At 41.2% G+C, this 118,639-nt stretch overlaps 6 protein-coding genes and 2 long non-coding RNA genes across 9 annotated transcripts; all 8 read left to right on the plus strand.

The window, feature by feature from the left end:
* The first annotated feature begins 23,296 nt into the window (after window positions 1–23,296).
* Window positions 23,297–27,379, plus strand: LOC125280120 (dynein light chain, cytoplasmic-like). Its single transcript, XM_048210442.1, has 4 exons — window positions 23,297–23,509; window positions 25,173–25,225; window positions 26,411–26,561; window positions 26,679–27,379. The coding sequence occupies exons 2-4, from the start codon at window positions 25,182–25,184 to the stop codon at window positions 26,808–26,810; spliced, it is 327 nt and encodes a 108-aa protein (XP_048066399.1). The 5' UTR covers window positions 23,297–23,509; window positions 25,173–25,181; the 3' UTR covers window positions 26,811–27,379.
* Window positions 27,380–27,860: 481 nt separating this feature from the next.
* On the plus strand, window positions 27,861–39,364 carry LOC125280122 (dynein light chain 2, cytoplasmic-like). The gene is made up of 4 exons (XM_048210443.1): window positions 27,861–28,110; window positions 29,519–29,571; window positions 38,433–38,571; window positions 38,744–39,364. The coding sequence occupies exons 2-4, from the start codon at window positions 29,528–29,530 to the stop codon at window positions 38,867–38,869; spliced, it is 309 nt and encodes a 102-aa protein (XP_048066400.1). The 5' UTR covers window positions 27,861–28,110; window positions 29,519–29,527; the 3' UTR covers window positions 38,870–39,364.
* A 13,941-nt stretch (window positions 39,365–53,305) lies between these two features.
* LOC125280694 (dynein light chain 2, cytoplasmic-like) lies at window positions 53,306–58,737 on the plus strand. The gene is made up of 4 exons (XM_048211411.1): window positions 53,306–53,409; window positions 55,483–55,535; window positions 57,836–57,974; window positions 58,145–58,737. Exons 2-4 carry the CDS (start codon window positions 55,492–55,494, stop codon window positions 58,268–58,270), a joined length of 309 nt encoding a protein of 102 aa, XP_048067368.1. The 5' UTR covers window positions 53,306–53,409; window positions 55,483–55,491; the 3' UTR covers window positions 58,271–58,737.
* Window positions 58,738–62,799: 4,062 nt separating this feature from the next.
* Window positions 62,800–66,146, plus strand: LOC125280628 (dynein 8 kDa light chain, flagellar outer arm-like). The gene is made up of 4 exons (XM_048211291.1): window positions 62,800–62,912; window positions 63,627–63,679; window positions 65,312–65,462; window positions 65,632–66,146. Exons 2-4 carry the CDS (start codon window positions 63,636–63,638, stop codon window positions 65,761–65,763), a joined length of 327 nt encoding a protein of 108 aa, XP_048067248.1. The 5' UTR covers window positions 62,800–62,912; window positions 63,627–63,635; the 3' UTR covers window positions 65,764–66,146.
* A 7,861-nt stretch (window positions 66,147–74,007) lies between these two features.
* Window positions 74,008–88,233, plus strand: LOC125280027. Its single transcript, XR_007187513.1, has 3 exons — window positions 74,008–74,139; window positions 87,735–87,873; window positions 88,036–88,233. It is a non-coding gene; the product is annotated as an uncharacterized LOC125280027 (long non-coding RNA).
* Window positions 88,234–90,693: 2,460 nt separating this feature from the next.
* On the plus strand, window positions 90,694–94,365 carry LOC125280742. The gene is made up of 3 exons (XR_007187733.1): window positions 90,694–90,763; window positions 93,373–93,517; window positions 93,685–94,365. It is a non-coding gene; the product is annotated as an uncharacterized LOC125280742 (long non-coding RNA).
* Window positions 94,366–98,688: 4,323 nt separating this feature from the next.
* Window positions 98,689–99,349, plus strand: LOC125280741 (dynein 8 kDa light chain, flagellar outer arm-like). Its single transcript, XM_048211486.1, has 3 exons — window positions 98,689–98,764; window positions 98,914–99,043; window positions 99,152–99,349. Exons 2-3 carry the CDS (start codon window positions 98,921–98,923, stop codon window positions 99,284–99,286), a joined length of 258 nt encoding a protein of 85 aa, XP_048067443.1. The 5' UTR covers window positions 98,689–98,764; window positions 98,914–98,920; the 3' UTR covers window positions 99,287–99,349.
* Window positions 99,350–108,535: 9,186 nt separating this feature from the next.
* LOC125280405 (dynein light chain, cytoplasmic-like) lies at window positions 108,536–116,305 on the plus strand. Of its 2 annotated transcripts, XR_007187600.1 has the most exons (3): window positions 108,536–108,597; window positions 115,587–115,725; window positions 115,846–116,305. XR_007187600.1 is itself a non-coding variant. In XM_048210916.1 (2 exons), exons 1-2 carry the CDS (start codon window positions 115,594–115,596, stop codon window positions 115,978–115,980), a joined length of 267 nt encoding a protein of 88 aa, XP_048066873.1. In that variant the 3' UTR covers window positions 115,981–115,986. The 2 variants fall into 2 exon arrangements, 1 of the variants encoding a protein (XP_048066873.1); XM_048210916.1 differs by lacking the exon at window positions 108,536–108,597 and having other exon boundaries at window positions 115,594–115,725; window positions 115,846–115,986.
* The last annotated feature ends 2,334 nt before the right edge of the window (window positions 116,306–118,639 follow it).

Genomic DNA, 118,639 nt, shown 5'->3' on the forward strand with positions numbered 1-118,639 from the left:
GATATTTTGTGTAAAAATATTGTATTATACATGCTGAGGCATATTCCCTTCTTTGTTTAGTACAAGTGTAACAAAGGGGGACTGAGGCAGAGATCCAAATGCAGCATTTTATTAAAGTAAGCGTGGTCGTACAGGCAGGGTCAATCAGGAGCAAACAGGTACAGCAGAGGGTTAGGCAGAATCGTAGTCAGGGCACAGGCAGTAGATCGAGGCAGGCGGATATCATTCACAGAACAGTACAACAGCAAGGGTCAGGACAGGCAGCAACGGGTCAATACACAGGAACAGGCAAGATCAAACACAGGCAGACAGGATACAAGGTACGCTCAGAATTGTCACTAGGAATCAAGACTTCGCAAACTGGTGGTGTGAGTGTGAGTCCTTTATAGTCCTTATAATGAGCTGCAGCTGGGTGTGGTAATCAGTGTGGTGTGCTAGGGTGGATGTGGCAACAGGTGATTGGTGGAGTGAGTGCATGTGATAGGCAAGGGAGGATTATGGGAAATGTAGTCCAGAGTGAGCAGGAACGTGACAGGAACAGATGGTGATCGTGACATAACGCCCCCCTCCCGGAAGGCGCGTCCTCGCGGCGTGAAAGGAACAGCTAGGGAGGGGGGGGTGGGTGCATTGGGGACCTGCATGCAGACAAGAACAGGGTCCCCAATGCAGGTCCAGGCACTCGGGCAGCCACGGAGGGTCAGGTGCCACAGGCGGCCACGGCGGGTCAGGAGCCTCGGGCGGCCACGGCGAGTCAGGCGGCTCGGGCGGCCACGGCAGGTCAGGCGGCTCGGGCGGCCACGGCAGGTCAGGCGGCTCGGGCAGCCACGGCAGGTCAGGCGGCTCGGGCAGCCACGGCAGGTCAGGCGGCTCGGGCAGCCACGGCAGGTCAGAGTCCATGGGTGACCCCAGCGGGTCAGAGTCCATACATGGTCCTAGTGGCCTACAGTCCATGAATGGCCATGACCGCAGTGGCTGTGCAGGGTCCCCATCCCCCAGCTCCCCACCCCTAGGTATACTGCCCCCCCCAAAAAGTTCTTGGGGAAATCAAGGGAGGCATTGGCGGGTTCATGGGCAAGGAGCTCGGGTGGCGCCAGCAGGGCGGATGGCCTGAGCGGCAGCGGTAGAGCAAATGGTCCAGGCGGTGGTGGCAGGGCCGACCCAGGCTGCTCTGTGGCCGTATCAGGGAGAGCGGGCAGTTCGGTGACGGCCTCCATGGCCGTATCAGGGAGAGCAGACAGCTCCGGGACGGCAGCGGGCTCGGGCTGCTCCGGGACGGCAGCGGGCTCGGGCTGCTCCGGGACGGCAGCGGGCTCGGGCTGCTCCGTGACGGCAGCGGGCTCGGGCTGCTCCGGGACGGCAGCGGGCTCGGGCTGCTCCGGGACGGCAGCGGGCTCGGGCTGCTCCGGGACGGCAGCGGGCTCGGGCTGCTCCGGGACGGCAGCGGGCTCGGGCTGCTCCGGGACGGCAGCGGGCTCGGGCTGCTCCGGGACGGCAGCGGGCTCGGGCTGCTCCGGGACGGCAGCGGGCTCGGGCTGCTCCGGGACGGCAGCGGGCTCGGGCTGCTCCGGGAGCATCCTCCAGGCTCGCAAGAACGACAAAACATAAAACGTGAGTACAGCCCTTTTGGCCATCACCGGACTGATAGGGAGAGCATGCAGAACTGGAGTGGACTCACTGGCTGGAGCGGGTTCTGGAGTGGACTCACTGGCTGGAGCGGGCTCTGGAGTTGGCTCACTGGCTGGAGCGGACTCTGGGGCAGACTCACTAACTGGAGCGGTTTCCGGAACGGACTCACTGGCTGGAGCGGACTCAACGGCAGGAACGGCCCCTTTGTTCACTGACACTGCAGGGGCGGCCATCTTGTCCATCGCGTCCAGGGCACTTGAGTCCATATCAACCGACAAATTTGAGAGCGTTGAAACAGGCGCACTTGAGAGCGTTGAAACAGACGCACTTGAGAGCGTTGAAACAGGCGCACTTGAGAGCGTTGAAACAGGCGCACTTGAGAGCGTTGAAACAGACGCACTTGAGAGCGTTGAAACAGGCGCACTTGAGAGCGTTGAAACAGACGCACTTGAGAGCGTTGAAACAGACGCACTTGAGAGCGTTGAAACAGATGCACTTGCGTGCAAAGCGTCTGACGAACTTGAGTGCGAAGCGGCCGGCGGGCTTGAGTGCGAAGCGGCCGGCTGATGCTTGGGAATTCCAGCCGCCCGCGCCGACATCAGCGGTGAATCAGCCACACTGGAACGCAACCCTCTCCACTCCCAGACAGATCCAGAGATGTGACGTGATTCAGCGTCGACGTGACTTTGCTCTGGGCGATCAATGAAGGCGTGACGTTGCTCTGGGCGATCAGTGGCGACGTGACATTGCTCTGGGCGATCAGCGAAGGCGTGATGTGATGTTGTAATGGTAGCCACCATCTTGTGCGTGTTCCTTGGCGCGGCGGCCATTACGTGATCTACCATGGTGTCACATTCCTCAACGACCCCCACAGTAAGCAGAGAACCAACCGACAACAAAGCAAAGTCCAAAAAGCTGCTGAGTGATGAACGCGGTCCCTCTCGTCTTAGTTTATCCTGGAGAGGTTGGTTGACGCCATCACAGAAGAAGTCAATCAAAGCACAGTCCGGTAGATCAGAGAGGTGAGCAATATCCAAATATTCCTGCACATATTCCTCTAACGATCGCGTGCCCTGCGAACTCCATAATAACAACTGAGTGATGTCCATACCGTGTAAACGTTTTCCGGGAAAGCTGCTGGATCGTTGTTGTGGCGAAGTCTTCTGTAACAAAGGGGGACTGAGGCAGAGATCCAAATGCAGCATTTTATTAAAGTAAGCGTGGTCGTACAGGCAGGGTCAATCAGGAGCAAACAGGTACAGCAGAGGGTTAGGCAGAATCGTAGTCAGGGCACAGGCAGTAGATCGAGGCAGGCGGATATCATTCACAGAACAGTACAACAGCAAGGGTCAGGACAGGCAGCAACGGGTCAATACACAGGAACAGGCAAGATCAAACACAGGCAGACAGGATACAAGGTACGCTCAGAATTGTCACTAGGAATCAAGACTTCGCAAACTGGTGGTGTGAGTGTGAGTCCTTTATAGTCCTTATAATGAGCTGCAGCTGGGTGTGGTAATCAGTGTGGTGTGCTAGGGTGGATGTGGCAACAGGTGATTGGTGGAGTGAGTGCATGTGATAGGCAAGGGAGGATTATGGGAAATGTAGTCCAGAGTGAGCAGGAACGTGACAGGAACAGATGGTGATCGTGACAACAAGGTTTTAGCCAGATACCTGTATCGCATGTTTGCGTCAATTGCAAAACTTTGAGAATAAGACCTATTCCACTTCTCGGTTGCATCTGAAATGGGGGTTTGTCAAAAAGAAAAATGACATGGTATCTGGTTTAGTTGTGTTTTATTCTTAAAAACATTGTGTCAAAAGAATTTGGTAGTATGATTCCCTTGTTTCATCATGTATTAACTCTATATTAATCAGGCTGATAAAAGTAGTGTGAACATTTTATAAAACAAAAAGCACTAATTAATGACATTGTGTCAGAACACAGGTATAAAGAAAAAGTGTAATACAATATTTGATTTGGGGTAAAACTAGCTACTCATGGACAGCGGCAGTTCATCTGGCCAGCACGTCCATTCATACACATACATACACACACACACACACACACACACACACACAGATAGTAGATGTGTCGACCTTCCTTAATGGTGTCATTATGTGAGGAACTGTCTGGACTATGGTAATCCCTATTTCTTTAAAAACATATTTGTCAACATTATTCTCTTGTTTTATCATATGTTTAATTAATATTTACTAGGAATTGAAACTTTGTAGAAATAAGAAAAGTACAATCAGATGGCTTTGTGTGACCTGCGTCACCTTAAAATGTAATTTTAAATGTAAGGTTTTTAAACACAAATAAACATATTTAACAGACATCATACACTAGTATTTAACAGTATATATGTATATTATATATATATATATATATATATATATATATATATATATATTCTATCGCAGTACATCAGGGTCTAATGCGAACATGCCAGGTAGTGATTTGGCCTAATGTTTGGTTTTTAAGCACAATTAAATTTTCTCTCAGGAACTCTTCTGAAAGACCTCACATGTGTGAATTCACTCAGTTGAAAAATAAATAAATAAACAACTGAAATTAATGACTACCTTGTAGGGTGTTTAACACCCTGCAAAAGCGTTGGGTGTCAAAGGGCATTCTTCCTGCTAGAGTCATCACTGCGACCAACAGACAAACTGTCGCATCAACATTTTTAAAATTCCACATCTATTTTTGAGTACATGACCGATATTATACATCTTTGTATATTTTCAGTAAAGGGTATGTTTCCACACTGATAAAGACCACATTCAAAAACTGAACTGCTGGTTTTACTTACAAAAATAAAATAAATAAATAAATAAATAAAAATAAAAAGTGTCGCAACTATATTGAGTAATTTGTACAAATAACAATTTAAAGCTGATAGAACGTAAATACAAATCATTTGAATTTGTCAGTTACATAATATATATGTGCTGTTTATTGTTATGTCATGTTTATTATGTATGGTGAATACATTTTTTGACTTAATTTACCTTATTGAGTTACCTATTTGTTATACAAAATGCACTCAAAATTAACTCATTGATCAAACTCGTTTGAACTGCGAGCAAGAACTCCATCCTAAACATGCATATACGAGTGCACACAGCCTAAACACAGCCGACACTCTTCTGCATAATGGTAACCACAAAATTCAAAAACATTACAGAAACTTCTCTAAATGTCCAACATAACTGAGCATTAAACACTATCATAAACAACCAACATATTTCCCTTTACTGAAAAACGGAAAATTTTCTCTCCTAATGCAGACCCTTGCAAAGCATGCCGGGAACTACGGATCCACTGCCCAGTTAGTTATGTCTACATTAATTTGTGTGTTTCACTCAGCAATGTTAAGTTGACTGAACAAACACTTATTAAGTAAACCTGACAATATTTTTTTTTAGTAAAAACAACTCAGTTAAATTAAGTTCATTTAGTTGCATGTTTTTTTGCTTGTTTGTTTGTTTGTTTGTTTGTTTGTTTTAGTAATGTGAACAGGGATGGATTGAGTGAAATTAACAACAGTGAAAGTTAATTTTTTGAATGTAACTTATTTTGCAGTAGCCATGATCTAGTATTGCACTTATGTCAGATGCTGAGTTCAGGCACACCATAAGAGTATGACAACATATGACCACTTTTTTATTTGAAGTTTAAAATAATATAATGCTTCGAATTAAGACGAGTAAAATTAAATATTCACTCAAGGCAAATTTTTTCATGGGAACAGCACAGAGGAACACCTGGTCTCTGTTTGAATATGTGTGAATTTCTTAAAGATTCAACTTAAGCTAAACAAGAGCAATGTTAAGCCCTCGTTCGAGGTTACGTGAGAGTTGTGAGGCATCAAACACACAGACACCTTCACATTTGGATTTTTAAAAATCAAATTAAACATTCGCAGTTTATCTTAAAAACATACAGATTTTTCAAAAACTTTGTGTGTTGCATGGACGAAAATACTGTTTCAATCTTTGAGAAATAAGATCTAAGACAACTAAGTACAGGTTTTTGATTTCAACATTTTACAGTTCTTGATTAATAAAAATAAAAATAATACTTTAGGTAAAATTTAAGCAAATCGTTTCTGCCATCGTTCGTCAGATGTTATCTTTATACAGCAGACTTCCAGAAAGATAAAAAGATTATTAAATCTTTAAAGACTGGATTTAAACAACCTTTTAAAATTAAAAGATCATTTTTTAACTTTTAAGATTGTGCTTTGAAATAAATTTAGTACAAAAACATTCACTGGAAAGGAGTTGGCGGTCTTAACATATGCTGTGACACAGAGGCTCATGTAGTCTGACTCCACCCGTCCATGTGAGGGTCTGAAGCATCATTTCACACTGGAGTTTATCCCTGCATGGGAGGATCTGGGAGTGTCTTGTTTATGATACAACTATTTATTTCACTTTTATTTTCTTTTCTTTTATTTTATTTTATTTTATTTTATTTTATTTTATTTTATTTTTTATCTTTGCATAAAGGACTACTTTGTCAGCTCTCTGAAAATGTAAGTTGTTTAATTTAGGTAAAACTATAACTAAAATGGTTTAAATAAATGTTAGTACCATATTTGTTATTATTCATTGTCTTATATATTTTTTATAATCATTTCATTTAAAATAGAGATGAATTGCTTTTAATTGTGTGGACAAAATGCGGCCAAAAGTATAGTAATACCACCCATTTTTACCCCTGAGCAAAATTTGTCAGCTTTTAAAATATATGTATTTATTTATTTATTACTTAAATGTAAAAATGCAGAAAGTTTTCTGTGAGGGTCGTGTGTTTGTGTATGGGCTAGAATATACAGTTACACTGCAAAAAATCATGTCTATGGAAAACCCTCATAAAACATGGAATCCCCACATGTGGAAGTATCCACAGATTATTCCCTGCCCCACTGCTGTGACTGTCTCACATTCCACACCTTGGTGTGAGAAGTGGTTAGAGAGATATAACTATAAAGGTTTAAATAAATGTTAGTAACATATTTGTTATTATTCATTGTCTTATATATTTTATTTATATTCATTTAATTTAAACTAGAGAGAAATTCCTTTATATAGAACCAATTGTGTGTGTTTGTGCTAACTGAGCGAAATTTGTCCCATGAGCAAAACAGCTTATAAAATATATTTATTTATTTTATTTATTTGAACTATTTATTACTTGAAATGTGGAAACATGGAAACCCCTGGACATGACCACAATATCTCTTATGGTTTGATCTGACTGTTTCTTCATTAGAATCTTATTTTTGTTACTTGCAACATAGAGAGAAGGTATTGACAAGATTCACTGAGCAGGCCTAGAGTAACACTTTTAGTGTGTAAACAATTTAAAAACTGTAAGATTAAAATGTTTGGTTATCTCTGTCATGTAAACTACAAATATGTAATGCAATAGAAAAAAGTGAATAAAAGTCTTAATAAAAACAAAATAAAACAAATGGAATATCTTTAGTAGGTGTCAGAAATGAGGTGTCATTTTTTGGGGTGTATCCCAGGTTGTCAGTGTCAGGGGAGCCAGGAAGGAAGGAAGGAAGGAGGGAAGAAAGATTTAGCTTTCATCCCTCGATAATAAACCATAGGAGGTGTTATATCCACCCTAACTCACTTTTAAATAGTTTGACACATTGCAAGCCAATCACATCCGCAGACAGAGTTGGACCGGCCCACAGCAATACGGAAACAAACTCATTTTCAGTTTAGCAAATGGACTGCATGCATCTCAACTCAACTGGTAAGTTGCCTTAAAAATACTATTTCAGCTTATTGTATAAAATTACTATTTCAACTGTGTTACTTAACATCAGTACTATTGTTACAGATCCCTTGTTCCCCTGGACTCCAATTCCCATGATCCTCCTGTTCTCCACACCTGCACTCACTTCCCTCGTCAGCTCCTCATCATCACTCATCACCTGCACCTGGACTCTATTGTCAGCACTCCCCATATATTGCACTCACTCCCTTCACTCCTCGTCCGTTCTCTGTTGTGTTACCGTGTATGTTTGGTGTTCTTGCCCTATGTTTATTAAAGTGTACTACTTCATTGTGGAAATCCGTATCTGCCTCGTCTCTGCACCACCTACACGTAACAGAAGAACGGACCATAAAACGACCGGATTTTCCACAGGAAAAAAAAATGGAGACTTTCACCGGCTCCCTGGATCCAGCTCCTCCAACGCCTCTCACCCTGACAGCCAGCGATCGCCTTATCGGGCTCCTGCAGGTAGGTCGTTCGCTGGAGAGGTATGTGGAGGAGTTCGTTGAGCTTGCTTTCTTGTCTGACTGGCCTGAAGCAGTTTTGATCTCCCTGTTTTTGGATGGATTGGATGACGACACTATCCGTTTCGATGAACCTGATTATCGTTTCTCCTTAAGCGAAACTATCAATTTAATTTTGTGTTTAAATGGCTCCAAATTCTTCGTGGATAGGGTTCAGGATAAGTGTTGTCGTCCAGTCCATCCAGAAACACGGTTGGCCGGGCCAGTCAGTCAACCTCCGGCTTCCTCCGCATACCCTTCCAGCGAACTCCCTGCCTGCCCCATGCTGGACCCACATTCCTCTACTGGGCCCAGTAAGCGGAGGAGGAGGAAGAAAGCGGCTCCAGTATCTCCAGAGCCCGCTCCAGTCTCTCCAGAGCCCGCTCCAGTCTCTCCAGAGCCCGCTCCAGTCCCCACAGAGCCAGCTCCAGTGCCTGTGGGGATTTTAATTGTATTTGAGGGGATGAACGAGCCCTCTGCTCCAGCCGCCGCCTACGAGCCCTCTGCTCCAGCCGCCGCCGCCGAGCCTGCCGCTCCAGCCGCCGCCGCCGAGCCTGCCGCTCCAGCCGCCGCCGCCGAGCCTGCCGCTCCAGCCGCCGCCGCCGAGCCTGCCGCTCCAGCCGCCGCCGCCGAGCCTGCCGCTCCAGCCGCCGCCGCCGAGCCTGCCGCTCCTGCCACCACCGAGCCCTTTATTATGATGAACTTTGCTCTAAGAGTCTCTAATTCAAAGACTGTTTTCCCTCCCTGCCTCCCTCTCCCACCGCCATCCATGTGTGTCTTCACCGAACCTCCACCTCAAACCCCCTCGCCCAGATCTCCACCTTGGACCTCTGGGCGATTACCTACACCCTGGCTCCAACCTCCCTCGTCTCCACCATGGCCCATCTGTCCACTAGTCTCACCAGTCTCCATCCTGCCCCCGTTCACACCTTGTTCGTTCGTCAGCCTGCCCTCACTTCTGGACTGCACTCCTCCGTCTTCGCTCCGTCCCTCCGTCCCTCAGCTCCAGTTGGCTTCCTCACTCCCCCTGGTGTTCACTTTGTTGTCTGTCGTCTGTGTTCAACTGCGGCCTTCTGGAGCCCCGGCTGCGCTTCGGTCGGCGGAGCCGTTGGTTCCGCCATCTCCCGCCGGTCCTTCAGCGCCGCCTGGGCTCAACTGCTCTATGGCTTCGGCACCTGACTCTCCACGGCAGCCCGCTGCACCTGACTCTCCACGGCAGCCCGCTGCACCTGACCCTCCACGGCAGCCCGCTGCACCTGACCCTCCACGGCAGCCCGCTGCACCTGACCCTCCACGGCAGCCCGCTGCACCTGACCCTCCACGGCAGCCCGCTGCACCTGACCCTCCACGGCAGCCCGCTGCACCTGACCCGCCATGGCCGCCCACGGCCCCAGAACCGCCATGGCCGCCCACGGCTCCTGACCCGCCATGGCCGCCTTCAGCCCCTGACCCGCCATGGCTGCCTTCAGCCCCTGACCCGCCATGGCCGCCTTCAGCCCCTGACCCGCCATGGCTTTTGAGCCCGCCCTGGAGACCTCCACTCCAGTCTGCTCATCCCCCTGCTCCGGCTTGAGGTCTCCAGGGCGCCCACCCCCCTCCCGGTTGTTCCATCCACGGCGCGAGGACGCGCCTACCGGGAGGGGGAGGTACTGTTACAGATCCCTTGTTCCCCTGGACTCCAATTCCCATGATCCTCCTGTTCTCCACACCTGCACTCACTTCCCTCGTCAGCTCCTCATCATCACTCATCACCTGCACCTGGACTCTATTGTCAGCACTCCCCATATATTGCACTCACTCCCTTCACTCCTCGTCCGTTCTCTGTGTTACCGTGTATGTTTGGTGTTCTTGCCCTATGTTTATTAAAGTGTACTACTTCATTGTGGAAATCCGTATCTGCCTCGTCTCTGCACCACCTACACGTAACAACTATTTAATACGCTTTCATATAAACCCTTTCATATGTTTCATTTATCGTCATACTTTTCTTAAAGTTAAAAATCTCTTAAAGCTTCAAAATATTATTTTATCTTAATTCATAAAATTTCAACTGCATTATTTAACATCAGTACTTTTTAAGGTGGAAAACAAACTTCTTAAAGCTTTCAAAATACATATATTTTTCAAATAATTTCTATTTATTTTACATTTAAAAGAGTTGGTATCACTAAATGATTTTAAGGGTATTTTAAAGGATCTAGTTTCTGAGTCATTTGATTGTAATTGTTTTTGAGTGCATTTCATGTATTTCTGTAAATTATTGTATTTGCTATATGTTCAACTAAATGTACTGTCTCTTGGCCCTCTAGTAAAAGAGATTTTAAATCTCAAGAGTTCTATTTCCTGGTTAAATAAAGGTTTAATAATAATAATTTCAGTTTATTTCATCTTATTTCACATAAACACTATTTCATATGCTTTAATACTGTTTCATATAAACCCTTTTTATATGTTTCATTTATCATCATACTTCTTAAAGTTAAAAATCTCTTAAAGCATCAAAAATATTATTTTATCTTAATTCATAAAATAGATATTTCAACTGCATTATTTAACATCAGTACTTTATTAAGCTGGAAAACAAACTTCTCAAAGCTTTCAAAATACTTTTTTCATATAATTTCTATTTCTTTTACGTTTAAAAGAGTTTGTATCACTAAATGATTTTAAGGGTATTTTAAAGGATCTAGCTTCTGTGTCATCTGATTGTTTTTGAGTGATTTTGTGTATTTCTGTGAATTATTGTATTTTGCTATATGTTCAATTAAATGTGCTGTCTGTCTTGGCCCTCTTGTAAAAGATATTTTAAATCTCAAGAGTTTTATTTCCTGGTTAAATAAAGGTTTAATAATAATAATAATAATAATAATAATAATTTCAGTTTATTTCATCTTATTTCATATGCTTTCTTTTATACTGTTTCATAGAAACAACAGCGCTTCTAATTTATTAATCTTGTTTGTATTGTTTCATTTACAGACATGTGCCGGAATCATCGTGTCAAAGTTCATACGTTCAATCATCAAATTCCCACCGCCTGTTATAAACATTCTCACACCATTTCACATCCAATGCAATCATCAGATTGCCCACCATACCTGTATAAACACCCCCAACACCATTCCACTTCCTGAACATAAAAACATATGACACTCATAAACACAATCCAGAAACAGATGGTCACACTTCCTGTCATAAACACAGTCCGGAAACGGAAGGGCATAAGGTCACACTTCCTGCCATAAACAAAGTCCGGAAACGGAAGGGCATAAGGTCACACTTCCTGTCATATCATAAATCAAAAAAGCCATAAATCATAGTGACACAAGGTGCCCCCTATCACTACTCACGTGACTGAGGACTGGAATAATGATGCTGAAAATTCAGCTTTGATCACAGGAATAAATTACAATTTACAATAAATTCACATAGAAAACAGCTATTTAACTGTATTTTCAATCAAATAAATTCTGCAATGTAGTGTATAAAATAATGCATGTGAAATTAGCAAATTATATTTTTATTTTAGACACTTTCCTAAGATCGGACATACCCTTACAGAAAAAACACATGAACTTCACATGTGCAAAAACACATGTGGTCACATGTGACCACATATACATGTGATTTTGCACATGTGAAATTTATGTGGATCACATGTGAAACGTGTTTTGCACATGGAAAATGTGTGGTTTTGAAACGTTTCTGTAAGGAACCCCCCATCGGCCCAAAAACGGTGTCCGACGGCGTTGGGCGAAGGTTAACGAGTGTATGCCTTTTCAGCATCTCTGTGAAGTTCACTTAATTTCACTCGTTTAATCTGACTCCAATTTCAAATGATTCTTATTCTAAGGGCTGTGTCTCCAATTAGAAATTAATCATTTGTTATGTATATATTTGATATGATATTTGATTATTCTGGGTATCTCTTATTTTCAATTATTCTTTCATTACGGACCCATTATCGCTTAGAGAATTTCGCATCGGCTGACTGCGATGATTCTTAGTCAGACGGTGCAGAGTTTACTAATGCATTTGAGTCGAACCGCCACATGCTTGTTCATACAAAAATACAGTTTTCTTAGTCACGATACTGCAACTTGCTAAGTCAATAACAGACAAACTCAAAAAGTCCCATGATGTGCCCACATGCTCCTTTCATGGGGCTCTCTAGTTTGACCTGCCCTGACGCAGATTTACGGAAATACTGGTCATAATGATTTCAGAAGAATCCAGAGTAAATCAAATATAACATTTTATTTGTCAAGTAAAAGTGGATCATGCCAATTACATTACAATTAGACAATTAGAAGCCAATTCAGAAATGATAAATGCATAACATTGATTACTCAAAGAAATGCATATACACACAGTGATACATGAATGTCTTCAGACATTCACCCATCTCTGTATGGGGGTTCTGGTTACAGAAGGTCCCACATGACTGCTTTGCTCTTTACCTTTTATACCAGGACCAGAACAAAAGGATCGTAAATGTTTATTACACCAACATCTGTTTTGGGGGAGAGGAGAAGAGACACCACCCAAAAAGAGGACAGAATTTTCCTTAGTTTTCCATCTTCTTCATAATACTAGTGACTGCTGTGAAATTGAGACCATTTTACCAACCGCACTGAGACTTTTAAAATGATACCAAACATGAAAAGGGAAAAACAATAGATACACAAGTTACATTATACATAGAATATACATTTTCAGTGACTTGAGGCAGGGGGAAGGAGAGTTTTTGTGTGTGTGTGTGTGTGTGTGTGTGGGGGGGGGGGGGTTGCATACTGTAGATGTGTGGGGGCAAGGCGTTGTCCTATGCTATTCTTTTAAGATCTTCTCTCCAGATACGCTTTATTGCTTTATTGCAGGATGCTTGATCTCAGTTTTCGTTTAGCAGGAAAATCAAGCCTTACATTTTCTATGTGGAAAAACATGTGAAACCCCATGTGATCACGTGACCCCATGTGAAACCCCACGTGATCACGTGACCCTATGTGATCATGTGATCACATGTGAAACCCCACATGAAACCACCTGTGATCACATGTGAAACCCCATGTGATCACGTGACCCCATGTGAAACCCCACGTGATCACGTGACCCTATGTGATCATGTGATCACATGTGAAACCCCACATGAAACCACCTGTGATCACATGTGAAACCCCATGTGATCACGTGACCCCATGTGAAACCCCACGTGATCACGTGACCCTATGTGATCACGTGATCACATGTGAAACCCCACGTGAAACCTCCTGTGATCACATGTGAAACCCCATGTGATCACATGTGAAACCCCATGTGATCACGTGACCCCATGTGAAACCCCATGTGAAATCCAATGTGAAACCCCATGTGAAATCCAATGTGATCAAGTGACCCTATGTGATCACGTGATCACATGTGAAACCCCAGATGAAACCACCTGTGATCACATGTGAAACACCATGTGATCACGTGATCAGATGTGAAACCTCCTGTGATCACATGTGAAACCCCATGTGATCACGTGACCCCATGTGAAATCCCATGTGATCACGTGACCCCATGTGAAACCCCACATGATCACGTGACCCTATGTGATCACGTGATCACATGTGAAACCCCACGTGATCACGTGATCACATGTGAAACCCCATGTGAAATCCAATGTGATCACGTGACCCTATGTGATCACGTGATCACAAGTGAAACCCCAGATGAAACCACCTGTGATCACATGTGAAACACCATGGGATCACGTGACCCCATGTGAAACCCCACGTGATCACATGTGAAACCCCACGTGACCCCATGTGAAACCCCACGTGATCACGTGACCCTATGTGATCACGTGTGAAACCCTACGTGAAACCTCCTGTGATCACATGTGAAACCCCACGTGATCACGTGACCCCATGTGAAACCCCACGTGATCACGTGACCCTATGTGATCACATGATCACATGTGAAACCCCATGTGAAACCCACTGTGATCACGTGATCACATAGGGTATCACATGTGAAACCCCACATGAAACCACCTGTGATCACATGTGAAACCCCATGTGATCAAGTGACCCCTGTGAAACCCCACGTGAAACCTCCTGTGATCACATGACCCCATGTGAAACCCCATGTGAACATCTCTGAACCAGAACATAACCTGCCCCGGAGCAGGTTAGCCGTGGAGCCTAAGTTACCATGGCGATGAACACGGCTAAAAGTCAAATTACTTTCATGGTACCTAAAACCCAGGATTGGCGCAAACTAATCTGAGACTTACCTGGCTAGCCAGCTAATCCAGCTTCATGGTACAGGCCCCAGCTGCTCAAAACAGTGTAAATGCAACAAAAAATGTAAATATGCCAAACATGCATGAAAACGTCTCGGTTACAAAGGTAACCCTCGTTCCCTGAAGGAGGGAACGGAGACGTACGTCGGACAGACCGACGAATAGGAATCTCGCTAGAGAGGCCAATCTACTTCGAGTGTAACTAAAACGAGCCAATGCACATTGGCATGCAATCATATGCATCAGCTGCTCGCCTCGCAGCGCGGGTATATAATGAGCAGCAGGTGCGTTGCATCTTCAGGTTTTCGCTGAGGAGCCGAACCGGATAGGCGGCAGCATCAGCGGGGTACAGCGACTGTGGCGACGGGACGTACGTCTCCGTTCCCTCCTTCAGGGAACGAGGGTTACCTTTGTAACCGAGACGTTCCCATTCAGTCGGTCACGTTCGACGTACGTCGGACAGACCGACGAATAGGAATCCCTACCAAAGCGCCACAGGAGCTGCCCCCTTCCAGCGCTCTGTTGTAAGCCACCTGAACCCCCTTGCCTGAGGATGGTGGGACAGGGCTAACACAGAGAGAGTCGATCACTGCTGTTCCCCAAAACCCATTCAGTGAGACTATTGGATAACGCTGGGAAGCGTACCCTTTCGCTGGGAAAGGAACGCTGCGGAAGCCACATCCTTCCCCGAAGGAGTTATGTGGAGAAGTACATATGGACTAACCCTGTAGGGCTGTGCTACATATGGAAGAGCTGGGGTGACTCCAACCCGATGAAGGGTAGGTTCTCCCAGAGGGAAAGACACGGGCTTCGTTTAGGAGCAACCGTGGAACCAACCATATGGGATCCCCGTAGGGTCACACATATGGAACCCAGCCTAAACCCGGTTCTCAAGGATACAACGGAGTATAGGCCTGGCGCCAGACGCTCCGCCACGTCGGCTGCCGAAGGGATATCGGAGGACTCGACAGGGTCTGCCTTGTAGGGACTCTCTGGAGAAAAGAAGCGCATGTAGCGCAGCAAGCCGACACTAAGCCGGGGCCTCTCCGTGCCTCTGACCTGTGGCGAGAACACGGGAGGAGACCGGCTCGACACGAAGGCTATAGTATCTAGCGAACGTGTTAGGTGTCGCCCAGCCCGCAGCTCTACAAATGTCTGTCAGCGAGGCGCCACGAGCCAGCGCCCAGGAGGATGCGACACCTCTCGTGGAGTGAGCATACAACCTGAGCGGGCAGGGCACGCCCTGAGCTTGGTAAGCCAGGGCGATGGCATCCACTATCCAGTGGGCCATCCTCTGCTTGGAGACAGCCTTTCCCTTCTGCTGGCCTCCGTAACAGACAAAGAGCTGGTCTGAGGTCCTGAAGCTTCGAGTTCTGTCTATGTACAGTCGCAAGGCGCGAACTGGACAGAGCAAAGCCAGGGCTGGGTCTGCCTCCTCCGAGGGCAGCGCTTGCAGGCTCACCACCTGATCCCTGAAGGGAGTGGTAGGAACCTTGGGCACATAGCCAGGCAGGGGTCTCAGTACCACGTGGCTGTCACCCGGCCCGAACTCAAGGCACGATTCGTCGACCGAAAATGACTGCAGGTCCCCTACCCTCTTGATGGAGGCCAATGCCACCAGCAGCAAAGTCTTCATAGACAGAATCTTTAAGTCTGCTGACAGCAAAGGCTCAAAGGGAGCAATCTGAAGTGCTCTCAGCACCAGAGCGAGGTCCCAAGAGGGTATGGAGGGGGGACGAGGAGGATTTAACCGTCTCGCCCCCCTAAGGAACCTGATGACCAGGTCGTGCTGACCAACAGATTTGCCATCTATGTGGTCGTGGTAAGCGGAGATAGCAGCCGTATGGACTTTGAGGGTGGAGGGGGACAGCCTACGCTCCAACCCTTGCTGCAAGAAGGAAAGCACGACTCCGATCGAGCATCTTCGGGGGTCTTCTCGGCGAGAAGAGCACCACTCGACGAACAGGTTCCACTTCGAGGCGTAAGCACGTCTCGTAGACAGTGCACGTGCCGAAGTGATGGTGTTAAGTACCTCAGGGGGTAAGTCACCTAGAACCTCCGCGTCCCGTCCAGGGACCAGACATGGAGTTTCCAGAGGTCTGGACGCGGGTGCCAAAGAGTGCCCCATCTCTGAGAAGAAGGTCCTTCCTCAGAGGAATGGGCCAGGGAGGGCTGTCGCAAGGAGTGAAAGTTCTAGGAACCAGGTCTGGTTGGGCCAATAGGGCGCAACTAAGAGGACCTGCTCCTTGTCCTCCCTGACTTTGCACAGGGTCTGTGCAAGTAGGCTCACTGGGGGAAACGCATATTTGCGAAGGCCCCAGGGCCAGCTGAGTGCCAGTGCGTCTGTCCCGAGTGTTCCCTTGGACAGGGGGTAAAACAACTGGCAGAGGGAGGTTTCCGGTGAGGCAAACAGGTCTACCTGAGCCTCTCCAAACTCTCTCCAGATCAGCTGGACCACCTGGGGGTGGAGTCACCACTCTCCTGGCAGCTCAGCTCGTGATAGCTGGTCGGCCACATGGCTGAGCACACCAGGGACAAGAATGGCACGAAGCGACCTCAGATGCTTCTGACTCCAGAGGAGGAGATGGCGGGCGAGTTGCAACATGTGACGGGAGCGTAGACCACCTTGACGGTTGATGTACGCAACGGTCGCAGTGTTGTCCGTATGGACTAGTACATGCTTGCCCCGTAGCGACCCTTTGAGGCGGCTCAGAGCAAAACGTACTGCTAGCAACTCGAGGCAATTGATGTGCCAATGCAGATGGGGTCCCGTCCAAACCCCTGACACTGCATGCCCGTTGTACGTGGCACCCCAGCCGGTGGCAGAAGCAACTGTGAATACCACAGCATGCCGGGACACTTGTTCTAGGGGCACTCCTGCCCGGAGAAACAAAGGGTCCGACCACGGACTGAAGGCTTGGCGGCACTCCTGAGTGATTGGCACCCGGAACGTGCCACGTTGCCACGCCCATCTCGGGACTCGGCCGTGAAGCCAGTGTTGAAGCAGTCTCATATGAAGCAGACCGAGCGGGGTTACTGCCGCCGCGGCCGCCATATGCCCCAGGAGCCTCTGAAAGAATTTCAGTGGGACCGCTGTCCTGCCATTGAACGTATTCAGGCAGTTCAACACCGACTGAGCACGTTCCTCTGTGAGGCGTGCTAACTGTTCGACCGAATCCAGCTCCATACAGAGAAAAGAGATCCACTGCACAGGGGAGAGTTCGCTCTTTTCCCAGTTGACCTGAAGACCCAACTGGCTGAGGTGACTGAGCACCAAGTCCCTGTGTTCGCACAACCGATCCCGAGACTGTGCTAGAATGAGCCAGTCGTCTAGATAGTTGAGAATGCGAACACCCTGTTCTCTCATGGGAACAAGGGCTCCCTCCACGACTTTCGTGAAGACGCGGGGAGACAGGGCCAGCCCGAAGGGTAGGACTCTGTACGGATATGCTCGACCTTCGAACGCGAATCTCAGGAATGGCCTGTGTCGCGGAAGAATCGAAACGTGGAAGTACGCGTCCTTCAGGTCGATCGCTGCAAACCAATCTCGGGGACGGATGCACTCGAAAATGCGTTTCTGCGTGAGCATTTTGAACGGTAGCTTGTGGAGGCTCCGATTCAAAACTCGCAGGTCCAAGATCGGTCGTAACCCGCCACTTTTCTTGGGTACAATGAAGTAGGGGCTGTAGAACCCGACCTCAAATCGGCTGGAGGGACCGGCTCTATCGCGTCCTCCGCCAGTAGGACTGCGATCTCCGCATGCAAGACAGGGGCAACGACATCTTTCACTGTAGTGAAGAGGACGTCCCTGAACTTGGGGGGGAGCCGGGCGAACTGAATCGCATAGCCGAGCCTGATGGTCCGAAGGAGCCAGCGAGACGGACTGGGGAGCGCTAACCAGGCTCGCAGAGACCGTACAAGCGGGACCAAAGGACCACCGGCGTACCCGCAGCGGGGCAGCGAGGTGGAACACAGGGACGCGGCTCGGGGGGCTCTCTTTGTGAGGCGGCCCGAAGCGGCGTCACAGTGTGCTAGGCAACACTTACCTGGTTCCACGGATGGACAGAGGGAGCAGTCGAGGCTTTGGCTGCCCGCTGCTCGCTGCTGTCCGCTGGCGACAGAAGAGGGGGATGAGAGTGGTGAGGTTTTTCTCCTCCCACTGCTCTCCAACCCTCTTCAGACCTGGAAATGGAGGAACTGCTCTTTTAATTTTGGGTACCGCTGCCTCTTGGGTCAGTGGCGGAACAGAAACAAACCCAATAAAAGGATTTACCACCCGGCCCTCCTCCAGGGGTGGAAGAGCAGCCCCACCCATCTCTGGGTCGCCCGTCTCAGGGGTGATTCTCACCAACTACTTAAACAGCTGCAGAGACGGGAGGCGTCATCTCCCCGCAATGGACACAGCAGAGCCTGCTGGGCCAGAGTTTCTTGCAGGGGACGACACCCTTGGCGACGAGCAGACTGAGGGGCGGCCCAAGAGGAACTCAATGGTTTGTCATGGGAAGCTCCCTGATCCGCTACTAACTGAGGAGAACCGCTGGGCTCAGTCCTCGACAGTGTCACCGAAAAGGCCACCTCGTAAGATGGGAGCATTGAGAAAGCATTTAGCTTGACAACCTCTCGCACCTCACAAGGTAAGCCAGGGGGCACTTCTGGACCACTGAGGTGGACATCGTCTGGCTGAGGGCCTGCGCCGTGACTTTGATCACGGTTAGTCAACAAGCGCAGCTCAACCCCAGCACAGAACTACCCTCATGCAAAAAGAGTGCCTTGGCCTCACATGCAGGGTGGGTGTGGTCTGAGTACAGCCACCCCATCCAAGAGGGTAGTGAGAGAGGAAAAACTTGGCACTTTTGGCATTCCATATTTATGGCACCAACATACCCCCATACTGCCAAGTTTTCCATGCACATCTGGAAGACCCAGGAAAGCATGGCTGTATACTCCGAATCTGAGTCAGCATAAGCACACACCATTACAGTGGGCAGCGTCACCCTCATTTCCAGAGCATAACAGCACTCTCTCCGATGCTGCAATCGACGTCTGTCCCTAGCTGGAGCTCTGAATGAAATACTAGGTTCCCCTATGAGAAAGGACCAGCAATCCAATCCAGAAACTGCACAGCTTGCAATGCGCTAGAGAGGGAGGGGCCCTAGGGGGTTGGTTCCCCGAAGGAACCCCTCAACCTCATGTCACCCAAGCCATATCAGCAAAGTAGACCTCTTCTGGTGCACCAGAGAGGGCGCTACAATGGAGATTATGCAAGGGAACCGCGCATCTAGAGCGCCGAGCGAGCGCTGGGTTGCCGTGACAACCCGCGCTGCAGCCCGGCAGCTCGACGGCACACGACACGCAGAGGAGCGAGAGGTTTGCTCTCGTTGATCTCCACGGTCTCCCAGAGTGTCGGGCAGACCCGCGGCTGTGCTTTTACACACAAGCGGCAGCTGGCCAACAACAGAGGGGACTCAAGCTTCCCGGAGAAAGAAGAGTCACGACCGGCGTGTCGACGTGATCATGTTCTCATATGAAAACATGAAACACCCACGAACATCGTTCCAACACGCGCCCAGACATGTGAAACAGTGATCGTGGCCGTCAGTGAGGACAGGAACGACCGCATCCAGAAACACAAGTAGGATGTCATCTTTAAAAAGACGCGAATCTACTTGTGTAAGCTCTTTCAGGGACTTTACTCTTTTAAAGTGCTGAAGCACGCAGGGGAACGGCCGCCGCAACACAGACAGGGATTGTGTGCAGCCTGTCGTGTGCTCTCTCTCTCTCTTTGAAGGCGCTCACTCTTACCAGCCGTAAAAACGGCTTTTCAGCGCTCAAAAGCGCACCGTACCGGCCGTGAGAACAGCCTTCTGACGCTGTCAAAACAGCTATTTGCTCAAAAACGGCAAACGAAACAAAAACAGAAAAAGAGAGGACTTCAACCCCGCTGCTGTGCTGTCCGCCCGCACTCGGAAAAAAAGAGAAGTTCAACCAAAAAGCTTGACTCGTCTTCTAGCAGACACTCGCTTGCAGAGAACAAGAACAAACACCGTTCGGCTCCGAAGCGAAAAGCTGAAGATGCAACGCACCTGCTGCTCATTATATACCCGCGCTGCGAGGCGAGCAGCTGATGCATATGATTGCATGCCAATGTGCATTGGCTCGTTTTAGTTACACTCGAAGTAGATTGGCCTCTCTAGCGAGATTCCTATTCGTCGGTCTGTCCGACGTACGTCGAACGTGACCGACTGAATGGGAACCGCTTTTACAAACCCATTGCAAATGTTTTATTGAAAGTATGACTATCAGATGCAATTAACTAATCATCTAATTATCTAATCAAATATTAAATGTCTGTATAATATGTATTCTTTTATCAATTTTCAGGGCTTGTTTTGTTTGTTCTATGGATGATAAGCTAAACAGAGACTATTAGCATTCCTTTTAATTATACAAATACCTCATTAAAACATCTACAAATGTATAAAACTCATCAGAGATCATCAGGGATACTATAATTCATACCAGAAGAAATCATGTTAAATTCATGAACAGTGGATGAGATGAAGAGCAGCTCTAGCTTTCTGTGAAACAACCATTGATGATCCGGTCTGCTTAATGACAATAATCTTACATTGGTTGACAATGTTTCAGTGTTTAACATTTACCATACTGTTAATATTTTCTTATTTCTTGAGCTTCACTTTTTAACTGTCTTTGTGCAATATTGTCTTGGGCAACTTTTTTCTGTTATGTTATCTGAACATCATGGACACACCTAGACAAAAGAAGAAATAGTTCTTGGACATGAAGAAAATGTAACTGCATCAGCAAATTATTTGCAGAAATTTTAAGCAAACAAGATTAATTTTATCATCACAGGAAATGACACTGAATATGCGTGAATCATTGTCCATCATTTTGCGAGCAACTGATAAAGAAAAATGCCATGTCGCAATATTGAAACTATTTGCATTTTAAACCATGAACCCAGCAGACACCTTAATGTTGAAAAGACTTCAAACTGACATCAAACATTGATCAAAAAACAGGTCAAAAATGCAAATCAATCTGATGTCAAAAACTTGATGTCTATTTGATGTCCACACACTGATGTTCTTTCAACCACTAAAATAACAACACAAAAGCAATGAAAGAAGTTTATTCAGCAAATCTGAAATCAATAATACAAATAATCAATAGTCAATCATTTTCAGTTTGTATTTGAAGTTTGCGTTCTTCATCAGCTAATTTACATAGTGCTGTTCCACAGGGTTATACTTGGGCCTATTTTATTTTCATTGCACATGTGCCCTTCAGGCTCATTTTTTCGCAAATATAATATTATGTATCATCTGTACGCAGATGACAGTTATATATTCCAATAGATCCGAAAGGCTCCCAATCTTCTGATGCACTTGTACTTGCTTAGGCGAGATTAAAGTTTTGTTGGCGAGCAATTTTCTTCATCTTAATACTAATAAGACTGAGTGTGTTGTCTTCGGACCCTCTTCTGTCTCTAAGGATATTATAAGTAGGTTGGCCTCTATGTCGATAATTTGGGTGTTTTTATGGATTTGGTATTAGATAAACAGGTTTCTAGTGTTGTTAGGGCTGGTTTTTATCAACTTAGATTTATTTCTAAACTGAAACCTGTTCTCTCCTTTAAGGACCTGGAGACTGTTATTCATGCATTTGGATCATCACGCATTGACTACTTTTATTCTTTATAGGCATCGCACAGGATCAATTATCTCGCCTTCAATTAATGCTGCAGCCAGACTTTTGACTCGTACAAAGAAGAGAGAAAGAATTAAGACAGTTCTGGTTTCTTTACACTGGTTGCCTGTAAAATTCAGAATTGAGTTTGTTTAGTTGATGGTTTCTAAAGCGTTGCATGGTATTGCCTCAAAATATATTATTGACCTTTTAATACCTTATCAAAATAAGAGAATTATGAGATCTTCTAGTCAGATGATTCTTCATGTTCCTAAAACTAGATTCAAATAAAAGGGTGATCGGACCTTCTCTGTGGCAGCTCTACGCTGATGGAACAAATGCACATTAAATCTTCTCCATCTGTGGATGCTTTTAAGTCTCGTTTGAAGTCGGAAGGCGAAGGCGAGCCAGAGATATCACAAAAAATGTGCAAATTTTGCGTGAAAATTATGAAGAAGAAATATACTTAATCGCTCCAAACTGTAGTGGAGCTGACAGATTATTTGTGATATAAAATACAGCATATAATTTGTAAATATGTAGTACAAAACACAATAATCAACACACAAACAGCAAACACAACATTCTGACATCTCACAGTGTAAAATCCTTACTGCAGTGGGAATAAAAGAATGACTGTGCCGATTGATTTCCAGTAGGGATACTATAATTCATACCAGAAGAAATCATGTTAAATTCATGAACAGTGGATGAGATGAAGAGCAGCTCTAGCTTTCTGTGAAACAACCATTGATGATCCGGTCTGCTTAATAACAATAATCTTACATTGGTTGACAATGTTTCTGTGTTTAACATTTACCATACTGTTAATATTTTCTTATTTCTTGGGCAACATTGCCCTTGGTCTTTGTGCAATATTGTCTTGGGCAACATTTTTCAGTTATGTTATCTGATACACAAACATGTTTCTTATTCTTATTTTATTTCTTGAAATGCCATATATGGTAAGTGTTGATCCTTAAGTAGTATGATTGGACGCTCAAGACATCCTGGAGATGTTGTTTGATCTATGACTATAAACATGGGTTACACTGACTCTCGAGTTTGGGGGGGCAAGAAAAAATTATTATTATTATTATTTATTTTATTTTTTTTGCAGGTACATGCATTAGCAAAGTAACATAGCAAATAATAATTTAACAAATGTAAACCTGCAATAAATGGCTCCACATTTGTCTGTAATGATGTTTCTGCTTCATGTTTCTGCTGAGGTGACTGTATTACATCAGTTTGTATCATTTATTTGTGCAATAAATACTAAAAAAACATGTTCTTAATAAATGTCCCACATTCTTTTTGCGTTTCTGTGTGTTTAGGAATGGTCATATTGCCATGTTTTGTGTTGTTAAACTGAGAAATGACATGACACACGTTGATGATGTTGCAGGATATTTGTCAAGTGAAGTTATTGATGCTGAAGGTTGTGATGTAAAGAACAGGTGGAGTCAGTCACATCTATATTAGTTTTGGTCAAACACATCTGGAGCATCAGAGTCGGTCAGACACTGAGAGTGAATCATCACATAATCATTCTGTTCAGAGATCAGCACTAAGGTAAGACCATGAAGAATATTAACATAATAAGAGAGATCATACAAAATGCATGTTATTTTTATTTAGTACTGTCCTGAGATATTTTACATGAAAGATGTTTACATGTTTACATATAATTCACAAGACAAAATAAATAAATAAATAAAATAGCTGAATTTCTTAAAATGACCCCGTTCAAAAGTTTGTGAACCCTTGATTCTCAACACTGTGTGTGGTTACCTGATGATCCACGACTGTTTGTGTGTTTTGTGATGGTTGTTCATGAGTCTCTTGTTTGTCCTGAGCAGTTAAACTGAGCTCTGTTCTTCAGAAAAATCCTCCAGATCCTGCAGATTCTTCAGTTTTCCAGCATCTTCTGCATATTTGAACCCTTTCCAGCAGTGACTGAATGATTTTGAGATCCGTCTTTTCACACTGAGGACAACTGAGAGACTCAAACTCAACTATTAAAAAAGGTTCAAACATTCACTGAAGCTCCAGAAGGAAACACGATGCGTTAAGAGCCGGTGGTGAACACTTTTGAATTTTAAGATTAAGGTAAATTTCTTCTGCTGATTCCGAAGGGCAGTACTAAATGAAGAAAAAAAGAAGAAGAAGAAGATATTTAAACAAAACAAGAAAAATTTGGAAATCTTCATCCTGTTTTCATCCCTCTGCTCTTAACTCATCGTGTTTCCTTCTGGAGCATCAGTGAATGTTTGAACCTTTTTAATAGTTGTGTTTGAGTCCCTCAGTTGTCCTCAGTGTGAAAAGACGGATCTCAAAATCATTCAGTCACTGCTGGAAAGGGTTCAAATATGCAGAAGATGCTGGAAAACTGAAGAATCTGCAGGAGCTGGAGGATTTTTCTGAAGAACAGAGCTCTTCTATTTGAATTTATTTTAAAACATAATTTATTTCTATGATCAAAGCTGAATTTTCAGCATCATTACTCCAGTCTTCAGTGTCACATGATCCTTCAGAAATCATTCTAATATGATGATTTGCTGCTCAAGAAACATTTTATTATTAGAACAGCATTTATTTAAAATATCTTTTGTAACATTAAAAGTGTATTTACTGTCACTTTTGATTAATTTAATGCCTCTTTGCTGAGTAAAATTATGAATTTCTTTACAAAAAAGACCTCTGAATGGTTGTTTATAATGTTACAAAATCTTTCTATTTCAGATAAATGCTGCTCTTTTGAACTTTCTATTCATCAAAGAATCATGGGAAAAAAATGTGTACACAACTGTTTTCAACATTGATTATATTCATAAATGTTTCTTGAGCAGCAAATCGTCATATTAGAATGATTTCTGAAGGATCATGTGACACTGAAGACTGGAGTAATGATGCTGAAAATTCAGCTTTGATCACAGGATATAAATTACATTTTACTATATATTCAAATAGAAAACAGTTATTTTAAATTGTAATAATATTTCACAATATTACTGTTTTTACTGGATTTCTGATCAAATAAATGCAGGCTTGGTGAGCAGAAGAGACTCAAAGTTTTGTTAATAACTCTTAACACTGGTTTTCTTGTTGGTAATAAAGTATGATTGCATCTGGTTATGAGCCAACAATTTAGTAAACAGAATCAGGACAGTCAATGCTAAATAATTCCTGGATCTGTGTTGAGTGTCTTCGCTCTATATAATGTTTTTCATTACAGATCGGCAGCATGCGTTCCACAGCTGGTTGTTTGATTCTGATCATTCTCCTTGGGTAAGAGATTGCAGAGCATTACACACAGCTTTGTACATATTTTTTTTATACATGTTGTTTTTTATATCTATATTTCTCAGTCACATCACATAACGAGTGTTTTCGCTCAGTTTGATGTACTGATTCCTGGTTCTTCTATCAGCAGTGAGCTGAGGCATTAGCTCTAGTCGTTGTAGGATTGGTGCACCAGAGTGTTCTCGCTCGGCTTCAGTACTGTTGTGTCAGTGTGGAACAACTTAGCCTGACAGGGACGGTGTGCAGGGACACTTTACATGAAGATGATGGACATGACTGCTGTCCGTCCTGCTTAGGCTTGGAACATTTGAAGCAGGAACTCACTGAAGACGCCTGCATGAATTGTAGCACCGTGTCGTCGAGCAGAGAGTTTCCAGACTAGCAGCAGTAGAGGGACTCTTGACCTCAAAACTGATGTCTGAGTGTAAAAGGGTGGAAGCAGTGAGTGCCTCCACCAGTAAGAGAAATAAGGAGGATTCCTTAGCTAAAAAAGTAGAGGTTTTTATCTCAGAGTTTGCCCAGATTAAACCCCTAATACTAAATCTGCAACCAGTTTGCATAATGATGCGTTTAAAAGTTAATGACCAAACGTATCTTTACAGAAGTTCACAATGATGCAGATTAATTATAATGTGGATAACATTGAATAAATATATTTTAGTCATGTTGGATGCTGATTATTAATTATTAATTTAGTCCAGCTGAGGGGGCGTGTTCTGGCGGGAAAGTGACGTCAGTGCATACTTTCTGTACTGAGCCATTGAATTTGCACTTCCCTGAGCTAGTTAAATGGCTCCATGCTTCTCACAGGATCATCAGGCAGGGCTGCCTCTGCACTCAAGCACTTTCAAAGTGCTATGTTTGTTTCACACATTTTTCAGGCCTTATATCCATGTGTCTGAAATTTAAGCACTTTAAAGCAGCGTGGGAACCCTCACTTATATTCCAAACAAATTAAAAAATCTTACCAACACCAAACTTTTGTTATCCTACTCCACACTTCCAACTTGTAGTATTAAAGTTCAGTTGTATCTGATAACAGTGTCATGGAAGAAACAATTCCTGCTCATAAATGATCTTCATGCTGAATAATTGTTGGACCATCACAAAAAATGTTAATCTCCAGATTCTGTCCTGTTTAATTGCTTTCACTCTTGCTCATTTAAACAGAATCTGTGCAGAACCGGCCTTGGCGAAGCCAAAGATTAATGTCGATAGATCAGTGATGAGTGAGGACTTGGAGCGGGACGCTTTTCAGGTCGCTCTCGTGGCTGTGACTATCTACTCAACTGAAAATGACATTGCTAAATACATTGTGAAGGTCAGTTCTAGAGTTTTACTGAGAGACTGGAATGTCCTAGTGAAATGCAGTTGATTCAGTATTGTGAATATTTGATTTATTTATTTATTGTCATTAATACTGTGTCTTTCCTTACAGGAGTTTGACAGAAGGCATGGAGGCACCTGGAGCTGCGTTATGGGGAGCTCTGGTTACTGGGTGCAATATAGAAAAAGTTTTATCAGGTTCTCTGTTGGCGACCACACAATTACGCTCTTCAATACTGCCTGAGGTTCAGCAACGGTTCAAACTCAATTTATTTGATCCACAACTAATAAAATATCCCCCTTCAGATTGTGGTTCATGTGTTAGTTTTTGCTGTGAAATCTTTACTGATTTTTATAAAGTAAACATAAGAAAAACGTTTATGTTGTTAGTCATATTTCAAGATGAAGAGTTGAAAAAATAAAATTTGTAAATATGTAGTACAAAAAACACAATAATCAACACACAAACAGCAAACACAACATTCTGACATCTCTCAGTGTAAAATCCTTACTGCAGTGGGAATAAAAGAATGACTGTGCCGATTGATTTCCAGTAGGGATACTATAATTCATACCAGAAGAAATCATGTTAAATTCATGAACAGTGGATGAGATGAAGAGCAGCTCTAGCTTTCTGTGAAACAACCATTGATGATCCGGTCTGCTTAATGACAATCTTACATTGGTTGACAATGTTTCAGTGTTTAACATTTACCATACTGTTAATATTTTCTTATTTCTTGAGCTTCACTTTTTAACTGTCTTTGTGCAATATTGTCTTGGGCAACTTTTTTCTGTTATGTTATCTATACATCATGGACACACCTAGACAAAAGAAGAAATAGTTCTTGGACACACAACAGAAGTTGAAGATACACACACACATTTCTTACTTGTTATTTTATTTCTTGAAATGCCATATATGGTTTGATTCTTAAGTAGTATGATTGGACGCTCAAGATATCCTGGAGATGTTGTTTGATCTATGACTGTAAACATGGGTGACTTTGACCCTCAAGTTGGGTCATAATTATTATTATTATTTTTTTTTTTTTTTTTTTTTGCAGGTACAAATAGTCTTTTTGTACATGCATTAGCAAAGTAACATAGCAAATAATAATTTAACAAGTGTAAACCTGCAATAACTGGTTTGTTCCACATTTGTCTGTAATGATGTTGCTGCTTCATGTTTCTGCTGAGGTGACTGTATTGCATCAGTTTGTATCATTTATTTGTGCAATAAATACTAAAAAAAACATGTTCTTAATAAATGTCCCACATTCTTTTTGCATTTCTGTGTGTTTAGGAATGGTCATATTGCCATGTTTTGTGTTGTTAAACTGAGAAATGACATGACACACGTTGATGATGTTGCAGGATATTTGTCAAGTGAAGTTATTGATGCTGAAGGTTGTGATGTAAAGAACAGGTGGAGTCAGTCACATCTATATTAGTTTTGGTCAAACACATCTGGAGCATCAGAGTCGGTCAGACACTGAGAGTGAATCATCACATAATCATTCTGTTCAGAGATCAGCACTAAGGTAAGACCATGAAGAATATTAACATAATAAGAGAGATCATACAAAATGCATGTTATTTTTATTTAGTACTGTCCTGAGTAAGATATTTTACATATAAGAAAAATTAGCTGAATTTATTAAAATAACCCCGTTCAAAAGTTTGTGAACCCTTGATTCTCAATACTGTGTGTGGTTACCTGATGATCCACGACTGTTTGTTTGTTTTGTGATGGTTCTTCAGGAGTCCCTTGTTTGTCCTGAGCAGTTAAACTGAGCTCTGTTCTTCAGAAAAATCCTCCAGCTCCTGCAGATTCTTCAGTTTTCCAGCATCTTTTGCATATTTTCACACTGAGGACAATTGAGGGACTCAAACTCAACTATTATAAAAGGTTCAAACATTCACTGATGCTCCAGAAGGAAACACGATGAGTTCCACTGCTGGAAAGGGTTCAAATATGCAAAAAATGCTTGAAAACTGATGAATCTGCAGGAGCTGGAGGATTTTTCTGAAGAACAGAGCTCAATTTAACTGCTCAGAACAAACAAGAGACTCATGAACAACCATCACAAAACATAAAAACAGTTGTGGATCATCAGGTAACCACACACAGTGTTGAGAATCAATGGTTCACATACTTATGAATGGAGTTATTTTAATAAATTCAATTTTTTTTTTCTTTGTCTTGTGAATTACATGTAAACATATTTTATGTAAAATATCTTACTCAGAACAGAACTGAATAAAGAATAACATGCATTTTGTATGATCTTGTATTTTGTTAAAATTATTCACATTTTCACAGATTCTGCAAGTGGTTCACATACTTTTTCTTGCAACTATATATATATATATATATATATATATATGTGTGTGTGTGTGTGTGTGTGTGTATTTTTAAAAGAAAATGTATTCAGAAAGCATGCATTAAATTGATCAAGTGACAGCAAACATTTATAATGTTACAAATTATTTCTATTTCAAGTAAATGCTTTTCTTTTCAACATTCTATTCATCATATAGTCCCGAAAAATAAAGTGCATCACAGTTTTGATACGTTGATAATAATCATAAATGTTTCTTGAGCATCAAATCATCATATTAGAATGATTTCTGAAGGATCATGTGACACTGAAGACTGGAGTAATGATGCTGAAAATTCAGCTTTGATCACAGGAATAAATAACAGTTATTTTAAATTGTAATAATATTTCACAATATTACTGTTTTTACTGGATTTCTGATCAAATAAATGCAGCTTTGGTGAGCAGAAGAGACTCAAAGTTTTGTTAATAACTCTTAACACTGGTTTTCTTGTTGGTACTAAAGTATGATTGCATCCAGAATCAGGACAGTCAATGCTAAATAATCCCTGGATCTGTGTTGAGTGTCTTCGCTCTGGGAACAACCATATAATGTTTTTCATTACAGATCGGCAGCATGTGTTCCACAGCTGGTTGTTTGATTCTGGCCATTCTCCTTGGGTAAGAAGCATTAAAGATTGCATAGCATTACACACAGCTTTGCACATATTTTTTTGTTTGTTTGTTTTTGTTAGTTTTATATATATATATATATCTATATTTCTCAGTCGCATCATATAAGTGTTTTCACTCAGTTTGATGTACTGATTCCTGGTTCTTCTATCAGCAGTGAGCTGAGGCATTAGCTCTAGTCGTTGTAGGATTGGTGCACCAGAGTGTTCTCGCTCAGCTTCAGTACTGTTGTGTCAGTGTGGAACAACTTAGCCTGACAGGGACGGTGTTCAGGGACACTTTACACCAGGATGATGGACATGATCCGTCCTGCTTAGGCTTGGAACATTTGAAGCAGGAACTCACTGAAGACGCCTGCAGAGTTTACCCAGATTCTACCCTTTAGTTTAAACTGATAATCGTTTGTTTTACTTGCTGTTACAAACCCTTTTTTAAATTGTCTAGGGTAAACAGGGGTGCAACATTAAAACACTGAACGTGCACTGGAAAACAATTACACAGCATTAAGTCAGCAACGCGTTTGTTTATTATCGTGAAACCAATACCAATTAATCCAAAATATATTTACATAAATGTATACAAATTAAATACATTCGTTAATTCGTTAATACATTCGTTAATAAAGCATTTTTGCAATTTCCCCTATTAAATCCAGACATTCATCAGGCTCTTTTGCCACTCAGTCTGACTGAGGGAGCGTCTTCCGGCGGGAAAGTGACGTCAGTGAATACCATTGAATTCGCACTTCCCTGAGCTAGTTAAATGTCTCCATGCTTCTCACAGGATCATCAGGCAGGGCTGACTCTGATCACGATCCATCCGATCATGCTGCTTTTTTCCCGCCTTATTACCAGTCAGTTGCGCTGTTTCATTCTGGCTTTGGGAGCACATGAAGGCCACTTTTTATAAAAGCACCATTCTACTCTAACAAAATTTAGTTTAACTCAAGCACTTTCAAAGACCTATGTTTGTTTTCACACATTTTCCAGACCTTGAATCCATGTGTCTGAAATTCAAGCACCAAACTTTTTTAATACCATAGACCAGTGGTTCTCAAACTTTTTTCCCAGTGGGCCGCACAATGGTCCAAGTGCAAGTCTCACGGTCTGCATATAATTTACATATGACGTCACCAATGCAAACCAATCAGATTTAATGTTATGGTATTAGCAGATAATACTATTATTATACCAAGATGTTGCACACAATAAATAACAAATAAAAACTAACTTACTGACATTAGCTTTACAATAATAATAAGTAATGCTCAATGAACACACAAACACAATCACTTTAAGTTGCTATTTAATTCTGTATGACTTTATGACTCTCTTCAACATCATCGCAATAGTCACCAAACAATCACATAAATGCCTTAATAAGCAAATGTTACTCAGCTCTTTTTACAAACAATACTCAGCGCACAGTAGGCTAATTACAATGACGATATCAAGCATTCTGTCATGTCGCAATCCCTCGCGCAGCATTGGATCCGCGAGCGCGCGCAGAGTCGGGCTCATCCAGCTGCGGGTGCGCTGATGCGGTTATTTTACTGATTTAAAATACATAAAACAAACACATCGAATTCACAGTTCAGTCTTTTGAAATTGTAGGTTTTGCTTGTCAAGTACTTTACTACAGAGCAAACAGGAAGGCTGCCCATCTCACTCATTAGGCCTAACAGCAAACTGATTCTTCCATTCTTCTTACCTTTACTGCTGATGCTGCGACTCTTCTTGTTTGCAGGTGTTCCTTCATTTTATCTTCCACATTTAGTTTTTCATCTTTAATAACAAATTTGACCATTTTGAGGCTTAAATTTACAAAATTAATGGCTACTGTTTGAATTCTTCCTAAGCGCGCACTTGTGTTTGTCTCAATTACATCAAAAGTATATGCTCACTGGATGTCATGGCAACTGAATCACGGAGGAAAACTTTAATTATCTCGCCTTCGCTTTAATTGCGGACCATCTCCAAAAAGACATAAAACACTAAACAAATGATTTTGACATGCGTTTATCAAAGTAGGAAATCCAGATTTTTAATCCCTTACACACAATTACTGCTGTTGAAATACGAAATGGAGGCGGGTCTGGATTGAATTCCCTCCGGGTCCGGATCCGGACCGGAGTCCGGACTTTGAGAAGTGCTGCCATAGACTGTAAAGAAATATGGACGTAGTGTCCGTGACGTCACCCATAGGTTTCTGAAGAGCATCTTTGAAGCCTAAAGTGGGCCGTCGCCATGCGTCACTCCCAGATAACTGAAAATGGGCAAAGAGGCGGGATGTGGGTGGAGCTGAGGTGCTGGTTGCTGAAACCACGCCCACCTAGCTCGACGTGACCAAGTTAGCTCAGGCTAAGGAGCTATCTATCTATCTTAGATACTATCTAAAATATTAATAAAGATAACAAGTTATATCATTTTAAAGTTCTAAAGGTTTACTGTCAATCTATGGTGTCTGTCCACAAAAGCATTATATCCATGAAATATTGATATATTGTTTGCGTCATATTTCTTCTGAACGATCTGCTCTCCATCATCATTCTTTATGCTGTAAAAATGTATATGATCCTATACTTTAGACTTTCGCAAACAAATGAGCCCATGTCTAAAGTATAATTTTCAAAATAGTGCAGCAGATTTAGTTATAATATCCAAGCAGTGCCGTTGGATTTTGTGGTGTCTTGAGAAGCATATTCATTGTCATTGTAGTAAATCTGGCGGACAAAGTTTTTAGCCAGTGCCAAGATGATCCAACAACATGTGTTTTGTTTATCTTCTGCATGTGTGCATTTCCCTTTCGAGGGAACTCCACACTGCGTCCAATAGGATCGCTTTGGGAACGCCGTCAACGTGATTGCGTCTGATGCACGTATGTCAACTTAGCCAATGGCGAGAGTGAACGTCACGGGCGGGTGACGTCACGACCAGGAAAGGATAAATACACATCCGGCCAGACCGGCTTCAGCTTTACTGCCTCAGCAAAGCGTTCTATGTCAAACTGTGTGTCTTATTTATTGTTGTCTGTCAGTTACGTATACAGAAGCATTCTCACAGTCATGGCGAACACAGCTGCATTTAAACAGTGTACTCCTCCGTGTCCCCGCTTCCTTACGGGTGGAGATACACATGTTTTGTGCGTGATGTGTTTGGGAGTGGAGCATGCTCTGGCAGCCTTCGAGGGGGCTGACTGTGAGCATTGCGAGAGACTGCCGCTTCGCACGCTCCGCTCCCGCCTGTCACTCTTTGAGAAGGGTGATCAGGCTAGCGTTCCCTCTGGTTCTGGACCCGCTGCTGCCGAGGCACTGCGGAGAAAGACATCATGGGGATCGCAGATGGATCTCGCGGAGGGGTTGGAGACGGGCGTGAACGCTCTTTCTCTGTCCTCACCCGGGAGATCTGTCGCTCAATCTCTGGGTTCGGAAGCCCGCGCTGCGGTTTCTTCCGCCCGGGGAGAGAGCCCGTCGTGTCAACACTCCAGTTCTGAGGAGGTGGATGTGTTGAGTGTCGGATTGGGGGAAGAGGATTCACCATCTCTTTCCCCTGCATATGAGGAGCTGGTGGAGGTGATAACTCGCGCTGTTGCCAAATTAAGTATTGAATGGCCGGCCGAGAAACAAGGCGCTCGTCCGAAAAGCAAGTTAGACGAGCGTTTTCTCACATCTAATGTGTCACCTTCACCACGGGGCCTTCCGTTTTTTCCCGATTTGCATAGTGAGCTGTGTAGATCGTGGAAGAAACCATATTCTGCACGTTTATTCAGCCCTCAAGTGAAAACATACAGTGATATAAGAGAGCTGAAAGATTATGGTTATGGGGCGGTGCCAAGGGTGGAGCAGACGCTTGCGAGCTATCTGTCTCCCGCCTCAGCATCGTCCATGAAGGCCCCCACGCTTCCCACTAAACCATTAAAGACCACATCAGGGTTAGTTGGGAAAGCGTATACGGCAGCAGGACAGGCTGGTGCTTGCTTACACACTATGAGCATATTGCAAGCATATCAAGCCGACCTGCTGAGGGATTTGGATGGCGGTGAAGGGATTGGCCCTGACGCAGTTCGCGAACTGCGGCGAGCCACAGATTTATCTCTCAGAGCCACCAAGGAGACCGCTAGAGCTATTGGGCGGTCCATGGCAGCCTTGGTGGCGACAGAAAGGCAGCTGTGGCTCAGTCTTACTGACATGAAGGACAAAGATAGGGCTTTTCTCCTTGATGCTCCGCTTCAGCCTTCTGGTCTGTTTGGTGACGCTGTCAACACAGTCGTCGACAGGTTCCAGGAGGCAAAGAAGCAAGCGGAAGCATTTAAAAAATATCTACCGCGCCGCCACCAACCCTCTGGGGCTGCTGGGCGTGAGCAGCCCCAGCCGTCAAGCTCCTCATATAGGCAGCAGCAAAAGAAGAGTGTCGCATCTCGTGCTCCACCTCAAAAATACGGTGGGCCGGGTCGGCACTCTCAGCCCAAGCCTTCTAAGCAGAAGACCGATCTGAGGGTCGTGCTTCAAGCGAAGAAGGCTGCGGGCCAAAAGAGGTCCTGACGCCACTGGTGTCAGGTCTCTGAGGGCAGCCCCCCGCGGGGTGGAGCGGTGTTCACCTCATTGCCCTCAGGGGACCGTTCTGCCAACCCCGCCACCCTCGGTGCTTCGGGGCGCAGCGGTTTCCAGCGAGCTCGTGACCCAGCGTCCACAAGACACTGCGTCACACTCGCAGCCTCTGAGGAGGTTAAAAATACAGTCAAATCGGTTAGTTCCTGCCAATATGCTTCAGGTCACCGAGATGGCTGTGTTAAATACATCAGAGACCAGTCTCGAGAGGCTGGTTCCCTTAGTAGATTTTCTGGCAGAGTGGAAACTTCTACCAAATATATCGCTATGGGTCCTGCAAACGATAGAGAAAGGGTACAGAATTCAGTTTGGGTTCCGCCCACCTCGATTCAACGGGGTGCTACATACATTAGTGCATCCCGAGCAGGCTCTGATAATGGAACAGGAAGTAAAGACCTTACTAGCGAAGGAGGCTATAGAACAGGTCCCTGTAAAAGACAGAGAGTCAGGTTTTTACAGCCGATACTTCTTAGTTCCAAAAAAGGATGGAGGGTTGCGTCCCATATTAGATCTTCGCCATCTGAATCGTACAGTCAAGAAACTAAAATTCAAGATGTTGACGTTAAGTCAGATTGTGACTCAAATCAGATCCGAGGACTGGTTTGTCACAATAGATCTAAAGGACGCATACTTCCATGTCTCCATCCTTCCACAACACAGGAAGTTCCTGAGGTTCGCTTTCGGGGGCAAAGCGTACCAATATCGGGTTCTTCCGTTCGGCCTAGCTCTTTCACCCCGCACGTTCACGAAATGCGTAGATGCAGTGCTGGCCCCGCTCAGGCTGCATGGCATACGCATTCTGAACTATATAGACGACTGGCTGATTTTAGCACAGTCAGAGGAAATGGCGGTTCGGCATCGAGATGTCGTCCTCGCTCATATCCAAAAGTTGGGGATGAGACTGAATGCCAAAAAGAGTGTGCTTTCTCCAGTACAGAGGACCACTTTTCTGGGCGTGGTTTGGGATTCAGTGACGATGCGGGCATGTCTTTCACCCGCTCGCATCACTGCTATTCTATCAGTCGTGAAAAGAGTAAGGCCAGTCACTCACTGTGAAACAGTTTCAAAAACTGTTGGGTCTGATGGCAGCAGCGTCCAACGTGATACCTGCTGTACATGAGACCCTTACAGTGGTGGCTCAGGACCAAAGGGTTTTCCCCGAGGGGGAACCCCTTTCGTATGATCAAGATCACGCGGCGGTGCGTCCGCGCCTTGGTTATATGGAAGAAAAATTGGTTCCTGTCCCAGGGCCCTGTGTCAGGAACTCAGTGTCGTCGAGCTACTCTCACGACAGATGCTTCTCTCACAGGCTGGGGAGCGGTAATGGAAGGCCGCTAAGCTCAGGGTCTGTGGAGGGACCATCTTCTCTCGTGGCACATAAATTGCCTGGAGATGATGGCTGTCTTCAATGCGTTGAAGTTCTTCCTCCCAGACCTGAGAGGCCATCATGTGTTGATCCGTTCAGACAACACATCAGTGGTCTCTTATATAAATCGACAGGGGGGTCTGCGTTCACGTCCACTATGCAAACTGGCGCACCAGATCCTCCTGTGGTCCCTGGGGAAGTTACTCTCCTTGAGGGCAATCTATATCCCGGGGACCCAGAATATAGGAGCAGACATCCTGTCGAGACAGGGGCTGAGGCCAGGGGAATGGAGACTTCACCCAGAGGTGGTGAAGCTCATTTGGGAGATCTATGGCCAAGTAGAGGTGGATCTGTTTGCCAAGCTCATAGAATCTGGTCTCTCAACTGAGGTTGTAGAGACCATCCTTAGCTCCAGAGCTCCCTCCACCAGGAAACTTTACGCCCTGAAGTGGAAAGTGTTCACTTCTTGGTGTCAAGAACAACAGCTAGATCCAGTTAACTGCCCCATTGGTTCAGTGCTGGATTTTCTACAAGATCGTTTCTCTTCTGGGTTGACCCCTTCTACACTAAAAGTGTATGTGTCTACTATTTCGGCTTACCATGCCCATGTGGATGGTACCACTGTGGGGAAGAACCCATTAGTAATCCGTTTCCTGCGTGGCACCCTGAGGCTGAGGCCTACAGTGCGCACTAGAGTTCCTGCTTGGGATTTGGCTATCGTGTTGGAAAGTTTATCATCGGCTCCGTTTGAGCCACTGGATACCATCTCAGAGAAGCTTCTGTAAGAAACTGTTTTCCTTCTTGCCATATCCTCCCTAAAGAGAGTAGGAGACCTTCAGGCCCTGTCTATATCCCCCACGTGCTTGGAATTTGCACCCGGGATGGTCAAGGCTTTCCTTTATCCTAGAGTAGGGTATATCCCGAAAGTACTGACCAATGTTCCACGGCCTATAGTGCTGCAGGCTCTCTGTCCTCCTCCATTTGAGAACTCGGACCAGGAAAAGTTGAACCTTGTATGTGCAGTGCGAGCACTGGATGCTTATGTCCACAGAGCTGCCCTGTGGAGAAAAGCGGATCAACTGTTTGTCTGTTTTGGGCCGCAAAACAGGGGTCGCCCTGCGTCCAAACAGACAATGAGCAAGTGGATAGTCGAGGCTATTTCACTGGCTTATGAGTTTTCTGGCCAGCAATGCCCTTTAGCTGTCAGAGCTCGCTCTACTAGGAGTATGGCGGCCTCCAAGGCCTTGATTTCTGGAGTTTCCCTTAAAGAGGTCTGTGACGCGGCCGGTTGGTCCTCGCCACTCACCTTTGTCAGATACTACGATCTTGACCTGGACGCAGCTCCAGGGTCCTCAGTGCTTCTGTCTTGAGTGTGCCACAGTTTCACACTACAGGCATTTTGATATTATGGCGTTTTGGTATATCGTTCCCAAAGCGATCCTATTGGACACAGTGTGGAGTTCCCTCGAAAGGGAACGTCTCAGGTTATGACTATAACCATAGTTCCCTGAGAAGGGAACGAGACACTGCGTCCCTTTGCCATACTCCCTGCATCCCTGTGATCGATTTGCTTCGGCAGTTTAGCTGAAGCCGGTCTGGCCGGATGTGTATTTATCCTTTCCTGGTCGTGACGTCACCCGCCCGTGACGTTCACTCTCGCCATTGGCTAAGTTGACATACGTGCATCAGACGCAATCACGCTGACGGCGTTCCCAAAGCGATCCTATTGGACGCAGTGTCTCGTTCCCTTCTCAGGGAACTATGGTTATAGTCATAACCTGAGACGATCCGTCTCGACCATTAACCACACAAAAAGCCATATCATTTGATAATAGTATGAAATAATCCAGAAAAAAGCACAAACACGGCAGAAATGCCAAGTTCAGTGACTGGAATTAGCTGAGGTGACAGACAGCAGCGGCACCTGTCACTCAAGTGGCCACACCCTCAATTATGCAGAACTTTAAGGCTTAATATAATTTAAATGGATGAGTTATAAAAAAAATTCTCCCCCTCAGAGTTGTCATGAAGGGCACAATTAGCTATACAGACCAAAACCACAATTTGTACCAGGCTGTAAACATGTTTTTTTCTGCTGTAAAGTTGACCATTTTAACATGGGATTCTGCTCTCTTTTGGAGCCTGTCCCTAATGGCCAGTCGATGAATTGCAGTTTAAGTGACTTCCGTATTGGCTTCAAGAGAAACTGGGGGAGGTTGCTGCTTGATTAATACTACTCCATGCTTCCAACTTAAAGCAGAACTCAGTAAGATTTGCGAAGCTCCCCCTACAGGTTCCTTCAGTGAATCACACTGTCGTAAATACTCCAAGCGCAGCTCTGGACTACAACGACTACAACGCTCACCAGCGCAAATACAGTACAAGAAAGAGGAGGTGGGTGATTTGCAAATACAGTACACTCGATGGAGGTGGGTAATTTTCGAAATTGTCTTATAAAGTCATAATATATACATTGTTTTTGAATTACCGTAAAGCATTTTGTCACTCTCGCGTGAACGTGAACATGAGGCGAGATTGTTTCGGGTCGGTGCAGCTCAACTTGCAAGTGCTGTTTTCTGGCGTAGACGTGCCAGAGGGGGTTAGTGCTCGCCTCAAACACACCACTACAAGTCAATTAACCATCGCAAGGACTTAGAAAACTATTTATGAAGGTAAAAAAAGTTACTTAGTTCTGCTTTAAAGTTTGGTTTCATCTGATAATAGTGTCATGGGCCAACAATTCCTGCTCATAAATGACAGCAGCTGGACTTCATGATGAGGAGCTGTTGGACCATCACTAATACTGTTCAACTGTTCTGTCCTCCTGTTTAATTACATATTTGCTCATTATAACAAATTTTGTGTTTGCGGCTACAGAGCATCCATGTCGAAGGCAGCGATTGAGGTCAAATTTGCAAAGATGAGTGCTGATATGCAGAAGGACGCTCAACACAAGCTGCTTGTGGCTCAGCTTGTATACAAAGGGAACAACGAGATTGCTAACTACATCTCGAAGGTTGATATTAGAGTTCCTTGAATTACTGAGTGAATGGATGTCTCCAATGGAAGCTGCAGTTTATTCAGTATATAAAATGTGCTCTGGATTTTATCAGGAGCTTGATGGTGGAGATTGAGTGTTTTTGATGATGTGAGTTTGTGAAATATTAATACTGTGTCTTTCCTTACAGGAATTTGGGAAAAAGCATGGAGGCACCTGGAACGCCGTTGTGGGGATCTTTGGTAGCCACCTTACGAGCAGTAGTTATATCTGTTTCTATGATGGCAGCAAATATATTATGCTCTTCAAGCACTAGATGAGGAACAGTAACAGTTCAATACATCTTATAATAAAGTGCTGGAGGTTGTAATAAACTCAAGATCAGAGATGTGAGTTTCTGCTGTGAAATCTGATGATTTTTATGAAGTAAATGTAAGAATAAATGTAATGTTGTTAGTAATATTTCAAGATGAACGCTTACTAAACCAAATCATCCAATTATCATTTTTTATAATAATCATGTTCAAATGCGAGTATCAAATATGATTTTTTATGTATGTATCTGCTATAGGCTACTGTTATAAAGATCTCACTGATTTACATTACAAACATCAGAATTTAATCTTACTTTTTATCCATATAAATATCAGCATCTGCAACAAATTTAATATTTTTGCTGTTTGTGCCTCTGAATAAAATTGAACTGTTTGAGTTATTCTTCGAGTATGAGCTCAATATTCTCAGTATATCATATATAGTCTTCATATAATAACTGAGCCATAAAATAATATGTATAGAAATAAAATATGATACACACACAGACACACACACACACACACAGAAAAAAACATATACAAACTTTTTTATTTTATATTTCTATACTTTGTCTAAAGGTTCAATAAAGGTTATAAATATCAGGCTTTATTGGGTTAAATGTCATCATGTCAGCATTAGTTTCTTGACATCTACAAAAATGTTTTCCTTTGTCTGCTGCGAATAACAGTTCAGGTTTTTTTACATTTATATATTTATGAAAATAAATAATTTTAAACCTTGGTTAAGAATAAACATCTAAACGATCACATTTCAATATTTCTCCCGCCATTCTTCCAGAGAATTCCCTCTCTGTTGCTACGGAGACCAGCGACAAATTAAATAAACAGAGCTTTAAGTTTTTCAGGTGGTCTAACAGAATTCAAGAAAGAAATACTACAGAAATCAACCAGTATGATTACATAGTGATCAGATAAAAAATTTTTAGAATATTTTTTTTCAGTAAAATAACACTAGATATTCTTCATTGTAAATATTAAATACAGATTAATGCTTACATTAAAAGTTACAAAAGTTATTCAGTCAAGATCAGAGAGTGATTTTCTCTTTGTCTTTTGTTCTTTGATTATCATTAATGACAGACAGCAGCAGGTTTATTAGGCTGCTGTCACTTTAAGATCTAATATACTGATACACAACATGTGTTTTATTTCTGTTAACGTTCCAAAACTGACTGTGTTTACCTGAATACGTGCCAAGACGGGCATTTTGACATGATTTTGTGTGTATTTGACCATTTAATAAACCACAAAAAAAGGTTTCTCATGAGCTGTTTGAGAGAACACACAGCTGCTATCAGTGTATCAATACTGCAGAAAATGACTATTGAAACAGTTTCAGATATTCCTGTATTGATATGTATCGACACAATATTATTTTTGACAACACTAGTTGGACTGAACAATTTATGGGCGTTTACTGTCATTTAAATTTCAACAATATCATTGATGTGACTTTACTGACGCTGCTGTTTGAGATCTGAACTGAGCTGCACAGTGACAATGAGATGAAATGGACTTATTTAATAATTGATGATGTTTATAACAGAACTGAATCAACACTGAACTGACTTCAGCTGAACAACAGTTTCTCTGAGTTTCTGTCCATTCAAAAGTCTAGTTCAGTTGCTGCTGATTTACTGTCTATCCAGTGACAGTTCTTCTTTAAAAGTGTTCATATAAACCCCGGCAGCTGCTCAACACAACTTTGTTTCTGGAGTCTAAGAGTTTTGACTGATGTACACATCAGACGGTGAGAGTGACTGTACCTGATGTCACATGACCGCTCTGATGTCACATGACCGCTCTGTTTCACACTGGTGTGGCTGGAGAGCCTCTGCTGGTGGACAGTGAGAAGGACATCTTTGACTACATCCAGTGTAAATACAGGGAACCGAAGGACCGCAGCGATTGTGTGTGTGTGTGTGTGTGTGTGTGTGTGTGTGTGTGTGTGTGTTTGTGCTGGTCATTTAGGTCATAATAGTGTATTTTAATAGCAAAAGAGACATTTAGGGAGAGATGTATGTTTTATTTTATTAAAAATAAAAATATCTGATCATGAAGATGTTTATATTACTTTTGCAAATAAAAAAATGTTTATATAATTTTTTATGAACAAATCTAAATTAACATTTTAAATCATACTTTTGTGTATTCTACGCAATAACGCAGTTAAGCATCATGTAGTGATGGGAGAAATGAAGCTTTTCAAAGCTTTGAATCAATTGAACCGATTGCTTCGCAAAATGATTCACTGTTCTGAAGCGTTCGAAACGCCACACGCTGGTGACCCCTGCTGGTCAAAACAGTGTAAATGCAACAAAAACTCATGCCAAACATGCATGAAAACGTCTCAGGTTACGTATGTAACCATGGTTCCCTGAGAACAGGGAACGAGACTCTGCGCTGACTGTGCTATGGGGAACGTCCTCCGTGACCCGTGCTCGAAATGCCAAAAATCACCACACTCCAATCCTATTGGCCGGCGACAGCCTATCACGTCAAACGGCGTGAACCGTGACGTATAAAGGGAGCGCCTGGGGAAACAGCCGACATCTTCTTGTCTTTGAGCGACTGTAGCAGGCATCCCGCAGCATGGCATGAAAGCGCAGAGTCTCGTTCCCTGTTCTCAGGGAACCATGGTTACATACGTAACCTGAGACGTTCCCTTTCGAAAGGGAACTTCTACTCTGCGCTGACTGCACTAGGGGAACGATATACCCACGCCGCCATGCTAGAGGAGAATGCCAGTCCAAATGTCTGGACACACATCCGGCAGTTCCAGGGAAAGACCGGGGGCAGAACTCCAAGGCTGTCAGTGACAGCATTCCCTACGGCCAACAGCCCAAGCTGAGCCTAAAAGAGGCCTTCCGAAAAAAGCCTACCAAGGCTGCTCGAGCATCTGGAACCAACAGCCCGAGAGGGGGTGGTCCCTTTAAGGGAATGTGGCCAAGGAACCAAAGGAACCTCGGCCAGTCACTCGGGGGGAAAAATCCATCCCGCTGCCACCAAGGAGGCCTAGCCAGATCCAGCAAAGCTAAATCTGGCCTAGCAAACCTTGTCTGATATACAGAATCTCCAAGCGCAAACTCCAGAGAGGAGAGCAGGAAAGAGCGACTGCAAAAGGGCAGTAAGCAACTCAAACCGACACGCAGAGATGGGCATCCTGGAGAGCGGAACTCAGCTAAACGCTATGGACCCTCGTATGAGGGGAGTACAACCACTCATCCAAGGATCTACTCAGCCGCTAACAAGGTGCTGAGGAGGCTGTGCGCTAAAGACCCCTGACCCAGGGGAGCACAAACCAGCCTGGGGGCCGGTCTAACGGGAGACTTCATAGAGGTCTACAACCATACCAGCTTAGGGAGCTAAGCACAATTACGCAGTTAACCCCGAACGGAAGTACAAAGCTCAGCCTAACAGACAGACCGTAAAGCGGGCACATAGTCATGGAGGCCGGGAAAAGGGCCTACAACATAACCAGAGTTCACCAGAGAACTAGAACTGAATGCAGACGGCGGTAGCCCAGGATGGCCTGTAGGGCCACACCCTATTGCATATCAAGGTGGAGCAAACGCCAAGACATAACAGCTGCAAGTGCCCACGAGACAGCCCGTCCAACACAAACCAACGAGCAGTGCACTCGGTGAAGTACCTTTCTATTCTTTAAGCAAGAGGAGTACAGCATACGCCATCATGCACTAAGGAAAGGCCCCGTGGGCCTATAATCCCAGCAGGCACGTGGCATCAGCTCGTGGCAGTGTTATCAGGGTTCAGGCTGAACAGACCGACTACACAGGAGGTCATAGTCAACCCGAGACCCGGCCAGCCGGTGAAACCATCCCTTTTGCTGTCAAAGGTCAGCATGCTCCACAGGAGGCCTTTACGGCCTACCCGTCACACGCGACATCAGCCAGCGCCCACTAAAGTTCTAGGAGCAAAAATAGAACCTGTTAAATAGACAGAGAAAATATTTTAGCTCGACTTGCGGCTCGTAGAACGCAGATTCCTCCCCGATTCGTCACACGGAGGGGAAATCCAAAGTCCCATAAGCCCAAAAGCACTTTCACTATCAAGCCAGATGGCGGGCCATCAGAAATATATCCATCATAGGCCCACAACATCAGCCCGACTGTAAAGCCCGCAGCATATAGATGTCACAAACGCTACCGGGAGGCGAAGGAAGAGCGAGGGCGAGATAAAGCCCTCGCGAGAGCGGAGATCGATTACCGGCGCAGCTGGCGCCGCTCCTCGATCACCTCCCTCAGATCTTGCTTCTTCCTTCTGGCATCTCGCCGTCTCCGCGACCTACTCCGAGGAGGAGGAGGCGCACGAGCAGCGACACTTTCCCTCTGGGACTGCCTCTGAGCCTCGGCTCGAGACGGCCCGGGATCTCCCGGCTGTCTGGGCCCAGAGCTGGATCTGAGCGGGATGCAAGATCTAAACGCCGCGGAGCACGTCTTCACCTCCCCAAACTTCTCAACCACCGCCTGCACGGAGGTGCCGAAAAGTTCAGTGGGCGAAACCGGGGCATCGAGGAGAAACCGTTTCGCTTTCTCCCCGATGTCCGCACAGATGAGCCTTAGATGTCGCTCCATGGCCACCATGCCCGCCATAGATCGACCGATCGAGGCGGGATTTTGATTGGTGGCCCTCAGAGCGAGATCCGTGGTCCGACGCAATTCCGCGACTGCCTCAGCGGAAAGACCTTGACCAAGAGAGCACTCGCTCCTGGGTCCGAGGATGTTAAAGATAAAACATCGTCGTCATCCGTCAGCAGCGCGTCCTCGTCAGTCACTTCAGCTTGAGAAAGATTGACACGCCTCTCAAATCCCTCAGCGAGCTCCACCTGCGAGCCCCATGATTTCAGCCGCTGCTGAGCCTCAGCACGAGCGGGGCTGGAACCACCAGGCAGCGGTGATGGCACCTCTCCCCTCGAGAAGAGGGCCAAACGAGAACTGAGCGTTTTCATAGGAAAACGTTCACAGTTAGCACAGGCAGCACCCTCGAGTACTGACCGTGTGTGCTCCTCGCCCAGACAGAAAACGCACAAGTTGTGTGTGTCCTCCGGTGTCAGAAACCTGGGACAAGGATCAGCACACTTCCTGAAAGATTTAGCAGACATATTTTCTTTTGGCAGAGTGAAAAAGGCACGAGCAAAAGCAGTCGCGAAAAGACAAGAGGATGTCGGCTGTTTCCCCAGGCGCTCCCTTTATACGTCACGGTTCGCGCCGTTTGACGTGATAGGCTGTCGCCGGCCAATAGGATTGGAGTGTGGTGATTTTTGGCATTTCGAGCACGGGTCACGGAGGACGTTCCCCATAGCGCAGTCAGCGCAGAGTAGAAGTTCCCTTTCAAAAGGGAACAGCTTTTACAAACCCATTGCAAATGTTTTATTGAACGTATAAGATTATCAGATGCAACTAACTAATCATTTAATCATCTAATTAAATATTAAGTGTCTGTATAATATGTATTCTTTTATCAATTTTCAGGGCTTGTTTTGTTTGTTCTATGGACGATCAGCTAAACAGAGACTATTTACTAGTATTCCTTTTAATTAAATACCTCATTAAAACATCTACAAACGCATAAAACTCATCAGAGATCAGGTAATAGACAGCTCAGTGTCTTTTTGCTGTGAAATCTTTACTGATTATTATAAAGTAAACATAAAACTAACTTTTATATTGTTAGTCATCATGGTCTGTGTACTTTAGCCTCCATTCGTTTTACCTTTTTTAAACCAGAAATGAAATATGGAAAATGCGGTTTCCTTGTTTTTTATTTTAACACTGATGAATAGAATTAGCAGATACAAGCTAATTTTCTTTATGCAAGATTATTATTTTGTGAGAAATAATATAAATGATATACAACTTGTTTTTTAATATGTAAAAGTGCTAAATTTAATTTCCAGTGTTTTGCGTCATACACACAGACGCTAAAGTGCCCTCTAGTGCCTTTTCCTCTGGTGTCAATAAATGACTCACTTCAAGAACCTACCTAAATGACATTGATTAATTTTCATTTGTTAAATTACTATTATTATTATTTGTACATTTATATTTTAACCTAAACATTACATTTCTAAACCTTATAGCCTCTTGTTTAGCACTCTAACATGATCGAGTTCCCGCTCATGCCCTTTCTCAATCCCGTCATTTTGCTTTTTACTCTGTTTTATACGAATAAAGGCCAAAACTACATCTAAATTACTGTGACTTATTCGTCTGGCTCTGTTAGGTGTTTTATATTGTTTTATATTGAGAAATTGTTTGGGAATAGGAGTCACTTTATAGCTATGCTGTTCAAATTGAAAATATACCAACATTTGTTATGATGACAAAATTATACCCCAATATGTTATTTTCATGAAGACAAAATTCCCATGCCCTTTGCCTCAGTGGAGGTTTGACATGAAATCTTTCTCAATTCTCATTGAAAGCAATGCATTACAGTCACGTCGCTGGACATTAACACTTTACGTGGATTAATCCTACTAAAACAACAACCAGGGAGAAACTATTTTCTCGCACATTTTCTTGTCATCAACAGCGTAAACAAAGTGGAAGGAAAATATTGTGGAAAACAGTGGAAATACAGTGGAAAACGCTGAACATTGAAAGCGTGTTGCCTTCATAATCAGCCTGACCTGCTTGTCTGCATATTTTTATTGGTCATTTAATATCAGTGTCTTAATGCATTAAGCGTTTTCTTCATAACTGTGTTTTATTTTCAAGGAAAATGCTTAACGTGTTATTAATTGTGTTCATAGTGGGCTGCTTATTGTTACAACACTGAAGGGTCGGAGACAGGAATTCACAGAGAGAACTGGGGTCCTCTGTCTGAAACGATATCTTTGGGAATTCCGTAGTATCTGAATACATGATTAAACATTAGTTCAGCAGTCTCCATGGCAGTGGGTAGGCCTTTCAGTGGGATCAGACGACATAATTTGGAGAATCGATCGATGATCACGAGGATGCAGGTACAGTCATTGGATGCTGGCAGGTCCAGGATAAAATCCACTCCTAGTTGTGACCAGGGTCGGTTAGGAATGGGCAGAGGATGGAGCTTGCCGGTTGGAAGATGGCGAGGGCTCTTGGAGATGGCACACTCCCTACAGGCCTGCACATACCTTCTGACGTCTGCTGCCATGTTCGGCCACCAGAAGCGCTCCTTCAGCAGCGAGAGGGTTTCATTGACCCCCGGGTGGCCAGTGCCAAGTGACGTGTGGGCAGTGTGAATAAGTGGAGTGCGTCGTGCCCTGGTGATGTAAAGCAAGCCCGGTGGACAACCCGGCGGAGCGTTTGTGGAGGCATTGGAGGAGGGTAATGTCTCTTCTGACCAGGTTATAGGACTCACGATGATAGATTTGGGGAGAATGGTCTCTGGTTCTTCTGACTTTTCCTCAGGAGCATGGAGACGAGATAAGGCATCCGCCTTGACGTTTTTGGAGCCAGGACGATAGGAAATGGAGAAGTCAAAACGGGAGAAGAATAAGGCCCAGCGTGCTTGTCGGGGATTCAGTCTCTTAGCCGCTCGCAGGTACTCCAAGTTCTTGTGGTCAGTAAGAATAAGGAAGGGGTGTTTAGCTCCCTCCAAACAATGCCTCCATTCTTCTAGTGCCAACTTCACAGCCAGGAGTTTGCAGTTGCCAATGTCGTAGTTGGTCTCCGCCGGGTTGAGCTTGCGGGAGAAGAAGGCGCATGGATGGAGTCTACTGGGGGTCCCCTGCTGCTGAGACAGGACTGCTCCCACTCCTGTGGTGGAGGCGTCCACTTCCACTATGAAGGGCAGGTCTGGATTGGGGTGGACGAGGAGGGGAGAGGTGGTGAAGGCTTCTTTAAGGGTTTCAAAGGCGTTGGTGGCAGCTGGTGTCCAGGACAGAGACTTGGGCTGATTCCGGAGCAGGTTGGTGAGTGGATGAGCGATGGAGCTGTAAATCTTGATAAACCGACGATAGAAATGAGCAAAACCAAGGAAGCATTGGAGTTCTTTGATGGTGGATGGAGTGGGCAAGGTCTTGATGGCTTCCACCTTCCCCTCGTCCATCCGTATGCCACTGTGATCAATGATGTATCCGAGGAAGCCTTTTATCCAAGGAACACTTTTCAGCCTTCAGGAAGAGATGGAACTGTCTCAGGCGTTTGAGGACCTCCGCAACGTGGTGGTGATGTTCGGCCAGGCTCCGGGAGTAGATTAGGATGTCGTCGATGTAGACCAGTACAAACTTATGGAGAAACTCCCGGAGCACCTCATGTATGAAGTCCTGGAATACGGAGGGGGCGTTGACCAGGCCATACGGCATCACAAGATATTCATAGTGGCCGGCAGTGTTGGGGGTAACGCATTACAAGTAACTTGAGTTACGTAATCAGATTACTTTTTCAAGTAACTAGTAAAGTAACGCATTACTTTTTCAATTTACAACAAAATATCTAAGTTACTTTTTCAAATGAGTAACGCAAGTTACTTTTTCACATTTATTGACTGACATGTTGTACCCATGTTGTGAGAAATAAAGTGCAGAGAAATTTTGTGCGCTGTGTAAGCATGATGGTTATTGTAGTTCTAGACTAAATGTGAACATGCATTTACTCATCTCACTTGCACAAAATCATTCAGTATTCCTCAAAATGAATAAAAACAGTGAAATGCAATCTCAGAATTTTTGCAAACCTGTAATAATTCACTATATTAAATTACACAAATATACTTTATGTATTTAATCTCAATTATTAACCAATGTCTCTGCTGCTGACCTTCAATATATCTAATTCAGCCATACTAATAAGCAGAAATACTTTAGATTAGATTTAGAAATAAGAACTAGAACTTCCTTCTCCTGTATCCTATTCTTCTTAAATCCAGAACGGCAGCACATCTGAAAGGTTTGTTTGAGCTGCGCCCTCTACTGTACAGGTGTAAATATGCTTTTCCTTCAGCCTGAGGCTTATTGATTTCACTTTTGGTGTGAAAGGGCCTTTTTTTGACAAAAATAGAACTTTTTTGTTGTTATTAAAAAACAAACAAACAAGCAAGCCCAGCCCCGGTGAGAAAAAGTAACGCAAAAGTAAAGTAACGCATTACTTTTCATAAAAAGTAACGAAGTAACGCAATTAGTTACTTTTTTAGGGAGTAAAGCAATATTGTAATGCATTACTTTTAAAAGTAACTTTCCCCAACACTGGTGGCCGGTGGGCGTGACGAAGGCGGTCTTCCACTCGTCCCCCTCACGTATCCAGATGAGGTGGTACGCGCTGCGGAGGTCCAGCTTGGTGAGCACAGTGGCACCACGGAGATGTTCTAGGGCAGCTGGGATGAGAGGAAGGGGATAACGGAACTTAACTGTGATCTTGTTGTGTGCACGGTAGTCAATACAGGGCCGCAAGCCTCCGTCCTTTTTTGCCACAAAGAAGAAGCTCGAAGCAGCAGGGGAAGTAGACGGGCGGATGTAACCTTGAGCAAAGGCCTCTTTGATGTATTCCTCCATGGCCTTCTCCTCCGGGATTGACAGGGGGTAAATTCTTCCCCTGGGCACTGACTCACCTGGAAGCAGATCGATGGCACAGTCCCATGGCCGGTGTGGAGGCAGCTTGGAGGCTCTTTGCGGGCAGAAGACGTCACTGAAGGGGGCGTAACAAGTTTGGGTGTATACGGAACGCTTTTCAACTGGGTTCTCGATGGAGGTGGTGCAGATGGAGAGATCTTTAGAACGAGGAGACAAAGGGACTGGAAGCTCGGAGAAGCAGTTGGAGAAGCAAGTTTCACCCCACTTCAGGATCTCACCGGTACTCCAAGAGATGGTAGGGTTATGCTGCTCCAACCAGGGGCGCCCTAGAACCACGTCAGAGGTGGATTCCTCCAGAACCAGCAGATGAATTTCCTCTAGATGTAATACTCCGATCCGAAGTTGGATGGGGCCAACACAGCGACGTACGTGTCTTCGAATGAGGGGTCTGCCCGTTATTGAGTGGATCTGGTAGGTGGTCGGAGAGGGCGAGGTCTTGAGCTTGAGTTGTCGACAGAGGGCACCGGAGATGAAGTTGCCTGCTAACCCTGAATCGAGGAGTGCCACCACATCAGCAGCAGTAAGGTTTACAATAGTGGTGAGTGGTTTCATCTTATTTATGGAGGGAATGATGGCACTCACCATGGGACATGGAGGACGAATTGGGCATGCAGAGATGACATGCCCAGGAGAACCACAATAGAGGCATAGATTCAGGGTCAGCCGCCTTTGACACTCAGCAGAAGTAAGTCTTGAATTTTCAAGTTGCATGGGCTCACTGGCTGGTTCTGGAGGACTGACGGGTTCTGACCGACGGAGGAAGGTGTTAAACAGTGGCTGGCCCTGGTGTTCTTCGATACACGACTGCATACGAGAGGCGAAGCGGATGGAAAGCTGGATGAAGCGCTCAAGGCCGATGGAATCCTTGTATGCAACGAGATGCAACCGCACCCGGGGATCCAATCCTTGCCGGTAGGTGGTGATGAGAGCTTGTTCATTCCAACCACTAGAGGCAGCTAGCGTTCTGAATTGCAAAGCATATTCATTGACAGACATAGAACCTTGTTTCAAATTATATGGTTTCTCACCGATGGATGAATCTGAAGCAGGTTTGCCGAAAACTTCCCAGAAATGGGCCACGAAGGAGGAATATGACTGCGTAACAGGACTGTTCTGAGACCAGATGGAATCTGCCCACTGCAGTGCTTTGCCTTGAAGTTGAGAAATTATGAACGCTACCTTGGATGTATCGTTAGGGTAGAGGTGCGGTTGCATCTCCAGGACCAGCGCGCATTGCAGGAGGAAACCGCTGCAGTCCTCCGCCGATCCGGAGTAGGGCGCTGGTTTGGCCATGGGACTGGCGTGAATGGGAGGTGAAGGAGTGGTGACGGTGTTTGCGGATGTGATCGCTGGTGCCGGTGGAGAAGTGCTGGGGGTGAGGGCTCGGCGCAGGGCATCCACGAGCTCCTGGAACGGATCCGGGTGACTCATGTTGGTATCTGGCTGTTATAGTCCGGTCTTCTGTTACAACACCGAAGGGTCAGAGACAGGAATTCACAGAAAGAGATGTTTATTGATACCAGCAGCGTTAAACAGCACTGCAGGTGAGTATGAGTTGATGAAATGGTGATAATTGAAGTGCAGATAAGTGATACTGTCCTTTTCATGGTTGTAGAAGTGAAGATCTTGAATGGCGTTGGAGAAGTTGGACGTTGGAGACGGAGAACACTCACACACAATGAAGATCACAAGAGGAGAACAGGAGACACGAGACAGGTAAGTAGATCGCTAGGAGTCCTTGAGGTAAGCATACAGGTAAGTTTAGATGCAAACGAGACCGGACAAAGTGGTGGTGTGTGTGAGTGCTCTTTATACTGGTGGTGATGACGTGCTGATGAGATGCAGGTGTCGGTGAAACAACAATTTTACAAAAGAAAACTTACTTAATTGACATTTCTACGACTTTAATCTGTCCTTTTTTCATTTCGGTTTATAAAACGTAATAAACAAAAATCTGAAAAGAAGTCAATATGCACATGAAATTTGTATATTCGATTTTAATTTAAATTTTGGTATTCACCATAGCATTTAAAAATACAACAATCGTTCGTTTTTTGTTTTTCTTGACGTGGTTAAAAAACGAAAAAGGAATGGACGCAAAAGTACATGGACCAGTCATATTTCAAGATGAACACTTAGTTTATTTTTGACATAAAATTCAGCATAAAATTTGTAAATATGTAGTACAAAACACAATAATCAACACACAAACAGCAAACACAACATTCTGACATCTCTCAGTGTAAAATCCTTACTGCAGTGGGAATAAAAGAATGACTGTACCGATTGATTTCCAGTAGGGATACTATAATTCATACCAGAAGAAATCATGTTAAATTCATGAACAGTGGATGAGATGAAGAGCAGCTCTAGCTTTCTGTGAAACAACCATTGATGATCCGGTCTGCTTAATGACAATAATCTTACATTTTTTGACAATGTTTCAGTGTTTAACATTTACCATACTGTTAATATTTTCTTATTTCTTGAGCTTCATTTTTTAACTGTCTTTGTGCAATATTGTCTTGGGCAACTTTTTTCTGTTATGTTATCTGGACATCATGGACACACCTAGACAAAAGAAGAAATAGTTCTTGGACATGAAGAAAATGTACCTGCATCAGCAAATTATTTGCAGAAATTTTAAGCAAACAAGATTAATTTTATCATCACAGGAAATGACACTGAAGATGCGTGAATCATTGTCCATCATTTTGCGAGCAACTGATAAAGAAAAATGCCATGTCGCAATATTGAAACTATTTGCATTTTAAACCATGAACCCAGCAGACACCTTAATGTTGAAAAGACTTCAAACTGACATCAAACATTGATCAAAAAGCGGGTTAAAAATGCAAATCAATCTGATGTCAAAAACTTGATGTCCATTTGATGTCCACACTCTGATGTTCTTTCAACCACTAAAATAACAACACAAAAGCAATGGAATGAAAGAAGTTTATTCAGCAAATCTGAAATCAATAATACAAATAATCAATAATCAATCATTTTCAGTTTGAATTTGAAGTTTGCGTTTTTCATCAGCTAATTTACATATGCTGTTCCACAGGGTTATACTTGGGCCTATTTTATTTTCGTTGCACATGTGCCCTTCAGGCTCAATTTTTCGCAAATATAATATTATGTATCATCTGTACGCAGATGACAGTTATTTATTCTAATAGATCCGAAAGGCTCCCAATCTTCTGATGCACTTGTACTTGCTTAGGCGAGATTAAGGTTTTGTTGGCAAGCAATTTTCTTCATCATAATATTAATAAGACTGAGTGTGTTGTCTTTGGACCCTCTTCTGTCTCTAAGGATATTATAAGTAGGTTGGCCTCTATGTCGATAATTTGGGTGTTTTTATGGATTTGGTTTTAGATAAACAGGTTTCTAGTGTTGTTAGCGCTGGTTTTTATCAACTTAGATTTATTTCTAAACTGAAACCTGTTCTCTCCTTTAAGGACCTGGAGACTGTTATTCATGCATTTGGATCATCACGCATTGACTACTGTAATTCTTTATAGGCATCGCACAGGGTCAATTATCTCGCCTTCAATTAATGCTGCAGCCAGACTTTTGACTCGTACAAAGAAGAGAAAAAGAATTAAGACAGTTCTGGTTTCTTTACACTGGTTGCCTGTAAAATTCAGAATTGAGTTTAAGGTTTAGTTAATGGTTTCTAAAGCGTTGCATGGTATTGCCCCAAAATATATTATTTTATCAAAATAAGAGAATTATGAGATCTTCTAGTCAGATGATTCTTCATGTTCCTAAAACTAGATTAAAATAAAAGGGTGATCGGACCTTCTCTGTGGCAGCTCCACGCTGATGGAACAAATGCACATTAAATCTTCTCCATCTGTGGAAGCTTTTAAGTCTCGTTTGAAGTTGGAAGGCGAAGGCGAGCCAGAGATATCACAAAAAATTTGCAAATTTTGCTTGAAAATTATGAAGAAGAAATATACTTAATCGCTCCAAACTGTAGTGGAGCTGACTAAAAGAATGACTGTGCCGATTGATTTCAAGTAGGGATACTATAATTCATACCAGAAGAAATCATGTTAAATTCATAAACAGTGGATGAGATGAAGAGCAGCTCTAGCTTTCTGTGAAACAACCATTGATGATCCGGTCTGTTTAATGACAATAATCTTACATTGGTTGACAATGTTTCTGTGTTTAACATTTACCATACTGTTAATATTTTCTTATTTCTTGGGCAATATTGCCCTTGGTCTTTGTGCAATATTGTCTTGGGCAACCTTTTTCTGTTATGTTATCTGATACACACACATGTTTCTTATTCTTATTTTATTTCTTGAAATGCCATGGTAAGTGTTGATTCTTAAGTAATATGATTGGACGCTCAAGACATCCTGGAGATGTTGTTTGATCTATGACTATAAACATGGGTTACACTGACTCTCGAGTTTGGGGGGGCAAGAAAAAATTATTATTATTATTTTTTTTTATTTTTTTTTTGCAGGTACATGCATTAGCAAAGTAACATAGCAAATAATAATTTAACAAATGTAAACCTGCAATAAATGGCTCCACATTTGTCTGTAATGATGTTTCTGCTTCATGTTTCTGCTGAGGTGACTGTACCGCATCAGTTTGTATCATTTATTTGTGCAATAAATATTAAAAAAACATGTTCTTAATAAATGTCCCACATTCTTTTTGCATTTCTGTGTGTTTAGGAATGGTCATATTGCCATGTTTTGTGTTGTTAAACTGAGAAATTATACGTCACACGTTGATGATGTTGCAGGATATTTGTCAAGTGAAGTTATTGATGCTGAAGGTTGTGATGTAAAGAACAGGTGGAGTCAGTCACATCTATATTAGTTTTGGTCAAACACTTCTGGAGCATCAGAGTCGGTCAGACACTGAGAGTGAATCATCACATAATCATTCTGTTCAGAGATCAGCACTAAGGTAAGACCATGAAGAATATTAACATAATAAGAGAGATCATACAAAATGCATGTTATTTTTATTTAGTACTGTCCTGAGTAAGATATTTTACATAAAAGATGTTTACATGTTTACATATAATTCACAAGACAAAATAAATAAATAAATAAAATAGCTGAATTTCTTAAAATGACCCCGTTCAAAAGTATGTGAACCCTTGATTCTCAATACTGTGTGTGGTTACCTGATGATCCACGACTGTTTTTATGTTTTGTGATGGTTGTTCATGAGTCTCTTGTTTGTCCTGAGCAGTTAAACTGAGCTCTGTTCTTCAGAAAAATCCTCCAGCTCCTGCAGATTCTTCAGTTTTCCAGCATCTTCTGCATATTTGAACCCTTTCCAGCAGTGACTGTATGATTTTGAGATCCGTCTTTTCACACTGAGGACAACTGAGGGACTCAAACTCAACTATTAAAAAAGATTCAAACATTCACTGATGCTCCAGAAGGAAACACGATGAGTTAAGAGCCGGGGTGAAAACATTTGAATTTGAAGATTAAGGTAAATTTCTTCTGCTGATTCCGAAGGGCAGTACTAAATGAAGAAAAAAAGAAGAAGGAGAAGATATTTAAACAAAATAAGGAAAATTTGGAAATCTTCATCCTGTTTTCACCCCCGGCTCTTAACTCATCGTGTTTTCTTCTGGAGCATCAGTGAATGTTTGAATCTTTTTTAATAGTTGAGTTTGAGTCCCTCAGTTGTCCTCAGTGTGAAAAGACGGATCTCAAAATCATACAGTCACTGCTGGAAAGGGTTCAAATATGCAGAAGATGCTGGAAAACTGAAGAATCTGCATGAGCTGGAGGATTTTTCTGAAGAACAGAGCTCAGTTTAACTGCTCAGGACAAACAAGAGACTCATGAACAACCATCACAAAACACAAAAACAGTCGTGGATCATCAGGTAACCACACACAGTGTTGAGAATCAATAGTTCACAAACTTGGGGTTATTTTAATAAATTCAGCAATTTTTTTTGTCTTGTGAATTATATGTAAACATCTTTTATGTAAAATATCTTACTCAGGACAGTACTAAATAAAAAATAACATGCACATATTTTAAAATTATTCACATTATTCTGCAAGTGGTTCAATCACATATTGAATTGGTAGGGATTGGTAGGATTTTTAATGTTTTTAAAAGAAGTTTCGTCTGCTCACCAAGGCTGCATTCATTTGATTAAAAATACAAAAAATACAGTAAAATTGTGAAATATTATTACAATTTAAAATAACTGTTTTCTATTTGAATTTATTTTAAAACATAATTTATATCCAGTGATCAAAGCTGAATTTTCAGCATCATTACTCCAGTCTTCAGTGTCACATGATCCTTCAGAAATCATTCTAATATGATGATATGCTGCTCAAGAAACATTTTATTATTAGAACAGCATTTATTTAAAATATCTTTTGTAACATTAAAAGTGTATTTACTGTCACTTTTGATTAATTTAATGCCTCTTTGCTGAGTAAAAGTATGAATTTCTTTACAAAAAAGACCTCTGAATGGTTGTTTATAATGTTACAAAATCTTTCTATTTCAGATAAATGCTGCTCTTTTGAACTTTCTATTCATCAAAGAATCATGGGGAAAAAAATTGTACACAACTGTTTTCAACATTGATTATATTCATAAATGTTTCTTGAGCAGCAAATCGTCATATTAGAATGATTTCTGAAGGATCATGTGACACTGAAGACTGGAGTAATGATGCTGAAAATTCAGCTTTGATCACAGGAATAAATTATAGTTTACTATATATTCACATAGAAAACAGTTATTTTAAATTGTAATAATATTTCACAACATTACTGTTTTTCCTGGATTTCTGATCAAATAAATGCAGCCTTGGTGAGCAGAAGAGACTCAAAGCTTTCTTGGTTTTCTTGTTGGTAATAAAGTATGATTGCATCTGGTTATGAGCCAACAATTTAGTAAACAGAATCAGGACAGTCAATGCTAAATAATCCCTGGATCTGTGTTGAGTGTCTTCGCTCCAGGAACAACCATATAATGTTTTTCATTACAGATCGGCAACATGCGTTCCACAGCTGGTTGTTTGATTCTGATCATTCTACTTGGGTAAGAGATTGCATAGCATTACACACAGCTTTGTACATATTTTTTTGTTTATTGTTTGTTTTGTATGTTATATATGTTTCTCAGTCGCATCACATAACGAGTGTTTTCGCTCAGTTTGATGTACTGATTCCTGGTTCTTCTATCAGCATTGAGCTGAGGCATTAGCTCTAGTCGTTGTAGGATTGGTGCACCAGAGTGTTCTCACTCAGCTTCAGTACTGTTGTGTCAGTGTGGAACAACTTAGCCTGACAGGGACGGTGTGCAGGGACACTTTACATGAAGATGATGGACATGACTGCTGTCCGTCCTGCTTAGGCTTGGAACATTTGAAGCAGGAACTCACTGAAGACGCCTGCAGAGTTTACCCAGATTCTACCCTTTAGTTTAAACTGATAATCGTTTGTTTTACTCACGTTTTTGCAATTTCCCCTATTAAATCCAGACATTCATCAGGCTCTTTTGCCACTCAGTCCGACTGAGGGAGCGTCTTCCGGCGGGAAAGTGACATCAGTGAATACCCTCTATACTGAGCCATTGAATTTGCACTTCCCTGAGCTAGTTAAATGGCTCCATGCTTCTCACAGGATCATCAGGCAGGGCTGACTCTGATCACGATCCATCCGATCATGCCGCTTTTTTCCCGCCTTCTTACCAGTCAGTAGTGCTGTTTCATTCTGGCTTTGGGAGCACATGAAGGCCACTTTTTGTAATAGCACCATTCTACTCTAACACAATTTAGATTAATTCAAGCACTTTACAGAAGCGTTGGAACCCTCACTTCTTCCAAAGAAATGAAAAAATTTCACCAACACCAAACTTTTTTTAATACCATAGACTGTAAAAATGGACGTAGTGTCCGTGATGTCACCCGTAGGTTTCTGAAGAGCATCTTTGAAGCCTAAAGTGGGCCGTCGCCATGCGTCACTCCCGGATAACTGAAAATGGGCAAAGAGGCGGGATGTGGGTGGAGCTGAGGTGCTGGTTGCTGAAACCACGCCCACCTAGCTCGACGTGACCAAGTTAGCTCAGGCTAAGGACCTATCTATCTATCTTAGATACTATCTAAAATATTAATAAAGATAACAAATTATATCATTTTAAAGTTCTAAAGGTTTACTGTCAATCTATGGTGTCTGTTTTACAATATAGATGCTCCAGCAACAATAATATTGTAATTTGTGTCGGTGTGCAAATGACAACATGCAAAATCAAGACTTTACCTTTGTAATGAAATAGCGATCACGAGATGAATCCAATCCGTCGCACACTGAAAAACATCCAACACAACAGCACTTTTTGTCCACAAAAGCATTATATCCATGAAATATTGATATATTGTTTGTGTCATATTTCTTCTGAACGATCTGCTCTCCATCATCATTCTTTATGTTGTAAAAATGTATATGATCGTATACTTTAGACTTTCGCAAACAAATGAGCCCATGTCTAAAGTATAATTTTCAAAATAGTGCAGCAGATTTAGTAATAATATCCAAGCAGTGCCGTTGGATTTTGTGGTGTCTTGAGAAGCATATTCATTGTCATTGTAGTAAATCTGGCGGACAAAGTTTTTAGCCAATGCCAAGACGATCCAACAACATGTGTTCTGTTTATCTTCCGCATGTGTGCACATGTCTGTCTTGACCATTAACCACACAACAAGCCATATCATTTGATAATAGTATGAAAAAATCCAGAAAAAAGCACAAACACGGCAGAAATGCCAAGTTCAGTGACTGGAATTAGCTGAGGTGACAGACAGCAGCGGCACCTGTCACTCAAGTGGCCACACCCTTAATTATGCAGAACTTTAAGGCTTAATATAATTTAAACAGATGAGTTATAAAAATAAAATAAAAATAATAAATAATAAATTCTCCCCCTCAGAATTGTCATGAAGGGCAAAATTAGCTATATAGACCAAAACCACAATTTGAACCAGGCTGTAAACATGTTTTTTTCTGCTGTAAAGTTGACCATTTTAACATGGGATTCTGCTCTCTTTTGGAGCCTGTCCCTAATGGCCAGTCGATGAATTGCAGTTTAAGTGACTTCCGTATTGGCTTCAAGGGAAACTGGGGGAGGTTGCCGCTTGGTTAATACTACTCCATGCTTCCAACTTAAAGTTTGGTTGCATCTGATAATAGTGTCATGGGCAAACAATTCCTGCTCATAAATGACAGCAGCTGGATTTCATGATGAGGAGCTGTTGGACCATCACTAATACTGTTCAACTGTTCTGTCCTCCTGTTTAATTACATATTTGCTCATTATAACAATTTTTTTGCTTGCGGCTACAGAGCATCCATGTCGAAGGCAGCGATTGAGGTCAAATTTGCAAAGATGAGTGCTGATATGCAGAAGGACGCTCAACACCAGCTGCTTGTGGCTCAGCTTATATACAAAGGGAACAGCGAGATTGCTAACTACATTGCGAAGGTTGATATTAGAGTTCCTTGAATTACTGAGTGAATGGATGTCTGCAATGGAAGCTGCAGTTTATTCAATATATAAAATGTGCTCTGGATTTTATCAGGAGCTTGATGAAGGAGATTGAGTGTTTTCGTTGATGTGAGTTTGTGGAACATTAATACTGTCTTTCCTTACAGGAATTTGACAGAAAGCATGGAGGCACCTGGAACGCCGTTGTGGGGATCTTTGGTAACCACATTACGAGCAGTAGTTATATCTGTTTCTATGATGGCAGCAAATACACTCTGCTCTTCAAGCACTAGATGAGGAACAGTAACAGTTCAAATACATCTTATGATAAAGTGCTGGAGGTTGTAATAAACTCAAGATCAGAGATGTGAGTTTCTGCTGTGAAATTTTGATGATTTTTATGAAGTAAATGTAAGAATAAATTTAATGTTGTTAGTAATATTTCAAGATGAACGCTTACTAAACCAAATCATCCAATTATAATTTTTTATAATAATCATGTTCAAATGCGAGTATCAAATATGATTTTTTATGTATGTATCTGCTATAGGCTACTGTTATAAAGATCTCACTGATTTACATTACAAACATCAGAATTTAATCTTACTTTTTATCCATATAAATATCAGCATCTGCAACAAATTTAATATTTTTGCTGTTTGTGCCTCTGAATAAAATTGAACTGTTTGAGTTATTCTTCGAGTATGAGCTCAATATTCTCAGTATATCATATATAGTCTTCATATAATAACTGAGCCATAAAATAATATGTATAGAAATAAAATATGATACACACACAGACACACACACACACACACACACACACACACACACAAAAAAACATATACAAACTTTTTTATTTTATATTTCTATACTTTGTCTAAAGGTTCAATAAAGGTTATAAATATCAGGCTTTATTGGGTTAAATGTCATCATGTCAGCATTAGTTTCTTGGCATCTACAAAAATGTTTTCCTTTGTCTGCTGCGAATAACAGTTCAGGTTTTTTTACATTTATATATTTATGAAAATAAATCATTTTAAACCTTGGTTAAGAATAAACATCTAAACGATCACATTTCAATATTTCTCCCGCCATTCTTCCAGAGAATTCCCTCTCTGTTGCTATGGAGACCAGCGACAAATGAAATAAACAGAGCTTTAAGTTTTTCAGGTGGTCTAACAGAATTCAAGAAAGAAATATTACAGAAATCAACCAGTATGATTACATAGTGATCAGATATGAAATAGATATTCTTCATTGTAAAAATTAAATACAGATTATTCTTACATTTAAAGTTACAAAAGTTATTCAGTCAAGATCAGAGAGTGATTTTCTCTTTGTCTTTTGTTCTTTGATTATCATTAATGACAGACAGCAGCAGGTTTATTAGGCTGCTGTCACTTTAAGATCTAATACACTGATACACAACATGCTTTTATTTCTGTTTACGTTCCAAAACTGACAGTGATTATCTGAATACATGCAAAGACGGGCATTTTGACATAATTTTGTGTGTATTTGACTGTTTAATAAACCACATAAAAGGTTTCTCGTGAGCTGTTTGAGAACCGGCTTTATGAGAGCGACACTTATATAGAGTCAGTGGCGTGTTTTTAGTGTCAGTGTGAAACCTGGGAAAATGAGTGAAATGATGCCCAATACAAGCACTATTGAACTGGAGCGAATGAGAGGAGAAAGTGTGTGTCGATTCACTGTCAGAGAAGAGAGAGAGAGAACACACAGCTGATATCACTGTATTAATAGGCCTAATGCAGAAAATGACTATTGGAACAGTTTCAGATATTTCTATATTAATATGTATCGACACAATATTAATTTTGACAACTCTAGTTGGACTGAACACTTTATGGGCATTTATTGTCTCTGTCATTTAAATTTTAACAATATCATTGATGTGACTTTACTGACGCTGCTGTTTGAGATCTGAACTGAGCTGCACAGTGACAATTAGATGAAATGAACTCATTTAATAATTGATGATGTTCATAACAGAACTGAATCAACACTGAACTGAGTTCAGCTGAACAACATGCAGTTTCTCTGAGTTTCTGTCCATTCAAAAGTCTAGTTCAGTAAACAATAATCACAAACAGCAAACACAACATTCTGACATCTCACAGTGTAAAATCCTTACTGCAGTGGGAATAAAAGAATGACTGTGCCGATTGATTTCAAGTAGGGATACTATAATTCATACCAGAATAAATCATGTTAAATTCATGAACAGTGGATGAGATGAAGAGCAGCTCTAGCTTTCTGTGAAACAACCATTGATGATCCGGTCTGCTTAATGACTATAATCTTACATTTTTTGACAATGTTTCAGTGTTTAACATTTACCATACTGTTAATATTTTCTTATTTCTTGAGCTTCACTTTTTGTGCAATACTGTCTTGGGCAACTTTTTTCTGTTATGTTATCTGAACATCATGGACACACCTAGACAAAAGAAGAAATAGTTCTTGGACATGAAGAAAATGTGCCTGCATCAGCAAATTATTTGCAGAAATTTTAAGCAAACAAGTTTACGTTTGCTTGTTACTTGTTTATTTTCTCATTTATTTAATAATTTACTTAATTTTATCATCACAGGAAATGACTCGGAAGGTGTGTGAATCATTGTCCATCATTTTGCGAGCAACTGATAAAGAAAAATGCCATTTCGAAATATTGAAAGTATTTTAATTTTAAACCCAGCAGACACCTTAATGTTGAAAAGACTTCAAACTGACATCAAACATTGATCAAAAAACAGGTCAAAAACGCAAATCAATCTGATGTCAAAAACTTGACGTCCATTTGATGTCCACACACTGATGTTCTTTCAACCACCAAAATAACAACACAAAAGCAATGCAATGAAAGAAGTTTATTCAGCAAATCTGAAATCAATAATACAAATAATCAATAATCAATCATTTTCAGTTTGAATTTGAAGTTTGCGTTCTTCATCAGCTAATTTACATAGTGCTGTTCCACAGGGTTATACTTGGGCCTATTTTATTTTCGTTGCACATGTGCCCTTCAGGCTCAATTTTTCGCAAATATAATATTATGTATCATCTGTACGCAGATGACAGTTATATATTCCAATAGATCCGAAAGGCTCCCAATCTTGTGATGCACTTGTACTTGCTTAGGCGAGATTAAGGTTTTGTTGGTGAGCAATTTTCTTCATCTTAATATTAATAAGACTGAGTCTGTTGTCTTTGGACCCTCTTCTGTCTCTAAGGATAATTTAAGTAGGTTGGCCTCTATGTCGATAATTTGGGTGTTTTTATGGATTTGGTTTTAGATAAACAGGTTTCTAGTGTTGTTAGGGCTGGTTTTTATCAACTTAGAATTATTTCTAAACTGAAACCTGTTCTCTCCTTTAAGGACCTGGAGACTGTTATTCATGCATTTGGATCATCACGCATTGACTACTGTAATTCTTTATAGGCATCGCACAGAGTCAATTATCTCGCCTTCAATTAATGCTGCAGCCAGACTTTTGACTCGTACAAAGAAGAGAGAAAGAATTAAGACAGTTCTGGTTTCTTTACACTGGTTGCCTGTAAAATTCAGAATTGAGTTTAAGGTTTAGTTAATGGTTTCTAAAGTGTTGCATGGTATTGCCTCAAAATATATTATTTTATCAAAATAAGAGAATTATGAGAGCCAGAGATATCACACGAAAAATGTGCAAATTTTTCGTGAGAGTTATGAAAAAGAAATATACTTAATCGCTCCAAACTGTAGTGGAGCTGACAGATTATTTTTGACATAAGATTCAGCATATAATTTGTAAATATGTAGTACAAAAAACACAATAATCAACACACAAACAGCAAACACAACATTCTGACATCTCTCAGTGTAAAATCCTTACTGCAGTGGGAATAAAAGAATGCCTGTGCCGATTGATTTCCAGTAGGGATACTATAATTCATACCAGAAGAAATCATGTTAAATTCATGAACAGTGGATGAGATGAAGAGCAGCTCTAGCTTTCTGTGAAACAACCATTGATGATCCGGTCTGCTTAATGACAATAATCTTACATTGGTTGACAATGTTTCAGTGTTTAACATTTATCATACTGTTAATATTTTCTTATTTCTTGAGCTTCACTTTTTAACTGTCTTTGTGCAATATTGTCTTGGGCAACCTTTATCTGAACATCATGGACACACCTAGACAAAAGAAAAAATTGTTCTTGGACACACAACCAGAAGTTGAAGATACACACACACATTTCTTACTTGTTATTATATTTCTTGAAATGCCATATATGGTAAGTGTTGATTCTTAAGTAGTATGATTGGACGCTCAAGACATCCTGGAGATGTTGTTTGATCTATGACTGTAAACATGGGTTACACTGACTCTAAAGTTAGGGGGGGCAAGAAAAAATTATTATTATTATTATTTATTTATTTATTTATTTTTGCAGGTACAAATAATCTTTTTGTACATGCATTAGCAAAGTAACATAGCAAATAATAATTTAACAAATTAAACCTGCAATAACTGGTTTGTTCCACATTTGTCTGTAATGATGTTTCTGCTTCATGTTTCTGCTGAGGTGACTGTATTGCATCAGTTTGAATCATTTATTTGTGCAATAAATACTAAAAAAACATGTTCTTAATAAATGTCCCACATTCTTTTTGCATTTCTGTGTGTTTAGGAATGGTCATATTGCCATGTTTTGTGTCGTTAAACTGAGAAATGACATGACACACGTTGATGATGTTGCAGGATATTTGTCAAGTGAAGTTATTGATGCTGAAGGTTGTGATGTAAAGAACAGGTGGAGTCAGTCACATCTATATTAGTTTTGGTCAAACACATCTAGAGCATCAGAGCCGGTCAGACACTGAGAGTGAATCATCACATAATCATTCTGTTCAGAGATCAGCACTAAGGTAAGACCATGAAGAATTTCAACATAATAAGAGAGATCATACAAAATGCATGTTATTTTTATTTAGTTCTGTTCTGAGTAAGATATTTTACATAAAATATATTTACATATAAATCACAAGACAAAACAAATAGCTGAATTTATTAAAATAACTCCATTCATAAGTATGTGAACCATTGATTCTCAACACTGTGTGTGGTTACCTGATGATCCACGACTGTTTGTTTGTTTTGTTTTGTTTTGTTTTTGGTTTTTTTTGTTTTTTGTGATGGTTGTTCACTGAGCTCTGTTCTTCAGAAAAGTCTTCCAGCCCTGATATTTAAATTCAAAAGTTTTCACCCCGGCTCTTAACTCATCGTGTTTCCTTCTGGAGCATCAGTGAATGTTTGAACCTTTTTTAATAGTTGAGTTTGAGTCCCTCAATTGTCCTCAGTGTGAAAAGACGGATCTCAAAATCATTCAGTCACTGCTGGAAAGGGTTCAAATATGCAAAAGATGCTGGAAAACTGATGAATCTGCAGGAGCTGGAGGATTTTTCTGAAGAACAGAGCTCAGAAGAGATTTAAAGTTTTCTTGGTTTTCTTGTTGGTACTAAAGTATGATTGCATCTGGTTATGAGCCAACAATTTAGTAAACAGATTCAGGACAGTCAATGCTAAATAATCCCTGGATCTGTGTTGAGTGTCTTCACTCCATATAATGTTTTTCATTACAGATCGGCAGCATGCGTTCCACAGCTGGTTGTTTGATTCTGATCATTCTACTTGGGTAAGAGATTGCAGAGCATTACACACAGCTTTACATATTTTGTTTGTTTTTTTATATCTATATTTCTCAGTCGCATCATATAAGGAGTGTTTTCGCTCAGTTTGATGTACTGATTCCTGGTTCTTCTATCAGCAGTGAGCTGAGGCATTAGCTCTAGTCGTTGTAGGATTGGTGCACCAGAGTGTTCTCGCTCGGCTTCAGTACTGTTGTGTCAGTGTGGAACAACTTAGCCTGACAGGGACGGTGTGCAGGGACACTTTACACCAGGATGATGGACATGACTGCTGTCCGTCCTGCTTAGGCTTGGAACATTTGAAGCAGGAACTCACTGAAGACGCCTGCATGAATTGTAGCACCGTGTCGTCGAGCAGAGAGTTTAGAGGGACTCTTGACCTCAGATGCACTTCCTCAGCAGGGCAAACTGATGTCTGAGGGTAAAAGGGTGGAAGCAGTGAGTGCCTCCACCAGTAATAGAAATAAGGAGGACTCCTTAGCTAAAAGTAGAGGTTTTTATTGCCCAGATTAAACCCCTAATACTAAATCTGCAACCGAGGGAGGCACACCACCACGTCTGGCTGGCACAGTCTCACTTCGTGACCTCTCAGTAGTCCCAGGCCGACTATTTGAACTACTTTTGGTACCAATTTAGACATTTTCGCAATAAATAAATAGTGATTATGCTTGTTTGTCTGTTATTCTTTTAGGTAGTTTTAATAAATGGTTAGGGGTAGGTTTAGGGGTAGGTGTAGGACTAGCGGCTCAAAATATCGTTTTAATGCTATATTGATACTAGAATTGTCATTTTCTACACATTACATTTTATTCTTTTAATACTCTATAAAATGGGTGTTTTAGTTTGGGGTAAGAGTTTAGGGATCTTACATTTATCTATAAAATGATCAAAGTAAAATTATACATATATCTTTATGACATGAAAGATACGTAAATATTTTAATAATGCTACGTTTAAATGCTGCCAATACGTCCATATTGTACGTTTTAGCACCTATCCAAATGTACAAAAACGTACGTTTTGTCTTTGAATGTGACGTATTATAGTATTAACAATGAAATCAGGCTGCACGGAGAGACTCTCAATTTGCATGATGCGTTCAAACGTTAATGACCAAACGTATCTTTACAGAAGTTCACAATGCTGATGCAGATTAAATATAATGTGGATAACATTGAATAAATATATTTTCGTCAGGTTGGATGTTCATTATTTCAGTAGTGCTGTTTCATTCTCCCTTTGGGAGCACATGAAGGCCAATTTTTATAAAAGCACCATAACACAATTTAGTTTAATTCAAACACTTTCAGTTTGTTTTCACACATTTTCCAGGCTTTGAATCCATGTGTCTGAAATTCAAGTACTTTAAAGAAGCGGAGGAACCCTCACTTCTTCAAAACAAATGAAAAAAAATCTTACAACACCAAACTTGTGTTATCCTACTCCACACTTCCAACTTGTGGTATTAAAGTTTGGTTGCATCTGATAACAGTGTCATGGACCAACAATTCCTGCTCATAAATTGTCTTCATGATGAAGAGTTGTTGGACCATCACTAAAACTGTTCATCTCCAGATTCTGTCCTGTTTAATTACTTTCACTCTTGCTCATTTAAACAGAATCTGTGCAGAACCGGCCTTGTGTAAGCCAAAGGTTAAGGTCCACCTGTCAAAGATGACTGAGGAGTTGGAGCGAGAGGCTTTTCAGGTCGCTCTCGTGGCTGTAACTATCTACACAATCGAAAATGACATGGCTAAATACATCGGGAAGGTTGGTTTTAGAGTTTTACTGAGAGACTTGAATGTCTAATGAAGTTGATTCAGTACTGTCAGTTTTTTATTTATTTATTTATTTATTTATTTTGTCAGGAGCTTGATGGTGGAGATTGAGTGTTTTTGTTGATGTTTCTGGAACACTAATACTGTGTCTTTCCTTACAGGAATTTGAGAGAAAGCATGGGGGCACCTGGCAATGCGTTATGGGGAGCTCTGGTTACTGGGTGCGATATAAAAGTAGTTATATCAGCTTCTCTGTTGGCGAGCACAAAATTGCGCTCTTCAATACTGCCTGAGGTTCAGCAACAGTTCAAACTTAAATATTTTTTTTTAAATATATTAAAAAAAAATGTTATCCACAACTAACAATACGTCCCCCTTCAGATTGTGGTTCATGTGTTACTGTCTTTGCTGTGAAATCTTTACTGATTTTTATAAAATAAACATAAGAAAATCTTTTATATTGTTATTCATATTTCAAGATGAAGAGTTAGTTTATTTTTGGCACAACATAAAATGTGTAAATATATAGTACAAAACACACAAACAGCAAACACAACATTCTGACATCTCTCAGTGTAAAATCCTTACTGCAGTGGGAATAAAAGAATGACTGTGCCGATTGATTTCAAGTAGGGATACTATAATTCATACCAGAAGAAATCATGTTAAATATTATTTTTATTATATTTACTTTTATATTATTTTTCTTGAAATGCCATATATAGTAAGGTTTGATTCTTAAGTAGTTTGATTGGACGCTCAAGACAAGATGTTGTTTGACCTATGCCTATAAACATGACCGTTCTTCTGAATAAATGTGAGAATGCTTTCTATCACACTTGCTCTGTGTCTGCCTGATGACTGAGACTACAAATAATCTACCTGAGATTGAGATTTATTGAGATTTATACCAACAGCAAATAGAAAAGCAAAGTACAGATTCAATAGAAGAAGATTAGTGAAATGTCTACAGAGCTTTGATCATAAACTAAGCATTTAAATATCATCTACATTATTGGCAGATATTTTTATTATATGCATTTTATCTAAGCATCTGCTATACTGATATAGAGATCTCACTGATTTACATTACAAACATCAGAATTTTATTTTATTTTTTGTCCATATAAATATCAGCATCTGCACCAAATGTGATATTTTTGATGTTTGTGTCTCTGAATAAAATTGAGCTGTTTTATAACAATTTTATATATTCTCAGTATATATATTGTGCTCATATAATAATTATATAAATGAATAAAGGCTTTACAGGGTTAAATGTCATCATGTTAGCATTAGTTTCACAGACTTGATGTCTACAACATTTTTTGCAGTTTAATTTGTGTGAATAACTTTTCACCTCAGTTTTTTTTTTAAACATTTATATATTTATAAAAAATAAATAATTTCAAACCTTGGTTAAGAATAAATATCTAAACGATCACATTTCAACATTTTTCCCGCCATTCTTCCGGAGAATTCCCTCTCTGTTGCTATGGAGACCAGTGACAAATGAAATAAACAGAGCTTTAAGTTTTTCAGGCGGTCTAACAGTATTCAAGAAAGAAATACTACAGAAACTAACCAGTATGATTACATAGTGATCAGATATAAAATAGATATTCTTCATTGTAAATATTAAATACAGATTAATGCTTGCATTAAAAGTTACAAAAGTTATTCAGTCAATATCAGAGAGTGAGTTTCTCTTTGTCTTTTGTTCTTTGATTAACATTAATGACAGACAGCAGCAGGTTTATTAGGCTGCTGTCACTTTAAGATCTAATATACTGATACAAAACATGTGTTTTATTTCTCAACTGTTTACGTTCCAAAACTGACTGTGTTTACCTGAATATGCGCCAAGACGGGCATTTTGACATAATTTTGTGTGCATTTGAATGTTTAAGCGCAATAAACCACAAAAAAGCACTTATACAGAGTCAGTGGCGTGCTTTTAGTGTGAGTGTGAAACCTGCGAAAATTAGTAAAATTATGCTCAATACAAGCACTATTGAACCAGAGTGAATGAGAGGAGAAGGTGTGAGTGAGAGAGAAAAGAGAGAGAGAACACACAGCTGATATCACTGTATCAATACTGCAGAAAATTACTATTGGAACAGTTTTTATTAATATATATAACATTATTTTTGTCAACTCTAGTCTGAACTGAGCTGCACAGTGACAATTAGATGAAATGAACTAATTTAATAATTGATGATGTTCATAACAGAACTGAATCAACACTGAACTGAGTTCAGCTGAACAACAGTTTCTCTGAGTTTCTGTCTGACTTGCTGCTGATTTACTGTCTATCCAGTGACAGTTCTACCAAAAAGACTCGAGGGAGAATTAAATATGAATGATTTATTTGGTACAAGATCAGATTAAATGAAATAATAAAAAAAATACAATTAAAATAAAACCCTCGACAAGCTCTGTCTCAAAGTTCTTTGGCGTAGGCCCCCGTCCTTCTCCAGGTCTTGATGTTAGCTGGTAGGTCCTGCCTGAAGATAAAGGCAGGGGCGGAGCCTACCCCCTCAAAAGAAGGGAAAAATCCGTGCTTACCTAAGAACCTGTAATTGAAAGTGGAAAGAGTTGAATGAGGAAGACGATATAGACATTGTGTTATGAACTTATAAAATGGCATGGTGAAAGTAAGCCACGTTAGGCATGATTACTGGCTACGATTAGCCATGAAACGAACATGATGAATAAAAGCCACGTTAGGCTTAAATTACTGGCTACGATTAGCCATGAAACAAACATGATAAATAAAAGCCACGTTAGGCTTAAATTACTGGCTACGATTAGCCATGAAACAAACATGGTAAATAAAGCCACGTTAGGCACAATTACTGTCTACGATTAGCCAAGAAGTAACATGATAAATAAAGCCACGTTAGGCATAATTACTGGCTACGATTAGCCATGAAGTAACATGATAAATAAAGCCACGTTAGGCATAAATTACTGGCTACGATTAGCCATAACGAGATAAACAGGCCACGATAGGCATGAGGAAACTTGGGTCACGAATAATAAAATAGAATATTTTAACATGACAGAATCACGAACTAGTTATGAAGTCAGTTGATAAGAAGGCAAGTGAGAGCATATGCCGCGAGGGGCGTGAACTGGGCTACGATTAGCCATGAGACATAAAGTTCATGATCTGAGCTCCTTTAGTAAATTGCTGGGATAAAGGACGAAAGCCCCGATGGGCTGCGCAGCACTAAAGAGAAAGATGCAAATGCAACGTGAGAAGCAATAGGCTGCAGTAACCACCACCAGTAGCTTGCGAAAAGGTAGGCCTACCTTGATTGTAGGTTGAGAGAGCTTGTTGAGCGTTAAGTAGAATTTGTTTGTCGGATCTGATGTAGATCTTGTATGCCGTGGACGACCATCTGCCTAACATTTGGATGGTTGAGTCAGGAACACAGCATTCAGCTGCTGTTGTCGCAGCTCCGATGCGAAAGGAATGCCCGGTGTATAGATGTGGAGAAAGATCGCAAAGTGTTAAGACGGAAGCTAGATGAGTTCTAAACCATTGCTTTGTCATTTGGAGTCTATTAGGTAATATAAATGGGGTGAATTTTTTGGAGTGCGAGGACGTGCTTTGAGGTACCTGACCATAGATGTGTAAGAGCAGAAAAAAATATTAATTTTTGAGATCGTAATTGTGACACCTGTACCGGAAGAATCAGCTTTAGAATATTTAATAAATAAATTAAATGAAGATGAAGAGAAACGCAAATCGGAGAGACATAAGCCGCGAGCAGGATTAAAGATTTTTGAATCAGAGGCGAATTCCCCTAATCGCATAAACCCATAAAAAGCAGACAGAAACACTGCCTCGAGGAGAATGTTTATGTACTCGCAAAACGAACTGTTACTTAGAGAAGAAGTAAGTCTGTGCAGAAGATTTAGCGTAATGGGGAGACGTTTGTCTGGTGTCTTTTGAGCAGATTTTTCTATGCCTTTGAGTAAAAGCCGAATAGCGGGCGTTGAGAAAATACTTGGATAGTTGGGATTATGGAATCGTGCGTGAAATTGAATGCCAGCCAGCAGTTTACGTATTGTAGCGATTTTCAGATTACGGGATTCGAAACAATGAACTACGAATGCACAAATTGTAGAAATTAAAATGGGGAGAATAGGAATTCTGAACGAAAAACTGAATTTCGTAAACCAGGACCATGCCGAAACGTAGGATTTGAGTGTCGATGGCGCAACTCCTTGAGTGATATAAAGACTAGCAGAATTTAATAGGATATTGAGATGAGAGCCTAGTTCAGGATTAGTTCTGCCAGGGTCGGGCATGGTGTTGGATTCTGGTTCGCTGCTGGGCAAAGACGTCTGAAAGCCTGCAAACGAGAACGAGAGAGAGCGTCAGCAATGACATTTGTATGCCCTGGAATATGCACGGCTTTAAGGATGAAATCGTGTGTGACGGATTGCCAAGTTAAGCGACGGAGTAGAGGCATTATAGTTTGGCAATGCGAACGTCCTTTATTTATAATGTCAACTGTAGCTGCGTTGTCGCAGTACATCGCGATGCGTTTACGTGACCAAGCGGTACCCCAGAGGACACTAGCTACGACGATGGGGTATAGTTCGTAAAAAGCCGTTGAGAGGGAACTTGCAAACGAGGAAGTAAACTCATCCGACCATTTCTCTGCGAACCATTGCCCTTGAAAGAAACCCCCAAAACCAATGGAAGGGGCTGCATCAGTAAATAACTCGAGTGCAGCTGATGATTCAAAAACTTCGTTGTAAAAAAAAGAAATGCCGTTCCAGTTCTTAAGCAGGAGCGACCAGAACCTGAGGTCTGATCGACACCCGTCGTCTAAGTGAATCGAGTCAAACAGGCTATTGACGGAATGGGCCAGTGTAAGCAGACGAGAAATGAAGGAGCGACCTTGAGGGATAATTCGCATAGCGAAATTGAGATGTCCGAGTAGAGAGAGCATGTCCCGTTTAGAAACCGTAGGAGCTACGAGAAAAGAATCTAAGAACGACCTAATTCTGAGAAGTTTATCTTTAGGAAGAGAAGCTTGCATCTGAACGGAATCGAGAACGATACCAAGGAATTCGAGAGAGGTTGACGGACCCGTAGTTTTCTCGTTTGAAAGGGGCACGCCTAACTCGAAAAAAAGGGATTTTAGTGTTTCGAGTACGGAGCTTTGGGACGAGGGAAAATCTATTAGCAAAAAATCATCCAGTAGATGTAACACGAAGGGGAGCTTGCAGACATTCAACAGGATCCAACACAAGGCCTCTGATAAGCAATTAAAGATGCGTGGACTACTTCTGCACCCAAAAGTGAGTCTTACTGCGAAATAGAGCAGATTTCTCCATTTAACGCCGCAAAAAGGCCAATCGGAAGAATGAATGGGCATGATCTTAAAGGCATCTGTGATGTCTGCTTTGGCTAGCTGAGCGCCATACCCTGCAATCTTAATTAGATGAATAGCATCGTCTACCGAAGCGTAGTACAGCGAAAAAAACTCTGGAGGAATGCATTCGTTAATGCTTGCGAGATTATTAGAATGGGGTGAGGACATATCGAAAATCAGGCGCTTTTTTCCTGAATATTTGCGTGTAGCTATGCCGATGGAATTGACTCGATGCAAGGAAAAAGGAGATGAGCTGAAAGGGCCGATAATATATCCTTTATTTAGCTCCTTATCAAGGAGGCTTGAGACTATGTCAGGTTCAGCTAGAGCAGACTGCAGATTCCGAGCTACGTAAGGGGTGGAAAGAGGGGAACAAACTCCGACCCGAAATCCTTGAGAGAGCCCAGTGATTAAATAATCGACGAAAGTAGAATCAGGGTGAGAAGAGAGATAGCTAGAGAGTATATCTATGTTAATGGGAGTAGAGGGGTGACCATTTAGAATTTTTTTCGAGGCTGTGCTCTTCCTCTGGACGCTGATCTGAAGCGTCGTGAGCAGACAGATTTGGGGTGCGAGTCTCTGCAGAAGCTGCAAATATGCAAAAACTTACACTTAGCATAATTACATACAGATTCGTTAAAATTGTTACACAGAGGATTGCCGTGAAGACCGATTATAGGTCTGCCTTTTACATCAAGTGGGGCGTGTGCAGGATCAGCACCATGGACAGCGGGCGACTCCCATGTTTCTAGGCTTTTAGGGCAGAAAGCGGCCGAGTGCCCGTGCGAGCTGCACACGACGCAAGCCAAAGCTCGTTGACCCCCGAAGTGACGAATCAAAAGTTCGGAATCGGTCACAGACCAGTCCAGTCTAGTGTTGTACAGTGTAATGAAAGAAGCAGATTTGGCCGCGAGAGATTTGTGATATTCGTAGAACAGCGTACCTCCGTAACGCTGATTAAAGTCTGCCAGCATTGCCAGGTAGAGATCTAATTCTCCCCTACTGTCAGGGAAAGATTGACACAAAATATCTCTATATATCCCAAAAGCGATGACGAATTCGCCGAACGACAAGTTACGTTGTAGTCTGGGATCGGAGGTTTTCAGGAAGACTGCCACGTCACCGCAGTCAACCATTTGCCTATCGACTGCTGGCGATGGAAGCAGTAAAGCAGCCAAATTAACATCCTTACCTGAGATTATGTCCGATCTCATTTTTGGAGACACTGAGACTACAGCAGGAGGAACAAATCGCCTACCGAAATGTTGTGCTGGAGTAGCCGTGGAGAGATTAAATTGCTGCGTAGACACTGACGTGGCAGCGTTTAGATGTGAAGATGGAGCGAAGGCCGGAGCGACGGATGTAGAGGGTTCCGTAGACAAATCAGCTACACCAGGAAAGGATGAGAGGTTAGTGTAATGACCGGAAGACGTTGAAGGCATGGAAAATCCGGCTGCGTTCGTGGCAAAAGCGGACTCGAACACTCCTAGTCTGCTTTCAAATCCTTTGACGGTTTTGGTTAGTCCTTGAACAGCTTTAAGGAGCTGTGCATTAAAAGCTTCTGCTCCATGAGTAGGCGAAAGTGATGTTGCAACAGGAAACTTGGGCCTTTTAGCCTGACTTGGTGGTGAAGTTTTGGCCGTAGAGGTAGGGGTATCATCCGTGGTTGGGACAGCAGAGCTGCCCAGGGTGTTGAATGCCAAGAGGATGAGATCGTTGCGTGAAATGTCGTTACTGACCGGAATACCGGCCTCTTCCAGGATGGCGACAATTTTCTCTGAAGGCCATTGGGACCAGGGGATTCCCGAGTTTGAATACGGGTACTCCGGCGCACCGACAGAGGAGAAGGCGGAACTTGATTGTCGTCTGAATCGGTAAGGTCAAAGTCTACGATCGCTTTTTGCGACATTGTGGCTGCGTATGAAATGTGCTATAAAGTGGGAACTTCACTACGACACCTACGGGCAGCAAAGTAGTATGGTGAGATCAGTCTATATATAGTCGATGTCGAGCTGTGATTGGCTACACCAGATTGCGAATTAATGACGTGGCATTAGAGTCTTTCTGGTAGAACTTGCGCATACGCTTTCATTTCTTCTTTAACCTGTTAAATGTCACACCCACTTTTTTTAGACATGAAAGTGATGAGGTTTTTCAAAGAAAAAATATATTTAAAAAAAATGATTAAAAGACTTAATATATGCATGCTATACGTCACGTGTTTGCAAGCAGATGCGCTCAAGATATGCAATTTATTATGTTGTTTATATTCTAGTATCATTTGCTTTCCTGTATACGTTAGGCCTACACAGTATGATCATCGATAAGGTGTAACGTTACTGAGGGCTGATCAGTGTCTTGATGTAGTTAGCCATGCTAAAGTGTTCAACGTTTCAAAATAGATAATAACTGCGGTACCTCATATACACTTGAAAGGACTTTGTTATAAATAACTAATCTTTCTTGTTTAACAAAGATGGAAAATTGAACAACACCTGCTGCAATTTTAAGTGTTTTGCTCCGAGTTATGTGACTGAACACCGTTTAGAAATGCTAACATTAGAGAAACATAAAATGTACATGAATAATACATGTGGTTAGAAAATTTAGGGGAGAATAAGTCAATGCCAAATAATGATCAAAATGAGCATTTGCAAGACAAGGTTAAAAGATTAGTAAGATAAACAATGCATAATTTATAAAAAGCTACACGGGCCTACTGTATGTACAAATACAATTATTAAACTCATCTTAACCAACACAATTATCTTTAAACAGTAAGAAAAAAAAATATTGAATGACTGTTGATTTCTGAAGTTATACACTTGTTCCCTTTTTTCTATTTTTTACAGAAAAAAATCTGTAAAATATGAATCAACATTTTATGTGAAATAACACATTATTCTGTAAAAACACAGAAAATTTCCTTTTAAAAATCAGAAATTTGATGCAATACCAAAATACAAGCAATACCCTGTAAATTTAAATTACAGCAAAAATCTGTAAAACAATAGGTATTTCACTGTATTATGACAAAACGGGAACATTTTGTAAAAAAAACACAGACAATTACCTGTAAAATTACATTTATTTTTAACAGTGTGTAATATGATTACCCCTTGGTTGACTGTAAGTTGGTCATGACACAGTCTTAATATAGTGACTAAGTGGCCCCTGGAGTCAGTTTCACTTTCACGTTAGTTTTGGTCAAACACATCTGAAGTTTCACAGACACTGAGAGAATCATCATATAATCACCACATAAATAAGGTAAGAATTTTCCTTTATATAAATCGATCAAAAGTGACAGTAAAGATATTTAAAATGTTACAGTCTTTTAGTGTAATTGAACAAACATCCTTCAGCTCGAGCTTCAGTGTGTTTCTGCTGTGAAATCTGTGCTGATTTATATCAAGTAAATGTAAGAATAACTTTGATATTGTTAGTAAGAAACTTTGGTTTACTTGATTATCCATACATCATATTTTTCTTTAGGAAAATCATGATAATAGTAGCCATGTCATCGATCATCAGGGTTTTGATCATCAGTGCATTGCATAATATGAGCTATAAAAACCTGGTGCAACAAATATATTTAAAAGCACATACAGTGGGTACAGAAAATATTCAGACCCCCTTACATTTTTCACTCTTTGTTATATTGCAGCCATTTGCTAAAATCATTTAAGTGTTTCCTCATTTGTTTCCTCATTAATGTACACACAGCACACCATATTGACAGAAAAACAGAATTGTTGACATTTTTGCAGATTTATTAAAAAAGAAAAACATCTTGGTTACAAAGGTAACCCTCGTTCCCTGAAGGAGGGAATGGAGACAGTCAGACAGTCTGACGAATAGGAATCTCGCTAGAGAGGCCAATCTACTTCGAGTGTAACTACAATGAGCCAATGCACATTGGCATGCAATCATATGCATCAGCTGCTCGCCTCGCAGTGCGGGTATATAATGAGCAGCAGTAGGTGCGTTGCATATTCAGGTTTTCGCCGAGGAGCCGAGCCGGATAGGCGGCAGCATCAGCGGGGTACAGCGACTGTGGCGACGGGACGTACGTCTCCGTTCCCTCCTTCAGGGAACGAGGGTTACCTTTGTAACCGAGACGTTTCCATTCAGTCGATCACGTTCGACGTACGTCGGACAGACCGACGAATAGGAATCCCTACCAAAGCGCAACAGGAGCTGCCCCCTTCCAGCGCTCTGTAGTAAGCCACCTGAACCCTCTTGCCTGAGGACGGTGGGACAGGGCTAACACAGAGAGTGTCGATCACTGCTGTTCCCCAAAACCCATTCAGTGAGACTATTGGATAACGCTGGGAAAGCGTACCCTTTCGCTGGGAAAGGAACGCTGCGGAAGCCACATCCTTCCCGAAGGAGTTATGTGGAGAAGTACATATGGACTAACCCTGTAGGGATGTGCTACATATGGAAGAGCTGGGATGACTCCAACCCGATAAAGGGTGGGTCACCCCAGAGGGAAAGACACAGGTTTAGTTTAGGAGCAACCGTGGAACCAACCATATGGGATCCCTGTAGGGTCACACATATGGAACCCAGCCTAAACCCGGTTCTCAAGGATACAACGGAGTATAGGCCTGGCACCAGACGCTCCGCCACGTCGGCTGCCGAAGGGCGATCGGAGGACTCGACAGGGTCTGCCTTGTAGGGACTCTCTGGAGAAGAAGCCCATGTAGCGCAGCAAGCCGACACTAAGCCGGGGCCTCTCCGTGCCTCTGACCTGAGGTGAGAACACGGGAGGAGTCCGGCTCGACACAAAGGCTATAGATATTATCTAGCGAACGTATTAGGTGTCGCCCAGCCCGCAGCTCTACAAATGTCTGTCATTGAGGCACCACGAGACAGTGCCCAGGAGGATGCGACACCTCTCGTGGAGTGAGCATGCAACCTGAGCGGGCAGGGCACACCCTGAACTTGGTAAGCCAGGGCGATGGCATCCACTATCCAATGGGCCATCCTCTGCTTGGAGACAGCCTTTCCCTTCTGCTGTCCTCCGTAATAGACAAAGAGCTGGTTTGAGGTCCTGAAGCTTTGGGTTCTGTCTATATACAGCCGCAAGGCGTGAACTGGACAGAGCAAAGCCAGGACTGGGTCTGCCTCCTCCGAGGTCAGCGCTTGCAGGCTCACTACCTGGTCCCTGAAGGGAGTGGTAGGAACCTTGGGCACATAGCCAGGCCGGGGTCTCAGTACCTGCAGGTCCCCTATCCTCTTGATGGAGGCCAATGCAACCAGCAGCAAAGTCTTCATAGACAGAATCTTTAAGTCTGCTGATTGCAAGGGCTCAAAGGGAGCAATCTGGAGTGGTCTTAGCACCAGAACAAGGTCCCAAGAGGGTATGGAGGGAGGACGAGAAGGATTTAACCGTCTCGCCCCCCTAAGGAACCTGACGACCAGGTTGTGCTGACCAACAGACTTGCCATCTATGTGGTCGTGATATGCAGAGATAGCAGCAGTATGGACTTTGAGGGTGGAAGGGGACAGCCTACGCTCCAACCCTTGCTGCGAGAAGGAAAGCACGACTCTGATCGAGCATTTTCGGGGGTCTTCTCAGCGAGAAGAACACCACTCGACAAACAGGTTCCACTTCGAGGCGTAAGTACGTCTTGTTGACAGTGCACGTGCCGAAGTGATGGTGTTAAGAATCTCGGAGGATAAGTCACCTAGAACCTCCGCGTCCCGTCCAGGGACCAGACATGGAGTTTCCAGAGGTCTGGACGTGGGTGCCAAAGAGTGCCCCGTCTCTGAGAAAGAAGGTCCTTCCTCAGAGGAATGGGCCAGGGAGGGGCTGTCGCGAGGAGTGAGAGTTCTGGGAATCAGGTCCGGTTGGGCCAATAGGGCGCAACTAAGAAGACCTGCTCCTCGTCCTCCCTGACTTTGCACAGGGTCTGTGCAAGTAAGCTCACTGGGGGAAACGCATATTTGCGAAGGCCCCGGGGCCAGCTGTGTGCCAGTGCATCTCTCCCGAGTGTTCCCTCGGACAGGGAGTAAAACAACTGGCAGTGGGAGGTTTCTGGTGAGGCAAACAGGTCTACCTGAGCCTCTCCGAACTCTCTCCAAATCAGCTAGACCACCTGGGGGTAGAGTCGCCACTCTCCTGGCAGCGCAGCTCGTGATAGATCGTCAGCCACACGGTTGAGTACACCGGAGACATGAATGGCACTAAGCGACCTCAGATTCTTCTGACTCCAGAGGAGGAGATGGCTGGCAAGTTGCGACATGTGACGGGAGCGTAGACCACCTTGACGGTTGATGTATGCAACGGTCGCAGTGTTGACCAGTACATGCTTGCCCTGTAACGGCCCCTTGAGGCGGCTCAGAGCAAGGTGTACTGCTAGCAACTCGAGGCAGTTGATGTTCCAACACAGAAGGGGGCCCATCCACACCCCTGACACTGCATGCCCGTTGTATGTGGCACCCCAGCTGGTGGCAGAGGCATCTGTGAATACTACAGCATGCCGGGACACTTGCTCTAGGGGCACTCCTGCCCAAAGAAACAAAGGGTCTGACCACGGGCTGAAGGCTTGGCGGCACTCCTGAGTGATTGCCACCCGGAAAGTGCCGCGTTGCCACGCCCATCTCGGTACTCGGCCGTGAAGCCAGTGTTGAAGCAGTCTCATATGAAGCAGGCCGAGCGGGGTTACTGCTGCTGCGGATGCCATATGCCCCAGGAGCCTCTAAAAGAATTTCAGTGGGACCACTGTCCTGCCATTGAACGTATTCAGGCAGTTCAACACCGACTGAGCACGTTCCTCTGTGAGGCGTGCTATCTGTTCGACCGAATCCAATTCCATACCGAGAAAAGAGATCCTCTGCACAGGGGAGAGTTTGCTCTTTTCCCAGTTGACCTGAAGACCCAATGCTGCAGGATGTGGCTGATGTGGCTGAGGTGCTGCAGGATGTGGCTGATGGCCTCAGACTGCTTCTGGACAGCAGAGAACTGCTGGGCAAAGTTCTCGACTGCGTTGCCGAAGAGGCCGGTCTGGGACACGGGGCCATTAAGAAACCTGACTTTGTCGGTATCCCTCATGTCCTCATGACACAGCCAGAGATGGCATTCCTGGACCACAAGTGTGGACATCGCACGACCCACTGAGAGCGAGGTCCGTCGCGGTGCCTAGGCCTGATGGACCTGCAGCAACGCCATGGCGTGCAGGGCAGAAGCGGCTTCCCCACAGGCCTGGTAAGCCTTGCCGGTAAGATCCAACGAGTACTTACAGGCCCGGGAAGGGAGAGACAGCTCCCCCCGCCAGGTGGAGTTAGGGCACAGTTGCATAGCAACGGCCTGTTCCACAGGGGGTATGCGCGAATGTCCCTTAGCCGCTCCGCCGTTAAGGGTGGTGAGGGAGGAGGACCCACCGACACGGTTTCGGGCAGTAAAAGGTGCCGTCCAAGTGCCAGTGAGCTCTTCATGCACCTCTGGGAAGAAGGGCACTGGGGTTGGGGGCTGAGAACCAGCCCTTGCCACCCCGAGATACCAATCATCCAACCTCGAGGGTTCGGGACACGGTGGAGGATTCCACAGGAGCCTGTTGGCGGCCCGGGAAAGCATAGCCATCATTTATGGGTCCGAATCGGGCACAGTTGTCACCCCCGAAGGAGGCAGCTGTGCCGAATCATCATCCCCTGAAGTGTCAGGCTCACCCTCCGATGCAGCGATCAACATCCGGTCATCTTGGGGAGCTCCGAAGGATACGGATGGTACACACCTCTGGGGTGGTCCGCCGCGTTCCTCCAGCAGCTCTACTGGCTGCAGAGTGCAGGAGGGATGAGGGTTCCTAGGGGGTTGGTTCCCCGAACAAAGCTTTTAAGTGCCAAAGCACGCAGGGGAATGGCTGCTGCAGCACAGACAGGGAAAAAGTGCAGCCTGTCGTGTGCACTCTCTCTTTGAAGCCGCTCTCTTACCAGCTGTGAAAACAGCTTTTTCAGCGCTCAACAGTGCACCGTTTACCAGCCGTGAGAACGGCTTTTCCAGCTGGAAGCTCTCACGTGTTGCTCAATGAAAAGGCAAAACAAAGTAAAAACGAAAATGAAAGAGAGAGATCGACCCCGCTACAGTGCTGTCCGCCTACACCAAACAAAGAGCAGTTTCCAAAAAAAAAAGCTGACTCGTTGTCCTTCACACACTCGCTCATAGACACCATTAAGGTTCAGCTCCGAAGCGAAAAGCTGAAGATGCAATACACCTGCTGCTCATTATCGCCTCGCTGCGAGGTGAGCAGCTGATGCATATGATTGCATGCCAATGTGCATTGACTCGTTGTAGTTACACTCGAAGTAGATTGGCCTCTCTAGCGAGATTCCTATTCATCGGTCTGTCCGACGTACGCCGAACGTGACCGACTGAATGGGAACTGAAATATCACATGATATTCTGAAATATCCTAAGTATTCAGACCCTTTGCTGTGACACTCATATATTTAACTCAGGTGCTGTCCATTTCTTCTGATCATCTTTGAGATGGTTCTACACCTTCATTTGAGTCCAGCTGTGTTTAATTATACTGATTGGACTTGATTAGGAAAGCCACACACCTGTCTATGTAAGACCTTACGGCTCACAGTGCATGTCAGAGCAAATGAGAATCATGAGGTCAAAGGAACTGCCTGAAGAGCTCAGAGACAGAATTGTGGCAAGGCACAGATCTGGCCAAGGTTACAAAAAAAATTCTGCTGCACTTAAGGTTCCTAAGAGCACAGTGGCCTCCATAATCCTTAAATGGAAGACATTTGGGACGACCAGAACCCTTCCTAGAGCTGGCCGTCCAGCCAAACTGAGCTATCAGGGAAGAAGAGCCTTGGTGAGAGAGGTAAAGAAGAACCCAAAGATCACTGTGGCTGAGCTCCAGAGATGCAGTCGGGAGATGGGAGAAAGTTGTAGAAAGTCAACCATCACTGCAGCCCTTCACCAGTCAGGGCTTTATGGCAGAGTGGCCCGACGGAAGCCTCTCCTCAGTGCAAGACACATGAAAGCCTGCATGGAGTTTGCTAAGATGGTGAGAAATAAGATTCTCTGCTCTGATGAGACCAAGATAGAACTTTTTGGCCTTAATTCTAAGCAGTATGTGTGGAGAAAACCAGGCACTGCTCATCACCTGTCCAATACAGTCCCAAAAGTGAAGCATGGTGGTGGCAGCATCATGCTGTGGGGGTGTTTTTCAGCTGCAAGGACAGGACGACTGGTTGTAATCGAGGGAAAGATGAATGCGGCCAAGTACAGGAATATCCTGGACGAAAACCTTCTCCAGAGTGCTCAGGACCTCAGACCGGGCCGAAGGTTTACCTTCCAACAAGATGATGACCCTAAGTGTAGCAGATCCGATTCTGCACATAAGGAATTTCACTCTGGAGACAACAGGCCAGCTCCGAAACAGTATTTATTGATCTGGAAAAACATGGGACACTTGATCAGAGAAACATCAGTTGCGCTAACTTCTTCCGTTAACCGCAATTATGACTGGAAGAAGGGAGAGAGAAAAAATGCGTCCTGCCTTGTCAGCGTCCACTCGCGCTCTGAGGCTGACGTTACAACAATTTGTTTAACATTGAGTAATGCATTTAAACGCATAAAATAAAGAATTCAAAATAAAATGACATAATATATCACTGTGTCAAATGTTGTCTCAATTTGTATTATGAACAATGAATGATGCATAAAATTAATGTATTCTTCCAAAGCATCACACACATTCACAATGACACTATAGAAGTGAAATCAGTGCATTACACAAATGCAAAGCAATTAAATGCATTATAGAAAAAGGGGATAGTAAAATAGTATTGATAATATATTCAAATTTAGTCCATAACATTATAAACCAAATTACACAAATTCTACAATTTTATACAATGAGGTTAACATACCTGAAAACATACTGAACATACCTGGAAAAACATGAGACACTTGATCAGAGAAACATCAGTTGCGCTAACTTCTTCCGTTAACCGCTGTGCACAAACCATGAGTTAATTAGCTCCATGTGCGTCAGACAAGAGTTGCATAAAACTCGCATAAATTGATCAATGCACAAAAATACATTTGTAAAACAAACTCAAAACACATTTCGTTTTATATTTCATGAACTTTGACCAAATAAATAACTTTAAACATACCAATTATGACTGGAAGAAGGGAGAGAGAAAAATGCGTCCTGCCTCGTCAGCATCCACTCGCGCTCTGAGGCTGACGCAACTCACGTACTCCCAATAGGAATAGTGCGCAACACAGACAAGCGTCCCATACGAACAAACACTACAAAGCATGGTTCCCACTCACAACAATACATGACCCATGCAGGAATCCAACACTCAGTGAAATTAATTGTCTTAAAATAATTAGAAAAATAGTTTTGGGAAGTTCACTGCATAAAAATAAAATAAAATAAAATAAAATAATCTTTTCTCAACAGGCTACATAAGCACACAGCTAAAATAACGAAGGAGTGGCTTCACAACAAGTCCGTGACTGTTCTTGAATGGCCCAGCCAGAGCCCTGACTTAAACCCAATTGAGCATCTCTGGAGAGACCTAAAAATGGCTGTCCACCAACGTTTACCATTCAACCTGACAGAACTGGAGAGGATCTGCAAGGAGGAATGGCAGAGGATCCCCAAATCCAGGTGTGAAAAACTTGTTGCATCTTTCCCAAAAAGACTCATGGCTGTATTAGATCAAAAGGGTGCTTCTACTAAATACTGAGCAAAGGGTCTGAATACTTAGGACCATGTGATATTTCAGTTTTTCTTTTTCAATAAATCTGCAAAAATGTCAACAATTCTGTGTGTTTTCTGTCAATATGGGGTGCTGTGTGTACATTAATGAGGGAAAAAAATGAATTTAAATGATTTTAGCAAATGGCTGCAATATAACAAAGAGTGAAAAATTTAAGAGGGTCTGAATACTTTCCGTACTCACTGTATGCCTGTATGTAAAAAAAAAAAAAAAACACCTCTTACGTCCTCCCATTTTTGTCCTGAGTAAATAAGGATTGAACGAAGAAAAAAAAAAAAAAAAAAAAAAATTAGAGAGACTTAGAATATCTTTTGCTCTCCATTCCCAGAGTCACAAAACCACCAAATGTTAGGTTTCAATTTACATGGCATGTCTGCCTTTTATTTATGAAGCAGGAGTATGAAGTGGTATTAAAAATAAAGGATGACAAATAATTCAAAAACAGAAAAATTACCTCAAGTGGAGGATCCGTATAAAAGGAAAAAAACAATATCTGTACCTAAAAGAATTAATAGTCAAATTTATTTATATAGCGCTTTTTACAATTTGTAATTGTTTCAAAGCAGCTTTACATATTAGGAGCACAGAAAAAAGAGAAATGGTTAAAAATAAGCTGTACAAGCAAGCGTGGTAATATGTAACATATACAAGATGGTGCTACATTAAGCCAATGTCGGCTGACTCCCAGGGGTGGAAAAAACCCCCTAGGAGAAAAACCCAGCGTGCTAGCACTGGGAAAAAAGTCCTAGGAGGGAAAAAACCCCTTGGAAGATATATATAATATATGTAAATGGATATGGAGATCAAAATCTGAATTATACATTTTTATTATAGAGATTAAAAATAGATTATATATAAATATATGTAAGCGGATACGGAGATTTAAAAATCTGAATTATAGATGCAGCCAGAACTGGATCTGTAGGCCCATTGTCTCCTGGGCTACGTTGTAGTCAGGTCCAGACACAGGTTCTCCATCTGATCTGGATACGGCCTGGATCCAGCACCCGGAAAACCTCAGGATAAGCAGAGAGACAGATATTAGCGTAGATGCCACTCTTATTCTGATGTACAGGTATATCTAGTGTTATAGGAAATGTTCTCGGTTCCGGCCGACCTAATTATTGCAGCGTAACAATCCTTTAACGGATTTGAAAAATGTTAATGTATTGATAATGTGTTATGTGTATGCAAGAGCAAAGAGATGTGTTTTTAGTCTAGATTTAAACTGACAGAGTGTGTCTGCTTCCCGAACAATGCTAGGAAGATTGTTCCAGAGTTTAGGTGCTAAATAGGAAAAGGATCTGCCGCCTTCAGTTGATTTTGATATTCTGGGTATTATCAACTGGCCTGAATTCTGAGATCGCAATAGACGTGAAGGACTATAATGCACCAAGAGCTCGCTTAGATATTGGGGAGCTAAACCATTTAGAGCTTTATAAGTAAGTAGCAAGATTTTAAAGTCTATACGATGTTTAATAGGGAGCCAATGTAATGTTGACAGAACTGGGCTAATATGGTCATACTTTCTGGTTCTAGTAAGAACTCTAGCTGCCGCATTTTGGACCAACTGTAGTCTGTTTAAAAGCCGAGCAGAACAACCACCCAGTAGAGCGTTACAGTAATCTAGTCTTGAGGTCATGAATGCATGAACCAACTGTTCCGCATTTGTCATTGAGAGCATATGTCGTAATTTAGATATATTTTTTAGATGGAAGAAGGCGGTTTTACAGATACTAGAAACATGACTTTCAAATGAAAGATTGGTATCAAAGAGCACACCCAGGTTCCTAACTGAGGACGAAGATTTAATGGAGCACCCGTCAAGTGTTAGAGAGTATTCAAGGTTTTTTCGTGAGGAAGTTTTTGGTCCAAAGATTAGGATATCAGTTTTTTCTGAATTTAATAATAAGAAATTTCTTGTCATCCAGTTTTTAATGTCAGCTATGCATTCTGTTAGTTTTGTGAATTTGTAGGTTTCGTCAGGGCGCGAGGAAATATAGAGCTGAGTATCGTCAGCGTAGCAGTGAAAACTAACACCATGCTTCCTAATTATCTCTCCTAAGGGCAGCATGTACAGAGTGAAAAGCAACGGTCCTAGTACTGAGCCTTGTGGTACTCCATATTGAACTTGTGATCGATACGACATCTCTTCATTAACTACTACAGACTGATAACGGTCAGATAAGTAAGATTTGAACCATGCCAAAGCAATTCCACTAATGCCAATATAGTTTTCAAGTCTTTTTAAAAGAATGTTGTGATCGATAGTGTCAAAAGCAGCACTGAGATCTAATAACACTAATAGAGAAATACAGCCACGATCGGATGATAAGAGTAGATCGTTTGTAACTCTAACGAGAGCAGTCTCAGTACTATGGTATGGTCTAAATCCTGACTGGAAATCCTCACAGATTCCATTTCTTTCTAAAAAGGAGCACAGTTGTGTTGAAACTGCCTTTTCTAGTATCTTTGACAGAAAAGGTAGATTCGAGATTGGCCTGTAATTTACTAAATCTCTCGGATCTAGTTGAGGTTTTTTAATAAGAGGTTTAATAATAGCCTGCTTAAAAGTTTTTGGCACGTATCCTAGTGTTAACGATGAATTAATTATATCAAGAAGTGGACCTACGACCTCTGGAAGCATTTCTTTCAGTAGTTTAGTCGGCATTGGGTCTAACATACATGTTGTTGATTTTGATGATTTGATAAGTTTAGATAATTCTTCCTCTCCTATAGCGGCGAATGATTCTAGTTTTACCTCAGGGACACTACAGTGCACTGTCTGAAGCGAAACTGTAGACGGTTGCATGTTTATAATTTTCTCTCTAATATTGTCAATCTTGCAAGTAAAGAAGTTCATAAAGTCATTACTGCTGTGCTCTTTGGAAACGTCAGCAGTTGAACCTCTGTTTCTAGTTAATTTAGCCACTGTGTCAAATAAGTACCTAGGATTATGTTTGTTTTCTATTAAGAGATTTGAAAAATAAGTAGATCTAGCATTTCTTATAGCCGTTCTGTACTCAATCATTTTTTCTTTCCACGAAAGGCGAAAAACTTCTAGTTTTGTTTTCTTCCAACTACGTTCAGCTTTTCTCACAGCTCGTTTTAGAGCCCGAGTGTGCTCATCATACCACGGCGTTGGATTAGTTTCCTTAATCTTCTTTAGACGTAAAGGAGCGACTGCATCTAATGTGCTGGAAAAGAGAGAGCCAATAGTTTCTGTTGCAGCATCGAGTTCTTCTAAGTTGTCAGGTGTACTAAGGCGATGAAACTGCTCGGGGAGATTATTTATAAAGCAATCTTTAGTGGTAGAAGTGATGGTTCTACCATATATATGGCTGGGTGGTGGTTTTGTAGCCTTGGCTAACTGTATTATACACGACACTAAATAATGATCTGATATATCATCGCTCTGCTGTAGAATTTCAACAGCATCAATATCAATTCCATGCGACAGTATTAGATCTAAGGTATGATTACGACAATGAGTGGGTCCTGACACGTGTTGTCTAACTCCAATAGAGTTTAAAATGTCTGCAAATGCCAATCCAAATGCGTCTTTATTATTATCTACATGGATATTAAAATCACCAACAACAAGGACTTTATCCGCAGCCAGTACTAACTCTGATAGAAAATCAGCAAATTCTTTGATAAAGTCAGTATGGTGCCCTGGTGGCCTGTATACAGTAGCCAGCACAAATGTCAACTTACATAATGTTACATAAAGCACCATCACTTCAAAGGAGTTATATTTGAAATTCTTTTGAATGATTCTGAATATATTACTATAAATTACAGCAACACCTCCCCCTTTGCCTTTCTGTCGAGGATTGTGTCGATAGTCATAACCTTGAGGACTAGACTCATTTAAAATAATGTAATCGTCTGGTTTTAGCCAGGTTTCTGTCAAACACAGCAAGTCTAGTTTATTTTCTGTGATAATTTCATTTACAATAAGTGCTTTTGAAGAAATAGATCTAATATTCAGTAGCCCAAGCTTTATCATTTGTTTATCTAATTTATCTGTGATTTTCATTTTTTGAACATCAATTAAATTTTTACCCTTAAAAGGTTTCGGAAGTTTTTTGTATTTACTAGTTCGAGGTACAGACACAGTCTCTATGTGATAATATCTAGGTGAAAGAGTTTCTATGTGCTGTGAATTATTTGAGTTCTGTGACGTGAGGCAGCTAGCAGACGGTCGGTTTAGCCAGTTTGTCTGCGTCCTGATCTGGGCCCTGGTTTGTCATGGTTTAGCTCTAAGACTATTTGCCAAATTTCTAGATAGAAGAGCAGCACCATCCCGGGAGGGATGAATACCATCTCTTTTCAACAGATCAGGTCTGCCCCAAAAGCTTTTCCAATTGTCTATGAAACCTATATTATTCTGCGGACACCACTTAGACAGCCAGCCATTGAGTGATGATAACCTGCTAACTATCTCATCACTCCGACGAACAGGAAGAGGGCCAGAACAAATTACTTCTGCTGACATTGAATTTGCGAGTTCACACACCTCTTTAATGTTAATTTTAGTGATCTCCGACTGACGAAGTCGAACATCATTTGTGCCGACGTGGATAATGATTTTAGAATATTTACGTTTAGCATTAGCCAGCACTTTTAAATTTGCTTTGATGTCAGGTGCTCTGGCCCCCGGCAAACATGTGACTATGGTGGCTGGTGTCTCTATTTTCACGTTCCGTGTAATAGAATCGCCAATAACTAGGGCACTTTCAACAGGATTCTCAGTGGGTGCGTCACTGAGTGGGGAGAACCTGTTTGATGTTCTAATCGGAACGGAAGAGTGGTGTTTGTTCTTGCCACTATGCCGCCTCACAGTCACCCAGTTAGCCTGCTGCGTGGCTTCTACAACCGGAACCGAATGTGCAGTGTTTACTAGGCTAGTCGCATCCAAAGCAGTATCTAAGGCCCTTTCATTCTCACTATCCTCAATTAAAGTTTGGATGCGTGTCTCTAATTCTGAGATTCTCTCTGTCAGCCTGACAATATCCCTGCATTTATCACATGTGTAAGTCTCACTGCTGACAGAAAGAGCTAAGCTGTACATGTTGCAGTTAATACACATGATAATCGTCGGACATGACTGACCGTGTTTTTGTACGCCGTCCGAAAAGCTGCATCGCACACGGGACTCGCTAGCTGGATGTCTCGGTCGCTTGCCGGTGCCTGGGGCAAGGGTGATGTGCGGGACGCTGTACCTCGCGGTGGATCGATGAATGCCGGGCAGCAAAGTCTCCACAGCTTCCCGATCTGGCGAGGACAGATCAGAATAACATACATCGGATAAATCCGCCATTAGATCGACAAGGAAGGTTAGTTTAGAGGAAAAAAATAGACGGTAGCTAGCAGGCTAGCGGGCTATGGCTGACACTAGGTGATTACGCTGGTAGATTACTAGTAATAAATCGTTCCGTTTAGTAATACTATGCAATAGGTTAAGTAATCTAGTGAAAAATAAGAAAGTTATATTATGTGAATAGGAATAAAGAGAAAGATTTAGGATAAACTCCACGAAGCTTCGAGCGTAGGTCAGACAGCAGGCAGGCAAAACACTGAGCAGAGAGGCAGACTTCCTAATACTAAATTACCTATATATCCCCAAAAGAAAAAAACTAAACATTTAACTTCCCTCCCTCCTTAACTAAACCTTAACCAAGAGAAAAGATATTGGAATCCTCCACCCTACATTACCCACAAATATAGGATAGGAGTTATCCACTCAATGAATAAATAACTCATTTAACCCACCCCACCCCAATCTCCCCCCCCCCCCCCCCCCCACCCCACCCCACCCCACCCCAAGTTTTTAAATGTTCAGTTTTCTGACTATTATTTCAAGTCAGGTTAAAATATTACCGACCCCAAACTTTCATTAATTCTTCTCCACACTTATGGCTGGTATTAAAGTTTGGTTTCATCTGATAATAGTGTCATAGGCAAACAACTCCTGTTCATAAGGCTGGACTTCATGATGGAGAGTTGTTGGACCATCACAAAAAATCTCCAGGTTCTGTCCTGTTTATTTCACACTTGCTCATTAAAATCAAACACTGATGTGCTCATGACTGCAGATCAACCATGCCGAAGACATCGACTGAGATCCATAAATCAAGGATGAGTAATGAGATGGAGCGTGAGGTTCTTCAGGTCGCTCTTCTGGCTGTGAATATGTACAAAAATAGCATGGACATTGCTGATTACATCAAGACGGTCAGTTCTAGAGTTTTACTGAGAGACTGAAATGTCTGAGTGAAATGTAGTTGATTCAGTATTGAGAAAAAGTGCTCTGATTTTTTTTTTTTTTTTTTTTTTGATTGAGTGTTTTTGTTGATGTGAGTTTGTGGAACATTAATACTGTGTCTTTCCTTACAGGAGTTTGAGAAAAGGCATGAGAAAAACTGGCAATGCATTGTGGGGAACTTTGCTTACAGCGTGACACATAATAAGAACAGTTTGATCCTTTTCTCTGTTGATGGCGAAAGAATTTTGCTCTTCAAAACTGACTGAGGTTCATCAACAGTTCAAACACAATTTATTTGATCCACATAATTAATAAATCATCCTCCTTCAGCTTGTGGTTCATGTGTCTTTCTGCTGAGAAATCTTGACTTTTTTTTTTTATATAAAGTAAATGTACGAATAACTTATTATTGTTGTTATATTGATATTGTTAGTAATATTTCAAGATGAACACTTTATTTGATTATCCAAGGTCAAGGTCAAAGTTTATTTTAACCCCAAAGAGGGATTTTTGGTGCAGCATAAAATATGTAAAACACACAATAAACAAACAACATTGTGACATCTTACAGGTTTAAAAGCCAAATCACACCAGAATGAATCATGTTAAAATCATGGAGGATGAGATGAATCTGCAAGAATATCTTTCTGTGAAACAATCCATTGATAACCCGGTCTGATTAATGACAATAATCTTACTTTGGTTGACAATGTCATTCAATGAGTTTTGATGTTTAGCAAAGTACAGATTCAATATGTTACTGAATCCATAATTTTTTTTTTCTTTTTTCTTTTTTTTTTGAAAAATCATGTTCAAATATAATATGATCATCAGGGTTTTAAGAAAAAAATTATTTGTTCATCTCTCAAATATCATACATTAATAGCAGATACTGATATTTGCATTTTATGTAAGTATGTGCTATACTGTTATAAAGATCTCACTGATTTACATTACAAACATCAGAATTTAATCTTACTTCTTGTTCATATAAATATCAGAATCTGCACAAAATTTGTTTTTACATTTTTTATACTTTGTCTGGAGGTTCACTATCAGGCTTTACAGGGTTAAATCATGTCATCATGTTAGCATTAGTTATAATAACCAATAAAACATGCTCATGCAACCCAGTCTCCAAACAGTTGGCAGCACTTGAAGTGTTTTAAAAATCGAACCCTATGACAACAAACTCCCAGTATCGAGGGAGAAATGTGGAAGAACATTTAAATGGTCTAATAATATTTTCATTACTTTTACGAGAACTACATCTCTGAACAAATGACATCAGTTTAACGCAGAAATAATTAAGGCATAGTTACTTTTTTGTCCAATCTTTGAATTTTCAGTCTACATCATTGTCTTCTGTGTATCAGAATAATTCCTAATGTCATCAGGGTCCTTATTTGTGCATATATATTTCATTTGAAAGAAGACATGATTAAATATATGCAGATACATGGTGCTGGTTCATGTTTAGAGCACTAGAGTATGTGAAATTCCTCCGCATGTTGTTTGAATTCTCTGCTGTAATGTAATTGGGTTACAAGAGTTCATTCTCGTGAATAAATGCAGAGAAGCGCTCAGAACTGAATGACGTAGAATCGTGTCACTCCAGCCGCAGCAGCCAATCACACACTTTTGAGGAACGCTTCTACATCATTTCTACGTCCTTGTGTTGTTAATATTTTTCTCTCTTTCCCAGAGTCTCTCTTTTTTACTTTCACTTTCATAGTCACGTCCCATTGTCTCACGCCTGGTCCCCGTGTTCCTGTGACGTCACTGACCAGCTCTCCAATGCGGTGAAAAAGTGGAGAGTAGACACCACTCACAAGGCCCGAGATGCTGCAAAATATGGGTTTTTGTGTGAAAGCCCAATTCTGTGTATAGTAGTGATGGGAGAAACAAAGCTTTTCAAAGAAATGAAAGCCTCATTTACTGAAATCACGTGACTCTGGCCGTTTGAAACACCCTCAGAACTACTGATTCGAAACAAAAGATTCGTAAAGCTTCGAGGCTTCATGATGCAGTGTTTTGAAAGCGCCCATCACTAGTGTATATAGTGAATTTGAGCATCCCGTGTGTTTGGTAATTGATTCTGCCTTCACTGCAAGTTAATCGATAAAGAATTGTGATCGGATTGTAATTTTGTGCTACGACGAGCTTAGCTACCTTTAATTTGGCTGTAGGCTGAAATTATATTCAACCCGCCAAAGTGGCTAAAGGGAGTGGCTGTCTTACCCGCCACAGGCCCTGATTATGGTCTATAACTGAGATAAATGTATTGGGATAATATGAGAGAACTGATCAGTGTCATGGGTGTGTTTGATCCCTTCATTCATCATTTTAATTTGAGCGTTAAAAATCTAGTCCTACTTGTTCTACAATTTACACAAATACTTGGTTTTAGTTTCAGTTCAAAACCTTCATATGCGTCTTTATATAAAAAACAAGTGACAATCATAATGAGGTGCTAATTTCACATAATCTAATGAATGTAAAACTGTAATGAAGAGTTTCACGTTTGTTGCTTTGACTGTAATGATGTTGCTGCTTCATGTGTCTGATGAGGTGACGGTATTACCTCAATTTGTATAATTTATTTATGCAATAAATAATAATAATAATAATAAAAACATTCTTAAGAAGTGTCCCACATGCTTTGGTTTGATTTTCTGTATGTGTAGAAACAGTTTTTTGCAAATCAGTTTTGTAATGTTGGAATGTTGTCAAGTGAGATCTGGTCAGATTGTGTAAGAGCAGGTGAAGTCAGTTTCACTTTCACATTAGTTTCAGTCAAACACGTCTGAAGCTTCACAGACACTGAGAAAATCGTCATATAATCACCACATAAAAAAGGTACGAATTTTATATGTTGATATATATATCAACATGATCAAAACCTTAAACCTGTCACACACAATCTGCTTCAGTCCTTCTGTCGTCTGATTGATAGTTTAGACTCTCTTATCAAGTTAAATCACCTTCAGCTCATGATTCAGTGTTTCTGCTGTGAAATCTGCACTGATTTATCTAAAGGAAACATAAGAATAACATTGATATTGTTAGTAATATTTAAAGATGAACACTTACTGAACTGAAGAGACTTTTTTTACTATAGATTTTGTTTATCCATACATATTTTAGAGTGTTGTTCAAATTTGAGTATCAGATCATCAGACATTTGAGGAAGGTTTATTTGTTCATCTGTCAATCATCATTGTATTGCAGTCTTTACGGCAGTGTTTTCCTGTATTTTTAATTAAATAAATGCAGCCTTGTTGAGCAGAAGAGACATTGCAAAATCTTACCGACCCCAAACTTTTGTTAATTCCACTTTTCACTGATTTCCTACTTGACTGTGGTATTAAAGTTAGGTTTCATCTGATAATAGTATTATGGACCAACAGTTCCTGCTCATTAAAGGTGAGCAGCTGGACTTCATGATGAAGAGCTGTTGGATCATCACTAAAAACTGTGTTAAAGGGATAGTTCACCCAAAAAAGAAAATTTGATGTTTATCTGCTTACCCCAGGGGCGGCACTACACTCTTAGAAAGGATGTTAAAACTGACTCAAACTGTGTTAAATTCTTACACATCAATGGGTGAGTTTAGGGACGATGCTTGTTGTGTTAATTCTGACACATTCATTGAGTCAATGATTTTAACACAGTGAATGTGTCAGGAAGGTTAACCAGAGGTGTAGTCAAGACCAGACCCTCCAAGACCGAGTAAATCATAGAAGGAACTGACAATTTTCAGCCAAAACAGGCAATTTACCATTGAAAATATATGGATTTTAAAGCTTTTTCAGTTATAGCGCCACCTATGGTCCGATCTCCATAAAAATCGGCATCAGTCATATGTTGCATGTGCTCACTTAATTTCGTGAAGTTCTGAGTTTTCGTTTATGAATTATAGGCTTTTGAGTATATTTTGCCACGCCCATTTTGTAAATGACCCTGTTATAGCGATCCAAAGATTAAAGATCAAAATTTTTTGATAATTATTGATCGAGAGAGTCCATAGAATTGTCCTACACTGGTTTCATTCCAAAGTTTTTCACATATTTGTAAATAATTAATGAACGATTTGATTGACAGCATTGGTTCAGCATGAGGAGATCTATCAAATGATATGTGTGTGGATCTTTCAAACACCACGTGATTACTGAGGACTAGTCAAACATGCCCATCGAGTTTCGTTCCGATCGGCCTCCGTTTAACCTTGTCTAACAGGTGCTCAAACTTCATTGTCTGATGGCGGCCATGTTTTTTGAGATACACCAATGTCCTCATAGACAATCATGCCCCCTTGGACCAAGACACTGCATATCAAATTTCAAGTCAATCGGATGAAAGAGTGCATAGTCACAGCTGTTTTCAGGTTTTTTTCAAGTTATAGCTCACGACTTTTTTATAGTGACCAAAGATTGAGCCCATACACATGTGTTCCGAGTTTGGTGCAAATATCTCATTTCGTTCTTGAGTTATAGCCATTTTAGTAAAAGTGGCTCCGCCCACATTGTACGTTTTGATAATTATTGATATTCCCACTCCAGAGAACATTTCTGCACTGGTTTGGTTCTGATCGGGTGAAGAACCTAGGACTAATTTGCAAAAGTAGGTTTTGGACAAAATTCAAAATGGCAGAAAATTTTTTACAGACGGAAATGAAATCGGAGATAAACGTTTTGTCCGTCTTGAGCCAAGGATGCCAATGATATAAAACACTTGATTCTAGGTCAAACGATCTAGGAGTTATTAGCGATTTTCAACTTTTGATTGCTGTAGCGCCACCTATTTTGACGAGCCCGGGTATCTGAGTAGCGAGCAAGACTACTACCATTCAACAAAGTTTCAAGTCTCTAGGCCTTACGGTTTGGGCTGCACGATCAGTTTTAGCAAAGAAGAAATAAAATAAAAATCTGAGCAATTACAATAGGGTTTCAGCACTTCATGCTTGAACCCCTAATTGAATGCTAGTGCTTTCTAAATGACAACATGGTGTAGGCAATGAGAAATGAAGGGATTTGTGTGTAGAGTTTTGCAGTGACAGTTCAACAAATCTGATTTATGTGACAAAACGGGAATAGTGTTTATAGTTTAGGGAAATGGGTGTGCTTTTTGATGAATGGCGTTATGGTTTGAAATTATAGTTCAAAAGCCTGGTTATAGTGTTTACGCAATCGAGAAAAACTGTAAATACAGGAAAAGTCAGATTGTCATGATGTTTCCTTTAACAAAAACACATATGCTTTTTTTAAAATAAAAAAATCTAAAGATTCAATAAACTGTTTTTTAAAAAACTGTTTTCTGACTATTATTTCAGGTCAGGCTTTACAGGGATAACTCTGGCCTTCATTATGAAGAATTGTTGGACCATCACTAAAAATGTGTTCATTTTCAGATTCTGTCCTGTTTAATTACTTTCACACTTGATCATTAAACAGAATCTGTGTTCACAGCTGCAGATCAACCATGTCGAAGACATCGATGGAGATCCATGATTCAAAGATGAGTGATGAGATGCAGCGTGAGGCTCTTCAGGTCGCTCTTTTGGCTGTGAATATGTACACAAGTGGATATGACATTGCTCTCTACATTGTGAAGGTCAGTTCTAGAGTTTTACTGAGAGACTGAAATTTCTCAGAGAAATGCAGTTTTAGTATTGTGAACAATGTGTTTGTTTTTTTGGGGGGTTTTTTGATGGTGGTGGAGATTGAGTGTTTTTGTTGATGTGAGTTTGTGGAACATTAATACTGTGTGTTTCCTTACAGGAGTTTGACAGAAGGCATGGGAACTAGTGGCAATGCATTGTGGGGAACTTTAGTTACTACGGGACATTTCAAGGGAACACTTATATCAGCTTCTCTGTTGGTGGCAAAAACATTACACTCTTCAAATCTGCATAATAAACAACACACAAACAGCAAACACAACATTCTGACATCTCACAGTGTAAAATCTTTACTGCAGTGGGAATAAAAGAATGACTGTACCGACTGATTTCAAGTAGGGATACTATAATTCATACCAGAAGAAATTAAATTCATGAACAGTGGATGAGATGAAGAGTAGGGTTTTACTTTAGCGCTCCTCCTCTCCATCTCTCGCTCAAAGCAGACTAACGGTTGGAGGGGAGTGGTTTAAGCGTTTTCAACCCAAACCGTAGAACTGACGTTATCAGGGAAGGAACTGTAAACATTATAATAAGGAAGGAATCCCATTCCAGAACAGAAGTAACTTTTTAGATTTTGATTAAAGATTACCACGACAAACTTTTTTTTTCTGTATATAAACTTACACGTATTAATTGTTCACCACAAGACTAGTAAATAGTGTCAATTTTGATTTCATGCTGACTTTAAGTAGTTTGATTGGACGCTCAAGACAAGATGTTGTTTGACCTATAAATATGACCGTTCTTCTGAATAAATGTGAGAATGCTTTCTATCACACTTGCTCTGTGTCTGCCTGATGACTGAGACTAAAAATAATCTACCTGTGATTGAGATTGATTCTAACACACACCAACAGCAAATAGAAAAGCAAAGTACAGATTCAATAGAAGAAGATTAGTGAAATCTTAGAGAATCCATTTTTTTTAAGAAAAGAAAAATCATGTTCTAAAACTCATGCTTTAAAACTACAGAGCTTTGATCATAAAACTAAGCATTTAAATATCATCTTACTACATTATTGGCAGATATTGATATTTATATGCATTTTATCTAAGTATCTGCTATACTGTTATAAAGACCTTACTGATTTACATTACAAGCATCAGAAATTCATCTTACTTTTTGTCCATATAAATATCAGCATCTGCACCAAATTTCATAATTTTGATGTTTGTGTCTCTGAATGAAATTGAACTGTTTGTTTAACTCTTCGAGTATGAGTTCAATATTCTCAGTATATCATATATTGTGCTCATATAATAATTGAGACATAAAATAATGTGTATAGAAATATATAAAATATGATACTCAAAAAAATCACATATACAAACTTTATATTTCTATACTTTCTCTAAAGGCTCAATAAAGGTTATATATATCAGGCTTTACAGGGTTAAATGTCATCATGTTAGCATTAATTTCATAGACTTTATGTCTACAAATTTTTTTTTCAGTTTCATTTGTCTGCTGTGAATAATTTAAAATAAATTATTTCAAACCTTGGTTATAAATAAACATCTAAATGAACACATTTCAATATTTATTGATTTTCTCTTTGTCTTTTGTTCTTTGATTATCATTAATGACAGACAGCAGCAGGTTTATTAGGCTGATGTCACTTTAAGATCTAATATACTGATACACAACATGCTTTTATTTCTGTTTATGTTCCAAAACTGACTGTGTTTACCTGAATACGTGCAAAGACGAGCATTTTGACATAATTTTGTGTGTATTTGACCATTTAATAAACCACGAAAAAGGTTTCTCATGAGCTGTTTGAGAAGCGGCTTTATGAGAGCGGCACTTATATAGAGTCAGTGGCGTGTTTTTAGTGTGAGTGCGAAACCTGCGAAAATGAGTGAAATGATGCCCAATACAAGCACTATTGAACCGGAGTGAATGAGAGGAGAAAGTGTGTGTCGATTCACTGTCAGAGAAGAGAGAGAGAGAACACACAGCTGATATCAGTGTATCGATACTGCAGAAAATGACTATTGGAACAGTTTCAGATATTTCTGTATTAATATGTATCGACACAACATTATTTTTGACAACTCTAGTTGGACTGAACACTTTATGGGAGTTTATCGTCTCTGTCATTTATATTTCAACAATATCACTGATCTGACTTTACTGACGCTGCTGTTTGAGATCTGAACTGAGCTGCACAGTGACAATTAGATGAACTGAACTAATTTAATAATTGATGATGTTCATAACAGAACTGAATCAACTCTGAACTGACTTCAGCTGAACAACAGTTTCTCTGAGTTTCTGTCCATTCAAAAGTCTAGTTCAGTTGCTGCTGATTTACTGTCTATCCAGTGACAGTTCTTCTTTAAAAGTGTTCATATAAACCCCGGCAGCTGCTCAACACAACTTTGTTTCTGGAGTCTGAGAGTTTTGACTGCAGCAGACATCAGACGGTGAGAGTGACTGTACCTGATGTCACATGACCGCTCTGATCTCCCATGACCGCTCTGTTTCACACAGGTGTGGCTGGAGAGCCTCTGCTGGTGGACAGTGAGAAGGACATCTTTGACCACATCCAGTGGAAATACAGGGAACCAAAGGACCGCAGTGTGTGTGTGTGTGTGTGTGTGTGTGTGTGTGTGTGTGTGTGTATGTGAGTGTGTGTGTATGTGAGTGTGTGATGGTCATTGCAAAAGAGACATTTAGGGAGAGATGTGAGTGTGTTTAAAGTTTAAAAGTTGAGAAACCTGCTACATAATAGTAGTTGATGGTGCTTTTTAATAATAATAGTCATGCATAATATTTTGTTTTAAATCCAAGAGTGAAGAGAGAGAGAAATTACATCACATACATGCAAATACTGAGACAAATGATTCTACGCCATGAGATTTTAGAAATGTTTGTTTGTACAAATTTAAACTGAAGAGAGTGATGACTTTGTTTAGTTTTAGGTCAATTAGTATTTTCTGTAAGTATAGGCCACTGTTAAATCATTACTTTCTTTGGCATTGAAAGATTCAACAAAGACTGAATCATAATAAACAAAACACAAAATGTACTTTTTGTGTACTTTTTGGTTTACTTCCTAATTGTTTAAAGTCTGTTACATAAAAAGGTAGATTGCACTGTAAAAAAAAAAAGGTACAAAGTCTGGCAGGAGAGTTTCCAGACGGATTCCGTTAAATTACAGCAAAAAAACATTTCACAAAATTACATGCAAAAAACAGTAAAAATACAGAACAGACTTTACAGTCAAAATTCATTAAATTACAGTATATTACTGTTGATAATCATTTATTAAACCATGGAAAAACTGATAAATTATGTCAAATTACATAGAAAACAACTAACTTTCAGGTTAATCTCTGCGAATTTAAGGTTTTTATGAGTTATTTTATAAAGCTGCTCTGTCCATACACAGTGATTTACTTTTAAAATATAGATTTTCCATGTACAATAACTAAGAATTTATTTATAAAAATGCAATTAGCACATAAATTCAAAAACAAATATTTGCATATTTACAGTATTAATCTTTATTTTTTTACGGAATCACTCACAACTTCAATCAACCTCTAAATTAAGTACTTGGAAATACATACAACTATCTAATTTAAAACCAATTCTGCTAAATTAACAAAATATAGTACAGAATACATTTAATGAAAGGAATGAACATGCACATTTACAGTATTAATCAATGTACATAACACTTAATATGTCAAGTTACTTGAATTATAGGAAATGCAAGCTTACTATATAACTTACAACATGCAAAAATATCTACATTAAAAGACAATTGCTGTATTCCTTTATACTGTAATATTGCTGTTATTTTATACATATACAATTACATTGTATCCAAAGCGACTTACAAATTAGGAGTACAATGGAAGCAACAATAAATGCAGCGACAATTTCCAGCTAGTCTTGCACAGTATGCATAGAAAGGTGGGTTTTTTGTTTGTTTTTTTTAGTTAAACAGGACTAATAGGTCACATGTTCACAAAAGAAAAAAAGAAACATGCATCATTAGCAGTCTCTTTAAAATGGTTGGAGTTAGTCAAGTTATTCCAGCATGGAACAGTCCAGGTAAAGGTCAGTAAAAGTGATTTTGTGCCTCTTTGGGATGGCACCACAAGGTGCTGTTCACCTTCAGAACACATGCACTCAAGATATGCAATTTATTATGTTGTTTATATTCTAGTATCATTTGCTTTCCTGTATACGTTAGGCCTACACAGTATGATCATCATCAATAAGGTGTAACGTTACTGAGGGCTGAACCCTGTCTTGATGTAGTTAGCCATGCTAAAGTGTTCAACGTTTCAAAATAGATAATAACTGCGGTACCTCATATACACTTGAACGGACTTTGTTATAAATAACTAATCTTTCTTGTTTAAAAAAGATGGAAAATTGAACGAAACCTGCTGCAATTTTAAGTGTTTTGCTCCGAGTTATGTGACTGAACACCGTTTAGAAATGCTAACATTAGAGAAACATAAAATGTACATGAATAATACATGTGGTTAGAAAATTTAGGGGAGAATAAGTCAATGCCAAATAATGATCAAAATGAGCATTTGCAAGACAAGGTTAAAAGATTAGTAAGATAAACAATGCATAATTTATAATAAGCTACATGGGCCTACTGTATGTACAAATACAATTATTAAACTCATCTTAACCAACACAATTATCTTTAAACAGTAAGAAAAAAAATATTGAATGACTGTTGATTTCTGAAGTTATACACTTGTTCCCTTTTTTCTATTTTTACAGAAAAAATCTGTAAAATATGAATCAACATTTTATGTGAAATTACACATTATTCTGTAAAAACACAGAAAAGTTCCTTTTAAAAACCAGAAATTTGATGTAATACCAAAATACAAGCAATTGCCTGTAAATTTAAATTACAGCAAAAATCTGTAAAATAATAGGTATTTCACTGTATAATGACAAAACGGGAAAATTCTGTAAAAATACAGACAATTATTTGTAAAATTACATTTATTTTTAACAGTGTGGTGTAATTTGATTACCCCTTGGTTAACTGCAAGTTGGTCAAGACACAGTCTTAATATAGTGACTAAGTTATGCAACTGGCCCCTGGAGTCAGTTTCACTTTCACATTAGTTTTGGTCAAACATATCTGAAGTTTCACAGACACTGACAGAATGATCATATAAAAAAGGTAAGAATATTTAAGATATTAAGATATTTAAATCCTGATCATAAATGGCAGCAGCTGGACTTCATGATGAAGAGTTGTTCACAAAAAATCTCCAGGTTCTGTCCTGTTTATTTCACACTTGCTCATTAAAACAAACTCTGTGTTTACAGATCAACCATGCCGAAGACATCGATCCATAAATCAGACATGAGTGAAGAGATGCAGCGTGAGGCTCTTCAGGTCGCTCTTCTGGCTGTGAATAACAAAGAGGATAATGACATTGCTCACTACATCAAGAAGGTCAGTTCTAGAGTTTTACTGAGAGACTGAAATGTCTGAGTGAAATTTCAGTATTGTGAAAATGTGCTGTTTTTTTGTGGAAAAATAATACTGTGTGTTTCCTTACAGGAGTTTGACAGAAAGCATGGGAACACCTGGCAATGCATTATAGGGAGCTCTGGTTACAGCGTGACACATAATCCGAACAGTTATATCGACTTCTCTGTTGGTGACACAAAGATTACACTCTTCAAAACTGGCTGAGGTTCAGCAACAGTTCAAACACAATTTATTTGATCCACATATTTATTAAAACATCCTCCTTCAGCTCGTGGTTCACGTGTCTTTGCTGTGAAATCTTGACTTTTTTTTTTTTAATAAAGTAAATGTTTGAATAACTTCGATATTGTTAATAATATTTCAAGATGAACACTTAGTTTATTTGATTATCCAAGGTCAAGGTCAAAGTTTATTTTAAGCCCAAAGGGGGATTTTTGGCGCAGTATGAAATATGTAAAACACACAATAAACAAACAACATTCTGACATCTTACAGGTTTAAAAGCCAAATCACACCAGAATGAATCATGTTAAAATCATGGAGGATGAGATGAATCTGCAAGAATATTTTTCTGTAAAACAATCCGTTGATAACCCGGTCTGATTAATGACAATAATCTTACTTTGGTTGACAATGTGATTCAATGAGTTTTGATGTTTAGCAAAGTACAGATTCAGTATAGGATTAGTGAAATATTAGTGAATCCATAAATCAATTTTTTTTTTTTTTTTTTTTATAAATAGTTTTTAGTTTACTGCCAACACTGGCAACTGGATAATGGCAAGTTGTTGTGGGTTCATCCATTATATTTATTGGTGTTCATACAAAAAGAAGCAAAGAAATAATCAACTACTATTCAATTAATCAATTATTATTATTATTATTATTATTATTATTATTATTATTATTATTATTATTATTGTATTACAACATTTTGTTCAAATATTTCCATATTTCATCAGATGGTCTCACAACACCCATCAAAACCTATACAAGCGTGATGTTAGAATGGAAAAGGGGAAAATGATAAAATACTCCAATATTTAAATGTGATTCAACAAAGTTTGTTATCCATGATGAACACATCTGTGTAGATTTCACTGCCCTTCCACCCCTGAGGGGCCAGTAACGGCCCCTGGAAGAGCAAAAAAATGCACATTTCAAATGGCTGTAACTCAAAGTCTGGTAAGCGTATCAAAGAGAAAATCGTCAGGACAACAGCTTATGCTATGATTACTAAATATTGTTGGGCACAGTTTTCAGACATACATGGGAAGCTGGCATAAAGGTTTTTTAATAGTGCTCACAGTAAAATATAAAATTTCAGCCTGTCCCTCATATATGTAATAAATGTTTGCACAATAAACATATTTAGATATCGAGTTGTCCATTAAAGATCTTATTATTTTAACATTTATCATTTCATTACTAAACGTTTTAAACTACATCACCCACATGTCTCTGTCATTCTATCAATGGAACGGGAAACATGGCGCTGTAGTTCACTGAAATGGGCAGAGATGCTAGGGTTAGGGTTTGGATCTCGGTAAAGGAGTAATTTCTCACAACATGGAAACACTTTATAGTTAACTTAATGTATGAGTAACATAATATTCACACTAAAACAAACTTTGTAAGATAAAGTGCCATTTTATATGGGTTAAAAGATAGTCCAATCACAGCGAGTTCTGCGATAAAGTCACAGCCAATGACAACCCAGCTGAACAGATGCGTCACACTTACTTATGGTAAATGACTACAGCTCTCCTTCGGTTCCGGCTAAAGGGACAAGATTCCTTAAATATGTAATTAATCTAATTAAATATAATAAAAATCACATTTTAAAACGAAAGACTCCTTTGTGTAGTTAAACTGATGCATACATATATTTGAAAGAGATATAATTGCATCTATTAATGTGCTTCTAACATTTACAGTAGATGTGTAGTATATTAAAGATATACATTTAATCACATATTTATACCATTCTCCACCATTTGAACTCTTGGAATTAAAATAAACATAACGAAAGCATAATGAATGCACTCAGTTTTGTAATCATATTTAAATATTTAATGTCAAAGACAAAAGTAGTCACCAAACTACTGCACAACAATATAAAAATCAGTTAAAGGTGCTAAAGAGGATGTTTTGTTTTATACATTTTCGCAATAATACTTGAAACTGTCTTTACTAACTGATAAAAGACTATTTATTAGGTGCACTGAAAGTAATAATATTAATATACATCATCTGTGCACGAGGTAGGGCCTTAAAAACATCAGCGATGATCGCGTAAACGATTGGCCCTCTGGCTTGTCAATCACTGCCGTGACGTTCCTTGTGAGAGACGAGCCCGGCTGCACGCTCCAGTAACTTTCCACACTCCACAGGCGCCGCATGCAATGTTTTTGTCAGGAGACAGGAATAACAAGCGCAGATTATGAGTTACCTGCGGTGAGTCCGACATAATGAATCCAAAAAACACGACACAGCGAATGCCGGTGGTAAACACTCGTGTTCCAATACTCGTGCACGAGTTTTGGGAGGTGTTCCTTTGAGCTGTGAAGGAGGGGGGCTGTTCTTACGCATGCGCTCATTTCAAAAACTCAGTAACAGTCTTTGGATTCTCAGTCGACGAAAAAATCATCTCCATCACCTTTAATAGGTTGTTTGCACATGACGTCACAGCAGCAGCGCGAATGAGTCTGGAGGGCAGGGACTGATTTTTCTATATAGGAATCCTAACAAAAGCTCAAAATTCGTATGTTTTGCGTTGTTTATGGTTGCTCAAATCGTTAAAATCGAGAACCCAAAAGGTGTTTATATCGTTTCCATAACTTATACCGTTTTTAAAAGTTGTCGCCTTTTATAACGTTTTGCATCTGCTGATACTGAAATGAATATGGATACCTGCTTACCTTTTGTTTTTGACTTGGTTAAATATTCACATTCTTCATGGAATCATTTGCAGGGAAGAGAAGTTATTTTATCCTATTGAATTATAATTTGGTGTTTTCACTTCAGTTTTGTAGTATTCTGTTCACAATGTTGATCTGGTTACCATGAAAACAGTCACGCGCTGCTGCTTCAGCCGTCCTATGGTAGAAAATGTCCAAATAAAATAAATGTGTTCAACAAGCTGACAGAAGTCGATGCATTCTTTGTTGGAAGCATGTAAATGTAACTGTAGTTTTAATGTTTTTGTAAATATTCACTTTCCCATATGACAAAGGAGGAGAATCGGAGGGTCGACATTCAGGGGACACCGACATGCTGTATTTTTTGTATTTATTTCAACAAATGACAACCAAAATCAAACCCATAGAAGCTCGTGAACAGTTTTGAAGTGGCTGTGTGCAAAATCATTCACAGCAAGTGAGTCGTACTCGCAAACAATGTTAATTATTACACAAAAACCAAATACAAAACTCAGCTAAGTATGTGATTATTTTGAGTGAAAGGCAGTGGGTTTATTTAGTGACATTATTACATTTGCTAGTCGTCTTCCCTCACCTCCTCAACCAAGGCGAAAATTGTATTACACCGTCCAGTCTTTTTCCCTGAATGATATCGTGAGTTCCTATTACAATTCTAGATTCAGCATAAATGACCACCAATGACGACATTTTTCACAATCATGACAGAAAATTCAAATACTGGCCTTATAACATCACTAGCAGAAAGGCAGCGCGATATAAACAAACCCAGACTAGAACTGAACACGGCGAGACGGCAGCTTCACATCCTCTAAATCTACCTTCTCGATGGCAATCAAGTCTTTCAATTCAGTGGAAAAGTCGCTTCTCTTCACATAAGGATCACGTCCAACATATGTTGTAATTTTCTGTTTATACCTTTCTAAACCAGCACAGTACGGACTTTTCCCTATCTCTTCCATTCTAATTTTCACTGCTTGCCCTCCACCGGAATTTCGCGCGTCACCAGAACCACGTGATTGCAAACAACCTATTGTGAGAAAAAAATATATCCAGTTACAGAGGCAATCTATTATGCCTCGTTTCCACTGAGCGGTACGGTTCGGTTCGGTACAGTTCGGTACGGTTCGGAGCGGTACAACTTGATCAGGCTTGCGTTTCCACCGCCAACAGTACCCTTACTTGATAGGCGTGGTGTAGCCGGAAAATAGTGATCGACGTCATTCTCGCGCGAAGAAGAAAACGATATAGTAAACAACAATGGAGGACATACTACAGCAGATCTTGTTCTTGCTTCTCGGCTTGAGGCTGTCTGTCACAAAAAGAAGACGAGCTTTGCATTCGGCGTTTCAGAATACCAAGATCGCAAAGTTCACACGTCCATGCAGCAGCACCTACCAGCAAGCGGAGGAGAAAACCTGCGTAATTTAAAAACTATTTTACTGTGTCATGAAATGTTTTAAAAGTTTTTCAGGCGAGAATGTAGTTGTTTAAATTTCAAATCTGTGGTTAATTTATAAAGATAGCGCCTATTTGAAAATTTGATCTGACGTTGTCGGAGTTGTGAGATCCAGGCGATCACCGGGCGCTCGGTGCTCATGTATCCAGCCGAGAGCAGCTGTACCTCGGCTAGTCCTTCTGACATTCGCCGCTGGCTCTGATGTCTCTGTAATGGTTAAAAACAAGATATCATTCATCTTGTGTATAACGGGCATTCTTTGGTCTCATGAATTTATAATTTGTTCCCGGGCAAATCGTTTTGGCTGAGGGGAAAGTGAAGTTTTATAACTTTATATATTTATTTAACTTTACCGTTGTAGTGCGCTGTAGCCTACGTTTGACTGAATTGTTTGCTTGTCTTTATTTCTTATTGTATAGCTTCTCATATTTTATTTATAATGGTTATTATTGATAATTAAAACTGACGTTTAACAAAAAGAGAAGGTTGTTTTGTCTCATTTCATTTTATTATAGGCTACATACAGTGAAGATAATCAGAGTACATATGCACATATTGCCTGAACCACACATTAATAGGTTTCTTTTTTTTTTTAATAAAAACGAAAAGAGGCAGGGTTGTGTTTTATATTTTGTTTTGTTATATAGCCTACATGAAGTGAAGATAATTAATGCACGCGTTGTCTGAACCACATTTGTGTGTGGCGCCTCTTGTGTTGTCATTCCCCTTGTAGCACGCGCAAGTGACGATTCTCTGTCAACCAATCAACGTTCTGCAGAGTGTAGCTCCACCCTTTTGGTACGGTACTGTTATGCTTGGTACCCCAACGAAAGGGTCCCAAAAAAGTGGTACGGTACGGTTCGGAATTAGGGTACCATTCACAACTTTTGACAATGGAAACGGAAAAAAATGCGTACCGTACCGAACCGTACCGTACCGCTCAGTGGAAACGAGGCATTATAGTGAAACATAACTAAAAACATCGATATGATGAAGTATTATTTTTACAAACCAAGAGATGAGGTCAAATTTCATGTGAAAATATGTTTCTTACCTTTAAAGAATAGGGAAAAAAATAACATTTTACATTCTCAACTTTAATACAATATCCTTGTGATTATTGTTCACTTTTACTGTAACTAAATGAAAGGCAAATTCAAATAGTTGATGCATACTATAAATGTTAAATATTTTCAGCAATAAAATGCTTCTATAAAATACATTCACGGGTATGTTACATTTACATTATCCAGGTGATATAATGACATCATAACCATAGATGTAGTTAAGGTGGACATTTACTATAGTGACACTGTAATAAAAGGTTTAATGAAGCAAGTCCATCTAAATGTAAAGATAACAAACTCACAGAATGATGTCCAGTATGTCAAGTGTGTCATTTCTCTAATACACTATCAGCACCAAACATAATTACATAAATATTGATTGTTTTCAAAGGGTTTTCCTGAACACTCTCACTATCTTCAATTGTTCGGACAAACACCTGCTATACACACATGCAGAAACATATATTTGACTATAGTCGCAGTATTACTAGAACTAGTGGATGGAAATGAATATGTCTTTTACCAAAACTCTGGATGAGCACTGGTGCTTTTTTGATAAAGGCAACAATACGGAAAAAGATAAATTACTATTTTTTCAATATTGGTTCTGCACGTTTCAAGGAGATCATAAGGAGGAGTCCACGTGAAGACTTTTAAAAACTGTGACAGAGCAAAGGGTGCACCTCCCTGGACACATCCTAAGCATGACCAAACTACAACACCCAAAGACAGATATGAAGTGGACACCACCAGGAGAATGCAGGGGACAGGGAAGACCAAGGAAGATGTGGAGACAGATGTTCCACGAAGACCTGAAGAATGTCGGTGTCCTATGGGAAGATGTGGAGAACGTGGCCACATGGATGTGTTGGAGGACACTTGTTGCCCAATGTGCCGAGCACAGCACTTGATGATGATGTTGTGTTCATACATAACTGTAGGATTTCCTTCTGTAAAGAGTGTTGCACAACTAAATGTTAAATGCATTTATGTAATAAGTTCACTGATTTGGAAGTTCCATGATTAAAAGTATGTCTTTAATAGCAAGCTATATTTATATTTAAAAAATAAAAAAATAAAAAAATAACATGTTTCACATGCAAGCAGGACATTATCAGCAGTGTAACTGACTATGACAAAATAATCAAATATTTGATGTCATGTGACAAGTCAAATGCAAACAGAGGTAGGTTATAAGGTGCGAAGAGACATCATGTATCATTGGAACATTTGGATAAAATGTCCCATTCAGTCTGCATTCACCCTATCTTATATAAAGCCTACTATTGAGGGGTAGGATCATGATTTTGATGTTTAAAATGATAACTGCTGAAGGCACACATGATCTGATGACATCTTTTATTAGTTTGTAGGTTGAAGTACTCCATTATTTTTTTCCATAGGCTAACATGAAAGTTGTTCATTTTTAATATTTACTTCATTTTACAATGAATGGTCATTGTACAGAAACGTCCACTTTTCTGTCCCTAGACTTTACAGAAATATAACACCTGAAAACACTTCAGGATTAAATTTTTTATATATATATTTTAATATGAAACAATATGTTATTTGAACAATTAAACCTTCTTGAGCCATCAACGTGGCAATATTCATTTTTTAATTGTAAAAATTCCAAACACCACAGAAGTGCTCATCCCCACAGTCATGTACAGAGGGAAAGTGCTTTATTTTGAGCTCAGAAACAGTTTTTCTACCATTTCAAATATAATGTATGCATAACTATCAAATATATTATGTAAACTACATTAAAAAAAAAAAAAAAAAAAAAAAAAAATGCTGAATAAATATTGTAAAATATATAATGAACCCCTGGTGTTGTGTCACTGGTGTTACCTTTAAAAAAATCTCTTTTTTAAAAAAATAAAAATCACACTGATGGCATCACTTGACTTCCTACTTCCTATTTCCTGAAGATCCACGAAGAAAGGCCAATGGAAAGTCTCTTTTCAGTTATCAGAAATTTTAATTAGAAAATCATAATTTAATATGAAGCTTTTAGGTGAAGTCACTGGTATGACCTACATTATTGTTAGAGATTTTTTAAAAACTAGAATACAAATGGATTAAACTACTTAATTTAGTGAATATATCATGATTGACAACATGTGGATTGATACCTTGCAGCAGCCATTTTGTAAAATACATTTTTCATGAAAAATGTCACTGGTGTTACCCATATAGATAAACTTTATTCAAAGCTATTAAGTTCTTTTGCATAAAATAGCACTAAGACATGATTATAACTCTTCTTTCTCATTGTTAATCCTCATTTGGTCAGATATGGCTAAATTAAAGGTATTTGGCTAAATTGAGTGCAGCTGAGAAGCAGCAACTTTACAGACAGCATATTTTACAGACATTTTTAAAATGTTTATGATCCTCTGACTGCTTCCACTAATGTCAATGATAAGTCTTTGATTGTATACCAAATGTAAAAATTTAGTCCCATCTACTTATTTCTAGTTGACGAATAAGGATCTTTGGTCTTACACATATGTCACTGGTGATTCATTGTGTCACTGGTGTTACTGTTTTTGTCTGTCACATTAAATAAAATGTGTCATATGTGACATGATAATAATTTTACATTCATTGAATTCTGCTACACTCAAGAATTAAGATGTAAAGGATTGCATCATTACTTGTTTTTAACCGTTTTTCAAATATTTTCATTGTTATAGCAAATACATGGTTGTGAATTTGAATTAACATCATTCAGTCACACTTTTAACTAACCTGATTAAAATAAAAAAAAAAACACAATCTCCTTATTTTTTGCATTATCGTTATTTTTTCTGTAACTCTGACTGCATGTTCTGAAAAAATTGAGAAATAATATTTCATAAAAACGTTTAAAAATGCCAGAGAAGTACATGCTGTCTTTAAATGCATGCAAAAAAAAAAAAAATAAAAATAAAAATCATAAAGCTGTCATTTGTATTCATAAAGTCAATGTGTAATATAATGTGGTGTATGTTTAAACGTTAGAAAAAGAAATACATTTTAAGACATTTTAGAATGACCCAATTCAAATAGACCTACTATTTTTAAAACCACAATAGCCTATCAACCTGCACAAAAAACCAAACATGGTTTCTGTAAAATCCATTATCATATTTAAAGTGATTTTTTTAAGGAACACGACTTCTTTTAAATCCAAGGTTTAGTTTAATTTGTCCTTTGTCCGAGTTGCAAGGTGTCAGGTCTGTTGGTAAAAGGCAACGCATGGGCGACTGGTTTTTGCAAGTGTTGTTATGGAAATATAAGATGAGGGACGTCAGTACTTTCGCAAACTGGCAAGGACTTGAATGTCCCCCGAACGTCCGTCAGCGAACGTTACAAAGCGGACCAAACACGGACCTTAACGGACGTTCACAACGTCCGGGGGACGTCCCTTGTTTGTAGGGTTGAACCTGATATGAATATGATTAACTGATTGAAGGTCTGTTGCACGTCACGTGACAGTATTTAATCACCCTAGTTTAGTATTTAATATAGAAAGCAGTGAAAAGCAAAACCTCAGCGGAGGTGACAGATATAATGCTGTGACTGAACATGAGGGAGCTAACTTTAATCTGATTAATATCGGCAAACAGAAAATACATCAAACATTAGAACAGCGTATTTACGACTACTTACCAACATTCGGCACACACGAACTGATGCCAAATATCACAATGTGTTCTGAAGGAGACTTCTTCAGCGTGATTTCATACCAATAAAATTCGCGTCAGTTTTTGACGCTGAAGGTTTCCCATTGAAAGAAATGGAGTTACCGGTTCGTCTAGACTAGAGTGACGCCGAGGAGTAGCCTACCTTTGGCGTAGCCTATCCCAAGCGACGCCGGGGGCGCTTGACCATGATTCAATTTTTGACGCCTCAGGAGTGAGAACGGGTTGTAATATAGTGACTAAGTTATGCAAATGGCCTCTGGAGTCAGTTTCACTTTCACTTTAGTTTTGGTCAAACACGTGTGAAGTTTCACAGACACTGAGAGAATCATCATATAATCACCACATAAATAAGGTAAGAATTTTCCTTTATATATAAATCGTTTAAAAGTGACAGTAAAGATATTTAAAATGTTACAAAAGCCAAAGAATCCTGAAAATTTGTATCAGTTTCCAAAGACATATTAAATCTATAAACTCTTCAGTATCACAAGTTATACACTTAAGAGGAAATTTAATAGAACTGCACAGAAAAGTGACGCAAACATAGGGTATGTTATCAATATATTTCTAAATGTGTAAGCCTTTGGATTTAAAAGCCTTAATGGAGTTGTTTTGTGCATTCTTGTAATCGTAAATAAATGAAGAAGGTGCAACTGAATAATAGGTATGCATTTTCTTTTTATGTCAATATAAATATCAGTTAGATTTAGCATGATTGATCTGCACTCCTGACATAAATTAATAAATTACTGTTACTGTAACTTTTTTTTTATTGTAAAATATTGTTCAAATATTGATGCTGGAATCTTAAATCTTTAAGTAAAAGTCAAACATTCGCAAGTTTGGATCGCTAAATCTTGAATGACTGTCAACTGTTGAATGAATGAGTGTCACGTCCAGCTTGTTTACTTCGAACCGGAAGACACTCCCACTTTTGACGCAAGGCCTCATGGGGCGTAGGAAACTTGTGGATAGCTTGTCATATTTTATACTTTTATAATGGTTATTATTGATAATTGTCATGATTGATTACAGGAAGCAAATGCAAGTAACGCCGTTTGTTCAACAACAAGCAGTAACAGAAACACAGTCAATGAAAACGTGCAGGCTTCAGGTGGCGCAGGGACTGAGATGGTCGGCTGGTGACGTGACGTGGTGACAGAAGAGTGGCGGTGAGATGATTCCAGGTTCCAGACAGTAGACAAGGCACGAAGACAGTAATCCACAGATAGACGACGAACAACTGGGACTCCGGTCAGGAACAGACAAGACAACCACGAACAGGACACCAAACAACGATCTGACAATGGAGAGATGAATAAGGTGAGTATTTAAAGACTGAGGGAATGAGCAGCAGGTGGGGAGAGTGATGAGTGGCAGCTGGGTCCACTGATCACCCACGTGGCCTGGGCACACCCACAAACACACTCGCACACAAACACAAACACACCCACTGCTGTCCTAACACAGAGCACGCGACAAGAAGGAAACAATGCATCTGCGAACCGTGACAGTACCCCTCCTCCTAGGAATGCCTCCTGGCATTCCCCGACTCCCTTACCTGTCGATTGTAATCATCGATAAGGGTGTGATCCAGAATGTCCCTGGCAGGAACCCAACTCCTCTCCTCCGGACCGTAACCTTCCCAGTCCACCAAGTACTGAAATCCGCGTCCCCTCCGCCTAGAGTCCAGAATACGATTTACCGAATAAGATGGTTCCCCATCTACGAGACGCGGCGGTGGGGGAACCGGGGCTGGCGGATTAATCTCAGAATGAAAAACAGGTTTAATTTTGGAGACATGGAAGACGGAATGAATCCTCCTGTACACTGGAGGAAGTTTGAGGCGGACTGCCACCGGACTAATGATCTTGGTGACAGTGAACGGGCCAATAAATTTAGGAGCAAGCTTCTTAGAAACGGATCGGAGAGGAATGTCCTTAGTAGAAAGCCACACTTTTTGACCGACGACGTAAACCGGAGGCCTTGACCGGTGGTGATCGGCCTTGGCCTTGGTGCGTTCCCTCACCCTCGTCCAAGTTCGGTGGCACCTCTGGACAAAGGCGTGGGCAGAGGGGACCGCGACCTTGGATTCCAGACTGGGAAAAATAGGTGGCTGGTAACCTACACTGCATTCAAACGGAGATAGGCCCGTGGACGACACTGGTAAAGTATTGTGTGCGTACTCCACCATTGAGAGTTGTTGACTCCAAGAGGAAGGATTCTTGGAGACCATACATCGCAACGTTCGCTCCAAATCCTGATTGGCTCTCTCAGTCTGACCATTGCTCTGGGGGTGAAACCCAGACGACAGACTAACAGTCGCCCCCAGCAAACTACAGAATTCCTGCCAAAATTTGGAAACGAATTGGGGACCCCTGTCAGAGACTACGTCTACCGGGAGGCCATGAATCCGAAAGACGTGATCAATGACCGTAACCGCTGTCTCCTTGGCTGAGGGTAATTTGGGCAAGGGAATAAAATGAGCCGCCTTCGAGAACCGGTCCACTACGGTTAAAACAACCGTGTTCCCTTGGGAGGGTGGGAGGGCGGTCACAAAATCTAGCGAGATATGGGACCAGGGTCTCGAAGGGACTGACAGCGGTTGAAGTAACCCATCTGGGGCACGATTGGAAGTCTTACCAACGGCGCAGACTGAGCAAGCCAAGACAAAATCGCGAACGTCACGAGCCATGAGAGGCCACCAGAATCGTTTCTTAACCAAAAACTTAGTTCGACTGACTCCTGGATGACATGCCACGTTGGAACAATGACCCCACTGAATGACCATGGACCGTAATCCCTCCGGCACAAATAATTGGTTTGGTGGGCACTCGGGCGGAGGCGTTACCCCTTCTAGAGCCGACTTGACTCTCGATTCGACCTTCCATGTGAGTGTGGAGATAACTAATCTCTCGGGAAAAATGCACTCGGGAGTAGACGGGCGTTCGGAACGGTCAAAAATACGAGACAACGAGTCGGGTTTGATGTTTTTGGAACCCGGGCGGTACGAGAGAGTAAAATCAAAACGTCCGAAAAAAAGTGCCCACCGAGCCTGCCTGGAGTTCAATCTTTTGGCAGTTCTGATGTATTCTAGGTTCTTATGATCGGTCCAGACGATAAAGGGTACCCCAGAGCCCTCTAACCAGTGGCGCCATTCTTCCAACACTAACTTGACTGCCAGCAACTCCCGATTACCAATGTCGTAGTTACTTTCGGCGGGAGATAAGCGATGTGAAAAAAACGTGCACGGATGCATCTTATCGTCTGCGGAAGAACGCTGGGACAACACTGCACCTACCCCCACCTCTGATGCGTCGACCTCCACCACAAACTGCCGTGATGGATCAGGGGCAACGAGAATAGGGGCCGAAACAAAGCGAGCCTTCAGTTTGGCAAACGCAGCCTCCGCTGCGTCTGACCACCTGAACGTAGTTTTGGGGGAGGTCAAGGCGATCAGAGGTGAGGCTAGTTGGCTGAAGTTGCGAATGAAACGCCGGTAAAAATTGGCGAACCCCAGAAACCTCTGTAGGGCCTTCTGGAATCTGGGAATCTGGATTTGGCCAATCTACCACAGCCTTAACCTTCTCAGGGTCCATGTGTACTCCCTCAGTCGACACGATGTACCCTAGGAAAGGAACAGACTGTGCATGAAAAACGCATTTCTCCGCCTTGACAAAAAGCCCATTCACTAGCAACCTCTGAAGCACTCGTCGAACGTGCTGTACGTGTTCCTGGAGAGATGAGGAAAAAATCAATATGTCGTCCAGGTAGACATATAAGAACTGATCGACCATATCTCTCAGCACGTCATTGACGAGTGCCTGGAAGACCGCTGGGGAGTTGGAAAGCCCGAACGGCATGACCAAGTATTCAAAGTGCCCCCTAGGGGTGTTAAAGGCGGTCTTCCATTCATCACCCTCCCTGATGCGGACCAAATGATAAGCATCTCTTAAATCCAATTTTGTGAAGACGGATGCTCCCTGCAACCTCTCGAAGGCTGAAGACATTAACGGCAAAGGATAGGTATTCTTTAAAGTAATGTTGTTCAACCCCCGGTAATCAATACAAGGTCGCAGGGAACCATCCTTCTTCCCCACAAAAAAGAACCCCGCCCCCGCTGGAGAAGAGGAATGGCGAATGAACCCGGCTGCTAGTGAATCAGAAATATATTTCTCAATAGCCTCTCTTTCGGGAACCGAAAGTGAATATAACTTGCCTTTAGGCGGAGACTTCCCTGGTACTAGATCTATGGCACAGTCGTAGGGACGATGCGGAGGAAGAGAAGCAGCCCTGGACTTACTGAACACCTCCTTCAGGTCCTGGTACTCAACGGGCACGGTAGACAGATCCACTGCTTCCTCCTGTAAGACAGAACCAGAAACAGACGAACAAGCAGAGACAAGACAAGACTTATGACACTCCTCACTCCAGGCCACAATGGAGTTCTGGACCCAGTCTACCCGGGGGTTGTGTCTGGTGAACCAAGGATGACCAAGAACGACGGGGGTGTGAGGGGAATCAAAAATAAAAAATTTAATCCATTCAGAATGGTTGCCAGCGATGATCAGGGTGATATCTTCAGTGACGTGAGAAATGGTGGGAAGGGTCTGTCCATTGAGAGCGTGAACAGCGATTCTGTCGGTGAGTGGTTTGAAAGGAATGTGGAACTTGGTGGTGAAAGATTGGTCCATGAAGTTACCTTCTGCCCCGGAATCCAGAAGTGCATTGCAGTTGTGAAGGTGATGCGACCATCCCAATCTCACCGGGAGGAGGGTGGATGTGGTTGAGGACTTTCCAGCGGAGATCCCACCCGACAGTAGCCTCAAACTTACTGCCGGGCTTGCCCTTTTAACGGGCAGTTGTAAGCGAAATGTCCCACCTTGCCACAATATAAACAAAGTCCTTGGGACCTCCGCCTCTCCCGCTCCTCCCGGGAAAGCCGAGCTCGACCCACCTGCATGGGCTCATGATCTTGAATGGGACTGACCGTGTCGCCGCCGCTGGACCTCAGGACTTCCTCACTCCTGTGGGCTGGACTTCTCCGCTCGGCCCTGGTCAGCCGAGCATCCACCCGGAGCACCAGGTCGACGAGACCATTAAACATGGTGGGGAGGTCCAGCGCGTAGATCTCCCTTTGAACACGGTCAGCCAACCCATGCAGGAACATGTCCCACTGCGCCTCCTCGTTCCAGTGACACTCTGCCACCAATGTACGAAATTCGATGGAATAATCAGACACCGACTTCTCTCCTTGGCGTAGTTCCGCCAACTGTCTGGCGGCTTCTCTCCCCGCGACTGAGCGGTCGAACACTCTCTTCATTTCTGCGGAGAGTGACTGGAACGAGGTACAGCAGGGGTCTTGGTTCTCCCACACCACCGTTCCCCAGAGCGACGCCTTCCCCGTCAAAAGCGTCAGTACGAAAGCCACTCTGCTTTGTTCGGTGCTGAAAGTGCGGGGCTGCAGAGCAAAGTGCATAGTACAATGTGTCAGAAAAGCTCTACAAAATCCTGGTTCACCTGAATAAGCTTCGGGTACTGGAAGACGAGGCTCCGAAGCGGCGACGCTCGCTGGTGTGGGTGGGGAAACGGCCGGTGTGGGCGGCGCAGCGGGAGCACGAAGCAGCTGGACTTGCTGGGTGAGCTCGGATACCTGCGCCACGAGGGCCTGCACGGCTCTTCCCGTCTCGTTGAGATTTCTCTCCTGTGACTCCATTCGACGAATGCTGCTGTTGACGAAATCCTCCAGTGAAGACCGCTGAGTGCTTGCTGCTTCCGTTGCATGGTCAGATCGTTCTGTCATGATTGATTACAGGAAGCAAATGCAAGTAACGCCGTTTATTCAACAACAAGCAGTAACAGAAACACAGTCAATGAAAACGTGCAGGCTTCAGGTGGCGCAGGGACTGAGATGGCCGGCTGGTGACGTGACGTGGTGACAGAAGAGTGGCGGTGAGATGATTCCAGGTTCCAGACAGTAGACAAGGCACGAAGACAGTAATCCACAGATAGACGACAAACAACTGGGACTCCGGTCAGGAACAGACAAGACAACCACGAACAGGACACCAAACAACGATCTGACAATGGAGAGATGAATAAGGTGAGTATTTAAAGACTGAGGGAATGAGCAGCAGGTGGGGAGAGTGATGAGTGGCAGCTGGGTCCACTGATCACCCACGTGGCCTGGGCACACCCACAAACACACTCGCACACAAACACAAACACACCCACTGCTGTCATAACACAGAGCACGCGACAAGAAGGAAACAATGCATCTGCGAACCGTGATAGATAATTAAAATTGACAACAACAAAAAGAGAAGGTTGTTTTGTCTTATTTCATTTTATTATAGGGTACAGTGAAGATAATCAGAGTACATATGCACATATTGCCTGAACCACACATTAATGGGTTTCATATTTTTTTAAATAAAAACAAAAAGAGGCAGGGTTGTGTTTTATGATTTGTTTTGTTATATAGCCTACATGAAGTGAAGATAATCAATGCACGCGTTGCCTGAACAACATTTGTGTGTGGCGCCTCTTGTGTTGTCATTCCCCTTGTAGCACGCGCAAGTATTTTTATTTTCAAATAGTAAAACAAAACATTAAAATAGTTCCAATGATTGACACTGGCAACGAGAACAATTTGTCAATGTATGATTAATAATTTTTTTCTCGCAATTGCGAGTTTACATAACGTTTACATGCAAGTTTTTTTTATTCTGTTAGCGGAAACAAGCTTCCATAGTCATAATGTATGATTAGGAGCTCTTATTAAAAACTGATTTTATAGTTAAGTCATGGCAATAAACTGTAGCTACGCCTTTGACAGACTTAGAGAGCAATATATTAGGCTACTTTAGTACATGATCCCAGTCTTTTTTTCCTGTTGTGGTCAAATTGAAAATGTCCTGGAAAAAGATCGCTGAAAAAGAGTGGGAACCTTGTCAGGGTTTTGATCATCAGTGCATTGCATTATATGAGCTATATGTTTTTAAATTTTGAATTTTCTGACTATTATTTCAGGTCAGGTTTTACAGCAGTGTTTTCCTGTATTATAGATGAGATAAATGCAGCCTTGTTGAGCAGAAGAGACTTTCTTCAAAATCATGATAAAATAATACCAACCCCAAACTTTCATTAATTCTTCTCCACACTTATGGCTGGTATTAAAGTTTGGTTTCATCTGATAATAGTGTCATAGGCAAACAACTCCTGTTTATATGGCTGGACTTCATGATGGAGAGTTGTTGGACCATCACAAAAAATCTCCAGGTTCTGTCCTATTTCACACTTGCCCATTAAAATCAAACACTGATGTGCTCATGACTGCAGATCAACCATGCCGAAGACATCGACTGAGATCCATAAATCAGAGATGAGTAATGAGATGGAGCATGAGGTTCTTCAGGTCGCTCTTCTGGCTGTGAATATGTATGAAGAGGAAGATGATATTGCTGAATACATAAAGATGGTTGGTTCTTTACTGAGAGACTGAATGATTTTTGAGCTGATTTTTTTTTTTTTTTTTTTTTGATTGAGTGTTTTTTGTTGATGTCAGTTTGTAGAACATTAATACTGTCTTTCCTTACAGGAGTTTCAGAGAAAGCATGGAGGCACCTGGCAATGCATTATGGGGAACTTTGCTTGCAGCGTGACACATAAACAGAACGGTTATATCAACTTCTCTGTTGATGGCGAAAAGATTTTGCTCTTCAAAACTGGCTGAGGTTCATCAACAGTTCAAACACAATTTATTTGATCCACATAATTAATAAAACATCCTCCCTCAGCTTGTGGTTCACGTGTCTTTCTGCTGTGAAATCTTGACTTTTTTTTTTTTAATAAAGTAAATGTACGAATAACTTTGATATTGTTAGTAATATTTCAAGATGAACACTTTATTTGATTATCCAAGGTCAAGGTCAAAGTTTATTTTAAGCCCAAAGGGGGATTTTTGGCGCAGTATAAAATATGTAAAACACACAATAAACAAACAACATTGTGACATCTTACAGGTTTAAAAGCCAAATCACACCAGAATGAATCATGTTAAAATCATGGAGGATGAGATGAATCTGCAAGAATATTTTTCTGTAAAACAATCCGTTGATAACCCGGTCTGATTAATGACAACAGTCTTACTTTGGTTGACAATGTAATTCCATGAGTTTTGATGTTTAGCAAAGTACAGATTCAATGTAAGATTAGTGAAATGTTACTGAATCCATAAATCTTTTTTTTTTTTTTTTTAAATCATATTCAAATGTATCAAATATGATCATCAGGCTTTTAAGGAAAGTTTATTTGTTCCTCTCTCAAATATCATCTTATATATTAATGGCAGATACTGATATTTGCATTTTATGTAAGTATCTGCTATACTGATATAAAGATCTCACTGATTTACATTACAAGCGTCCAAATTTAATCTTACTTCTTGTCCATATAAATATCAAAATCTGCACAAAATTTCAGACAGTAAAAAAATATGGACGTAGTGTCCGTGACGTCAGCCCTCGATTTCTGAAGAGCATTTCTGAAGCGAAAATGTGGCTGCTGCCATATTAGCAGCGCGTCACTCCCGGATAACTGAAAATGGGCAAAGAGGCGGGACAGGGTTGGAACAAAGGTGACTGGTTGCTGAAAAGATTTTTGACTGCAGGACACATCAGACGGTGAGAGTGACTATACCTGATGTCACATGACCGCTCTGATGTCACATGACCGTTCTGATGTCACATGACCGTTCTGTTTCACACAGGTGTGGCTGGAGAGCCTCTGCTGGTGGACAGTGAGAAGGACATCTTTGACTGAAGAGAGTGATGTTTATGATTGTCTTTATGGCTTTTTGTGTTATAATTGAGATAACTGTATTGGTAAAATATGGTGATGAAACCATAAAATAGAACAGGAAATATGAACTGAAACAAAAGCCTTGACAATTTTTGTGAAGACTTTTTTTTGTTTTAGGTCAGTTAGTATTTTCTGTAAGTATAGACTACTGTTAAATCATTACTTTCTTTGGCATTGAAAGATTCAACAAAGACTGAATCATAATAAACAAAACACAAAATGTACTTTGTCACGACTCAAATAGTTTTGGTTTCAGTTTCAGTTCTGTGTCTTTACACAGAAAATAAGTGAAATCATAATGAGGTGCTAATTTCACATAATTGAATGAATGTAAAACTGCAATAAATAGTTTCATGTTTGTCTGTCGGCTTTGATGACTAATGTTGCTGCAACCGTATTCAATTTGTATCTTTTATTTATGCAACAAATAGTTTTCTGTATGTTTAGAAACAGTCATTATTTTTGCAGTTCAGTTTTGTAATGTTGGGAATGTTGTCACGTGACATCCGGTCAGATTGTGCTGCAGGAACTGGAGTCAGTTTCACTTTCACTTTAGTTTTGGTCAAACACATCTGAAGCTTCAGACACCGAGAGAATCATCATATAAATAAGGTAAGAATTTTCCTTTATATATAAATCGATCAAAAGTGACAGTAAAGATATTAAAATGTTACAAAAGTCAAAGAATCCTGAAAATTTGTATCAGTTTCCAAAAACATTACATCTGTAAACCCTTCAGTATCACGTGTTATACTGTATATATCAACATGATCAAAACTTTGCTGTAAAGCGTGTCACACAAAATACGGTCATCTGATTGACAGTAAAAGGGTGGTCTGGGGTGCGGTTCAAGTGAACTCCGGTATGGTTCGCTTCTGATATGAATGCAAACGAACAAAATTGCAGAAGTGAACAGCTATTAATGCCGTATTATTTGATAAAAATGTGATTCACTCACTTTCCCGACGAGCGTGACTGACGTGCTGCAAGCAGAGAGCTGTAGCGTAGCGTTTCTCATTTCTGCTCGCCTTCAGCATTCTACATTCGCGGCAGATAGACGCAAGAGCCGTTATGAACAAAACCAACGGTTCAAAAACAAAAAAATAAAAGTGAGGAGAGCAACGTAATGCATTTTACCGCCTTCTCCTGTGCCATCGTTACTAAGCAAATTAGTAAACAGCTGCTGGTTTGATGACGCAAGCGAACCGCGGGCCGGTGTTACGAGATTTTCGGTTTCTGAGATTTTCGGTTTCAGAAGGCGGAGCTTACATGAATATTAATGAGTTTCGCAGACATGCGCGATTGCACGTGCAACTGAGAATTTTAGTTCACATTGTATCTCAAGACATTAGTGGATTATTCCATAAAGGTAATTATATTCTCAGCGTCGCGGCTGACTTATGCCTAAACTACAGTTGTTTTCAACACGTAACAGTTTATAATGTGCTCATTATATGCACGATTTGTGCAGTCGTCTGTAACAATGACAGATACTTCGTGTAACAACCTTCAGCTATCGTCTATAAGTTCAG

This window comes from Megalobrama amblycephala, linkage group LG12 (assembly GCF_018812025.1).
Source record: "Megalobrama amblycephala isolate DHTTF-2021 linkage group LG12, ASM1881202v1, whole genome shotgun sequence".
Classification (NCBI taxonomy): Eukaryota; Metazoa; Chordata; class Actinopteri; order Cypriniformes; family Xenocyprididae; genus Megalobrama; species Megalobrama amblycephala.

Excerpts from the sequence above, each read along its gene's own strand:
- LOC125280405 (XM_048210916.1), top strand. The coding sequence starts at position 115,594 with ATGCCGAAGACATCGACTGAGATCCATAAATCAGAGATGAGTAATGAG. Across the intron at positions 115,726-115,845 it reads TTGCTGAATACATAAAGATG|GAGTTTCAGAGAAAGCATGG; the intron begins GTTGGTTCTTTA and ends CTTTCCTTACAG.
- LOC125280741 (XM_048211486.1), top strand. The coding sequence starts at position 98,921 with ATGCCGAAGACATCGATCCATAAATCAGACATGAGTGAAGAGATGCAG. Across the intron at positions 99,044-99,151 it reads TTGCTCACTACATCAAGAAG|GAGTTTGACAGAAAGCATGG; the intron begins GTCAGTTCTAGA and ends GTTTCCTTACAG.
- LOC125280122 (XM_048210443.1), top strand. The coding sequence starts at position 29,528 with ATGTGTTCCACAGCTGGTTGTTTGATTCTGGCCATTCTCCTTGG. Across the intron at positions 29,572-38,432 it reads ATTCTGGCCATTCTCCTTGG|AGCATCCATGTCGAAGGCAG; the intron begins GTAAGAAGCATT and ends TTGCGGCTACAG. Across the intron at positions 38,572-38,743 it reads TTGCTAACTACATCTCGAAG|GAATTTGGGAAAAAGCATGG; the intron begins GTTGATATTAGA and ends CTTTCCTTACAG.
- LOC125280694 (XM_048211411.1), top strand. The coding sequence starts at position 55,492 with ATGCGTTCCACAGCTGGTTGTTTGATTCTGATCATTCTACTTGG. Across the intron at positions 55,536-57,835 it reads ATTCTGATCATTCTACTTGG|AGCATCCATGTCGAAGGCAG; the intron begins GTAAGAGATTGC and ends TTGCGGCTACAG. Across the intron at positions 57,975-58,144 it reads TTGCTAACTACATTGCGAAG|GAATTTGACAGAAAGCATGG; the intron begins GTTGATATTAGA and ends CTTTCCTTACAG.
- LOC125280120 (XM_048210442.1), top strand. The coding sequence starts at position 25,182 with ATGCGTTCCACAGCTGGTTGTTTGATTCTGATCATTCTCCTTGG. Across the intron at positions 25,226-26,410 it reads ATTCTGATCATTCTCCTTGG|AATCTGTGCAGAACCGGCCT; the intron begins GTAAGAGATTGC and ends TCATTTAAACAG. Across the intron at positions 26,562-26,678 it reads TTGCTAAATACATTGTGAAG|GAGTTTGACAGAAGGCATGG; the intron begins GTCAGTTCTAGA and ends CTTTCCTTACAG.
- LOC125280628 (XM_048211291.1), top strand. The coding sequence starts at position 63,636 with ATGCGTTCCACAGCTGGTTGTTTGATTCTGATCATTCTACTTGG. Across the intron at positions 63,680-65,311 it reads ATTCTGATCATTCTACTTGG|AATCTGTGCAGAACCGGCCT; the intron begins GTAAGAGATTGC and ends TCATTTAAACAG. Across the intron at positions 65,463-65,631 it reads TGGCTAAATACATCGGGAAG|GAATTTGAGAGAAAGCATGG; the intron begins GTTGGTTTTAGA and ends CTTTCCTTACAG.